The 144,179-nt window shown below is 36.8% G+C and overlaps 1 protein-coding gene across 6 annotated transcripts; it reads right to left on the bottom strand.

Moving 5' to 3' along the window:
- Positions 1–23,166: 23,166 nt before the first annotated feature.
- Positions 23,167–105,341, bottom strand: RB1CC1 (RB1 inducible coiled-coil 1). Of its 6 annotated transcripts, none has more exons than XM_064507545.1 (24): positions 105,322–105,341; positions 91,931–92,045; positions 89,738–89,865; positions 85,684–85,810; positions 85,247–85,417; positions 74,099–74,301; positions 72,572–73,007; positions 69,133–69,303; positions 61,033–61,217; positions 58,462–58,648; positions 58,300–58,381; positions 57,405–57,466; positions 56,318–56,421; positions 53,882–54,008; positions 44,389–46,304; positions 39,783–39,942; positions 37,619–37,727; positions 37,268–37,508; positions 33,371–33,422; positions 31,975–32,022; positions 27,771–27,829; positions 26,030–26,166; positions 24,769–24,839; positions 23,167–24,143 (listed from the first exon to the last, which is right to left on the bottom strand). In XM_064507545.1, exons 3-24 carry the CDS (start codon positions 89,806–89,808, stop codon positions 24,066–24,068), a joined length of 4,797 nt encoding a protein of 1,598 aa, XP_064363615.1. In that variant the 5' UTR covers positions 89,809–89,865; positions 91,931–92,045; positions 105,322–105,341; the 3' UTR covers positions 23,167–24,065. The 6 variants fall into 6 exon arrangements, with proteins under 6 accessions (XP_064363615.1, XP_064363614.1, XP_064363618.1 ...); XM_064507544.1 differs by lacking the exon at positions 105,322–105,341 and adding an exon at positions 104,608–104,904; XM_064507548.1 differs by lacking the exon at positions 105,322–105,341 and adding an exon at positions 104,608–104,904 and having other exon boundaries at positions 26,039–26,166.
- Positions 105,342–144,179: the final 38,838 nt, after the last annotated feature.

The raw sequence follows: 144,179 nt of genomic DNA, 5'->3' as shown, positions 1-144,179 counted from the left end.
GTTCCAAATTAAACTCCTCACATGATATCTTTTTTCCTTTTTCTTCACTCCTTGTTTGCAAACACATATTGCATCTGTCTTCTCTTCCAATTTCCTTGATGCCTCGGGAGCTGCTGAAGACTCATCTTTGCCTTTTTAATATTTCCCGGTTGCTAGCGTTCTTCACACATCTGTTTTTCCAGAGTAACAGATGTTGTTGCTCAACCAAAACAGCAATCTGAATGTTTAGATAGGAAGTGCAGAAAAAGTAGTTAGAGCTACTTTATTCTTTTTATCAGTAGATGCTCCAACAGCATAGATTCTCTAAATAATTTTCCATGTATATACCCCGGGTTTACAAAACAGACAGAGCTGAAACAGACCTCGATCATTCTTGCTGCCCAAAAGGGAAAAAGGCAGTATCTTTCCTGTTTATAAAAAAAATGAAAGCTTCTGCCCTCCAGTTACCATTTTACATATGTAATTAGTTACACTACAATCACCTTAAACTAGACTTCCTACTTGATTTGATTTGAAACATGATATTACTATATGATGTATTAATGTACACTAATTGCATTCATGCAATTCTTCTCTATTCTTTTATGGTCTGGTTTTGAGCCTTGCTGCCCACTAACATATTCCACCATTTAAACAACAATATATTTCATAACTGGGACAGAGAAAGTAGATTTCACCAACTGACTCCTAGCAATCATGCTAGAAGTGCTCCGAGACTACCATTCGATTCATGATCGTTATTTCCCTTCATAACTATTTAGCTTTTTTCATGTATTAAATGGACATGTTTCCTTTCCTGAAATTTTAATATCATTGTAACATAATCCATGTGTGTTTCTTTAATGCAAGCACTGATTTGTCCTCTGCATGCCTGCAGTATAACTTGTAAGTTACAGGGCTCTGTAGAAGAGTTTGAAAGTTGTGCTGAGCATTGACATGCTAGAAGCTGACACAGGCATTGCTACAGAGTCAGTGAGCCCAAGGTCAGTGTAGGCCAGCAGACTCCCTCTCACATTAAAAAGTGTGCATCAGATACATAATGACGTCTGAAAAAGCAAATGCACCTATAAGCTTATGAAGCTTCACCAGGTTCTCTCCTAGCTGCTGACTGACATGTTTTGAAACAGGAGGTTTATGAAGTCTTCTCTTGATTTTTTTTTTTTTTTTTTTTTTTTTGCTTTACCATTGAAAATACGGTTACTATATAACTGTATGTACAAATACTCATCAGATTCATAGGACTATAGAAGTGCTGCCTGGAAACCACCTCTGGAGGCCATCCAGTCCATCTGTCCACTTGAAGTGAGATCATCTCCAGTGATAGATCAGGTCAGCCATGGCTTTGTCTAGCTGCGTCTTGAAAATCTCCAAGGATGGTGATCCTACCACCTCTGGGCAACTTGCTCCAGTTCTGCACCACCCTCCTAGCAATGAACATCAAGTCTGAACTCCCCAAGCTGTGATTCATCACCAGACCATCTTGGTTTACCACCTTTCACTGCCCAAAATAGTCTAGCTTTACTGTGCTGGTTACCTTTCTTGAAGTGGTTTTAGGCTGCCATCCATTCCTCCCTTACCACTGTCACACATAGTTGTATGTCGCCATTAACCACCTGCCTCCCTGCCACAGTCTGCTCTTCACTAGCCTAAACAAACCCTGGACCCTTAACCCTGCCTCAGGGATCAGGCCCTCTAGTTCCCTGAGTATCTTGATGGCTCTCTGCAGGACCAGTCTAAGGTCCTTCGTGAACCGGGGAACCCAAAACAGGACATACTAGGGCAGCTTTATCAGTGCCAAGTCAGCCAAATAATAACTTCTCACTGGCTATGCGTCTCTGCAGGTAGACCAGCACAGGGTTTATCTTACTGGTGATGAGAGCCCACTGTTGACTCATTTAGCCTGGTATCTACTGTAATAGCCCTTTATAGCGTGGCTGCTATTTAAGTCAAGGTTTGTGCTGATGCATGGGGTTATACCTCTGTGTGAGCAGAGCTTTGCACATCTCGTTGTTGAAACTCAGGAGGTTTCTTTCAGTCCAAGCTTCAGTTTTCTCAGTGTCCTTCTTAACTCCTTTTTTTTCCTTCTGGGATCTTGATTATTCTCACCATATTTTGTGGAACTGCTCTCAAGTTCTACAGACAAGTAGAATAATCAGCTCATTATGCAAATGTTTCCGTGCTGGTAACTTCTATAATTTATCGATGACAAAATATTAGGCAACTCATTACTTGGAGAGATATATATTTCTTGAAGTGACCACCAAACAGTGTTTCCTGGTATTCAACAGCACAGGATTCTGGACACCCAGAAATCCTAAACAAATAGCTGCAATGTGAAGCCAGTCTGGATCAGGGATATGGCAGCCCATGCAACCATCAACTGCACATTGCATACCCAGTACTGTAGATTCACTGTGTAATGCAGTACAGGGTCTACCTTCACATGCAGCCTAAGCATAGAGCATCAGGACGGTACCAAACCTACAGACACATTTCTTACAGGTGTTGAAAAATGTCATTCACTGTCCCACTCCAAATGCATCCTGATTGCTTCTTGGACCACACTGCACATTAAGCAGAAGTTTTTATTATGTAGCCCACAAACAAAGGCCAGCTGTCTCTTAAGCAGAGAGGCTAAAATAATGTAAACAGTAGAAACATAGTAAACCATTCTTTAAGAGTGCCTTAGAAGCAAGTGTCTGTAATCTTGTAACTGAATTATCTCATTTTCTTAGAACTTTGCTGCTTGCCACTAGAGCTAGCACACACTTGAAAATTTGTATGCTTACCTGTTTGGGCTAAGTCAACAGCTATCCTGAACTTCTTGAATTTTATCGATCATCCTGAATTTCTAACTCTATGTGGAAAAGATGTTGCAGCACTCAAATGAAAACAAAAATATTTCTGGAGGATTGTGGGTTTTTTCTCCTTTACAGAGATTTTCTGATTTTCTCATTTCTCTATCACGTTTTGAAGGCTGTGAGGATTTTTCCTTATTACATTTTGCAAGACATCCCCCCCCCCCCCCCCTTCCCCAGTATCTCTCTAATCCATTCTGCCAACTATCCATTTTTAGGAGTATTGTTCTAACTTTACGCTCCCTATTATCCTTCATTTACAATTAGACCTACTTTCTCCTACATGTTAGCTTCTGCTGATCTGCCACAGCACTGTCTTTTTATTACCTCCATTTGTGGTAAAATTACTCCTTCTAATTTTATTTGCATATCACTTCCAATTTCAAAAAGAAAGGTCAGAAAGGCTGGGAAGGGTACATGAGAATGACTGGAGTGATGCACACGTTTCATCTTGCAGAAGGTAATTTAGCTCCAAATACTTGATATTGCTATTTTAAATCAGCTCAGTGCATAAATTATTTTACACAATGACTCAAAGTCATATTGTCATATTTAACTAATTTATATTCACTTATGAGGACTATCATTACTCTAGGAGATAATTGTTTTTAAGCTATTAAAGCCAACCATTTTCATGACAGTGAAACATACTCAAAATTTATATACACTGCATCTATATTTTACTTACTGATCTATAATTTAACATACTACATTTATGAACAATCCTAAATGTGAGACAGTAAATGTATATGAACTCCTTATGCCATCTTCTGAAAATATATCATCACACTTGTAGCATTGGAAAAGCTGCATCTTTCATCTTAAAATGATAACACAATACACGGAAAATAGTGCCCTCCATCCACAAGCTCTCGTTGCTCTCAGCAGAACCTAGGCCTGTGCTCAGCTACAGGATAGCACAGATTTCTAATATTACACAACATTACATTAGTCAAAGATTGTTTTTTTTTAATAGGGGTTATGTCTGTGCTATGATGCACTTCACAGCTGTGATGTACTTCTCTGACGTGATAAAACTATCAAAGCTGCAAGTGACTTGCAGACAGTTTACATTTTGTGATGACCTTCCCTCGAGTCTTAAATGTGTCAGCCCTTCTTGGTTGTGGGTTTAAAGCACTCCTCTGTGAATGGAAACATTAGCTACTGATGAAAATATTCATAAACTCTTTGTCATGCTGTTTTTATGGAAGGAAATTCCATCTATATCATGATCATGAACTGACAAGTAAACTAATCTTTGCTCTATGTATTAGTCATATTTTCCCTTATGTTCTTTGTAGAACAAGTGGCACGTGTGTATTTAATTTAATTCTGTAAAAAATATTCATCTAGGCCTTTATCATATCACCTTGATAGCTCATTTGGACTAATAGCTCTTTAGCCTTGGAGCCAGAAAAAGAATAAATTTATTACACTTAATACAACAGCACATGATGTTTATCAGCACTCAGCCTTGCAGAGGTGGATGCTTATTTAAGAATAACTAATCCTAAATCTGCATGTCTTAAGGGACTGACCAATAAGAGTTAGGATCTCTATTTTTTTTTCTGTTTAAGTTACAGTATTTATTGCCTTATCTGCAGATTTTACTCATTTTCATGTGCAAACATTAGTCAAAGAAATTTTAAAGAGGTGATACAGGAATACACGGGGTTTTCCAGTTAGCATGGCAATTGGTTTTCTGTACATTGTTAAATAGTTAATAGTATAAAGTACTAATACATCCTGTAGGTTATTATTTAATATTCAAAACAACATTGTGTGGCATAAGATAAACAGAAGAAAGCCTCGCTGGCACACAACCGTATTACCATCAGAACAGTGCCTGCAGGTTTCTGAAGTGATTAGTTGCTCCAGCTCACCAAAGACCACTTACAAGTTTTCATATGTTTTGCCTTTTATACACTGCAGAGAGAACTTCTTACTTTCCTCTTCATCAGCAAGACACACTTGACCATCACTACATTAACATTACTTTTGCCTTCAAAAGTAGAGGGCAGGCACCTTCAGTGCATGTAGCTGTGCAGTTTTCCAAGGAAGCAGGGGGCAGGGAGGAAGCTTCCTACCCAGTTTGCCTCTTTTTCAGAGGCCTTCTCATCTACCATTGTGGTCCCTCAAAATGCAATAGCTAACAGGGATGGGACAGAAAGGAGTCATGACTGCGCAGCTGCACTAATTTCATGTTGGATAGGACACAGAGAAGCCACCTCAGAGCTCTGTGTATTAAGTTGAAATCCCTGGCGCTCCTCCTGCCTACCACTGCCAATGTTACGTCATTCCCCCAGTGACACCCAAACCAGTTTTCAGACGGCCATTAAACTGGAAGACAATTGAGCTCGTCTTTCCCACCTCTGCTATTTATATTGTCAATTTTCAGGAGAAAATATATTACACACTAGTCTTTTTCTCACCCAAATATATCCTGCAAGGCAGCCTACAATGGCGTACAGATTGGAAACACAGTGGGACGTAGGAAGGAAAAAATTCTTACGTAAACTCCAGCCTCACTCTGCTGTAATACCAATTGAATTTTCCCTACAAGCCATTGACGGAGAGTCCAAAGTTATCAAGAGCGAGTTCAGCCATTTGAAGAATGCGCCTGGGCAGTGGATTTCAGTGATTACTTCCCCAATTACGTTCTGCTCCCTAATGCCTCTCTCAAGCAGAGAGATGTTCTCACTGTTTAACTTTGCCTCACTGGAATGTGGAATGTGTTTTGCAAATGTTTTCATAAGTTATGACCCTACTTGTCTATGTAATGCAGTTCCTCAAATACTTCAGATGTGCTCCTATACTCTCAGCTGTTTAAGCTGCAAATTCCATAACGCCTGGGATGTTTAGGAAAAAAGGAACTTTATACCTTGCTAAACAGGGCTGTTGCTACCCCAACAACATATTCTCTGGCTGGATTAATATCCGAGAGGGCTTTAAAAAGAGTATGTTTATTACCTTTCATGAATCCTGGGAACACTTCAGACTGCACTGGAAGTTTAACACCTCCCACAGTGCAACTTGCACGCAGTTCTCTGCGCAGCTGGCTGCTGAAAAAGCTGAAGACTTGCACACAGAAAAAGAGCGCGGTATCTTCACTTAACTGCTCATTCTTGGCATTGGTTTCATGCCCAGCTTAGGCACAAACCCTAAGGTGTGGGAAGCTTTGTCATTCTTTGACTGTCAAGGGGACTCAGCCTTCAGCAGCAGCTATCAGAGGATGTTATTTCTGTTTGAACTAACCCCGATATTGCTATATCATGAAAATGCTTAGGTCATCATTTTGCTTAACAAATCCAGATCAGAGATGGATCAAAAGACTAAAAGCAGCTTCAAACCAAGCTGAGAAAAAACGAAACATATCATGCCCATCACATTTTGAGAAGGCAAGCCTGAACAGACTGTTACATAGTGTTTTGAAGGAGTCTGGAAGGAGGAAATCAAATCAGTTTTTGGTTTGCTGAGCCAACAGCAAATGCCTTTGAAGATGTATTAAAACACCATTATGTCTATTGAATGCTACAAGTTAAGAAGTGGTACTAATTAACTACTACTGCCTTGGTTGCTTTGATCCCTGCTATGTTTTCCCCCTTGCTAAGGCCATGAGAGCCTGTATGAACTGCTTTTTATCTTAAACATTATATTGCCCTCTTTCAGCAGTAGCAACCTGGAATTCATGTTCAAAAAACCAGCCTTGCCTTTAGTCCCTGCAACTCTCAGATAGCAGCAGACAGGCCACGCAGTTAGCGAAGACATCCTCGCCACAGGGTTTCTCAGTAAATGAAACCCCAGTGTAGGGCATGTATGCAAGATTTATCACTAGGAGCTGGATTCCCAAAATGATTTTCTTGTGAGCTGAGCACCCGACACCTTAAATAATGCTAAGGAGAGTCAGGGACCTAGCTATAAAATTCACAGCAGCAAGCAGATGGAGCAGAGGTCCCCACACAGCCTGAAAGAAACATGAAGGAAAAGCATGAGGAGTCTCAGGGAACCGGGGTCTCATCAGGTGACACCCCAGTCACCCGGCTAGGCCAGCCTGGAAGCTCTCCTCCCACTAATGACCTGCATCAACCAACTATTTTTGTGGGAGTTAGCGTAAATGAAACAACTCTTCCTCATGAAATACAAAACAACCGTGGAAGGAAGTGTTAAGCTCCTTCCATATACAGGTTGAGATCACAGGCCTGGAAAACAGGAGATTTGAATGACATTTGTGAAAAATTACTTATTCCCTGAAAAAAACTGACATTCCTTTGAGGAGAAAGGCCATCACAGGCCAGCAGCTGACAGAATATCAAATACCTCAAGGAGACTTTTGGCCATGAGCAAGTACAGAGATGAACAAAATTGTTGACCAATTTTGGCTAGGAAAAATGAACGCATAATGTAAAAATCCAGCCCAAAAGTCCTGTTTATAATAGTTAAGCCAGTAAACTCTAAAACAAAGGGGAAAAGCTGAATTTCAGCCTCTGCTTGAGGAGATCTGACTCCACCTCCTAGGCAATGCTTTGCCATCACATGTGACAGTACTGTGAGGGAAAAATCTCACAGAAGGTTTTTTAATCAACTTTATCTCAGGTATAGGGTACTGACACCCATTAGCATTTAATTTTGATGCCTAAGCTACCAGCTTTCTCATCAAAAGTGCTGCTGGATGGGGTGATTGGCCTTCTACCTGCACAAGTTTGGTAGAAGACTCTGAACCAAGAAAGTGATTAGTTTATATCTACCGCTGCCATTTTAAAACCCAGAGCTGAACACAATAACAGGCAGGTAAGGAACATGAGAATCATTAATCTTCATATTTTGAATATTTGCCTTCATTTCAGTTTTCATCATCATCTTCCATATATCCATCCACTTTGAAATAAAATAATCTTCTCTTGCATGTTTGAATAGAGCAAGAGAATTGTAATAAAAAAAATTTTGATAACTGTATAACTCATAGTAAAATATCTGAGGGCAAAGATATGAAAGCACTAACTCTCCCAGCTAGATAGGCAGGGCTAATTTCAATATACGTAAGGTTTTAACAGTATCGAACAACTCTGAAAACAACTCCAGAAAGTAACGTCCAATTGAACAGGTGATCGATTTTGCCACTCATTGCCATCTTAGCCTCAGAATATATCTGATTTGAGGGGTCAATCTAGTTGGCAGATTTGCAGGAAGGTACCTAAGACTCCCCACTGCTATCCCAAATTTTTCAAGGCAAGGGAAAAAAATCTCTCAAGAAATCCAAGAGATCAAGCTATGCAGTCAATCAAAATGAAAGATAAGATACCAGTATTTTCAGAAGCAGAACATGCTTTCTTGCTTCCTGGAGCACACACAGGGTCACTCAAGCATTTGTGCATGCAGATCCCCCAGGACCTGTGTAATGGGCCCTCAGGTAGAGACAGGCATAACTAGAAGTAAGGGCTGGAAGCCAAGACAGATGCATTAGATTTAGAAGTCAGGTCCATTTTTCTGTTCTTACTTTTAGGAAGTGAGACTGATCACTGTAACAAATAGCTAGGAAATAGGTCAAGTCATCTTTCCTTGATGCTTGACATCAGGACTGAGTGTCATTCTGGAGGACAGACTTGTCTTATAAGTTGTTCTTGTTTGGACAAGTTATTGTGTTCACTGCAGTCTTAATGGAGAAAAATGTAATGGCCTGTAGCATGTCAAACTGAGGTCAAACTAAGTGATCTAATTGTCTTTCTGACTTAAACTCCATAAAATAACAAAAAGCTATGAATAAAAAAGCCTCAGTAAAACAGCAGTGAAAAAAGTCATCATCAGCTTTTCTGGCAGATGGAAGAATTGCTTATACTGATTGAATCTTCAATTATTAGAAAGCCATTCCTCAGCATCATAAAAATAAATCAGACAATCCAGACAAATTAATTAATTGCTTTTAATACAAGAAACCTATTGAGCTACATAAAATAAATCCTTATTCATCTAGAAATGATACACTTTTTGTTACCATGAAAACTGCTGTAAGAACACACTTTCTAGCTATAGTTCACAGCTCAATGGCTGTTTTTGCTGTTTAAGGCACTTAAAATAATTAGCTTGTAGTAGAAGACCATTCTAAAGGGCCAGTCTTGAATTACTTACCCAGATGCTGAAAAGCCCATTATAATTAATGTGCATTTGCTTAGTCTTATAGTAAAATGTCAATAAATCTTTAATGTGACTACTTTACTTTTCACCAGATAAAGGAGCCCATTTCTGACTCTTTTAGCATCAGCTAAACTTTTTTTGTTTGTTTTTTTAAATATTTATACTGTCCTCAAGTAAGGGAGGCACAAACTAATTTTTAAGGACATACTTGGCATAAACCAGTGAAAAAATATTCTAAATAAAATCAGATTTTTAACTCTTGAGAAACTAAACATCTATTTTATATAGAACAGATATTAAGAGGTCTAGCTTACAAATGATAAAAATATACCTTTAATTCATAGTTATCAGAACGTAAACACTACATTTCTACAGAAATGGATCCCTACCTGTTGCACTGATAAACCTTTGATAAAATTGTAGAAGATAACTCTTCTCCTGAAGTGTGTTTTTATCTTAGCACCTAAGTGTATTTCTCCATAGTTGTTCATTCACTCTATTATTTCAAAGAAAGACGTTGAAAAGAGGCTCCAACAATGTTTTTCGACCAAGCTGGCGACTGAACGATCTTGCAACATCTCCTGTGGTGGGTTCAATATCAAGGCACTGGCTGAGTTCTCTCAGAATGCTCCATATAACTTAAAAGACTACATTGTCCGTAGCATTGCAAATTCTAGGGGATTCAAAAGTTCATCTCAGCAAGACACTAATAGAAACCATTTTTGCTAAAGACAGGGCTTCTAATGAATAACAAAAAAATAAAAAATCAAAGGCAATTTCATCAGTTGACTTTTGGCTCGTATTTCCTGTAACAGATTACTTTTTTCTAACTTGGAAAAAAAAAGTATTTCAAAGCAACGGTAGGATTTTGATTAGTTTGATGCTTCACAGGAATTTCCCACTATTGTGGCTGAGATGTTCAGGAACTCAAAGTACCAAAATATGTTCTCTTTCCTCACCGATCCCCATCCAGGTGCCCCTGCTTTCCCTGACGGGGAAATCTCTATCCCATTCCCCTGCCAGGTGGGAAACTCAATTGCTTAACATTACAAATTCCATCATGGTTTACTGCTCCAGCCAAAAATCCATAACTACACTTCTTCAAAACTGGCAAAAATTATTCCAGATTCTGAATGATTACAGCCATTCTACTAAATCAGGTTTAGAAGTAATGTTTTGTTGTTCCTGGGACTTGTGGGCCTTTCTTTAAGCAGTGCTATTCGGCTATCCAGAGGCACCACACCCTTTTCATCTGGGAGCACTGAGTCCTGGGCCTTGTTGAAATGGAAAATAGAAGATTTGACATTTTTCATTCACTTTGTCATGCAACTTGAAGTCACTTCAATCTCCATTTGACTGCCTGAGAAGATAACCTCATAAGAAAACAAAGGTATCTTATTTGTAAGCACAGTTATCAGAAAATATCACACGTTTTCCTTCACAGGCACCATCACCCTTCTGCAGCAGTGTCAGCTGCTGGTATCCTAAATAACCCTGTCTTTTTTTTTTTTCTTTCTTTCTTTTTTTTTTTTTTTTTTTAAATACCACTACCAATCTTCAATTCCTTTAACACTAGTTTCTAACATTATGATCATTGTGGGTTTTATGTTAAACAAAACATCTTAAAAAGGCAAAATAAGTTAAAAGTATAATAGATCTGAGTTTCACTGTAGACTTTCAGTGACCATTTAATGGCTGCAGCCATCATCTTTTTCCCCAGTGCTTTGGAATGAGGTAAGAAAGCACTTACAATTACAAATTTCAGCTTAAACTTCACTGCAAAATACTGCATTTCATGCTGAAAATGAGGCTTATTTCAGCCACTGGAATATCAGATATCCTTCATCTAAAGCCACCAAAGCCACCAAACTATTTCTCTGTAGTAGGTATCTGTACCATGTAACATTACAGCAAAACCTAGCAAAGATAACGGTGCATGAAATTAAGGGTAAAGGTGTAAGGCAAACACCTATTTTTCCCATTCGACACAAAGCAGCACCTGCTTTGTTCTTCCCTTATGTACCAGCCTGGGCTCTTTTGCTTGTCATGGCCTTTTCAGCATACATAGCAAAGCCTTGAGCATTTCTTCGGTTTCTCTGTTCAAGGCAGTATGAAAAAATAATTGCTTTCTCAAATTTTTGAAATGGTCAGAGATTTTCATGTATTCTTCTTAATAACAGGAACCTTTTTCCGTGGTAGAAAACTAGAAATACTAGGGAAAATAGGATGCATGTGAGTATATAGTGGAGCTCATGGTAGCCTTAAGAAAATGTTCATAATCTTCAGTATGCAAAAGCCAAAAAGCATAACTCATGCCAAACCATGGCTATAGCTATGTACATGGTTAATATTACAAGACTGGACATTTATAAAGAATGTAACTCTTTCAACAGTGTGGAAACAAACATCAGTAGATACAGCTTTGCACGTGTCACTCCAACAAGACCTGGTGAGCCCAAGAGGCCCCGTTTGCTTCCTTCGGGATCAGAATTATAGCTCCACCTCTTGGCTCGCTCCTTCCAACAGCCTACATCGCAGTCTTCCCTGCATCTATGCTTTTAGCTTAGACTTGGCTGAGGAAATCCCTCAAGCCAGAAATCCCTTTCCTCCTTCAAAGTTGCTAGCTATTTCTATTAAAAATATATATATACACACACAGAGTGCATATATATAAAATAAATATACACACACTGCATATATGACCAGTGAACGTTCAGGATCATTTGAGAATCTAAGTCACATTGTTAATTTCCACCTCAGAACTGAATTACATCATTTGCACTATGATACTTCTTACAACTACCTAGGCTATTTCAAGGAGCTAATACCACGAATAATCAGTTTTCTCTTCTACTCTGGAGACAGCAAAATTTTTCTTGCCTCTTTATAAATTTAATACCTTCCCTGAAATGGAAGCAGCCATCTCCTCCTTAAAATTGCTGTCAAAAAGGTACTAAAAAATGTGGAGTGTTCAGGTCAGAAGCAGATTATTGACAAAGCTCAGTATATGAGCTTGAACTGTCAGACACTACACTGCTCCTTCTCTTCTTTCACAGTTCAGGAGTTTGGGGAAGCAATTATACAGCCTCCTTAAGGAAAGAAGTTCTACATATTCCTCTGCAGTATCTAATAATGGAGGCAAGAAATCAGGAGACAAAGAAAAGAATAGGGACTAAAAATACAATGTAGAAAATGGAAAACTAAACACAGAAATGGAAGAGGATGAAGAATAGTTGTAGATCATATGGCTTGGTCCTTTTAGAGCTGACTGGAAACATTGAACTGGAGAAACAATTCGACCCTTGATTCTTATTCCCATCTACCAAAACATTACACAGAGAAATGAGTGGAATTATGAGTAACTGGAATTGCTAAGTGGAACTACAGTAAGCTAGATATTGTCATACTTACAATTAAGAAAGCATCCTCAGTCATTTTCTATTCCAAAAGCCAATGAGTTACTTTTTATACCCACTATATATTCACTAGCTATAGTTCTTCTTTCATTTATGACCTGTTCTACAACTCTTTTCTAAAGCCTGCTTTTTGCTTCTTTCAAAGTATAAATGCAGTCTGTATGGTCCTGTGCTTCCCTTATAATGTTTTAAAACAGGAGATACCTTCATTCACAAATTGAAATCAGAACTTGGTAGAAAGACAGGAAACAGGCTACTCAAACTAATGCCTCACAGGATTTCTTTCTTTTTTTTTTTTTTTTTTTTTTTTTTTTGATGTCTTTCTTCAAGACATGTAACTTTTTAAAACAGCCCTAAAGGAATTTTGTCTAATGAAAAGATTCATTTCAAATCAGATTGAAACAGGCTACAGGAATTATCAGCTTTACATTATACACATTCAGGAATATCACAGTCATACAGTTATCCACACTGCACAGCTGTTTTCATGCTATATAATCTATATGAAAACATGTTAGAAGCAGGGCACTAACACAATGCAGGTTTACTGCTTCAGTCACAATCACTTTCTAACGGATGATGCACAGGAGGAGGCAAGTACATTTACTGTGGCTTTTAGCTGTTAGCATATTGTTTATTGCCTAATTTTAAAGTCCATCTAATAAATCTACATGAAAAAGTGTCTTAAAAACACAAAATAACTGGGTTAATAATCCTGTGTACATAATTGCATAGACTATATTAAAAGAGAGCTTTAGTTTTTAACTCTAATTTCAAAATGAGAGCATTCTAATTCTGTCTTAAAAATAGATTTAAGATTTACTTATACATCAAAAATTGTATGAGAGTAATAGTTTTCTTTTTTTCTTTTCAGAAAAGCAAGTAAATCAAGCATTTTGTGCTATAGAAAGACTCCTGGATTCCTGGAACACACTTCAAATAGTAACTTCTCAGGAGTTATTTTACACTTTCAAAAATATAATAATAATCCTCTCTTGCACTGGAATTTCAGCAGACTATTTTTTGCATTTTAAATGCATTCTAGATGAGAAGATACCTACTAAATCAATGACTAACTTTTACATAATAAACATATGCTTGTTTAAAAAGGAGTAACTATGCATGCAGAAATGGAAGTGGTACTATTGCTCTGTCATTTATCTCATAACTGTGTTGACAGACATAACAAAAACACTGCCTCAGAAAGAACCCAAAGAAGGTTATGCAACAGTGACAGGCATCATCCTGTAGAGACTATTCATTTATTAAGAAACTAAATTTTGGAAGATTGTAACTTCTGGAGATTATTCTATCATTTTATTAAATACATATAAAAATACTACGACTGAAAATGTTTGGAACTCTGCATATTTGGGATTGGGAACACTTGGAACAGGCAGAATAATGGACTAAATTTTAGCAATGGCTCATGAATCAGTGCTTCACAGAAAAGGACATGAGCCTCAAATACTGTTCTGGGTCTAATTCCTTTGAGAACAGGATGTGTGGAATTGCTTCACCGCTGATTCTGTACATTGCTGTGCTGAGTACAGGGTGACTCTTAGCACTGGATTGAAGGGTAACATTTCAAAAAAAGTTCCAGAAATTACTTTTTGTTCTGCTGGCCCAGGAGCTAGCACATTGTCTCTTGCACGTATCTAAAGGAGGATACCGACATCTGGACCGTCTGGATACTGATTCCTGGGATTCATGTCAAAAGGAATTACAGGAAGCTTATGGCAGGGTTTCTTTAATCTTCCACTATCATCCTCTGCCCCAAATATATGTTTGGAAGTCAGTGCATCTGCGGCAGCCTGACTCAGCATAAGGAGGGGCACCAGGCAAAACCACCTCCTGAAGAACCTGCCTATTGACCACGCATGGTGAGCAGTCAGGGCGCCAGCACCAACGCCCTCGGCGGCTCCTCAGCACGTACTCAAATAGTCACCTCCTCCTTTGCTCCTTTAAACTGTCTTAGTGATCTTCAATGAGAGAGTTTAAATAGAAACAGATAGGGCTCGTAATTCGAAGGCAAACGGAATTCCAGAAGCAATGAAGCAGGATCTTGTAAGCAGGTCAGCCTTAAAACACCATGTGGGAAATAGCATTTTGTTAGGAGCAAATATCTAAGTCACCATGAGGCTAATGAAATACTGAGGGGATAATCATTTTAGCATGCAGAAGGCAACCTTCACACCAGACTAATAACCTGCTGAGAAAAGACATCAAGCAAGTTACACAGGCAGCAGAAGTGGCCATAAAAGGAACGTGCACTGCTCCCAGGGAATGTGCACAAGGTGCCATCGACAAGGAAAACTAAAACACACTACAAAAACAGAGCAGAGCACAGGTAGAGCTGAGACTGTTATGTTAGGGCTTTCCATCACAGTAGTTACAACTCAGTCCAAAGCTAGTGTGCTTGGTCTACAGCAAACCAGTGCTGCCACTAATTTGCCACCTGTAAATTCAGTAGCATGATCACAAGTATAAACAGTACTTGCAAAGAGGCTAACATCATATTTACTGAAAACAAGAATTTTGGTATAGGCATCAAATAAAATAGCATCCAGCCTGTAACATAACAACTTGACTTTCTTTTGAGGGGAAATAAAACACACAAAAAAACAGCAACAAAAAACCCACCATGCAAACCAAAAATCCCAAACAACCCAGCGAAATAATGAAAACAGATAGAATATGGCAAATACAGAGCAACTGAAAACATGAAGAGCAGATGAACAGTATTTATAGAAGGTGGTGTAAGTTCTGTGACAACTAGAAAACAAAACAATTTTCATCTCTTCCCTGCTTTTCCTTTTTCGTACTAGCACAAGTTTCTCCCCACCGGTCATTATGTACTATCCTATCTGCACTCGACATCAGTAGGTACAAGCTTTTGGCCAAGGCACTCCATTCTTTAGACTGAGATGCAAAAACTCACTGTAGCTTTAAAAAGTATCCACTTCATTTCTCAGTATTGGTGAAGATGGTAACCCTAAAATTCTTTAACACACTTTTGTCACACCAGTCAACATGTAAAATTCAGACAGAGAAATGTAGCACTTAGCACAGCATAGTGGATTTGTCTCTTTTTTCTTGTTTCAACTTTTAAGTCTGTTTTCCAAGAATACCTCCGGAGCAATGGTTGAACAGACTAATCATGAAGCTTCCAGATTACTTTATGCTTACAAGTGCATGACTTATCTTAAAGATTCCTTTTCCTTGCGATAAAAATAGTACTACTCAGTATAACTTTGGATGTTCCCTTTATTCATATTGAACAAAATTTCTATAAAGTGGAAAAAAAATCAAAATAAAAAAATTCTATAAAGTGAAAAAAATCAAATTAGGCATTTAACACATTAAAAGACTTACAATTTCATTTTCTGTATCTGTCTGTGATAGGGACCAAGGAGAGAAACATTCATCTGAGTACTTTGATGGAAGAATCACCATATATGTAACACTATCTTTAAAATGTTAATTTTTGCCCCAAAAGTTGTTTGCTAGTGAAATTACAACAGAACTACCTGCCACTGAATCCCAGTACAGATCACTCTAGGATGTTTTTGCAGAATAAACTGCTATGTAACCTGTTACTTAATGCAAAAGATACAAAACAGATGTATTTATTTCAGTTGTCTGAGAAATGCAAAAATAATAAATAAGCCATTGCCTGACAGGTGGAGGAACACAATGTTATCAAAATGAGTTGACAAAAAAGTTTAAGATAAAAATTAAAATTAAAATTAAGATAATTTAAGATAATGTTTAATGGATAGAGAAATTAAAGTCACATTATCTTCTTCTTTCTCAGGGTATTTCTTACTACATCCATTAAAAATAGTTGCTTATTAAAATGTTTTGTAAGTAGGAGAAAGATTGGTGCCATTGATAAGACTGGTTTCTAACCAACTATTCCATTTCACAGAAAGTGTTGCAGTTTTGGCACTTGTAATTCTCTTGAACAGTGCAGGAAAAATGAACTGTGTAACTCACCTGCAGAAGACTATTTAATCCGTGGCCTAGTAGTTAGACAGCAAGGTGACTTCTCTTAACATCAGATCACTCCCTGGATGCCAAATTACACTGGCATGTCTGCTTCAATGCTCATGAGAAAATTTCCTGAGCATTAGATATAGTTCTATGGGACATTTCAAGTTCTGAAGAGTTGGGATTTTCCACAAAAAGAATATTCTCCTAGAAACTTACCAGCCAGCTCTAGCCTCAGGACATTAACGTGTACATACTATTCTTCTCCACTTACGGATAGGTTAAACTGTAGATGAATCATATTTTCCATTGCACTTCTATACAATGAGGCAAATGTAGCTGTGCATTTGCTTCATTCAGCCATTCAGGGATATAGGGAATGAATTTGAGCTGTCAACAGTAGGTGTCTCTTTCCTAACTCATTGAAGAACTGGAAAGAGTAAAATGAGACTAAAAAGACAGAAAAATTATCATTCTAAACAGTCAAAAGGCTGTTTACATACATACAGAAATCATGGCTCACCCTAGGTTTCATATGAAGAATTGGGCCAGATGTCTAACAATTTTCAAAGATGATTGCTAAAGCACTCTATACACAGAAGGACTGGAGGTTCAGAGTGATGCTGATAGATTAGGAAAGAACTAAGGTAGTAATAATTTGGTAGATGGAGAAGCATTGAGATTGATCTTTCCTTCCTAAACCTGTTCTCAAATACACATGGAAGTCTCTGATAGGCAAAAAAAAAAAAAAAAAAAAAAAAAAAAAAGCACAAGATCCCAGCAGACAGAAACTAAAACCTACAAAACTTAGCTGAAAATAAATTACAGTTCTTTAATCAAGATGACCAGTCATTGCAACAATAAATTTTACTTTTTTTAATTGTGTGCACTAGTTCTTAAAGATAAATTCTAGGAGATATGTGACTTGATATCACAACAACGCAGCATGTCAGGAAATTTACAGAGAAGAACGGACCCATGTCGACTATCAAGATCAGAGACGCTGAACTCCTTCCTGTACGTGGACAGGAGAACCAAGGGTCAAACAGGGCAGAGATTCAAGGCTCTATTTTTTAATTCTGGCTCTGCCAACTCACCTTGTACTTTCTGAGAAATGATTTTACCTTGGAAGAGCAGTTTCTCTTCTACAAGATGGAGAGAGCACAAAAAGCGAGAGCAGAGTATTTTGAAGATACAAAACTGCTATACTCTGAAACATCAGTCCAAGGATTTCAGATTGGTCACTTTGTCATTCAGGTACCAAAAATAAGTGGAAACTAAGAAATCTGGAGACTTGCTTCTTACTTAAGAGGCACATAGGAAACATTTCATTCCATTGGGAATTGGAGAAGATACAGAAACTGTCATCATAAAAAGGACAAAAATGTAATCGTGCATTCAAGAAAAAGTTTTAACGTAGAATTATGAGAAAAGATGTGGAAGAGACAAGAGCAGGAAAAGATCAACTGATTAGCTAATTAAAAAGTGCATCCTCAAGTGTATCCTCACATATATGAAAGCGGTTTCAAAATTTGACAAGCAATCACAAGCGGACATTTCCAAATCTTTCAGTGCTTAAAACCTTAATCATTGCAAAAAATTAAGCATATTACATCACAGTATATACACACAGGGCAATCCTGTAGGTTTGAAAAGAACTGGTGTTCTGGACTACAGCCACAAATCAAGCATATTACTGTATATGCATTTACACTTTACTGTAATTTGGAAATTCTTACAAGCTCAACAGTATAGTACTGCTAGAAGGTCAAGAGAAGCTTATTTAGCTGTATGCATCATATCTCTGACAAATTATCCGTGCTTAAATCACTTAAGAACTACAAACATAAGGATTATAAATACAATGAGTATTTCAAGGGCCAACATTAAAAAGGTGCATTTTACTGCTTAGCCATTTTGTTGATTAAATACATTTACGGGTACAACCTCTTTCCATTTATACAATTGTTTCAGTCCGATTCAGGAAATATACTATGTACCAAAAAAGTTATTTCCAATGCAGAGCCTTTTTAAAAGTAGACAGATACAGCTCAGTACATTTTAGGCAGTTGATTTCAATTCAACCCAAATACTTCTGTGTATGTGTTTAGAGTAGACTGTACATACTCCACACAAAATAAGCTCTTTTTTGAAGTTAAAAAACCTTAGTGTCCTAAAATAGCATCAAGAACTTTTTTCAGTTCAGTATTCATTAGAATTTTTTTCTGCTATTTTAACCTATGTGCTGAAAATACATTTAATCATCCACAAGAGATAAATAGGCATAACGAACATTGACTAGCCTCTTGTGAAAGGCAGAGCTCAGCAATCTCCTGATTACCACTGCAATTACATCAGACATTTTAACAGTGCTCACAAATACATTTCAACTACTTCAGTTAATACAGGCTGAGAGAGGCAATGTTTATTTAACCACTTAAAACCGACTGCTCCTGTAAGTATCCAGGATTTTTAGGATATACTCTTCTTTGACAGCTATCTTACAGTGACTACAGAACCAATGAGCTTTTAAGTGTTAAATTAACAGAAACAGACATTCATTGGTTATAGAAACACATGGGTCCAAGTCTTGTAGCTAATTCTCAAAACCCTTTTGAGAAGTTAGTTTCTGAATTTTCCTGGACCTTTAATGCTTCCTACACAGCTAAATAGGACCAAAATATAGCATCTTTGCCTACAGATAGGTCAGTATCACTCAAAGTATCTGTTAAAAAGCAGGTGTGCACACAAGCCTATATATATATGTGTGGGTTTAGGTTAGGTGCATTTCATGTAGAAAGACTTAGGCAGAAACTTTCTTACTCTACATAAACGCGTTGACAACGCTTCCCCCTTAATATCCCTTGGTGAACTGTATGAGTTCCTAATCATGCGGCAACATACTAGCAGGGCCCCCACTGCAGAAGAATCTGCTCCTCACTCAATTTTGCTTAAGTGACATTTTCACTGTCTCCTCTATTTCTTAAATATGAGGCTTAAGAAAAGCCTCAAGATAAATAGGCAGAAGGCAAACTTTACTTCAACAAGCAAAAGTTAGGGAAAGAAAAGCAAGGCTGCCACCCACAATCAGTTTCACAGATTTAAGATAAACGTGGACCGACTATTTAGCCGTGCAGTGATTCACCACAAATTCATTGCTGGGAACTTTACAACTATGAAATGGAATTAATCTGCATATAGAACAATGAAAAGTGTTTGCTGGTAATGGACATAGAAATAATACTGGTTTTGCAGCCAGTCAATTTTTTCATTTATAATTCAAAAAAGCATTTCATAATGAAAGTATGTTAAAAGCTAGCATTTATCTAAGTTAGTTTTTTTCCAGAAAAGAATAAAAATTTTCAAAATTCCTCAAAATTGTGTTCATCAATTCCAACTCAGGCTTCATAACAAAGGAAAAAAAATACACATGTATGCCAAGTAGATGTAACCTCAAGATTTCGGCAAAAAAAAGTCACTACAATTCTGGCACTACTAAACTGAATTCTTAGCTAGTATGTAATTGGAATACTGGGGCTAGACTTTGCAGCACTCTACAGTAATATATGTGGATGTTGTTAATATGGATGATTAATTACAATGAGAGCTAAAGGAAGCAACTGTTTATCATTTATAATTTATCATCATTGCTTTAGGACTGCAGAATGGCTTGTAAAGTGATATAAAAACATCAGTGACCTTCAAATGCAGCACTGAGATATCTCAGTGAAGTTTAATAGTTAAGTCTGCTTTGAAAAAGCAATAGTTCTTGTGTGGTGATTATTAATCACCAAAATTATTAATATGGCACTAAGAAGAAAGAATTACCAGTATTATAACTTATTTGGAAAACTATAGGAATAAATAAGCACTATGAAATACTATTCCACTTCTGCTATAAATTTTATAGCCAACTCTAGTTAAAATTCCACAAACAAGAAAGGGTGGAATATTAGGTAACAAAGAGGAAAAGCTGCATTGTAAAAAGGCACAGAATTTTCCCAAGTGGAAGAAGACTTCTCTGTCCTGCTACGCGACACATTTAACAACAGCTATACTTAGGGAAACATGTTTGAGGTACTTGTACTTCACTGGTCCTATGCACAGGCCATCTTAAGATTCAAATGAACCACAACTGAACTCTGACAGAATGAGCTCCTACCTTGAGATCTATGGCAGCAGAGTTCTGCAAAAACCTATATACTTCTCAGAGGATTTCAATGGACATAGCTTACCAAGAACACTGAAAAGGCTCTTTAAAGTTGTTACAACATTTTTCTGTTGGGTACACAAGATAAAGTTTGCTTTCAATCAATGTCCTCCTCCACTCAAGTTCCTTTTTGTGTTTCAAAAATATAGATACTGTTCCTAAAGCCAGGCTTCCTGAATAAAACACATATTAGCAGTAACAGAAGAGGGATTTTTGGTAGTAAGTTTAAAACACACAACTTTACACACACACACACACACACACACACACACACACAGAGAACCGTCCCCCCTCCCATCTCCTTCTGCATATGCTGCTTATCCAAATTCTATAGCTATATATGAAGTTTTATTATTATAGAGCAAGATGAAACACATAGGTGGTACATAACAAGCATAGTTTCAAGAACTAGTAAGGCTGTGACACGCAAACAGTATGTAAACAAAATTTTTTTCAATGACTGTTCAGAATCATTACTGAATATGTTAGGAGTTTGTTTGACAGAATTTCCATTTTGAATACACATAAAGATTATAAAATGAAGCACATGACAAATATTTCTAAAAACCAAAGCCATTGCTAGTTATTTATATTCTGAAAGTATGATGTCATGTAACAGTAACAGATACATCCTGGTATTCTTTTAAGTGGCAGATATCAGCAGAAAAGGACTTTTTCTCCCCCTGTGGTTTGCATTCATTTTAAACTATTTATTTAGGTGCTTTACAAGTTCACATGCATATATTGCTCATGTGGTTCTGAGTTACATAGATGTCAGTCATGTTTTCCTCTATTTTAAGACAGAACTCAGAAGAAAATCAACTTTCACAGCACCAGGTATCATTCCCGCTACAGTTCATATATAAGTTTAAATATATTTTTATCTGTCCATCAACAACCTTAGACCGATTTCAAATGACAGCTCAGATTTTCCAAAAAAGAAAGATGAAAGAATTCCTAACCTATTCATTTCTAAGCATAGAGTTCTGCACTCACCTCAGTAATTCATTTTTGTCATGGCAGAAGCAGTGATGCTTTCAGGCGGACCATCCCAGAGCCTGCAATGACCTTCCTGATGTAATCCATAACGAATAGCAAGACACATACCTCAGTGCTTAATGATGTCAGAGTCCCTGAAAACATTTAATTTTTTTGTGCCCTGAAAGGAGTACACCCACACTTTCTCAGTGGGTGCACATTTCTGCACTGCCATAATTGAGTCTGCAGTTTTATCCAGCCTGGAAAAACTCTAAAAACATACCCTTCCCTCTGTGAAGAAAATTCAGGAGGACCTTTTATTTATCCTGGAAATAGACTATTCAGGAGAGTGAAGTCTTAAGCTGTAGTGCCAGACTGCACGTTGCTATGCAGATCCATTGCTGCGAGTGAAGGAGTCCTCCCAGAAATGGAAGAGCTCTGTGGCTCTGCAACTTGGCCAGGCCTGGTGGCTATAGGAGATAATTAGTCCCTGAAAGATAAATAATATTCAGAGCAGTAGGCAGATCATCCAAGCGTGGAAAAAGTTTTGTCAGTGGAGTAAAAGATATCCAGGCTACTGAACACTCTGCATATTAGGAGGAATGAATCGTGCTGCTTGCATGTCCTTAAACCACTTGTACTTCAGCTGCCTAAATGAATGAGACTGAGTCAGTATTTCAGACAGATCTGAATTCCTATTTAGTTGAAGACCAAAAAGTCAGTGATAAAAAATGCTGTAGCGTGATTTTTTTTTCCTCTATAGACTCATATGCTATTTATATACTTGACAGTACTAAGCTACGGTAGTACTGTGCCTTTTTCTTCAGGAAGATTTTTTTGGTGAATAATCTTTAAGAAGTCAGCATATCTAAGACTCTGCCCTGATGAAACAACATTCTATTTTCCAGAATTCAACTGTCAGATTTATTTTAGTTTATCAAAGATAAGATACAATTCCAAGTCCCCATCTTTCATAATTAAAAAAAATCTGAACTTAAAATTGTTATGTCACATCATTTTAAATAAAGCATACACAGGAGTTTCTGGGTATTCAAGTAGACCAGGTAGTCTGAAGGTATATTATTTGCAATACACAGGCAGAAGCACTGAGATTTTCATGTGATCACTTCTTTCTCTTCTCCTCCTCCACTCTCCACTTTCTGAAGATAAATCACAGTTGAACAATTCTGTGGAGGGAGTCCTAGGCATAAGTTCACTGTTGAATCCAGAATTTCACTTTCCATTGGTTACACATTTAGGGTACATATTTTTATATTGTGACAGAAAAGAAAATTGAATAGATTACATTTTTTGAATTATAGTCAATATAATTAGTTTGGAAAGTGTCTCTTGTCAGTTTAATTAGCTGACAAAATTAATTTCTGCCTACTTAAATCCTTTTTTATTGTTACAAGGTAATGCTTGTAATTCCTGAATGTTACAGAACATTAATGCCTCCTGGAGAAAACAGTCATTTCTATGCAATGAAATTTTACAGGAGTAGTCAGAGAAAAGCTGCAACAGATTTAATGTATATTACAGAAAGTTAATATCTAAAAGGCACACAGATGCTTCAAACACATACAGTTTCAAATCTTTATTGTTTTAAAATTCTACATGTCTTTTACAATTACAATAATTTGTTACTTAAATGACTCTGGTATGGTTAATGTACAATGAGTTTTTTCCTGAAACTCAACCATGAAATACAATTTCATCAATATGATTTTTCTAAACAGATTAATACAAGATTTCTGTTTTGCTGGGAAGATGAAGTGCCTCACTTCAAACAAACTGCACAGGTGTCTTCCCTTCAGAATCTGTGTGATCAATCCATCGAAAGTGCTTTTGAAGATTGCAGATCTAACTGTGACTGATTTTCAAAATCAGTCTATCAAATTACAAGGTTTTTTTTTAAACATTAAAGAGCATTTTCATGTAATGAAACAAGTTGCAGTAGTTATTTTTATTCATCTACTGAGGCAAACTCATGTTGAAGAAAAATTATATGATTATCTGCATGCAATGAACACTCCTCTTTAAATAGTTGATGAATTTTACACATATAAAGAATCTGTTAAAGAGTGCAAGTATTTTGATAATGATTTCACAAAAGGACATATGCTGGTAATAATGGTAACTAACATTTAACATCTAAACACAAGCTAATGTATATTTAACAGGCAATTAACATGGCTAATAAGCCAAGTTGCATGTGGTTGCCCTTTGAGAAAATGAACTCATTTGGTCCACACTCCTAAAGTTATCTGGGTAAAAAACTGGAACATTTAGGGCCAGAGATTTTGATGAAATTCTTGTTTCTAAAATGTGACCTGTTAAAAAGTAAAAGCAGTACATCAGTGAAGTATACTGTCACATGACCTCAGTATAAAAAGATGGCCTGGTACTTGGAGCGATGAATGAGCACTGAAGGACAAGCCAAAAAAGAATGGAGACAGAATGAACCAAGATTTTGTTGTGTTATACTTTCTTGTTCCACGGTACTGCTTTCACTCTGTAGAATTTTGTACCCAAAGGAACTTTAAATCTGTTTTGTGCCTAAAAACAAACAAACAAAGAATTAGAAATGTAGGGTTATTCTTTTACTTTCATTTTTATATTTTTGAGCAGGAACTGATTTCCATCCTTTGCATTTTTCAGAGCTGGATATGGAGTCTAGCAAAGTTTCTCTGCATCTCCTCATATTAAAATATTACCATCTCTGTGTCCCCACTGGTGCCTCATCATTTCCTCAGACTCCTGTAAAATTCTGGCATTTAATGCCACCAAAACCTTACTAGGAACTGAAGGGAACTTTAGGAATTGCAGAGTATGGGTCATTCAAATATGACTGCAGAGGGTTATCAAAAATATTCATTAGTATCTGGAGAGAAAGGGAGAGGAAAGGTTTGTCACACAGGAAGAAGGAGCAGACAGGTTTACCCAGTAGTATTGACAGACCCACCTAAGCCACTGCCCACTTGCTCTTTTCCCTAGTTCCCCTTCTCCCCCTATTCACTGAGCAGCAAACAGAGCAGCAATAGCAGAATCTGGGAGAACTTTCATCCCCAAGTACCCTCACTCATAATATAGGGAGTATATTTTTCACAATTGTTACAAACATTAAATCTGCTTTTCTCTTAAATTTTATCAGATCATAATTTTTCCACTCCTATTTCCTTACCTTTTTTGCCTGACAATATTCTTTTTCCATCACTTTTCCTAGCACCCAAGGTCTCCTAGAGGCACCTGAAGCTAAAGAGACAGTATATTTATGATTATTTTAGATGAAAAATTAGTATTATCCCTATCCTGAAGTATTATCCTTTTCAAATGAGAAAAAAATAAGCAGAAATGTTCAATGTTTTGGACTAAAATACATGCTTAATGAAATAACTGTTTAAATAGCTTTAAATGAATGTCTCACTTCTAGTGTATTTTTTGCAAAATCTGTATTTTCTCCTGTACTCAAGATTTTTGTTTCAGAAATGTTTCTTAGGACACACACCAAAGGGAATTACTGTATGAATTTTCGTTTTTTACCAATAGAAATTTCCACATGCTGTTGCATATCAGAAGTGGTCAACAGAACTTAATGTCAATCAGCAAACCTTGTCATAGATTTATTCAGTTACAATAAATGATACCAATAATTTTAAAATAACCAAATAGTCTCCAAAAGAGCATCGAGCTCTAACTGAATTCTGAGATTGCTGAAGAATCTGTGCTGTATGTGGTCTGTGAAACATATGGGAAGAACTCCTAAGATATAAACATAACAGTCTTAACTATGGCACTGGAGTATTGCATACATAGCTATGTAAAATATAACTGATTAAATTTACTCAATTATTCAGTTACCGTTTTAAAGCTGTTTTCTGTTTTTCTTACTATTGGTTTACATACATACGGCAAAAGCCTTGTCATTCTGAGTATGCAGTTTGGGGTTTTGTAAGTTCTCAATTTAATTGTTTACAGATACTTTCTATTTCCTCTAAAATTTTTGCTTAATAAGTTTCTGAACTTTGACTACATCAAAGGGGAGGAATGGCTCAACAGGAAGGCTACATGACCTGTGTATACATGTATATGTGGAGACAGACACATGCATGCACAGATACACATGTTAATGTACACTGTGTACAAAAATGGCTTTTCTTTAAACAGCTTAATTTGTAGATGCATGTTTTTCTTCTTATTTTTACAAGATATTACTATCTATATAAAGTTTTGATTTAAAATGTTCTGCCTTGAAAAGTGTTCAGTATCAAAACAAATAGCTATTCAGGAAATCTTTATGTAAATTCTTCTGCAGTTTTTGCTATATGTATTATTGCTTATCATATCTACCACATACTTATTTATAAAATCACTTACTAAGTGTTAGAAATTTAAGAATATTATTTGTATGAAAACATAATAATTGGAAGTAATCTGACACTTACCACACTCACCTGGTTTGAGATCCAGTGCAGCAAGAGATTCTGAGTGCAAGAAATATAAGGTTGGACTAACAGTAAATAATACATAGTTGTCATGCCTTTCATCCAAGATGATGAGAACCAAATCACCAACCTGAAAACTGAAGAAATCAAGGAAATTAGCTAAAAAAGCACAGAAATTTCACACTAATTATACTGTATGTTTTTCCAAGTACTGCACAGACTGAGACTCAGTTATATAGTAACACAGACATTTCTAATTATGCCAGCTCATATACATTTTGTATTTTCTGAAGTCAACAAAAACTCCCACCTTTTAAAAAGTAGGTTTTTAACATGCTTCTTCTCGATCCCACAGCTCAAATTATTTTTTCAAAAGAATTGATAGTCTTGCTTTAAAAAATAAACAAACAGAAACATCTAACAACATACTAAGGTTTCAATTTTAAATTAATTTATATTCACCAATACTTATGATAATGATGGCTGTAACAGAGGATATACGTATGCTTTTGATGATTTAAACTGAAGTTCATTTGATCACGCAGATTTCAAAGCATTTATATAGGCATTCAGTCTTAAAATTTTAAGCAGACAGGACAAAGAAGGGATCAAGCATTCAATTGATCTTCGATCAGAGAGCTAAAAAGCAAAGAAACACTGTGGTGACTCTGTATTAAAAAATTCAAAAATCTTTTTTCCTGATACCAGGACGGCAAGTCACAAAGTTCTTATGCCAAGATTCAGTAGCAGAATTCAAAGACCTTTTTCTGCCTCCAACTTCTGTTTCAAGGTACAAATGTGTTTGAAGTAATCTATTTACCTGTGAATAAAATGAAGTCCAAAATAACCACAAATCAAGCATCAGGTCATGAGAGGGCTCCAACGCACACACAGTCTGTGTATGTGTGCGCATGTGCGTGTATGTGTGGGGGAGTGGCAAAGGAAGGGGAAAACAACATCTTTTGGACAGGTGAACTCTTTCATTTTTCTCCCAAAGACTGTTAGATCTGCCACAATATTCAGCTGCTCACAGAAAAAGCTGATTCTGCACATACTTTCCTTGTTACAATAAAAATGCAATTGTTGTAATTCAGAAAACATTGTTTTTCTTTCCAAAAGCATTTTTTCCATTACTCAATTAACAATCACTATATAAACAATCATATCATTCTTTTATAGGTACCTCAGCCTGATAAATGACTTAAGGAAACTACAGACAGCTGTTCCTATTTTGCATGAGTATTTGTTCAAGTAAACAGAATAGAATAATTGATTTATTTTCATTCTCTCAAGGTAAGCCAAAAATTTTGAAGACTTCAGAAAGCTTCAACTTCTATTGGAATACAATGGAGCACTAAACACATTCATGGTGAACAGCATTCCTTCTGTTTTTTTAGTATGATTTTGGAAAGGTAGCAGATAAACAAAAAGTAAATGAAAAAAACACTGGGAGCAATCTTATGGGGTATTATCCTTATGAACAGTGTAAAGAAAGGCTCTGTTAAGGCACAAAATTCAGGAAAGCCACTAACATAAGAAAGGCTCACGCAGGTTGCTGGGTCTCTTTTAAATAATGTTTATAAAATTGGATTTATGCTTAAAGGGGATGGTTCAGTAACTGGTAAGCTAGAGAAGATCTATAGATCTCAGAGTACAACAACAGAACTGAGACATTCTTTAACTACATATTTACTACTGAGGGCAGAGTCATCTGCTTATATGAAAATTAAAGTGTACTTACTCTCTGATTGCTATTTTTTCAGAATGTCTTGAGGATACTGACGACATACTTTGGGACATCTAAAAACAACAAAAAAGAAAAATCCATAAAATACTGGCAAGCTATGAAGCGTGTACTATAGGTAACAATATATTTTAGATAAATCATTCTTGGTTTCAAACCCTGTCTATTCTTGCAGATTCTACATTCACCCAAGAAAACAGCATACCTTTCTGTTATCCTGTTCTGTAGCTTCAATTTTTTAATAACTACATTTGATTATGAAGTGTATCATGTAAATGATTTCTCCCTCATTATGTAACAATGAAGTGCTTTCCGGATCAGTGTCACTAGTTTTTGTTCGGAGCATATGCAAGGCTCAATGATATAGCTATGCATTCTAACACAGAAGCCAGTGGCATACTAAAAGTTCGATAGTAAAACACATTTAGTACACTTAAACTGTTTGGCTGTTGAACTCAATATGGTCTCTCAGTTTTACTGCGGACTGTCACAAAATCTTAAATTTACTATAATAGACAGAGCAGAACTCCTTGGAACAAAACTTCACTCAAATTCACTAAGAGCAAACAAAGGCTTAATTATGTAAGTTTTTGCACATATTTTCTCTCATATATATGTGATAGCTGCCTTTCAGTCTGACTGAATTCCCCTAATACTGGCACATGAACGGACTATAATAGGATAAGCTAGCTGCAAATTTACAATACATTAACTTAACTGGAAAGAATACACGTGTGCATACACTTTCTCTGGGAAGTGTGATACTAAGAAATGAAAATGGGTAAAGCTACTTTGTATTTACAAAAGACTACATAGCACACAGACAAGCTAATAGAGAAGCTGATCTGATGTAAACTTTTATACTTGGCTACCCTTTGATAACTTCCTCACAGAACACAAATTACTATTACACTGTAGAAACTCTGATTAAAGATGTGGCAGTTTTCTATAGGTTTCCACTTCTTGGACCATTTATACGTGCTAGTCAAATCAATTTTAGTACATGATTTTTAGTATATGTCATTTTTAATGACATTTTCCACAATCGGTTTTCTTTATGCAGTCCAACTTCAGATCAAGTCTTTTTGTTAGAGATGACACATCTGACTCATTCACACTGTACTTTTTTTTCTTGGAAAAGATGCAGCTAACATGAAGGCTATCAAGTATATACAATTTCCTTAGACTGTTGTCAAAAATGTTTGAGAATTGTCTTTGCACATTAAAACCAAAGTTTTTCTTACACTTTTTAAAACTAGAATATGTTTTCAATTTAAATTAAAGGCAAACTAGTTTGATTTCTGTATTTCGGAAATTTTTAACTTTGAGAAACAGAATAGAAAAAAATAGGCAGTTAACAATATTTCTATTTACAGCTTTGCAAAAGTTTAGAAATCTAAACAGAAGATATTTCTTGTAGCCTTTAAACAAAAAGTTTCCTTTTCAATATTTCATATAAAATAGAAAACTCCTTATCAGCATTCCTGGTAATAAAAGTAGCTCCTTTTCATCTTTTATTGCTTTCAGAGGTAACCCACAAATTTTGTTTTAAAGCCTAATGGCCTTAAAAGATTTTTCTTTTCATTATGCAGAACAGGTGTACTGGGTTTCTTATTTTAATTAGCTGGATACAAATAAATATAATTAATATATTTAAATGTTGATGTACAGAAAATACATTTAAATGTTCAAATCCACTTCATTTTAGAAGCATAATGGGAAGGGCTGGGGAAAAGGAGGAGGAAGAGGCAAGAAATAATAAGAACTGATTTTCAATTTTGTTGTTGGTTACAGAGACATCCAGAGGACCACAAGTTGCCAGTTTCCTTGTGAAAGACAGAAATTTTTCTTCAACTTCCATTCTAATTTTGGAAGAAAAGTAAAGTATACTCCACTACTTTACAGCTGAATATCCATAAGATAGTTACCTCTTAAAAGGTTGGGAGCAAAATTCTACAAACAGCTGAAATGAAGGAGGGTTCCAATACTAACAAACATTATGAAATGACCAAATTACAGGTGAGGAATTGAAAAGATAGCCCATTCTTATGCCCTTTTAGAAACTAATTTTGAATTGGTTTATACACCAATGGGCTGCTAATTTCTCTTAAGTGGTTTGGTATAAATCACTACCAATAAGAATTTTGCATTTGTCTTGCAGAACATCAGGTATTCCTCAATTTAGTTTTACTCTTAGGTAATAGAGATCCAAAGTTTATCAGAGGAAACCTACAGAGAGTTTTGACAGACTGTCCAGTGTTTTTGAATTTTCTTTTAAAAGCTATGCTGAAATACCTTTTGATTTATTAGTCTTTCAAATAAATGAATCCTCATGTTTAAAAACATATTTTACAAGCTCTGCAATCTTTTCTCATGCCCTGCATTAGCTGGGTTGTTATGGACAGGTTTAATGTGGAATACAAAGAGTTTGAAAAAAAATAATTTCATATCTGTATATTTAAGGGGAGTAAGTTATATAGGAAGTTCCAATCCTAACCCAGACAGAAAAATGGCAGCTTCTACAGAACTGGAGAAACTTATCAAACACTTTTGCAATTAAATATAACTTGTAACTACGCAGATAGCAGTTCCTACCCCAGTTCCTACATATCATCTGTCCACTTAAAGAAAACGAGATGTCCATGGACAGTCCAAGAAAACTCTCAAAGGAACCACTTCCCATACACTCAGTAATTTTTTTCAGCATAAGGTTGAGACCTGCTAGCAAGGACAAACTGCATAAATAAAATTGAGAAGGATCAGGAATTAAGGAGACTCTCTTGCAGTATATTCTTTTTCATTTCATTCATAGACGCATGATTAAACACAAAATCGTTGAGGTTGTAAGGCACCTCTGGATATATCTAGTCCAACTCCCCTACTCCAGCAGGGTCAGCTACAGCAGATTGTGCAGGACCATGTCCAATCAGATTTTGAATAACTGCAAGGATGGAGACTCCACAACTTCTCTGAGCAACCTGTTCCATTATTCAACCACCCTCATAGTAAAAAAAAGTTTTATAAAAGTAAAAGCTTTTTAAAAAATAAAAAGATGGAATTTCCTGTGTTTCAATTTGTGCCCATTGCCTCTTGTCCTGTCACTGAGCACCACTGAAGATTCTGTCTTCATCTTCATTACATCCCCTATCAGATATTTATCAATGCACATAAGACCCCCCTGGATCCTTCTCTTCCTTCAGGCTAAACAATTCCAGCTCTTTTAGCCTCTCATGTGGCTAAGGGAAACTAAGAGTATATATAGCATGCATGTATATGTGTGTGTATCTATCTATATCTATCTAGCTATACATACATCTATATATTTACATATATAGCTATAGTTTGAGTATTTAATATAAGAAGTTTAAAATGATTGTCAGCATTTTCAGTTGCTAAGCAGTATGAAAGTTTCACGCCTCTCAGAAATGACAGATGCCAGTGGGAGTGTCTCTGACTGCTGGGAATGCTTTCTTAGGATAGTTTGATTATTGGCCTGTCAGTTAAAAAGCACTTTATATGAGAAGTGTGACAGAGACACATCTGCTCTCAATGTTGAGTATGTTTGTGTGTAAAATTAAACTACAGCAGCAGTTTCTCTGCCCTAACCTGAAGTCTTCTCAGAAGTCTGCATATAGGTTGAAGCTGACTTACATGTATGCTTCACCTTGAATAACACATTACAAGCTGCTAAATTTTCTCATTCCTTTGTAAGATTTTAATACATACATTCACAGCCATATTTTGAAAAATTAAGAGAATCCTCTTAAACACTACCAAAAACAGTTTTCAAAAATAACCTCTAAATTATTGCTAATACTCCTCATGTGCTTAATGTGCAGGCATTTGCATTCTTCTAAACTGGCCTTCAATTTACTTCTGTTGGAAAAAGAATGAATCCAGCCAAATTAACTTTATTTATTTTTTATTTTTTTTTTTAAGTCTGGATTGGTCTGTGTTCTTTTCAAAATAAAAGTTGTGTTTCCCTCTAGTCTTTTTCATGGGAAAACTATTACGTTGATGTACCTCTTAAAGGTTATCAAATTACATCTATTTACCACCTTTTTCCCTCTCTCACTTGCCTTAATATCTGGAATATTTTTTAAAGCTAACAAAAGTCATTTTATCATTTTAACAAATTTAACATTTGTAAGCTTTATTTTTTCTAAAGAAGACTCAAAATATGCATTGCGCAAATATTTACCAATCTTTGATTTAATCTCTTATTTTCCTCTTCTTTCAACTGCAAAGTCTGAAAGAAAATCATGTTATTTGATTAACCAATTGATATACCTTTACAGTATAAACATTTAAATAAATACTCTGATATGACCAGAGCCACCCTGACTACTTATACAACATTCGTATTTACTATAGCGTTCAAAATTCTAAAACAATATCAAAACATCTTTTGAACAAAGATGCACACAAAGTTAGAAGTCCAGCAACTATCACAATGCTGCTATGCCCACTGCTAAACCACACTTACCTCCATACTCATCCTTCTCTAACTGGAAAAAAATTAATTGTTGGTAAACTAGCAGAAGCAATTTAAGGTATTACTGTTTTATAGCAGCTAGCTACTATTCCTCACAAACCCTTGGAAAACAGATGACAAAACAAAACATGGAAGTGTTCTTGGTCAGAAACATCTAGTCACTTGCATCATATAATGATGCATTTTAACAGACAACATTCAGTGTCCTCCTCCTGATCACAGACTTTAGACTAACTGATCCTAGAAAACTAAAACCTAAAGACTGAAATTCCTTTTTAAGCTCAATTTGAAGAAGCAAGAAAAAGGCAACTGGAATGGAGCCAGACACCAAGGGAAATATGAATGGACTGCTAAATATGACTAGAATCTGAAAGATTTCAGTGTATCTGCTGAGGATTAATCTAGGCTTTTCTCTGAATGTACATTGCAAGCTATGCTCAAAATACAAGTGTACAAAATACAGGCAAAAATTAAGGTATGCATGGGGAGGTGTATGTGTAAATTTACAATTCTAGTGTATATTAATAAGTACAGAGCATAGGAGAAGAACAGTAGCTTCAAAGGAACTTGCAATTTTAAGAACATTCATAATAGTACATTTATTCTTTTTACAGAAGCAGTATTATCAAAATAATGCATGCCAGCTAGAACTAAAACAATCTAATGTTTTGATCCTATGAGTGGAAACTACCTACTTGCAAAAGAAACAAGTAACTCAATCTCAATTCCTGTCCAATTGATTTAGATGCCTTGATTTGAACAGTAAACAAAAAACTCTCCAACTTACTTCAATTTTTTTTTTGCTACAGAAATTCCCATGGATCAATGACCTGTCACTACTAAGAAGAAATATCTGACCTGACTTATTCATACTAAAGTCTATATAAAGTGTAAATGGGCTTTAACCTAGGCCCAGTATAAATACAGTGTATTAATAATTATTTTGAATGGCTTGAATAGTTGCGGAGAACAAAAAAACATCCTTTGGAATAAGTCTTGCAGATACTACATTGCACCAGAGTACATAACCGACCACAGCACTACACACGCCCACTCCTTTAAGTACTTAATCGCAATGCTTAGCCTCACAGAAACTACTCACTCTTTCTAACAGCATTATCCGCTGTTTTTCTTCAGACATATGGACATTTTCACTAAAAGACAAAGAAGAACATGGATAAGTTAAAAAATTATTCTTCACATTCAAATTTTTTTTCCCTCTCATTCACACATAGATGAATGCCATATATTTGCTAGCATGATAGGGAGCTTAACTGTAAAAAAGGAGTTCAGAGAGTACTTTGGATCCCAATATTCTATTATATATTGGCTAAGGAAAGGCATTATGATCAGGAAAGTAGAAATTCTGGGGGCAGGGCAGTGGGGAGAAAACAGTACAGAAAGACATCTTGATTTAAGAATCAGCTTAACCTTTTTGGCAGAACCTTTTTTACCAAAGAGTTCCTTTGTTGGAAGAGGTCAATTTTCAGTCATTGATAAACAGGTTATGAAGTTACACAGGCCCATTTCTGCATATTTTGCAATATTTTCAAAACATTAGGATGAAAAACACAGCTCCAAATCCTTTAGCAGCTAACTCCAGATACTGTGGTTCACCTCTACAACATTTTTTTCCTAATCTTTGTCATTTAAGTGCTCTGTGTGCTGGGACTCTGCCAGAGATCAATGTGAATATTGCCTTATTAATTGTCTCTATGTATCTTTGAGATAGACTGAGAACCGGGACATGGTAAGATAATGCTAACATTACCCCGATTAGAAATTTCCTAAGAACAGAGTAATTCCCAAAACAATTAGATTCTATTTTGAAAGGCAGGTTAATAGGGAAGATGCAATATATTCTGCAGTTCAACTTGCTATGGTTTGAAAAAATGGACAAATCTTTGCATTCAGTCCATTCAAGTCTGACAAGACATACTCTAAATCCAAACAAAATGCAAAGCAGAACTGATTATAATTAAACCGTGCTAATCATTCCTTCACTTCAGTTAAAAGGCTGATTAGCTCTCATGTAACAGGAAGATATCAAAAGAAACCTGTAATAAAGCAAGCTGCCTATTTACTACCTAATTTCTACTACAGAGTCAAAATTTAGATGACAAGCCTGTGAACTAAAAAGTCTACTTATTGTAGGCTTCCCTTGAGGGTCTACGACTAGAATGATTACTGTGGGAAATACCCTGTCATTAGAAGGAAAGTTATTTCAGTGCTTTATTGATTATCAGTGCAAGTTCCGCTTGGTGAGCAGAGATTGTTTTGTTTCATCCTTGCTTCCATAAGGTTATTCAGTGCACTGGATAAATTATTCTGCATTAGGCAGCATCAGTTGTGAGGAGCATTGATTAAAGTGACTGTAAGAATATCTAACACCTCTGCATTTGTTTTTGCGAGAAAATGCATAGGCTGCAATTGCTTAATCATCTTCCAAGAAGATCTGAGGTAAAGGCATAGCAACCAGGAGTCTACAGTCAATTATTCTGCTTTCCTTTCAGCACGCAATAAAAATTTGCATGTGGGATTGGGTGGGTCAAAGATGCAGCCAATTTCTTCAAGTGTTCTCAGGAAGCTAAAATCCCCTTTAGTCATATTAGAAGTGTAACGGAGTTAATCTGGGATTCCAAGCCTCTCTCTCATTCAAACTAACAAAAATGTTACACTGTACAGGACTGCCAGTTCTGAATCCTAAATTAGACAGCTATTTTAAGAAGTCTCAGATATAAGAGGAAAATAAGAGCATATGAACTCTCTTTTCTCTTTCTTCTTCTAAGTAAGATTACAAGATCTGTCTTCCCCAAAGTGCCTCACTGCACTGAAGAAACTAGAACAAAGTGGGCTTGCTGTTCATTCAGGATAATATGACCCAGCCTACAGAATTCATGAAGTTACCAGATGAATTAGAAAGTCTTAATACTCTAGGGGGAATTAAGTGAGGAAAGGATATCTGACAAAGCAGTTATAATTTATGGTTTAAAAACTACCAGAAAATTACTGCAAGTATATAAAAGCATAAAATAAAACATTTCATATGATTACTAGTATTCAGAAGTATCTTGCAATTCAAACTCAAAGTTTCCTTACATGCCATGATAGAAGAGGGTCTTAAAACAAGAACACCTAATATATAATGAAATAAAAGAAATGCAACAGGTGCTCCCAGAAGGTTGAAAATATTAGCATAAAGAACAGCTCTCACGAATTATTAAAAATAAATGTTGACTATTTCAATTTTCTTAGGCTACTACAGCAGAAACATGCATATGAAGGATTTAAAAATTTTTCTAGTTTCTCTGGAGCAAAAAAAATCCCAATTGAAATGCCTTGGACAAAACTCTGACTATCTCTTTTCTGAATTCGCTACCTGTAATCTATTCTGAATGGATTCTCCTATTGCACTGAGCAGGATAATAGCCAAGTGTCTTCTAGTAACAAATGCTACTTTAATGCATGTGTATCACACATACTTTGTCTTGCTCTACTCAGAAAGTACATATAAAAGAACGTGCTCATTTTAGTATAGAATTTTGAAGCATAGCATTGTATATTCGTTAAGAGAACGGAAAACTGAAAAAAAAAAATCAGAATTTTAGCAGGACAATAATTCCTTCTCTGGGAGCACTGGAGACTCTTTACTATCCAGGCACCTCTTCAGTACTAGGTACATCTAAAGCAAGAATCAAGGCTCTGAACTTGACTTATACTTCCATGTGAGTCAACACGTAAAGAGAAAAAAAGGGGGGCAGAAAACGTACCTATAGTAGGTTGGTTGGCTGAGAATGAACACCCTACAGCTTTGTACCAGTCAAAATTATTTTAAGCTCAGAAGAGTTCAAACTCGAGCACATTGCATGCTCACAGTGATGTAACTGAGATCAGATCACGATTAGCATTACATGGAGTGTCACAGTTTACTGTGCAAGGCATCACCCGCCAACACCCATGCACACTGCTACTGCAGGGCACCCAAAATACAGGAGTGAAGTGAGTAACTGTGACAAAGCTCCAGCATGTTCCTCTGCTCTCTAGCATCACTTCTGCATTTCAAGCTTAGCTTCAGACTGCTATCTACAAACTAGCCCCTTCCACATACCTCAGTGAAAAAAGGCAATTGCTGGTTACAAGAGTGGGATACCTGCATAATATTTAAATCTGTTGCATATCCAGATTATCCACCAGACCCAAACACATGCTACAGTCCCCAAAGAACAAATTTTCAGTGAAAAGTTTAGTTATGAAGGTTGTGTTGCTTGCTGCCCTGGGTGTTACCCCTCACAAAAGGGTTTCCATTGCAGAGGTCTTCTGTCCTAGCCCCATTACCATTTTCTACTAAGTCTCACTAAGCACCTCATGACTGACAGTGCTGATTCAGAGAGGTTACATAAATAAAAGGATGATGAACACCTACTCACTCTCTCTCCATTGAGAAAAAACACCAATTCATCAAGGCTACTTAATCTATCTCAGTGTCATGCTTGTTTTGAATCCAGAGGATTCATCTTAATCCCTATCAAACATAACTATCACCCCTTTCCATTCATCATCTCGTTTTTAGCATCTACAGCAATCATGTACACAGACAAGTAAAGATTATGTGTCTACTTTTTTCTTTTAAATATGAGTTAGCCACTGTTAAAGAGATATGCCAATAACAGGCAACAACTAGCTTATCCTAGGCTATTACAATTGGTCTTCTTCCCCTCGATTTACATTTCATATATTTAGGCTTACATTTTCATCTTATAATTGCGGGACCAAGAGTCACCTCTAACTTCAGCTACTTCTAAGTCACCAGAAAGCATTCCCAATGACTTTGGCATTGTAATTGCACATATATATTTAAAAGAATATTTTTAGCAAGAACAGAGGCGTAAGGAGTATTAAACATACTCATCTCATCTGTATTTTAAAACATTTAACAGTACATATATCTAAAGAATTAGAGTATGCTTTCTGTATTTTTACTGCAATGTGCCATACTTACTGCACAGCCATCATGCTGGTTTCCATTGTGGAGTCCATCCTCCCTTCAGCTGTAAGGTCAGAAACCAATCTATCTGTGTCAGTGGGAATATCAGGTGCACAGGCTCCACAAGCTTCTGAAGTTGCTGCTAAATAGGCTGAAGGAGTAAAGTTACTACTTCTCAGCTTGTTAACTTCTTCTTCAAGCTTCTTCTTCTCCTCTAGTAAACGAGCTCGATCTTCAGAAAGTGTTTCAATCAAATCTATGAAAAGAGTAAATATTAAAAAAACAAACAAAAAACAGCAGTGCCAACAACTCAAAGTAAATAAAATTGTCCTATTAGAAAAGAAACTTTTTCAGAACTTTGCTTACCCTTATCTTTCTCTTGCTGTTGTGTTAGTGATTTTAATTTGTCACTAAGATCATTTATTATGTTTTCTTTTTTCATTTTTTCTCTTGCCAGAACAGTGTTAAAATTTGTCTGAAAACAAAAAGAAGTATTATTGAAACAAGAAATGTGTAGTATAAATGGAATACAAAACATCAGTAGAAAGAGAAACGTACAAAGGTTATCTCACATTTCAGTTTGCGAAACTGCAGTTACACAGCAGGAAGTAAACTAGCTTACATACTACTTTGGTAAAGAGAAAGCTGCTCTGGATACTTTGTTTTGAGAATTCTCTGTAACAGCTGTGTTTTATTTTTATCCCTACTGTCTCTCTCCTTACCCCTCTCCCCCTAATATACACATATAATACTATTATAAAGAAATCATCATTAAAAATATTCATTACTGTTAAGCTGTTTTAACACAATGGGTCACATTCCAGTCAACATACCACAATTGCATGCGGTATACTAAACTGTTAATATTGGGACAAAGATGGATATTAAAACAAACCCACACTGCACCAAGGTATGTAAAGTTAAACAAAAATAACATTATTAATGCTGTAGAATAATATACTAGAATCTGAATTAGAAATAGATTTCAAGTCATGCATTAATTTCTTGCTGAACAATTAATACAGAAATCATATAGGAATTCAAGCTAATTAGCCTGAGTAACTTTAACATAGGAGACTAGTATATTCTTCTGCACTCTGATGCATCTTCCCGCTTTTTGAATTCCTCTGCTAACCATATGCCTTCATCCCATTTAATCCTAAACTTCTGCTGAAGGGACAAACTGAACACATAGATGAAAATTAACAGACATCTATTAAAATACCCTTTTTAATAGATGATAGACTTAACAGATTTAATAGAATTACAATTTCACTTTTCTGTGAATTTTATGAGCCAGTTTTGACCTTGACTGGTTTTAGATGCTCTATGCCTATCATCTCTCAATCTTAAACTGCAAACTTTGGGGCAGGCTACACATACTACATACTGCAGAGCAGACTTTGGTAAATGCCTGCACAACAAAGCTAACATAATTCACTGTAAGAATCAGTAACACCTCTAAATCTACTGAGGCAAAAACTACATCAAGGGGGAAGTTAAATACCCCAAATACTAAATCATCAGTAGAGCCAGTCCAGTAAGTTTTCAGCATGGACTGCTACTGTTTCATTGGAAATTTTTGCTTATACCTTAGAACCTTCCTTTCCATGCTCTGCTGCTATTCAAGAATATCATTAGATAATGAGAAAAATGACATACTAAGGCAGATTCCAATGAGAAAAAAAGTTAGTTAATAACATATAAAACATTCCTAATAGATTCACTACATAAAAGCCACTTCAGTATAAATATGTCTGCAGCCCAAGATTTACAAAAATATTCCTTTCCTTATGACAGTCCAGTTTTCTGCTCTCTGTGCTAAGTAATTCACATTGCTCATCCACCAACATCACTGATTATTACACTGCCTCTTTATCCTTACTATAGCTGAAGCAGAGGCGTTAAAAACCGAAAAGCCTTTCTTACTGTTTAAATGCAAAGCTGTAGATAATAGCTGTTACTTGGAGTGAACAAGTTTTCAAACTGAACCCTTATCCATGAAATCTCAGAGATTCAAGATGGTTTGAAAGGAAGAAATGAGTGGATAAAGATATTAATTACCATTAATCCAGTATAATATGATTTGGTATTTAAGTGATGGCTACACAGAGATGTTTTTAAGTTTATAAAGAAATAAAACTGAACATTTGCTTTGAACCTTAAACTCCATCTGTCCAGGCTAATAAAGTTTAAAAGCCAATAAAAGTAGCATTCCAAGTAATTCAGTGTTTCAACAAACTGTGTTGTCCAGAAATACAAATCATTAACTCAAATTATACTTAACTAATATCTTTTTGGAGTTCAGTAAAACAACAAATAAACGTTTACAGTACTAGCTTAACAACATAGGCAAAAGCAACAAAATAACACTAAAAAAATCATTTAAATCTGTGTGAATGGAGCAGTCTAAGATTTTTTTTTTTTTTTTTTTAATAAATCTTGGATTCTATTAATGTATTATGCTCTAGCTCCAGATAACGTACATCATTCTTACAGGAGCAGAAGTAATGAAAAGAATCAGCTTTACCTGCTGTTCTGCAGTTAGCGATGTTCTAATGTTTTGCATTTCTTCATTCTTTCTTTTCTCTTGCTCTTCAAGTTGCTCCAAAAACTTCATTTTTTCTTCTTGAAGCTTTTCTTGAAGTTCAGCAACCAAGCTCGATTCAGTAGATGATACAGTAGGAGGACTTAAAGGAAAGTGTTTAGGCTTTAAATTTGCAATATACAGAGTCCCGTTATACATAAATATATGAACACGAAAGTCAAAAGTTAGTTCTGAGATATTTTTCAGGACTACTTAATTAATACTGTATTGCAAATAAGGTATTGCTAATCTTCAATTCTACATTTTAATAACGGGCATCTCACTCATGTTTCCTACAGTGCTACACTGGCTCTAATTTTGAATTTTTGTTTGTCAAAGGGGAAATTCTTGTTTTTACTTCGCTAACATAATATGAGGAAAAGCAGCAAAAGAATAACAGGTCGACTCCCTGTAAATTCGTAGTGTTTCTAAATGCAAAACCTCCAGAACTCTCATGATTACGCAGTTCAGCAGTAAATCTGACGGTAACAAATCCAGACGGGAAAACTCAAGACTGCGCTGCAGAATCTGGAGAACAGTCGTAACTATCAAAAAGAAAGGAAAGCACCAACATCCCCTGAGGCAGGAAGGATAACAACCATCAAGGGCTCTTGAAAAAGACGATCTTACATCAGCCAAATATTTTCCATCACCGAACCCAAAGCATTATCCTCTTCTGTATTTTGGCTTGGGTCACCAAGAACCACCATAATGGAACACTGGGATAGAAAAATTCCTTTGTTGCACAACTATTGTTAAAGCCTGTAATATTTTAATTTTCTACTGTTTCTCTACACTGGAAGTACTTTTTATTAAAAAAAAAAAAAAAAAAAAAAAAAAAAAAAGCCCTCAAAACCTAACTCTCCATCTACGTACATATAAGTCAATGGATTTCTCTAGTCAAAGCAGTCTGGAGGTACTGCCTCACAATATTAGGTAGGTTGTGCCAAATCAAAGCATCACGTGTCAAGACACCAATGCCTACAAGCGCAATTCTTAAAGCTAAAAATGCTCCATGATTTCTTCTTGCTTCATAATGCAAAATTTACCTGTTAACACTAAAGACTATAGAACTTCAGAGACACCAGAAAAATTCAGCATTAAGAATATGAAAGAAGAAATTCAAAGGAGGATGAGAATGCAAGATTCTGATAGCTATAACTGCACACTGGATAGGAGTTTGGTGATCCTTGAAACTACCAGTTCGGGCCATTTCTATAGTCTTTGCTTTATCATACAATCCAGAACATACTTGGCTATTTCCCCCATCGATTCTTCCTAACAATTTAACAGTCGAGGATAGATTTACCAAAGCACAAATAAGAGTATGCCTGCACCTTACTTTGCAAGTAATAAAAATTCACTCTTGCATCACTCCAGATTGTCTGAACACTAAACTAACATATTAGCCTAACCCCAAGCCTGTTAGCTGCACTAAACCAAAGTAGGTATCATTTGCTTGCAAGTGGCCTTACTGGACTACTAATTGCTTGCAAAACAATACCCTAGGAAAGTATGTTCTTCTGTAAAGCATGCCAACATACACTACTAGTTTTTAAACCTCTTAGCTACATCAGGTATTGGGTTTACCTATTTATTCTGCAAAGGTCTCAACTACTATGGCAGTAGTGACAATACCTATTTTTTTGTGTGTGTGCGTCTTTTCTAGATACCAAGAACAGATTTCTTCAGTCTTTGGGGTTCCATTTGCAAGAAAGCACTCTACTGCAAAAAGACCAAGGATGTATTTAGCTATACTATCACCGTTTTGCCACATGGTCATATAGCGTATGATGCAATAGCTAAGCACTCAAAAAGCCTGTGAGAAACTGTAAATATAAAATCCCTGAAAAGAGACTGAAGTGTATCGACTTGCAAAACAAGCTTTGAGGTTCCAGAAATTAGGAGGAAAATGAGCAGAGAATGAAACAAGCCCTGAGAAGCCAAGGCATACCTCTAAATGCCACTGAGAAAGCGTTTTTGTCCTCAGATAAATTCCAATTAATAAATTATTCCTAGCTATGAGAGGCCAGACACACTATGGAGAAGCTTCATCACTGACTGTGGTCTGATGGAAATGGCTGGACGATACCAAGGCTGGAATATACCAAGGCAATAATTCAGTTCACAATGCAGTCAAGACTCCTATCCTGCTTACAACATTCTTTAAAGTCTTATAAATATTTTAACTAACCAGCAAAAAAGGGCTGCCTAATAGAGAAAAAATTACAAAAATTGTATTTTTCAGTTAATTTTGTGGAGGATAGTACCTACAACATACAGAAGAAAGATTAAATAAAAAAAGCTACAAACGCTCTGTAGTTTTATAATCTTTCCTAATCATGATGGTTTCAGTTACAGGCACCTTATAACCAAAACACATTATTTGCCACGTATCAGTACATGGGTCACAAGCACTTTTGTTCAGACTTTGTAGCTTCTAAAAGTTTTTGTTAGATTTCATATAAATTCAAAAGTTAGATTCCTGATTCCAGTGCAACACTCAATTCAAATGTAACCATTTATCTTCCTGGCAATGTCTTCCAGAAGGCTAGTATAACTTTGCTCTTCAGTAAAGGACATTTATCTGGCACATAGACACATGCTAAGTAAAAGTTGTTTTGTATCACTACAAATCAATTGCTAAAGAACAACTGAGGGAGGATAACGAGTCAACTTGAGCTACTAACACAGCTTGGGGTTTTAAGAACTCAAAAACCAAACAGCCAGCAATTCCGGAATATTAAGACAGACTCAAATAACAAATAAATGTCCTCTGGGTAAAACCCACATCACTTCTTTATTCCTAGGAAAAACAAGCCTAACAGCAGATTAAAGGCATTAAGAACAGCCCTAGGAGGAAAGCAGAAATACATATTTTAATGTCACACTATCAAAATTATCTGATAGAAATCAAAACATTTCCTCAGACTGAAGCAGATAACTTTTAAATACATTATCTGTTTTTATCCGGTTCGTATGGGAACACACACAGCTGTGTTCAGGAGTTATTCAAACTCAAATGTAGACAATACTTTTTAAAAAGCCAGGGCACATAGCTACACCTTTTTCTTCTATGCCAAAGTTTTAAAGCTTCTACAGAACAGTGAATAAATATGAACAAAAGGAAAACAAAACTGGCTATGGATTTATTTTTTCCCTCCTTATTTCACCTTATTTTGTTAAATAGGGAAGTGGATATTTTGTTAACTTAAGACCAAAAAAAGTCTTAATTTCACTATATGCCAATCACTGGATCCTAACTCTCAAAACATCAAAGTATTTTTTGCATACACTAACATGTGAAAATACATCAGACACTGATACAATATCATATGTTAAGTATGTTAGCATATCAAAATCGTAAAGTAATGTGACTGAAGTCAATATTTCAAATTCTCCTTTGCATTACAGAACTGAATTGGATGCATGTGTTGGAGTGCCTGTGTAATTTCCCCCTCACTTTTTTTTTTTTTAAACTTTTAAGTATCAGTGTAATGTTTAAGGTGCTAGTTTACATCTGCATTCATGCTCTGCACTATTCTGCTTTTACGTCCACCTCTATTGCTCTTTTCTTATTTCACTATCTGGCAAATCATAACACCTACAACAAAATACTTTATTTATGTATTGCACCAACAAGATCTATCCTTGGTGTTTCCAAATATTACAAGAATAGTAATGACAAGTTCAGGCATTTCAAGCTAGAATATTGTTCAAACAGTAATCACACATAGAGCAAAACAGTCATTTCTAATATCTCCATTGCACAATACCATAATTACTCTGCTGATAGGCATTATGAACTAATAAATAGGTAAGATATGAGAAGTAAGGAGAAATAATTCTGCGCTTTTACGGCAAGGAGAAAATACGATTTTCCTTTTAAAATGGAAAAAAGTAAAACTGCAAAAATTGAACGAGCAAAGGAAAAGGATGATGTTAGGATGTTCTTTAAAACAATTTTGCCCAAGTGTTTTTGCATAACATTACAAAGCTCAAACCAAAGATTCTGAAATGTAAACCCATGGCAGCTAAAGTCACTCTAAGTGCAAGCTGCCATCATACAATTCTCAGCTGGTCATATATTCCCCCAGGCTTTTTTCATGTCAGCATTAGCACTCACATGAATTATGGTTAGCCAGTATAATAAAGTTACCAGCCTAAAAGGTAGCTACTGTGTGCTCACACAAGTGCTAGTGCCAGAGCAAAGGATGGGACAGGAAAAAGGCTAAACTTGAATTTAGAGCAACATATTACTGTGGAAAGACTCCTTCGGTGTAACATTACAAGACCGAAATTTTATAAAACCTTTATTAGTGTCCAAAGTAATATTGCGTAAGACATTTATGATCTTTGAGATTAACTGTAGACACAGAAATATCACTACCTATAAAAGTGAAATTGCTTGAAACTTATAAAAATCAAAACTGATGAGTACTATTACAAATATATAGAAATTTTACTTACTGAATATTGTATCATGAATATACCAGATTAATTATTTTTAGATTACTATGAAAACACAGCAACTTAATTCTTACAGTACCTCTGATTTACTTGCATCTCAAGTTGTTGTATTTTTTCCAAAAGCCCTTTTTCAGCAGCTTCCCTCTGTAATTCAAACTCTTTACAAGCAGTTTGTACTGCATCCTCTTTTTCACAATTGAGCTTCTGAATGAGAAACTGCCTGTCTTGTTCTTGGTTAGATACTAACAGTTCTCTCTCTTCCTCAAGCTTATGGATAATAGCTTCATATTTTTCCTGCTGCTCACAGAGAGCCACTTTTTCTGTTTTTGCCTTTTCTAGGGCATTCACTTCCAACTCTAACTTACTTTGTAGTTCCGTTATTTGCTCTGAAAGTCTTTTTTCTGCTTCAGAAGTTTTTTGATGCAAAAACGTTACTTTGCTTAATTCAGTTCTAAGCAATTTTAACTCTTCTTCATGTCTGTCCACTAGCTCAGAAATGCACTGATCTTTTTCAATTGTCATTAGAGTTCTTAGTTCTGATAAGCCCACTTGATATTCATCATTATTAACTTGTATCTTATTATTTAATTTATCTATCTCCTTTCTTAAGCTTTCTGTTTCCTTATCAATCAGTGATTTTAAGGTCTCTTGTTGCTGGTTTCTGTTTTCTTCCAAAAGCAGCTTCATTTCATCAGTTTCTGCCTCTTTCAGTGCAAGTTCAACTTCTAGCTTGCATCTCAAATCAGACAGATCTGAAACTTTGAGTTTTAATTCTTCTAGCTGTTGTTGTTTCTCTTGGACAACTGCTGCGTGAGATTCCTGCATTTGTTCAAGTCTGTGCTGGTTCTCTTTTTTTAACTTCTCTAAACAGTCCTTATGCTCACCTATTACTTTCTCAAATTCCTGTAAATGCCTGGCTTGCAGGTTATTTTCCAGTTCTTTTAAATGCCTTTGCTCTAAACTCTGGAGTTCTGCCCTCAAAAGTTGTAGTTTTTCATCATTTTCAACATGAAGTTTCTTCAAGTCTTCAAGTACTATTTCACGTGACTGCCTAAGTTCTTTAATTTCACAATTTTGCGTCTTCATTTGGCATTCCAATTCAAGTAATTTCTGATCTTTTTCATTCTGAAGGCAAACAACAGCTTCTTTTTCATTTTTCACCATTGCAAATTCATTATTTTTATTCTGCAGAACTTCTTCAAGGCCTAATAAGTCACTTTTTAACTTTTTAATCTTTTTTTTGTTTTCTTCACCATCTTCCAGTAATTTATTCATTTTAGTTTCATATTCACTTTTCAAAGATTGTAATTCTTTTTGATGTTTATCTTTTAGTGTTTTTTCAAGTGAAAGTTTTACTTTCTCAATAACATTTACTATTTCTAATGAAGTGCATTTTAAAGAATTAGAAAAGTCACACTGTTCTTTTTGTACAAGTGTTCTAAAGTGGCATAGGTCTTCTTTTATACCTCTTAAATGTACCTTTGAATCTTGAGCAATAATCCTGCACTTCTCCATGCAAACACTGAGAGATGCATTTTCTACTGAAACGTCCTTTACACAAGAACTTGTATCTTGCATACGTCTACTATCTATTGCATTGATAACTGAAGAATAAAGAGATTCCACCATCATTTCTGGACTTTGTGGATCACTTATTATATTAGGAGATATTGGATTTTCCTCTATTACAAATTCATTCACTGCTGACATAAAATCAGATTCTGGACTTTCTGCCAATGAATCTAAGTCTAATGATCCTTGCTTAAGAGCTTGCTCCAAGTTTGGATGGGCAATAGTTTCAAAATCAAATGTATGAGCATCAATGCTGTCTGGAGATAATTCCTCTAATGGAGCTGGAGGACACACAGGAGGACACAGGGGACCCTGAAGACTGAGCGATGGAGGAGTTCTAGAAGAGGTAGCAAGTGTGGTTCCTGTTGTACTTTCCATCCTTGGTGTAGTAGCAGATTGTGGCGATGCTTGACTATTGGAGGCCTGCAAGTTGTAAAATATGAAACAAATATTTAACAAAGTGATTGGCAAAAGTGTTAGTATTTTGTTCAAAAATTATCAGGCAAAACTAGAAAGGCCAGCCTTATTAACCATAACTGTCCAAAATAAGAAAGACTAAAATTTAACTAAAAGTAAGTTGAAGAAATTAAGATATTTTCAAGCAAGTTTCATAAAAAGGACTGTATATAAATATTAAGTAAAAAATCCCATATAAATTACATATTGTGAAGGATTGAAATGTAAATTTAGATGACAAAGAAACATAAGTAACCCACTAGCCAGAAACAGACAGCCTTTGTTTTCTAACTGCCTATTTAAAATATTTTTCTTGATAATACTGTTGATAAATATTTTTTTTACTGCTGCTGTTTAATATTGTTGTTAAAAATCAATGTAATTCAGAAGTCACTATTAATATGAATATTAAAGAAAGTTTACAAAAGAAGTTTTACTGCAACAAAACTGTTTTCTACTAATATGGATATCAAGACCACACACGTAAACTGTTCTTCCTGTTCAGAAGTGCAGAATAACTCAGCAATAGGGATCAACAGCAGTGTGGCCAGTGTAAAGAGATGGACAGCAGAACAATGGGCATATTCTAATTAAAAGTAATGTTCTCATTCTTCAGAATTTAGGAGGATTTTTGGTGGATTTGCCCTCCCCCATACTATTCCTGTCTCCCCTAATTTTAGTCATTTTGTATAAACGCTAGATACAGTCAAACCTGGTTGTGTAGCTCCAGGCCCTTTGCTCTGCACTGAAAGGCTAAGAGTTGGATTAACCATCCAAATTAAGACACTAACAGTAGTAAGTAAAACAGTACAAAGATTACTGTAAGCCTCTCCATCTTCACAGAGCTATTCCCAAGTAACTTTGACCAGCTCCAGTCCTTTCCATTTCTAAAAGGCTGAAACGTACTTTCTTCACGTGAATCTTCTCATTAATTGGGACGGAGAGATAACATGTTAAAATCTCATTATCACTAATTCTTGTTCAGTAAGAACTCAAGAACTATAAATCAAGATTTCAGATTTTATTGTACATTCTGCTGTAAACTATAGATTTATGCAGTCAGAAACATAAGTGCTCTTCTATACTGCCATGGAATATATAAATTAAGTGAATTCAGTTAAAGTATGATTTATAATGGTTAGCATTTTAACTGCAGGCCAAAAGTTACATGCATTTATTTTTATGCACCTGAAATTCAGAAAAGCACCAAAGTTCGAAAACTACAAAACACAGGCTATTTACACAGATTGTAAGACCTTACTGAGATTAATTTTAAAAGCTTCTCAAACTTTCTGAATACTACTGAAAACCAGTTTAACTTACATTATCTATAGATTACACTTTAGTTATAGATTATCACATCTTCCCTTTCTGATAGATCAAACATAAGTTTACCACTTGCAGCTTTGTTTGCCAGAAGAATTGAAGTGGCAATTAAAGTCTTCTTCCTTTACTATCTTCACATCTACCAGAACTAGGAACAGTCAACCTGCAGTATCTTGTTATTAACTATCAAGTACAACAGGGAATAGCAAATCCGTAATGCTAACATTACTAGAATCTGCAGAATCCTAGGAAAAAAATGTAAGCCTTAAACTTTAGCAAGTGCAGAACATATCCCAGTTGAAAGTTGAAATAAAAAGCCATGTACAACCTCACTTTCTACCCCTAGCAACTTATAATAGGATGGACAGCAAAGCATTTTTCCCAAGAAAATAACAGTGAAATACACACAGTTTAAATGCATAAAAGGAGTATCTATGACAAAGACGGAGAGGCAGAAGCAGGACCATCAGGATCACAAACTGAAGATTTGCTGGATTTTTGGAATGGATCACCGTTCTGAAAGATCTCAGATGCGATATCTCTAAGACTGTAGGCCAACTATTACCTTGTTTTTCTGCCCTTCATCCTTGAAGGACTTGTTTGATCTTATCTCTCTGCAGAACCTGACCATCATAAAAACGTAACTGTTCCTGAAGGCTCATCAGAACATTTGCAATAAATTACGTAAGGTGTTCAGTTTCAAAGTGCTGGAGAGCTTTCAGAATGGTGATCTGTTCTGAAAAACCAATCTCCTTCAGTTGACAATCATGACGATTCTGATCTTGCCTGTTTTCTGGCCCCTACTTTCCTCTAGTACATTAATTTTTATGGAAGAAACTTTTGCTATTCATCGAACTCAGTTACTTCATTTGAGACTGACAATAGTTAGTGGAGCAGGGCAATAAACAGTCAGGGATAGAACTCTGAAACAACAGATAAAAGTGACAGATACCAGATTGCTGATGTATGAACAGCTAACTTTTGTTTTCTTAATCTTTCACAAATTGCTGCTATGCATAAAAGGGATCCTATCCTTCTCTAATATATATGTTTTCTTAATGGGGACATAGCGTGACTAAGAGAATACTGAACTGAGATTTAGGAAGAATTTATTTCCAGCTCTGACACTCATCCAAATAGTGAGCTGCATATATACCTCACCTCCATTAGCCTTTGCATCTCTGTTTATGGAAGTCAGTCATACAGTGATTTTGAACTCTGATGATGAAAACTGCCACTTTTTCTTCACTATATACAAAATACTGTCTTTAGTTACTGAAAATGAACACAGCATGTAAGGGACAGAAAAGAACCTTACAAGAAATGCTGTTTTTGATAAAGGTAGTATTAGTTCATATTTAAATATGTTTCCTTGGGTTAAATTTCAGCTTGTTATTTGTCTAAGAGAACATTTAAAAGAAAGTGTTGAAGGGCACAGTATGCACTGATAAGTGCCTGGATTCAAAGTACATGATTTAAATGACAAACATTTAATATTGATAAAACAGAGCTTTCTTTAATGGTAATACAAGATAGCATTGCAGATGTCAATAAGCACATAAAAAAAATCACTTCAAAGACTTTGAATATGAGGCAGTCATACAGACAGCCACACACAAAGGAAAGATGTTACCTGTTTTTGGCATCCTTACAAGATATTATCAGAAGGTAGAGAGTAAGGGCATAGCATGAAAAGAAAAAAAGACCATCACTGTGTGCTGCAACACTCTGCTGATCGTGGTTCCCTCCCAGTTAGGGGCAATAATGAATTTCATAGTTCTGCAGTGGCTCTTGTGAGCTGAGGCTCCAGCTAGATTACCGCCTACCGAGGAGTAAAACCTCACATTTTGAGGAGCTGAAACTATGTGGAAGACTTTGGTTACTGTTGCCTGTTTTTCTGAGAACCTGATGCCTACCATGCCTACCTATTTACAATCTACAGGCAACAACGTATGCCTACATCAGACTCTGTAATTCTTGTGATCACAAAGGAAAAGGAGTCAAGAGCAAACAAGAAAAAAATAGAAGGCAGAGAGGGGAGCAGAATTAATTGCCAAAGTTCTGAAATGTTGCTGGCTTGCATGCCTTCTCCAAGCTACGTTACTGTGGTTAGCTTATAGTCTGGGGAATGGGGAAATTCTTTGAAGGATTATGAACAGCGCTGGATTTCGAACTCGACTATAACAAATGGTATTCATAATCTCATTTGAAAAGCCAGCTTCTCTTACAAGGGAAACTTTTTATACCACAGGATTGTATGAGTTAATTACCTAACAGTAGAGAAAACACCTTAATCATCTTACAACACTCCTACAGCACTAACTTTCTCCTGGATACCTTTAACCCAACCACACTGATCTGCTTAAACTTTGTCTCTATTATGGAAATGAGAGGGCACAGCATTTGCTTTGTTGTGAGACCACTAAAACACACAGAATAAGCAGAAAGCATTAAAAAGGAAAACAAATTCCAAAGAAATAAGAAATTAAAAATGAAGTTACTGTTCTTTAATTACTCTGATGTAATACTAAAGTCAAATAAGGAAGCATATTATGATTAATGTTCTTTGAACAAGAAAGCTGAAGCAAAGAGTTAGGAGGACACTAAAAAATTACTAGCATCCTCAGTACAGTACATTAGATGAGCCAGCTTCATGGCCACAAGAGGAACCAAATTCTCCATCTCCCGTTTGACTTGCTCTTAGCTCATTTATCTGCAGCCTCAGCTTTCCTCTCCTGCCCAAAGGAACTAAAAAAGCCAACCAAGCAAACAAAAAACCCCCCGCAACAACTGCCACCACCCTGCTTGCCCCTGCCATAGAAGCCGAAATGCCAACACAGTCCAATCTAGAGAACCAGGCTTCTCCTGCCACCAGTATGGAAAGAGATGCTGGGGCTGAAGGGCCTCCTTGGGCAGGTACAGTAGCAACATTCAGCTATATAAGCAAGGCTTCCTGCCTGCACACTCCCTTCCAACTCTGTGACAAGCTGGGCAGACTTGGGTAAAAGAAGTATATTTTAAAAAATACCTTCTAGATTGTTTATAGAACAAAATGGCCCAGAGAAGACCAACTAATTTCTTTCATCAAGTAATAACAAGAACAACATCTTTGAGGAGAAAAACATTTCCAACAGACTTATTTAGCTTGATTCAAAAAATTTCAAATGAATCACTGAGATGACATATGGAGATGGTCATTTTTAGCTGACATCGTGCGTGGCCCAGCTCTGTGCAATGTAATTTACTCTAAGGAAAGACACAATTATCAAAATCTGTCTAAGTATTTGACATTTTGGAATCAGCCAAGAATCCTAACTGGTCAAAGCACAGCAAGAGAGAACAGGATAAAGAAGAGATTCTCCTGACCTGGCAAATGTAGCTTTTTTGTGCAGCCAGATATCAATAAAGATTTCTTGGATAACCAAGTCTGAACCAATTTTTAGATGGACTTTCAGAGCATTAAGATGGGTGAAGCCCCACACTGAACAAGACACCTTTGCTGTTATTTGTTCCATTGTTATTCGGTATAATTAAATTTCAAACTAACTTGTGCGGTACCTTGGCTATCCAAACTTTGAATCCCCCAAAATGTCAGGTTTCATATCCAGCATTCCCTATTTTGGGAAGCAGCAATCAGAGCAGTTTTTCACTTCCATTCTCTTGCAATGACAAGGCACTTAATCTATAGAAAATAGATCAAACAATTTGGAAGTACGAAGCTGTCAAGTTTTTAAAGGCTGGAATAGCTCTTCCACAAAAAAACAAAAAAAGAAGGGCAGCAGCCAGAAGTTACTTCAAGACCTGGAGTCTCAGGGATATTTTAGGTTTAGATAGCTGAATCTTACTTGATATTTTTCATATGCAATAAGCAATAGGAAAAAAGAGACAGAGGAATCTCATCCAAACGTAGCTATAATAAGAGATGAGTAAGTGAAGGTGAGCTCTGAAAGCCTCTGTGTTGTTTCATGGAAACACTCTACCTTAAAAAAAAAGTTTAAAAAATGCTCCAAGTTAAGCTTCTATCACAACAGCTGTTTTTAAAATCCAGGAGAGAGACTGTACTAGACAAGCCCACCACAAGTTACTACAAGAAGGTAATAAATAAGATGATGTCACAGAGTCACCAACTATAAAGATGTCACAAAGTCACCAACTATATTCCAGCTTATCTGTAGCAGTTAATACTTTTTCAAAGTGAGGATTCAATATATACAGGAAAAGAATTAGTAAACAGCGATGCTGGAATACAGCATTCCCACAACACATTAAAATCTTTCAATCATCGTAGTAGTATCATTTACGTAGACAGTATTATGATACCACTTGAATAAAGTTCAATAAGGATGTAGAAAAATTGCTTCAGTACTTCCTGCTTATATTACAAAACAGGATTCACTCCTGAACAGCAGGTGGTGTTCCGGTGGACATTGGAACAATGGACTGCTACAACGTGTAGAAGGAAGTCCACCTCCAACTCAGAAAATGATGGTCCAAGATGCTCTAACTCAAAATTGAACAGGCCCATACCTTGAGAACAAATTAAAAATAGAAATAAGTAACAACTCAAAGATATAAAATAAAATGGCACCATGGGAAAGAGGAGAAGGATATTTTAACCTTTTGACAGATCCTATATAGTACTGAGACACTGTGTTCTAAAATGTAGTTGGAATCAATATCCAAGACAAATCTGAAGTTATTCATAAAGACAACTGAGTAGCAGGCTGGTTGCTTCCAAACAGACAGGAAAGATCACAGATGCATTCCAAAAAGAAATTACTGTAATGGTGGTTAAAAAATTCTGTTTAAACAGAATTTAACATCTATACACAAGATTACATTACATAACATGACTGTGTGATGTAGCAGTGGACGAGAGTCAATGACTTCTACTCCTCTGCTCCTAGCCAATTTGAATTATAAAACTGAATGGGGAATGTCCTCTCCTGGCAAAAGGAGCAGACTGCAGAAACAATGGATTTTCCTCATGAGTTCGCAGTTGAACTGGCTAAAAAAAACAAAAAACAAAAAACAAAAAAACCCACACAAAATAGAGGTTCCAAGAAGGTCTCAACAGGAGGAAAACTGATCTGAATTAACATTGTGAAAACATTCCTACAGAAAGACACTCCACAAACAAGCATATAGAAACGCTTGTGTTCTCAAAATTACTTTTTCCCTTGGATTGAATATTTTATTCAAAGTATAAACATTAAATTCAGCTGGGACTAGTAAAAGCTCAATGTAAGGACAGTCACAGAATGTGTGTTTTAGTCAGCATCAAAACACATCTGATCACTCAGATGTGACCAAATGGAGTCCCATAAAGATTGCACCTTTTTTCCTACAGTAAAACTGCTAAAGAAGCCACAGTTTGAAACAGCCAGCTTCACATAAAAGCTTAAGCATTGCTAGCATCACCTGGGGTTTTGCTGGGACAGGCTACAGTCAGAACTGACAGGCTATAGAAGCTAAAAGGGCTGTTTGGTATATTATGAAAGTTAGGGATAGACCATACAGAAGCAACTGAAAGTGACTGACAGGAACAGAGTTTCCATGGGAAAGAGTCTGTGTGAAAGGTAGAGTGAAACTGTAAGGAAGAGATTTTTTGACAACTGTTCCCCTATACAGAAAGAAAAAGACTGCATTCATTTCAAACAAAAAAACCTCACAGGACTGCAAGAAAGTAGTAGCTGACACATCAATTTTAAGATTAATGTGGACAACCAAACAAGGCCCTGAATTAACTGCTCGTGCCAGAAGGACTTTGGAAGCAATCACTAACATGAACAGAAGTAACAAGCAACCTCATTAAATACAAACCAAAGTGACAGAGGCAAAACCACCACATTTTGTATATAGAAACTCAAGAAAAAAAGCAGAAAGAAATATTAAAAGAAAAACTCTATTAAATTCTCTAGAACATATCCTATTAACTCTATAAATTCTGTAGAATTTAATATCCATTAAATGTTTAGAAGATATTTAACATCTTTAACTATTTCCTAAATAGGCTCACTTTACTCCTTGAAGAGCTCAAAATTCTCATAATATTTACTAGTATGTGATTAGAAAGAAAACTACATGACCATGCAGTTGAGATCATTAAATCAATCCATACATTTTGAAAAAGAAGTTTTTTTTTCTGAAGAGGCTGTTAAAACAGTGTTATGAAAGTATGCTACTTCTTTGAAGTCTTAGCAAAGAAAAACAAATACCTTTTGTTCATTCAGCAGGTCTGTAATGGTTTGTGACATTTCATCCAAACTCTGTGCTGCTTTTACCAGGTTATGTAGAGCATGTACATGCTGGTGAAGAGGTTCAAAGTCACAAAGTATTGGAACCCTTAAAGACAGCATAGGATTATTTTTTTTCCAACATTATAATACCCAATACTCAAATACATTAAACTGCTCGGTGTATATTCCATCAAGAGTAAGCCTCTCATTGTGTAAAGTAATATCTAGGAGTCTTTCCTTCTAAGAAAAATATTTTCTGGTATTACCTAGAGTTAAAATAACACTAACAGAAGAGAATTTCTAGCAATTAAATCTGTAATTGAAGCACTTATGTTCACTAATGACTTGATTCTTTTCTCCTGGATTTTCACCAGTTCAGCTTCTCTTTTGGAGTAGCTATTAATTCTCTATTATTCTATTTTAATAATAGGTACTCTAAATTAAAAGAAAGATTAATCCGCTGTGATTGCAATGCAAGTGTTGCATAACAATCCTTCAATGGTAAATTTTATAAACCTCTAGAAAAGCAGCATTTAATTTTCTTGAGCGCCTGTATTTCCAGACTTTTAAATTTGTCTAGAATAACTCCACAGATAAATCAGGATTTCATTTAGATTTACAGTATAATGAAAACAGATAATTCACTGTATTTTGCAATTCTAAAAAATAAAGCAAGTGGCATCTAGTGCATTTTTTTAGAATTACGGTCTTAATAATTGCTTAAACTGAGAAGCTGTGAAGACTGAAGCACTGTAGGTGAGTAGAAGCATCATTAACTTTGCAGCTCAAGAAATCAAGTGCTGATAGGAAAGGACTCAGCACTGGGCTTCAGACTGTTAGTCTGCTGATTGTTGAGCTTCCTTTCTAGTTATTAGATGAAAATACCAAAGAGAGAGCACTGCTCTAAAGTTTGGTCTTCAGGTCAGCGTTTATCAAGGTGCTTGGCAGCTCTGCCCACTGCAGTTGGAAGTCCACCATCATCATCAACACTTCCAAATGTAATCCTGAGCACAGAAACCAGAATGCATATGACATAATCCCACCTCTATTGCCATCAAGTGGAAAGAGATGTAACTACATTATGACCAGTTTCTTCTGACAATAGCAAGGCAAAATTATCCCTGAATTCAGTCAGAACTTGCCTATAAAAGGTTGTAAGCTTCTCGCATTCCTGTAAATCCAGCAGACTTCAGCAATATGGCGTAACAGCTTGCATTTTAACTGCAAAATCACTGAGGAGCAAGACTAAGAGCTTAACAAGAGAAACTGAGCAGGGTACGTCACCTGTATCATCACGATCCATGCTAAATCCCTGTCCTGCAAACTAAATTCACTGTACTTATTGTTAATGCCAGCAGCCATAATACCAAAAGGATTGCCAGCAATTCTGAAATCAAAAACAGAATGCCAGTACAAAATAGAGGTGAACAATGAATTCAACTCCCGCATTGTGTAGCAACAACAGGCATCAGGCTGATACAGCTGGCAAATCTGAAAGCTGATGGTGGAGCATCTTCTTTCAGATTTATTCTTTGCAGCCCTGGGGCTACGAAGTGGAATCTGATCAAATCTAACTGCAGGTCCCTTCTAGCTGAAGAGCAATGGATTCAAGTGGCACCTGATAGTGCTGAAACAGGTGGAAAGTTTTCCTCCTAGACAGGACCTTGCTCCCTCATGTTTCTTGCTGTTTATCTTGTTTGACATTTCTGATTTCTACAGGTTGAAGACGTAAGAGTTTGGAAGTTCACTCTGACAGCTTTCCCAGAAAGACGTCTCCAAGTCCTAGAACAGAAACTGTCAACTAAATTGCCTGTGAGATGAAACTGTAGCTTTCCTCCCTACCTGTGCATGCCTATCTCATCATACGAGGTAAGAAACATGCAAATAAAGCTTTTACTTGAAGTGATGAATTCCCCTAGACAGCAATGACATTTAGAGAATACATCTCTCAGTAGCATAGGTCTGACAAAGGGGGAGCAATAATTGAATACAGGAGTTCTCTATGATATCACATTGGGCTAAATAGATTTATTTTATTTGCCTCAGAATACCATTAACATTATTCTGATCTGACAAAGAAACACAGCGAGAGTTCATTTCAGTCTAAAACTGACAAGATTTTTTGGTTTTAGCTGGGAGGCTGTTCAGAGGAATGTCCAACATGCTTTACATCTCAATTCAGAATACAGAGGGAATATGTGTTCAAATAGTCTGATCTTGAGTACATGAAGCACAAAGGTACCATGAGCATCTGCAGAAAGTCAGTGAAGACCATTGCTTATGGTATCATCACTTCAGAAATATCTTTGTCACTTTCTTATGCACAATGAATGGGGTTGAGGGGGTTGAAGGGGCAGAAGCTGGACAGAAAGGGAAGCAACTTCCATACCACACAAAGTTAAAAAGGTGATTTACCTGAGTAATGGTTGTACTTCTGAAGGACAAAAGGACTGCAGAAACTGCAAGTCATTTAATGAGATATCTGGAAGCTCACTATCAAACCTGCGAGGTTTTCGTGTCTGTATAAAAGAAAATAATTTGCACGTAGTTGTAAAGCAAAGTAATATCAAGATGACCAAGGAAGGATTTAAAAAAAGAACTTTTCATTAAACAGAAGTTGCAGTTAAACTCTGATCTTTCTCCTTTTAAAGGAATTTACTCCGACCTCGCCTCCTTAATAAAAAAATCCATTCATATTTTTAGTCATTAAGTCTGTCCATAATGCCTCTGGCAGCAGTACTTCCTCCTCATTACTAAGCTTCCTAGACATAAACAGTGCGTTAGGAGATAAGAGATGGGACTGAAGCTTTTAGTGTGCTCATAAATAATCAGCTAAGTATTTAGTCTAGTATCTAAAATTCTAAAAACAAATGTCAGTAGTTAAAATACTGAAACAATAGCATTCTTTTTTTCCACAAATCTTTTCAAAAAAATGCTACAAAGGAGAACCTGAAGAGGTTAAACAAGGCAGGCAAAGCGAGATGGCCATATCAGAATCAAGGAGAGAGATGCTACTTGATTTAACCAAACTGTGTCAAATCAAAGTTAATATGCAATGCTTGATTACAGTTATACTTCAACTGTTATCTGCCACTCGCATCAGACAATAGAGATGAAAACTCCATTTCACTCATCCAGTGATTACAGGAAAACATGGAAACCTTTTACTTCCTTTTACTACTTAATTAATTTTACAGATTAGACATTTGGATTATCCCTCCTGGCCTCTGTTTCCTGTGATTTAATAGGTTTTTTTTGTTCTATACTACAGACTCCTCATTAAACAGCAGCATCAAGTTGGCATTTCCTCTTACCACACTGCAAATTATGAACCAATGTTAATAAAGGTCACTTTACATAGCAAAGAATTCTAGCTCCTAGCTGTTTTACCTGTGCCAGAGCAGCATGACAGCATACAGCTTGAATTAAGCTTAGTTTTTAATTTATGAAACTACATTTTATAAAAAGCAATAAAGAACATAAAAAGATATTGAGTACATACGCAAAAGGATGGAGGCCAGGAGTCAAGTCCTCTAAACAAACGATTCCTTAAAAAAGACTTCCCTGTGCAAAGAAAAATCAGTTATTTAGAGGAAATAAATGCAACATTCAAACAATGCCTCAATGGAAAACAATTGAGCTACTGCAGTTAAACAGCTAGACTAAATTTGAGAGCATTACTAAGCAAGTCATTCTTGACTACAAAAAAATTTGCAAGTGACCACAGAACTTCAACCAAAAAAAGACTGTGAAAGAACTTTTCTGCCCATTCAAGCCTCCTTTTTGATAATGTTCACCTCCATCACAAAGAGACAATTGTTTTCAAATTTTCTTCTTTACAGTTTTGTTCATCTCCTTTCCAATGTCTTCTGATACTCTTTTGCTCAATTCTCTTATTTTAGTAATTCATTTGGAACATACGTTGTTGACTTTAGAGAAAGAAAAAAGATATTTATCAGCAACTTCAGGCTTTATTTTATTTTTAACCTCTGATCAGCTTTTCAGACACAGCTCTTTTTTTGTTTTGAAGAAGTACACAGGAAACTGTGCCAGTACTCAAATATTCAATAACACTTTCAAAAGTGTTGCTTAGAGAATAGTAAAGGTCACAGAACATATTCAAACAGAAACTGCACTCAATGCAATAACTTTGAAATCTTACCTACCACAAGCACTAAACTCAGAGCTTTCACAGCATTTGGTATAAATGATACAGAGAAAGCTTATTAATTTGATGACAACATGACTTAGAAAAAATATTGTTCATAGTAGCACCATTTGGCATGCCGTGGGTGTTCCCTATTTAAAGGGGCAAAAAACAGTATAATATAGGTATTTTAACTACAGAAACAAAAAACCATAGTTATTACTGACTTTACAGAACAGAAAATACTTACTGAACAGTTTACCAAAAGATTCCCTTTTTGCCTTTTCAGCTTCATATAAATGTTTCCCATCTTTTATTAAAGCTCCTGCCCACTATAGAAGGCAAAACATACATATTTAGTTACTAGTTTATACACTGATAAAGGTTTGGTCTCAAAAAGTTTCTTACTTACCTCCCTGTAGTGTTTTATGAACATTTTTCTCCTTACAACCTCAACAACAGCCAGACAGTACATTTGAGGAACAGTACTGAGAGCCTCTACAACCTTGACCCTTTCTAAGAGCTCTGTTACAAGACGAAGCAAAGCTTGTAGTTTCTCTCCATCTTGGTCAGCATGAAGCATTACAAAACAACACCACCTATAGAAGTAGGTTACACATTAGAAGATAACAACTTACATCTCTTCTATATTTAAATTTCCACCAAGATTAGCAACATGTCTGAATCACCTGAACAACGACATCGTTTTACATGGGACAACAACAGGCTATTTGGAAATGTTAAGTATTCAGAATTCAGAAGTTCCCTTACAGTTCCCTCTTAATTCCTCCTAGAAGGAAGACTACTTAGTGCTCAGAAATGAAAGTTACCACCATATGAGTTAAGTTTTGTTTTTAACAAGTAATGCTCTTAGCATATATAACCTTGGGTGGCATGATATTGCAACCTTCTCCATATACAGATTAAAAAAAGGTGGTATGTCAAGAGCACAGAAGACACTATTGTTTCTTTTTAAGTCTTAAAAATACTTACTGAAAAGCACTAGCAAGAAGAATTATTAAAGGTGAGGTTACTATCAAAGAAACCAGAAGACAAAAGAAAAAAATAAGATTAAGTTGTCACCATTTACTCCCTCACTACAAATAACAGTCCCTGTAACACAAATTCCCATTTTGTATAATCCTATCTTCAATGGTCTTGTTAAAATACAGGTAGTTTTTCCTTGATCATTACATTAACTTAAAACACAGATACCAAGATAATTACATCACAGGACAACTACTTAAAAGGGGATAGACCAGTGTGTTTGAGCAGAAAAATTATAGAAGATTTGCTGCCAAAGAAGTTGTAAGATGCAGCTATATCCCTAAAGTAATAAAAAGTGTTTTTATCGACAGAAGTGGAGTAAAAGTGAAATAATATATACAAACATCATTAAGCAACCAGGAACACATCCCAACACGGAGAGTACAAGACAAACACATGCACTGTTAATTTTATCTCACAGTAACAAATAGTAAGAAATAAAAAGAGGGCATTACATGAAGCTAACAAGTGGAATATTCAAATACAAAAAGTACTTTTTCCACTTAACATACAGTTAAACTGTAGAAACCTACTGTTATAAAAGCCAGGAATTTATGTGGATTTAAAAAAAAAAAAAGTTGAACTAATTCATAGGAAAAAAAACCCTCCAACAGCAATTAAACATGAGGACTGCTTCTTGATCAGATAAACTAAGCTATGTGCAAATATTCTCATGGAGAAATATCCTTATGTCCTTTCCTTATTGTTATATCTATGGTCATTTGCTACTAGCTGCTACTGAAGACAGGTGACAAGAACCTTTGGTTTGACCCAGAATACAGCGATTTTTTAATCTATGCTTTATTCTTCTCTTCGGATCTACCCTCTTTGGCTTTACTCTCCATGCCTCACAAGCTTATTTTTTCCAAAGGGATGTAAACATTTCCCTCTAATAATTCTGGAATTAAGCATATAGCTAGACAAATAGTTTAACACATAATAAGTGAAAGTGCAAATTTATGACAAACTAGCTGCTACATACTATCAACAAGTACTTGTTACAGTGAAAAATGGCACACGAAAAGTTATCTTTTTAGATAAAAGCATATGCATGGGCAGTTGAAAAAAATTTGCATTCTGATTTACCTAGCCATAACTTAATTTATAACAGGATCTTTGTTGCTAGCGCATTGCTGATTCTGCTTCTTTCTGTACCTTGTACCTGTCTTGTCTATATAAACTGTAAACTTTTCAAGGAGACAGAAATTCTACTCTGCAGTTATCCAGCATTTAATAGGTCACAATGTGGCCTAATTATTAGCTGCTAGGATAAACAGTATTTCTTCCGGGAAATTAACAACCTCTCTTCTAAGTTTTTCCATGCATCTGACATGGCAAATTAACTAAAGCTTAAGGATTAGGTACAGTAATGGGGGGAAAAAAACCCTGTATTTCCAATTGAGTGATACAAACTATCTATTACCATCCATGTCATACAAAAATGAGGCTTACTTGCAAAAAAAATCATTTTTGCTAGCCGTCATTTTCATTTTTGCTGGATATAACTATTCTTCATGAACTGTAAGCAAGCCAGAAACTACTGACAGGTTTTTCTGCTTTCATACGATCACAAGGCATTGAACAGCATTTTACTTCTGCTCATTATATGTTCTTTTGAAAACATCAATAAAATTGCCAGTCAAATTTTAAATAAGATTGACAGCTTGAGAGACTGATGTGGGGAGGAAGGGAGATGTAGGCTCCTGGATATTGTTTTACTGATGTGAAGAGTGTCAAAACTGTAGGAGAAGTTTCTGTTTAAGTAATGTTTCGTTTCACACTTACAAATAACTTCATAAACTGAAGTGATGCAGGTTTTATTTTCTCTCCCAATAAAAAAAAATGTATACATTACTAAAGTCTTCCTCATGACACTTTTTAAACGCTCTCGATCTAAGTGGAATTTGCAATATAAAGTTGAAAAGTTGTAACTTACTTTAGTCTGACTTGTAGATTATTTGCAAGCTCCTGTTTGGCAGTAGTACATTTCTGCTTAATATCTAATAGTTTTCTGTGATTAGTTAACATAATCATCAGCTGATTTGCATGACTCAAACACAAATCAGGCAGCACAGAAGGATCTTTCAAGTTTTCAGCTCTCTTCTGATTAGCCAAAAATCCCTAGAGGACAAAAGACATTTGTTACACAAGCTTTATGGCAAGCAAAAAGCACTGAATCCTTTAGATATTCCAAGTTCATATGATCAAGTGGTCCATCTCTTCTGTAAGAATGCAAGAGGTTTTAACAAACTTACTTTAACTATTATGGAATACAACAGAACACTACATAGTTTAGTAAAGTGTCAAACTTACTTTCTTCACTCTTAATCCATCCAAGATAAACCTCACCTGAAACCCTTTTCCTCTCAAAAAGTTACCAATATAACCATATAAGAACTTTAAACAACTAGCCAACAGCAATAAAAGATTACAAAGTTGATGCAATGTAAAAAAGTAGCTACTGGGAATGAGAAGATTTCTAGTTGCTGCTAATAACCAGCTTATTGACTTCTGGCATAAGCAAGACTTGCGTCAACATACAGCAAATGCAGCACTGCCGTGGACTAAAGAATGTATTTTTTGTACAACAAAATTCACATGTGAGGCTAATTTCCCCCATCATTCCCATAAGAATGTATGTGTGAATTCAAATATGACCTTCATTCAGTTATCCACTGAAATAGGAAGTACATCATTGTCACGAAGTTTTCAGCCGTCTAAGAACTAAGCTAAGTTACTGAACTTCCCTATGAAGCGCAGAATGTGTAGCCTTCAAAACACATAACAAATAATTATTGTTGCATGTGTTTATATTTAAGTATGCCAAATATTTTCCATTAGAAGCACACATTTTCAGTTGCTCTTAACCTTTCCAAAATGTAGTTGCTTGGCATTAGCTTTTCCATATGCTGGCTGTATGAAGCAGACTTCTTGGATGAAATTTGGGAGTAACAAAGACTGAGCCATTTCCAAGAGGGAGCTTTAGGAACAGTAAGTGGTTTTACAAGCCATAAAAATTCTTAACATTGGTTTTACTTAGAAGCTTTAACCTTCCCTGGACTTCAGGAGAGCAGACTTTGGCCTCTTCAGGAAACTGCTTGGAAGAATCCCATGGCATAAGGTCCTAGAGGTAGGGGGGGGGGTTGTGTAAGAAAGCATGCAGGGATAGGGCTAGGAAGGCCAAGAGGTATCTGGAGTTTAATCTGGCAAGGGATGTCAAGAACAGCAAGAAGGGCTTCTATAAATACATTAATAACAAAAGGAAGACTAGGGAGAATGTGGGCCTGCTGCTGAATGGGGCAGGAGCCCTGGTGATAAAGGATACAGAAAAGGCTGAGGTACTAAATACCTTCTTCACCTCAGTCTTCACTGGTAAGACCAGCCCTCAGGAATCCCAGACCCTGAAGACCAGGGAGAAAGTCTGGAGAAAAGAAGACTTTGCCTTGGTCAAGGAGGATCAAATTAGAGATCATTTAAGCAAACTTGACATCCATAAGTCCATGGGCCCTCATGGGATGCATGCATGAGCACTGAAGAAATTGGCTGATGTTACTGTAAGGCCACTCTCAATCATCTTTGAAAGGTATGGCAGTCAGGAGAGGTGCTTGAGGCCTGGAAAAAGCAAGTGTCACTCCAGTCTTCAAAAAGGGCAAGGAGGAGGACTAGAGGCCAGTCAGCCTCACCTCCATCCCTGGAAAGGTGATGGAGCAGCTCATCCTGGATGCCATCTCTAAGCATGTGGAGGAAAAGAAGGTGATCAGGAGTAGTCAGCCTGCATTCACGAACGAGAAATTATGCTTAACTAACCCGATAGCCTTCTGTGATGGAATGACTGACTGGGTAGACGAGGGGAGAGCAGTGGACGTTGTCTACCTTGACTTCAGGAAGGCTTTTGACACTCTCCCATAACATCCCCATAAGCAAGCTGATGAAGTAAGGGCTAGATGAGCAGATGGTGAGGTGACCTGAAAACTGGCTGAATGGCAGAGCTCAGAGGGTTGCGACCAGTGGCGCAAAGTCTATTTGGAAGCCAGCAACTAGTGGTGTACCCTGGGGATCAATACTGGCTCCAGTGTTCTTCAACTTATTCATCAGTGACCTGGATGAAGGGACAGAGTGCACTCTCAGCAAGTTTGCTGATGATCCAAAACTGGGAGGAGTGGTTGATACACCAGAGGGCTGTGCTGCCATTCAGAAGGATCTCATTAGCATGGAGAGATGGGCAGAAAGGGACTTCATGAAGTTCAACAAAGGAAAGTGCAGAGTCCTGCACCTAGGGAGGAGTAACCCCATGCAGCATCTGTACAGGCTGGGGGCTGACCTGCTGGATAGCAGCTCTGCAGAGAAGGACCTGGAAGTCCTGGTGGACCTTCTTTGCTGCAACAGAACATTGCTGACCACAAGCCAGCAATGTGCCCTTTTGGCCAAGAAAAGCAGTGGCATCCTGGGCTCCATTAGGAAAAGGACTGCTAGCAAGTCAAAGGAGGTGATTATTCCCTTCTAACTCAACCCTGGTGAGGCCACATCTGCAGTGCTAGGTCCAGTTCTGGGCTCCCCAATACAAGAGACAAATGGAGCTACTAGAGTGAGTACAGCAAGGGGCCACTAAGATGATTAAGGGACTGGAGCATCTCTCATATGAGGAAAGGCTGAGAGAGCTGAGACTGTTCAGCCTGGAGAACAGAAGGCTGAGGCGGGGGGATCTTATCAATGTGTATAAGCATCTGAAGGGAGGGTGTAAAGAAGACAGAGCCAGACTCTTCAGTGGTGCCCAGTGACAAGATAAGAGGCAATGGGCACAAACTGAGACACAGGAAGTTCTATGTGAACATAAGGAAAAACTTCTTCACTGTGAGGGTGACTGAGCATTGGAAAAGGTTGCTCAGGGAGGTTGCAGAGTCTTCATCCTTAGAGATATTCAAAAGTCGTCTGACCAGTCCTGGGCAGCCTGCTCCAGGTGACCCTGCTTGAGCAGGGGGGTTGGACCAGATGATCTTTAAAGGTTCCTTCCAAACTCAACCATTCTGTGATTCGTATTATGGGAGCAGGAATTAGAAACTCACCCTGGGCCTCTGTGGTGTAAGAAAAGATGATAAAAGAGATAGGGACAGAAGAGCATTAGGACTGCATTTCTCCACAGAATCTGGAATGAAACATAATCTCTGAAATAGTTTCCACTTTACCAGTTGTCCAGTGCGTGCGTGTGCACGGGGAAGGCTGCAAACCCTGTCAGTAATACATTTTTCTTCTTCCTTTACTCCTTAAGAAGCTGCTGGCTTTGTACCACAACCAGTTAGAAGGAACAGCAAGATCAGTAGCACACACGCTTTTGGTGTCAAGATACTCTCTTGTATTGGGATGAGTAGAAGTGAGGGAGTTTACAAACCTTATTTACCTCACTATGAGTTCTCAGCACCTGGGTTTCTAACATGTCCTACTCATGGCGGGGGCTGACAAATCTCTAGTTATGAGTGCTTCTACTATGGATCATAACAAGCAATTCCTGAAAGGGTAGGAAGGCTGAAGAAGGAAGAGGGACTGCATTAGAGAAGTGAGTATCAAACTACAGATTACAGAAGGTAATGTATTTATACATATATAGCAGAGACAGGGAAGGCAGGGACAGAGAAAGAGAGCTGCTGGCATACGAACTACTGTGCCAAGCTGCTGTCTTCTTTACCACATTCAACAAGCGAGGTAAGATATTGCAGGAAACAGGGTGCAGCTTAGACAAGAAAATGCCATCAAACAAAACCAGATTCTAGCTGTGATTTTGTTCACATTCATATGTCTCTCACACGACTGGTCATTAAGTGGTACTTTAAGCATGTTCACATAAGCTTACATTTTCTTAATAAAGAAATCAAGACCAGAAAATAGTTTTAAGCATTTTTTTCTGAAGCAAAAAGAACTGTATAATAGAGCTATAAACAGTTATGCTGAAAAGTGAAACCACTGTCATTTGCTGCTTTGATACTGAATGTGAAGAGACCTTGACATTAGGAGATGCTGTAAAACATACCCGCAAAGCCTGAAATAAATATTTACATTCTAGTGAGAACAAAACAGAAATCATGAGAAAGCAAGTATCAAGCAAGCATGTTACCTGTCATGAAATAAAGAAAAAGAGATGTGCACTGAAGATGCAAGAGAATACTAAAGAGCTATCAGTTTACTGAACACCGTGCAGCCCATGCATTGAATGGGGGAAGACTATAGGAAACAAAACCAGGTTGCAAACACTAAGTATATTTTTTTAACCAAGCCAAAGGAATGAAAACTAGAAAAGGTGGGAAGAATTGTTACAGGATGATCAAGAAAAAGGAAAGCCCATCAAAAGAGCTTGGTTTGTTCAGCCAAGAAAGATAGACCAGGAAGAAAGATATTGTCATAAGCATTACAGAACTACCAGGTACCAAAAATCAAGGGCAGCGTAGGCACGAGAATATTTAGATTTGAACTAGCCAAGACAGAATCACACTGAGAGGTTAAAGAGGCTCCACATTTTCTGGAAGGGAAAGACCTATGGAAAGCAAAAGAACTCTTAAGGCAGGTCTAGGAACAAGCAAATTAACTAAGCAATGAGGCCTTCTAACTTATCTGCAGATGACTGTTTAATGGAATAAGTTTATTTTGAATCTTAATGAGACTGAGGTCAGAAGGGATAGTCAAGTCAAATTCTAGACAGAGCATTAGCTTTTTCTCATCCAGGGAAACAAACCAACAGCTTTCAATACATATATTGCCATGCGGATTACCATTTAGATTTTCCTTATCCTTGTCCTATAAAGTACATCCACTTGTTATTTCTTTATGAAAAGAATTAGTTAACTGCTAAAGTGCTAGTTATAGGATGTTCTTTCAAAGTAAAACCAAGTATTAACACTAATTACACAAGTTGTGAGAACTACGTTTAAACATACACAAATCCTCAAAGTTTCTGAATAAAATTAACCCCTTGTTCTCTGCTGTCTCAGCTGCTGTTCTTTGATTTTATATGCACACTATCATTTGAATGAATAACATGATAGCTTACATCAGGTTTGCAATGTTTTTCAGACTGTATCCAAACAGCTGCATTAAATATAAGATTTACATTACAAAATTATACGAGCATATGAAATAACCTGTTAAAACTGATATCAAAATGTTTCCTGAGGCTCAAATATAAAACGAAGAAATAAAAGCAACTGGAAGTATACTTAGTCACCTGCTTAAACTCACACATTCAACAAATCAAAGACTCAAAAAACACACCACATTATATCTCATTGTTCTTAAAATAACAAAACAAATAAAAAACACTGATACCATAAATAAAGCAAAAGAGGATTTAGAAAAAAACAAGGCAACAATGAAAATTTGAAAGATACAAATCCTCAATAACTTTTCAAAAGGTGTCAATATCCAAATTTATAGAGGCATTTAAACAAGGTGACAGTGTCTTTCCAACTGACTTTTAGGTGTCTCTCTCAAAAGTAGAATTAGTAAACTTGAGGTAGGCTCCCCATTCACACGAGAAGGGAAAAAAACATACCTAAGAATGCAATTCACAACACTGGGGAACTGAGTAAAGGGATGCACGAGCAGCTTCTCCATCATGCTGAATTGCCCTTGGATTTAGCCACCTGCCTATGATTTAAGCACCTATGCAAGACTGGGATTTAGCACAAACTTGCTCCTAAATCTATTCACTGAAATTATTTCAGGACAGGCTCCACTTTTAAAGAATGCTGCCAGAAGGACTGGTAGCACCCACCTTTATGTAACAGTCAAAGGCTCAGAGGATGCAGCAGGAACCCTGGGTCCTATGCGACTGCCAGCCTCCTTTCTCCCCTAGGGTCTCAAAAGGGGCCACTAGCCACCAGGATGTTGGCAAGATAGGGAGAGAACGCTGTGCACTTACTCCCACTAATGATATACAACTGTGCAAACAAAAATAAGAAACTCTTATCCCTTTCTTCATGCTCCCAGCTTTGATGTAATGGTGAAAACCTGAATGTCAGATAGTAATCACATATTTTAATACGGTTTCCATTATAAACAAGGCATTAAGGACAATCTGAGGTATGAAGTTAACAGAAGTTCTTTACAGAAATAGTATTTAAAAAAGGAGCTTTACTACCTCATTATAACATTTTAAAAATAAAGGAGTTACACCTTTTGAAATAGTTTTAAATCAAATTTCTTATCACTTCAAACGACACTGTCCAGTGCAGGCACACTACTCTCTCCCCTCACTAGGAGCTTGATGAGCAATCATTAAGCACATTACCTCTCCCCCTGATCCTCCATCTGAAATGACTGCTTACCAAGGACTCACTGCTCCCCTCCAGGAAAAAAAAAAAGGTTAACCTGGTTATGCCTTATTCTGTATCTCCAATTGAAATTCTGGTTTTCTTTATTGTTTTCCCAGATCTAGACCATAAGGACACCAGAAAACCCTTCCACAACTGAAACTTGATCTCGCCAGGCCTTCTCTAAGTAGAGTTCTCTGGTGTACCAGCTCCTCTTTTCTGCTCATAAAAGAAGAGAGCATGCCTGCTCAGTAAAAGGAAGTATTGGAAACAGTCTAACTGCATCAGCATGGACAGAACTACACATCAGCTAAATAACATTACCAAGAAAGAGGATTAAGGACCAGAGAAGCTCAACAACTGACTGGATGTATTTATTTGATCCTGGAGTTAGTCCAGGGCCAGAAAAAGACAACGCACTAAAAACAAACCAGCAAATTAGCCCTAATGTAAAAAATACGGCGCTGTTCTGGTGGCTCAAGAATCTCAGCTGCAATATTTACCAGACCATGCTCAAACAAAACGGCACACAGGGTTATCACTTTCCTTCGAAAGTTAGCCTAATTGCTCATTCTAAACAGAAGTCCAGATGTGCTTAAATTGTATTCTGGAAATATTATTTAAAACTTCAAAACAAGCACTATAGCTTATAAAATATATATATATTTTTAATCAACTGAAATGGGATTTTCATGCATAAAAAAGCAGCTGTAAACCAGCTAGAACTTAAACAGAATTGATAACGATATGTAGGGAAAAATACTAAGAATACTCAAGCCAAATGCATCCTTCATTTCCATGAGCTAAACATTCTCTCTAAAAACACCTGTTTGAAAGTAGATTTTAAAAGGAAAATACACAAAGTCTATAACTGTTAGATATCTTCATCAGATCCTGTTTTACTAGCAGCTTTCCTTATTAATGTGCAAAATGACACATTAAGACAGCACAAGTGCGTAGAGTTTGTAAAGCATTCAAAAGATTTAAGAAGACATATCTTCATAAGTATTTTCCAAGTTTCTGTTTCACCATATTTTAACTGATTCTTACTCACCTTGAAAGAGTCCGATTTCTAAAAAATAAACAAGATACATTCTAGTCCAGAAATAATACTGGACACTGATGAGTCTCAAACCAGTAATTTTATATTGATGCTTTTTACATTTGATTGGCTGAAGAGTTAATGTTTTTCCAAATTTATACCCAAGGGAGCCTCGATGGAAGTAATCTTAATTATAAAAATATAAAGCTCAACATGCAGTTGATAAAGTTGCAGCGAACTATAGCTCTGCATGTTTTTAATGCATTTACTCTTATTTTAAGTCTACGATATTACATGTGAAAGGTTGTTTTTTACTTTATAGAATGCTTTTCTTTATATGTATACATACATATATTCAGAATAATTATACACACACATACATATATATGAATTGACATGAATGTAAGCCCTATGAAATATTTAAGATCCAGTGCTCTATCACCAACTGTAGTATTTTCGGCTGGTTTGATGATATAGAATAAATATTGAAATGAATATGTGGTAATTGGAGTTATGCACTGAAAATATGAACATAAGATGTAGAAAACCCCAACATTTTAATGTTAAATTTTTATGAATATAGCATTATAAGGGACCTCTATTGCAGTATGTTGAAAACTATCCCACAGTAAGAGGTGTAATTATTGTAGTCTTTTACAGCATACACACATCTATAAATACACCACACAAATGTTACCTGAGCAAGTTCTTTTTGTTCATTTACCAGTCTGCTGCAGCTTGCTATCATCTGGTCCAAGGCATAGAGCCTATCCTCAAGGCCTTTAATAGCCTTCATGTTCTGATTATCTAGTTTGGCGATAGTTTGCCGACATTCTGCCAAAAAGGGTTGGATGATCCTTGGATCAAGCTAAAAGAAGAAGAAGAAAAAAAAAAAGAGAGAGAGAAAGACAGGTGCATCCTTATTTTTTGTTTTAAACAAAATACCTAATACTGCACGTGCATCAGGTTATAACTCACTTTTAAAGAAAGTTCTACAAGAAAGGTTTTATTAGCACTTAGCCTACTGAAAGTTTAAAGAGCTATACGAATTTTTATAGCCTCGATATTTTTCCTTCATAATTCTGTAGTTTCTCATACTATTTTCACTAGGATTTTCATTTGAATGAATGTATGCTTACATCTTTTGTCTGTTTCAAAATTCTGATCTAATGAGTCTCTGGATTTTATATTATGGAATAAATTTCTTTAAAGTATTCTGGACCAGCAGAGCATACAAACCAAGTCCTTCAAAGTGGAAGAAAAAAACCTGTGTGTGTGTGTCGGGGGGGGGGGGGGCAGGGAACGGGGAAAGAAAAGAGCTGTTAAAGCAGATGAACCCAGTCTCCACTGGACTTAAAGAAAAGTGCAATAGAAAGTGGAGAGAAAGACATACAAGACCTATTAGCCTCTCTCTAGAGAATTAATAGGTTTAATTGATGGCTCCTTAGATAAGCAGATCAGTTCCAGATAACTAGAAAACAAGCCATAGAAGAAAATAGAGTTGTTATACATTTTGATAATATTTTTGCTATAATATTTTTTTAAAAGTAAAGTTTATTTTATCATATTCCCTTATAGCCCATTATCCAGAAAAGATAACTTTGAAATATTAAGAGGCTACATTGAAGTCAACAGATATTAAGGATGATTCCTCAAGTTTCACTATAAGAACAATGAAATAAATTAGAGCCTTCATTTACTTAGTTTTGAAAAAAAACCATAGGCAATTGCAACAGTTTATATAGGACAGAGTTTAATTTAAACATGGAATAAATTAGTTAGGAACACACTGAGAGTCATTAGGCATTAGCAGGATATGAACAAATTTATCCAAAATGGCTATGGTATGCCATCTGTTATGTGAGAACCCCTTGAAAAAAGATACTGCCCTGTGGGGCCACACGACCTGTCAAAATACTGGCTCTTTTGTCATCATGGAGAGTTTGTACCATGTCACTTACATCACCGAGCACACAAACTAACCCTCAAAGAAACCACTTACGTATCTATATTAACGTGAATAAAAACACTATCTTCCCCTAAACTGTATAAAAGCTTTCCTTCACCACTTTTTCATTCTGGAAACACCGAACTCGGGTATAAGAAGAGACAGCTGAATAGGAGAAACATTATAAATTAAAGAGCAATTACAAACAACAGGTCTTTCATTCTCGATTACAAAAAAAAGAGGAAGTGTTAAACACTGGTAATTTACCCAGAATAAATAAAATGACAAGGTATTTCAAGGCTTTCTTAAAACTGAGATGCAAGGACTGAGTTTGAATGTCTGATGAACAATCTCTTTCAAGTAAATTGTCTTCAAGAACCAGTAATCAACACAGATCCTGGGATTCATCCAGACTGCTCTAATACAGTTTCATTTTCATTGTCATTCTCTTCAGGATTGTGTGTCCATTGTGTCAACCTGAACAGTTTCTTGCAGGGGAAAATAAAGAGCATATGGGTAGGGGGAGTTGTTTTGTTTTTAATAAAAAAGAAACCACCACAGAAAACCTATTCCTCCTCTTCCACTTTGCAGTTTATTTCCTCTATCCATTTTTTTATTCTGTTTTTGACTTAAACACATCCATGGTCTTCAGTTCTTTTCACTGGTAGATAATAATTGTTCTCCTGGTCCTCAAAAGTCTCTTCTTTTTCCAGTCTTCTACTTAAGTACCTATAGCAGTACTTAAAGACATCTGGGTTAGCTCCTACTTACCTACTACTTTTGCTGCAGCCTAGGTTTCTGCAGTTAGAAGCTTCATCTTGTAGAAACACTTAGAGGCTAAAAGAGCCATAAACCTAGCAGCACTCTGTGCAACACACCAGTTCTACCAAGACTAGCAGTATCAAAAGTATAAAGCTCACATTCTCATGATTTATCCTTCAGTGAAAATCTTACCTGAATTCAGAGTTTCAAATAAGAATTGCAATCATGAACCATTTGCATAGTTTGTATTTCCAAAAAGAAAAGGGCAGGGGGATAAGGGAGAAAAAAAATAAAAAATTAACTGCCATTTTATCCAGTTTTCTATGTTAAAGTGTCATCTTGACTAAGTATTGAAAGAACCACTGTGGTGCAAGATATTTATTTAGTAATTCTTTCCTTTTCAGCTACAGCCTAATCCTGTTTTCAAAATAATTCTAAATCAATGCCTGCCAAAGACTTTTGAGTTGTCTCAATATTTAGTCCAATGTGGGAATTACTTTTGAGATGGAATTCAAAATCAACATATGAAACCGACTGCTTGCTGATGCTGCCTACAACAGATGGGGCTTAGACATGATGACTTAAAGTAGGACTGGAAGAGGCTGTCTTAAGGAGCGAGTCCCAAGACAAAGACTGTATTCTTTGTTCAAGGATTAAGTTGTAGTAGTATAAAATTATAAATATGCAAAACTAGATTAGACAACTTTAAGAAATAAGCTACAGCTTAAATTATAAACCAGCAAGAAAGAAGGGAATCACAAGGGGAAAGTTTTTAGTTTTTTTGTTTGTTTTTTAAAGGGTATAATGGTCATTGGTTAAAACAGAAGTCATTCAGAAACAAAAAAAGTGAGCAAGATTGCACTCTGTTAGCAGCAGAAATATGAACTAACATGTTGGGCTCTTCCAAATCTGTCTGTATCAGCTTATAAAAGAAAGTACACATATGGTATACAAAACTATCACAATTAAACTAACCTAACCACCTAACCAGTTTGTCCTGCATTTTAATAAAGACCTCAGTATTTTTAACAGAGAAATAACATTAACTTTGGTCCAGGAAAATCTTCAGTTTCACTACAAGTATAATTTTCATTAAAGTGAAAAAAAGCATAGAAGTGGCTTTGTTTAAAAGCTACAAAGAGAACAACTTGTTTCTTTCCATCCATAAAAAGATAATAAAAAAGCAAGATGATGAGCATTCACTGTGAAATTGTAAAGTTTATTAAAAGTCTGATTCTTAAAATTCAAGAACTCTTGGAATACTTTTTCCTCCACTCTCTGCTTTGCTCTGCATTCAGAAAGTTAGCAGAGAAACAAGCTACAGAAAGTCAAGACTCTTCAAAAGCTTTGGCATCTGGAAAATAAACAGCTGCTTTCCATAGGAAATTCTCAATATACAATGCAAGTTTAAGAAATGTTAACTTACCCTGCTCATAGAATCAAAACATTTTCTGACCAATGATTCAACATCATTAGGCCTATCTTGAACATTTATCCAGTCTAACAGAGACACATTGAAGGAAGGCTGATCATCATCTCTCAGTTCTACTGATGTTTCACTGTCCCGGACAGTAGCATTTTGACTGGATTCCTTATCTTCTTTTACATTTTCAGGATCTGTGCCATCCAAAGCTGACCGTTCAACTGACTTGCAAAATGAAGCTAACATTGATTTATTGTTCATTTTAGATACATCAGAATAAAGCACCAGTTCAGCAGATTTCTCATCCTCAGTTTCTTCACTTTCTGCCCCTCCATGCTCAGCTGAAGAATCCAGTCTTCCTAGACACTCTCTGTAACTATGTCTTGTTAGGCACTCCAGCAGTGGTATCTTGGCCATCACAGAAACAGCAGAACCCAAGCTTTTTTTAAAAAAGGGTAAAAATGAAGAGCCATCAGTACTTAGAAGCTAATATTATATAATAGTCTAGATGCAAGCCACTTGTAAAGTACTATTTTCATCCTTTAAAACTGAAACATTCTTAATAGCCTATATGCAGTTTACATGAATTATGTAACTACATTCAAGAATACTATAGTCAGTACCAGTATCCTGAGAGGAAGGCTAAAGAAATTACTGCAACTTTTGCTCTCTCCCACTGCTAAATACGAACTCTTCTAACCTTCCAAGTCAACTTATGTTTATAATACAATGAAAAAGCAACAAAACAGTTTGATAAACTGAGGCATGCCAATTTTTTAAAACACAATTGAGACTTATGTTTGCATTCTACATGTATACCAATGCTTATTAGCAGTGGGCTGATGTTCTCTGGTGACTACCTCTGTGGAGTTAGAATAGTTTCTATATAACTGGTATGCACAGAACAATGAAGTTCAACTTTAAAAGTAATCCATAGTCATGCTTTATTTCTTTAAGCATCCAACAACAACTTATATTCTATTAGGCAAATTACAGATAGAAAAATCCTGTAATACTAGTGTCCAGAAAGATTTCAAAGGTTTTTTTGAAGTAACAGCCAGAATTTGTAAGATACAAGTACACTTATACAAAGATGAATTCTGTCTTATAAATAACTTTAAACAAGCTTCATGTTTTATTCTCATCCTTGATCATTCTTAACACCTGTTTTGGTGAATTAAAAAGTAATTAATTTAGAAGTGCAAATATTTATTTGAAATATTCAGTTTACTGTCTGATTTTGTTATCCAACTATGTCTAGTGTACATTTGGAAAGACTCCAGCTCTTAAACAGCTGTTCATTAATAAGTTTATCTTCCACATAATTCAATACACACTTCTGTGTGCTAACGAGTACAAAGCAAAGTATCAGTTAAAAACGACTGCCATAGAGCAAAAAAGTGTTCTGAGGAACATAAAAATCAAACAAATGCATGCTTGATTAATTAAAACTAGCAACAGACACACAAACCAAAAAAATACATTTAAAATAAAGTAACTTTGGAGGCTGAAGTTTAATGGCAAACCTACTGTGTAAGTTTCAACTTGATATCATCTATGGACTGCAAATAGCTTGAATATACACTTTCAAACTTGAAAAGCAACTTTTGGTAAGAGTATGTACAATCTTCTAAATTGGCCATTATGGCAGCCCAGCCTTGGTGCTGAAGATGTTCATCATGTACAAGACCCTCACAAAAGGAGCAAAGCTTCTTAGCAACCTCATACATTTCCTGGAGAAAAAAAAAAAAAAAAAAAAAAAGAATCAAAAAATGTAAACAACTTCAGACAGATTTTTATAGTTTTATATTGCTACCACAAGTGAAGTGAGATACTTAGAAAATGAAACATGAAAGCGTTAAAATAGAAAGCGTTAAAAGATATACAACTTCTTGGCCAACATAATTTAAAACTTCAACGAAGAGTAACCAAACTTTTCACTCTTATGTAAAAGACTTAACAGATAACAAAAAAAAGATTATATAGATGATTTACTAAGAGATATCTTTCTTCCAAATAGATGAAAGTTGCAATTCCCCAAAAAACCGTTATGAAATTAAATACTGCTAATATAAAATAGGCAGTGCATACATACATGAATAATAATGCTTGTACTATTCTGATGGAAGGAGCTGACAAATGAGGTACATTAAGGAGAAACATGAAACAAGCAAAAACAAGACAATGAACAGCAGCATCACCCAGCTGAAGGACAGGTGCATTAGACGCAGGGAGAAATGCATGAGATCAATAGCAGGGCAGATACAATTGAAATCTTCCACTGATTAATACACCAAATGCAACAAGATAAGTAGCAGTGAAGACTGCACACAAAAATCCAACAACGTACCCCGAAACCTGGTATTTCCAAACTACTGTGGAAACTTTTCCATTAAACAACTAGATGACAAAAAGTCATTTAACTACTATAAACAGGTCAGATTTTTATTACTGCCCGACTGGAGAGCTAGGTACTACTACCCAGACAGCGAGGTAAGGCAAGTACCATATCCTATTAAAAGGCACTAACAGCAGTGCCCTATTATCCTTAACTCTAAAGTTTTAACTATTAATTAAAATAGCAGAATAGCTATTTTTAAGTTTAGCAATTTAAGAAACTAGAGACTTGTCCCCAGAAAAGTGCTTACTTCTCAAGCATCAAAATGGAAAAAAAACAAAACCAAAAACATAAGTCATATGGTAAATTCTCCAGCTCAATACTTTACAGTAACATACCATATTGTAAATATTCTCCTGCGGATACCTGTATGTTGGGTGTTAGTTGCCTACCCTCCAAGAAAGAACGAACTACCATTTTTTGTAGGTTGCACATACTGTTAAATTATGTTTGACTGCATACCTTTCCCTTGTTAATGTAAACACAAGAAAGCCATGAGTGGAGAAACAAGATTTTTAAATGATTCAAATACAGTGAGAAAGCAGTGTTAAAATTCCAACATCAGCATATTATAAAATGCATTTGTTGCTGATCACATGGTTAGCAGCACACATGCGTATACACAAAAACTTAAAAGCCCCAAACTGACAGCTTATCTTCCCAAAATAAACCACAAAACTGCAGATCATTTTATCAAAACATTTCAGAATTTATTGATTAAACCTGAAAGTTAGGAAGACTTAAAAAAAAAAAAAAAAAAAAAAAAAGATCTTCAAGTCTTGTCTCCAGCAGCGTGACAAAATTCCACTCCTTTCCGATACTGGTATCTAAGCTACCAGCAGATGAAGGATTAATATGCAAACACACCTACACATTCAATTTCAAGGAAATCAAAAACTATTGAAAGTTTCTACCACTTAGCAGTAGCGATTCTATTTGCCCTTTGTTTTTTGAACTTCCTCCATCTTTTGTGCACAAGAGAAATGATTTCCAATTTGAAAAGAACAGTTATTCTGTAAAAGTTCATCTCCTAAGACCAAATCAACTGTATTTTTCCCTAAATAGCAGCATAGGAACCAATAAGGCAACTGCGACAGCGTCCAGGCAGAGCTGAAATGTACACGTCATTATCTCCTGCCCCTCTGTACAATTTAAAGACAAATGCAAAATAATGCAATATTGACAAGTTGAAAGTTTTAGTATTTGCTTAAAATCATTTTTGTATGCAAGTTACACAAAAGCAAGCTTTAAGATATATTAAAAGATTTATCAAAAAGAACATGAAGCTGAGAGGGCAACCAAGTGTCTTGCATTGCGTTCCAGTGCATGCCCCATGAATGTAAACAAGCAGTTTAGTTTCAACCCACAAACACTATTCCATTCCCAAACTCAACCTCACTCCAAATTTCTGGCAAGAATCCCAAAAGCAAGAGCATACGCAAAACTACACATCAGTTTGAAGACTAAACCAATCCGAGTAATCTATGAAATCAAAACTAGCCCCCAAAACTTTTTAAGCAGTTCCTTCTAGTGAATATCAGGATTCACTGAGAAAAATAAAGACTGAACTTCTCCCATTGTCAAACAAAAATGTTTCTTTAAAAGTCCTGGGTACAGGCTTTTGTTGGTTACCATTTTCTTTGGACACACTAACATAGCATGAGAAACTCTTCTGTCCAATGAGGAAATGCATACACTAGGGTTGTTACGACCAGACATTCTGCCATGGGCTATACTCTTACCTAGTGTCCAATGTTTGGACAGTCTTAAACAGCATCCAATGTTTGGTTTTCTACTTAAATGTGAGTTCACAGTAAGAATCAGGGGTTACAAAGTTAGCTTTATCCTATGAAGTCCTTTCTTGTATGGCATTCTGGAGGCTACCTTGAGAACGTAAATGTTCTCAATTTTAGGTTTTAGTTGTTTCCAAGGTTGCTTCCTCAGTGAAACACTTTCAAACACAGAACAAAATCACAAGTCCTCAAATTTTGGTAGAGGAAAAAAAAATAAGTTGTGTTACAGTCGAAATCCTTTACTACACTAATGTCTAGAGTTGATGCACTTTATTCTAGGAGTCTGACCTGTGACAATTTACCCAAATTGGGAACTTCTCTCTGCAGTCTGATTCCTAGAAAAGTTAAGGAGACAGCATTTCCCAGCGTGGCAACTTAATATTTCTTTAATTTTTAGAAATCATGTACCAGAGGAACATTCTAATAGGTGTCAAGATCTATGTTGCAACAGAGAAGCCCACAAGAATTGCTATATGAAAAAGAAAGATACCTGTCATCTAAATAAAAACCAGGTTCATTTTGCATCTCTCCAGTATCAGATGAGCTACAACTCCCTGGCGTGTACACCAGAGACATGAAAATTAAAACAAAATCTCATTATGTAAGTGGTCATAAATATGATACTGACAGACAACAGAAGCTTTTCTGAACTATTTAGATCTCAAACTGAACTAGCACTGAGCTCAAAATTCCTCAAGCTGAAAACAGTTAAGTTTGAAATAATGTGTTCTCAAGACATCAAGTAATCTGTTCTCAAGGTAATCTTTAAGCCAATACACTGCATGCCAAATTGTATGACCAATGACATGATAGTTTTAGGATACATACATAAGATAATACAAGAGAATTTCATATTACAATCCTCACAAAGTTATTTCTACGTGTATATCCCAATCATCAAGAAATTCTCTCTTGGTGGGAATGGAGAGAGAAGAGGTACTATTCTGTCTGCACAGATCATCTGAAAACAATTAAAGTTTGCAAGAATTTTGTACTCCTTTTGACATCAGTTTCCTAGGCAGTATCATGAAATAAGTGTTCAACTAGAAAAGAGTATCATTGCGAATTTACTGAGCACAAATAGAAGGTTGTAATAAAGTTCAAACCACACAGAATAACTATTTTTGCACCTATCAGAACCGTTTCAGTCAGACATACTAAGCAGATACAAGTGCAGGGACCAAGAACGGTATGTTAAACCTTTATTTTCTTTTTTTAACATAGCAGAAAGAAGAAGAGAAGAAAACACTCTTTCAGTCAATCCTGTGCTCAACACACGAGGGCTGGAAGTAAAGTTAGAATAAAATGGTGAAAGCTTTTTGCTTCCCTTGGAATATTTGTTACTGATCAAGAACTATTTTGTATATAGCTTAAATGTTGTTAAGAAATTAAAATCTACATAAATATCTTTTCTATCATTCTATCATTACTGAAATGCATCATCATGTGAGTGGGCTTGTTCTTCCTGTCAACAGACAGTATTTTGGGGGAGACATCTTTGAGCTAGTTTAGATCATCAAGATCATTCTATTTCACATAATCAGGATGTCTGCATCTAGAGAAAAATTAGACAGTTCTCTACTAAATGCACCAAGTCTAGAAATTGATTTTAAGCATATAAGTGCAACATATGTTTTAACACTTCTCAGCAAAATTGCCAACTCCAGCATAGAAAACTGAAGTCTGCTAATAACACGCTTGCTTTTGTCACTGATTTTTCACAGACCCTCTCAGCAATACCCACAGACACCCAATGGTTTACAGACCATGAAAAAAAAAAAAAAATTACAATAAAGACTTCAGTTGAGTTGTAGAGCTAAGCCCATCTTACACAGATATACCAGCATACCTAGAACACTGACAATTTCACCGTACCACTGGAACCTGGACCTTAAGAAACGCCACTGACAATACAAGACTAGATGAACCCAGGCTAATCTTAACCTGCCTGTATGTTGAACAGCAAATGAACAGAAATTCACAGACTCCCCAGAAAGATTTTATCTGTAGCCAGATGCTTTAACAGAATGTTTATTTGAAATATTTTCTTCTATCATCATAACTTGATTATTCTGATTATAATTACTTAAGTTTAGTAAGTTTGAACCAGGATGCTTATCAATAGAAGCAAGAAAAACCACTAAGTAAATGTTATCTGAAACAGGTAAAATGTTGGCAAAATGTTTCCCATCAATTTCAAGACTGTATCCATGCATCGTACTGTCCTAATTCTGCTCATCTGAAGGAAAAAAAAAAAATCATGGGAAGTACAGTTTGTCTGAAGTGCTCTTTGAACTTACCTCTAAAGAACAAAAGTTCTCAGCAAAGGCAGGGTTCTTTCCATTCTCTACAATCCTGTGATAGAAGGAAACAAGTCAAAGCCCTCTATTGCCATGTATCTGACATTCTGTAAAAAGGACTCCTTATAGGTTTCAGTAACCCTAGGAACAACCTCAGGCCACCAAAGAGGATCTTGAAAGTGAAGTCTGTACACATCCACATGGTATAATAGAGTAAATGATTCCACAAAAGGCGGTGTCAAGGCTAATATTCCCAATTCATATACCTCAAAATACAGCATTATTGTTACTACATAAAAACTGAAATCTAGAGAAGTTGTTAAAGACCTGTAGTCAGAACACCTAACTTCACTGGGATGAATACTTAAGCGATTTCATGGCAATTGCTCTTCTCTCCATTAGACAGTTAATTATTCCATTCTTTCCCTTTAGGCTTTAAAATTTTGGCCAATTTTGGTGACTCTGTTCTTCGAACATTTGTCCACATAGTTCAGGACTTATCACAAACAGTTTGTTTCATTAGCATAATACAGACCCAAATTATTCATAGCTTAATGACTTTTTCACTTCAGTCCTGCTTTCATCAGCTTTAGTCCTGTCTTCATTAGCTTGCTACCAAAAGCAGGATAAGATAAGGGACAGAATTTACCCCTGGAAAAGAGCACTGAGATGCTAACACAAAACACTACAGCCAGTGAATCAAAACAGGGTACAAAATACAGCCACCCGAATCATTTTCCTGCAGTGAATTTTCTAACAGTAGTTCTGGCTACAAAGGCCAAAGTGAATCAATTGCTAAAAGCTATTCCATCCTAACCCCACCCAGCTCATACTGCAGTAACAGAGTATGGGATAGGTCACTGATCCAATTCCAATTACCAAAAAGTTAGAGAAAAGTCAGGATTTTTATGGATGAGCTAGAGACATGTCTATTAGACTAATAGTTTAGCCAAAGAGAACAAAAACTAGCAATTTAGCCAGCCACACAATTGTTACAATGCTAAAAAATTATGCTAAGAAACTCTTTTCCAGAGTAGCCTCAGAGCAGCCTTCCGGTCAAAGTGAAACTATCTGTTAAAACTGCAGATAAACAGCTGCTTTTAGGTGGCAGGATTTGCTTTTTGGCTAAGTATTATTAAGCATTTGGGACTAAACCAAGAGTGATCTACATATTATGACTACAGTCATGGTTTTAGGTGACCAAACGAAACAATCACACAGTTATTCATCTTCAGAAAAGTAAACTGACTGGAATTGACAGTTTGATGATGACAGCAACCAAGTATGACAAGAAATGTTAAGTGCACCCACTAATAAAAAGTGCAAGTTTCCAACATCCTTCTTCTGGGACAAGTAACAAAAGGAACTTCAGTTAAAGCAATAAAAAATGAAATAAAAAAATCCTAAATTAACAGAAATGAATTCCATTTTAGCATCAGTGCTAAAGACCAAAAGATTAGACAAGATTAACACAATGTAGTTTACTGCACAATAGGTTGTGTGGAGAACAGCTTATCTTCTCATAAGCTGGTGTGTATACGAATTTGTGCAAACACTCTGTGTACCTCATTGTCCACATACTGCAGCTCAAGGCCAAAACTGCTGAACTAGAAGAGAAGAGGGAAAACTAGGCTACTTATAAAAAGGCAAGCTGTAACACTTTAGGCACAGGCAACTCACAGCTAAATTTTTAGTCAAAGGGAAACCAGGATATTGGGATAGAAGATGAAAATAGGCTTAAAAGGCTGCTTTGACTAGGATTTAAAAGACAGCAGATGCAACAAGCACTGAACAAAGGGTTCTTACAGAAAAGTCCATAAAATAGAAGCACTGCTACACTGAACAAAAGTTAGGGCAAGAATTTCAGTTCAATTGGTAAAGGAACAAATTAAGATCCCAGATAAAGTTTCTTTAAAGCTAAGTCTTTATGAATTCTATATAATGAATGACTCAGGCCAAAACCAAGAACTGAGAAAATCTGAATATATCTTAAATTCATGAAAACAGAAAGATAAATCTGAGATATCTTGATATAATAATGACGGAACAGTGGAAAAACCAAATAGATGGTAAAAATTTGACACAGGAATGATTTTTGGTTAGGAGATATTAGATCTAAAAAAGGTGATATATTAAGTTAGTGAAATCAGTTTCAATGAAAAAAATTGACTACTTTTACATATCCCTATACCCACACAAAGTTCCAAGAACACAAATATTCCAGTATGATCATAGTTCAGGCTTCTAGCTCAGGAAAAAATATGTTTACAAATAATAAAATGAACCAAGTTGATTCAAGTCAGAAAAGCAGTTGAGCTATTTAGGTGACAATGACTCACTTATGTAGGGAAGAGCAATATCTGAAGAGAAGATCCAAATCAAGGAAAATAACATTCCATTTATGTTATGGAAAATGCTACAGTTCTGCACTTTTTCTATTAATGAATCTTGCATTAAAAAATCTGAAAAAGGAAACAAGTGATGACTTAGCACAATTTATCCAAGTTTTCTAAGGACTTTCTTTAACATTTAAATTAATGTTACTATGTTGTTAAGGTTAACATGCAGAATAAGACTATTTACCCAAACCCCCAAGTTTAAGCTATCAATAAGACCAGAAAAAGACAGGGGAACCACTGTGAACTAAAAGCTGACTTTTGTTCAACCTGAACAGCAAGTGACAACCCATCAGAAAATGACAAATAGAACAGGTTGCAGGTAGCAAAAGCAGATTCTAAACCAATCCTGATCAGCTATGGCTGCCCCATCTAACAGAAGTGAGATAAAAATAAGCTTTTAGACAGGAAAAATAGACAGAGAGGAAATAAAGACATGGACCAAGAAAAATATCTGTTAAAGCAGAGTCTAGAACTACTTTTCACTGTGGAAAAAATGGTAAGAGATCATATACTAGTGTATACAAAGTATGGATCAGGAAAAGTGAATCAGAAATGCCTGTTCACCTTTCTTCATGGTACGAACCGTAAGCTCAAATTCAGGTGAAAGAAAAGGTGCGTGGGGAGTGCACCTTTCACATAGTTCTACAGCATACTTGCCAAGTCACAGATATATATAGCAGAAGTCGCAGATACTGAAACACTGATTAAATTCAAAAGTTTCCAGGCCCGTTTAGAATGAGTTAAAAGATTTCAAATATTGAAGTCATTACACCCCAAAATATTTATGATCTTCCACATGAAAAGAAACCAAGTATTGGTATTTGTAAAGTATATGCAGAGCATGAGCTACAAGAGCTAACCAAGAAGTCTGAATGGATGTATCACAAGTTAGCAACATCTCCAAAGCAAGTTATACCATAAATCTGCAATAGATGTGAATGCTGAACTATCACAAAATAACTCCATTTTGCAAAATTTATCTCAAAATTTAAGGTGCAAGTTACACACCTTTCCCACTTTAATGTATACATTGTCATATCCCTCATCCCTCTACTGCTTACTATCTCCTATTAAGTCTGATTATAAAATTATCCTATATCCTCCGGACAGAGCAGAGATCAAATTAAGTAGAAATCAGTAGGTAATAAATACTACTCGATTTGTTTTAAACATAGTTATATGCCAGTGTTACTTATTGTTGGCAAGAATAGGTAAGGTTTTAGACTATGAGTAACACTTTAGATTGTAACCTCCATTCTCCTGATACAAAGAATTTTCATCATATACCAACAGTCACGCTGTCCTCTAAATAATTAGAGCCAGCAAAAATACTCCTCTCAAGTACTGCAATTTTGCTTTTCTAATTTTGCTTACAAGTTAGCAACTTTTTATTCATTTAAAGAGGACAAACCTGGGACCTCTGTGATGCAGATTCTTCACACACACTTTGTATGAAGTCTCCTGTGCAATATGCTCAGCATGGCTTTGAATGCATCATTCTCACTAGTACAAAGGTTCAGAGCCTCCCTACCTCTCCCCAGGCCTTAATCAATACTGAGAAGGATTAATATCCCATGTTCCCTCTTCCCCCCAGCCCAAACGCTTATGGTGAACCCTGCGGAAGATTAACGTTCTAACCACATTCTCAGTCTTCCCTCAGTTTTTTCCAGAATTACCACTAATATGCTTCAAGACAACATTGTGAAAAACTGCTTTAGTGCTACACTAATTCTCCTTTATACAGTTTCCACTCCCTGATACATCTAAAATCACAATAGCCTATTTACTAATCTTTCATCTTAAATGATGTTTTCAGTATCATCTCCTCAACCTCCCAAAGAAGTATCCAGTACATTTCCACAGCATAATACAGAGCCTATGATTTTCAAAGATTTAAAGTCTCTGATAAAATGAACCATGGGTAACAAGGTATACCAGATTTAAGAATATCACTCAAATTAGCCCCTAAATAAGTGTTTCACAAAAACTACCATTATCCCCTTTACAAGCTAGGAAGAACTGGAAGGGGCAAGTAGTGGGGCACAAGGGACTATCTTTTTCAAGATCAGCCTGCAGGCTAAAAATAAAACCTCCATTCTTCTTAAATCCCTGTTTAAAGACCTTTAAATTCTAATCTTCTTCTCCCAATAATATAAACAGATGCCATTGAGTATGAAAGACTTTTTTCTTGAAAATCAGCTAGTGAGTCATGATCAGTCTCCCTAGGTTAACATTATAACTCCAGTTGGCCACAGAAACTTTAAGATTATTTTAGAAATACAGACTTCCCTAAACAGAAGGAGACTTGCCACCAAAACAAGCCAATCAAGATCTAAGTAATTAAAACAGAAAGTTTACAATAGATTAAGGCTTGCTCTACATGTTAATATATCCTTCAGAATCAAAGGGGAAAGAGAGGGTAGTACTAACAATTCTTTTCCACTAAATCAAAATGTTAAACATTCAACAGAAGTCAGTCTTGCTGACTTTTATAATGTCCTCTTAACATCTCACAAACAATGGTTTTAAAGTACTTGCAGTCTTGGTGGCTGAAACCAGAATTCTCTCATTTCCTTTAATAAGGAGTACAAATGAAAGTCTCCCACTCCTAGCTGAATACACATCAATATCCATTCTTCCCAGTAGGACAGCCATATGATTCACAGATCATTAATAACTCAAGGCCCTGCTTACTAAGTCAGCAATAACTGTCAACAGGTGGGGAGAGGAAGGAACAATCAACAATCAGCTTATTTCTCCCCCTCATGACAGGTAAGGAGGCCATGAAGAAAAAAAATACTATGTAAATAAACTGACTCAGCACTTTTCAGCCATATAATATTAGAAAATAGTCATTTCAAATGCAAAATGTTCTTTTGGACTGCTTTAAAATTGTCACCGAAACTGAGAAACTTTACTGCCAAGACAACATATTAAAACCATATACCACTACTCATCTTGTGCCAAGTACTACACATACTTTTCTTCCCCCACACCCAGCCCACGAAAGTTCAAATAACGTTTAGAGACAGTAAGCACACTTAATGCACTTATAATGTAACATTTGAAAAGGAAAATGAAGCAGTATTTCCCAGTATGAAGGAAAGCAACCAGTTCAGCTATTGAACACATTATTCCACGGTCTTAAACATGCAGCCATTCATATTGCACACTTGATACGTTATTGGCCTTATTGTTGGGCATATAGTTTCCACTATCAAAGTAATGCAGAGATAACCAAATTGAAATTTTGAAAAGTTTGTTTTCTATGCAAATAGAAACCAGCACTTGATAAAAAAAAAAAGACGAAATTTTGGGAAGTGGGAGCTTACTTTTATTAATTCTTTGACAGTTGCACAGATGTGTAAAACAAAATGGAAGCTGGGATAGGTACTTTTAAAAACTATCCTGCCAATTTTCTGCTTGGTTTAAAAACATTAACAAAGTAACAACATTTCCTGTTTTCGGGTTGAGGCAGACTAAAGACTGAAAATAAGACAGAGCATTAAGGCAAGAGTCCAAAAGAACCAGTTTTTATTTCGCAAGTGCCATAAATAAATGCTTCCATAAATCTGTAATACAATTTACTTTTGAAAGAAACGTTGATACTGAAGAGGCAAGCACTTTTCAATACCTACCTTGAAATGACAGTCTCAAGATTATATCACTAATGCAGCATTTTTCCTGTCTTTTGACCAAACTATTTCAAAATTTATATCAAGCAACCCCTCTGACATAGAAAAAGGTTATTTTTCTTTGGTGTGCAAGCACAGTAAGAATTTACTTACCACAGCAAGCTGTGTCCGTGATGCTACTGTATGAAAAACTGCAGGCATCATTAGAGATTCTTCTACTTTTAATTCCATCTCATTCTCTGCAGAAAATGTGGTTTTGGGGATAGCTGGTGGACGTTCACACAAGATCATTTCTTTGTTGAATAAAAAAATTGGATTGGTGTCCTATGCTCAAAAATAAAACAAAGTCAAACATTGAGTAAATGCAATATACTTTTCAATCATCAATTATTCCATCACATGCATAATGTGTCTTAAGAACATGTTGAAATCTACATGCGTAAGCTGAATGCTTAAAAATCAGTTTCACAAAACAGAAAAAAGCCCAGCAAACACAATATACTACAGAAAAATGCTAAAAAAAAATCCATTAGTAACAATTTTTTCTTCTTCTAAACTGTGATTTATAGAAGAATGCAGTATGCACTTACTGTTCCAGCACTGTAACTACAGACTCTTCTGTCTGGTGCCATACACTCTCCTCCATTGACAACCAGTACCTGGTGCTGAATAGCAATCTTATACTTTGTTTGAATTGCATGTTTCAGGTCAGCCACACTGGGGAAAAGAATGGGGTGGGGAAAGGTGGAAGGGAAGAAGAAAACAGTACGGATATCTTAGTTTCTCTAATTTTACACATTCCTGTTATACAGACACGTGTCTTGTCTGTATCAAAGCAGGACTTCATTTCCTTCATCTATTGCATTTTTATTCCACATAATGACAAACTTTAAAGTGCTACAATCTGTTGCATTTTAGATACCCAGCCCATAAGCAAAAGGAGGAGTTGCTCTACAGAACTGGTATAATATCAGCAGTCTTCTTCCAAGATCTGAGAAAGGGCTGAAATTCTGGATTAAATCACAAACATCTAGGATAACTGTAAAAGCCATATTACGCTCTTTGAATATTTACTTTAGGAACACACAACTGACTTACTGAAACTGCAGAAAACAAGAGCAAGAGTATTTAACACTTCTTTACGCATAATGCAAACACAATTTCACCTAATCAACTCTGACTGATTATAAAGTGCAATATAACGTGCAGTGACAGAAAATTAGACAATCTGTATGCATGCAACAAATGCATACAAACATTAAGCACTAACATAGAAATGTTACTTAGAAAATAAAGATCAATTGTCTAAAATAACTATGATTCAATATGACCGCATGAATTCACTACAAGCACCTCGAGCGCAAGCCTGTACTCACTAGCTGTGTTAGAGTAAACATTCACCTACCATCCCCATGTGCTTTGAGAAGACAGCTTGGCCTGTCAATTTGCTAAGAGATAGTCAAAGAGCCTAAGAAAAAGTTAATCCTGCTAGAAACAGCAAGTCTCTCCAGACATACAGAATAATACGTTGCACAGTTCAACTGAAGAGTTTTGCATTTTGGACAGTTTATCCATGAGCTGGAAGGCTTCTTTCTCAAGAACTGCCGGACTGAGGGAGAAATCAGCTCACACAGGCTGTGACATGCACTGACTGGAAGTTCAGATGTTGTATCCCACCATGATTTAGAGACAGAATGTCTCAAATTACCAAAAAGTGCATGAGGATAATGGCACATCTGCAGATGTTCTGAAATGGCTAAGATAAAAAGGCTTTATTTCATGTTCAATAATATGTTGAGTGTCAGTGGGCTTTGCAGAAGAGCCAGTCTTGAAGGCAGCATTATGTAGCCCAGGCATCTGCATGCACATCAACTATTTGCAACTCATTGACCACTGATAGAAGATTAAGCCAGCAGATAAGATTGTTTCCTGCTAGCCCTGGGCTGACCACAGCTCTATGGAGTGTATGGGCTATGATGATTCTATACACGGTTTACTCTACTAGATCAGAGTCCTAGGTGAGAACACAGGAAAAGAATATAATATGGAACACCAAGACCTCTCTAAAAGGATTACTATGATTGCCAGATACTTTCAATGTGCAGTGAAAAAAAAATGCAAATAGCAAAGCTGTTGGACTTCATTATGCATCTAACACTGCTCATGCTTCGGACTTCATTATGCATCTAACACTGCTCATGCTTCAGACAGTTGGGAGTGCGAAAGTTCATATTTTACATGTCGAATGATGTGAACTAGTTTGGAGCTTACAACAAATGAATGACAGAATCGAGTTTTATCCACCCTGTAAATAAGACAAAACCTACATGCCAATTCTTTGCTTCCAATCTAAGCCATTACAGAGCACACTTATTTTCTTCAGGGTAAGTAAATACTGTGAGTACAAACAGCAATTTGCAGAATTCGTGCTATGAAAATAACTTATTTTAAAAAAAAAGGGGGGGGGGGTATATCTACCAGTGAATTGCTTTGAGAGAGGTCACTGCTTCACCTGTTTTCAGGGAAGTATGATACAGGCATAAACAGCAGAACTGTATAGAGCAGCTGATGCCAATTGTTTTGTACTTAACAGAATCAGAAGGACAAGTTACAAAGAGCATTCAGGAGTCTGAGCATTCGAGAGCCTGATGGCGTTCCTATCAGGTCTGCAATTCTGTCAAAGGAAGTTTACCTTGTTGATGAAGGAAAATTTGCTATTCCACAGTATTACATTTTCTGACCTAGCACATCACCTATCCCAAGTATAAGAGAAACATAGCTATAATGGAGACATTACTGCACATGCTATGAAGAGAACAGAAAAAGCAGAGTGAAAAGCAACAAAATTCAATTTTTCCAAAAACAAGAAAAATGGTATTTCTTTCACAGAGCAACCACAAGCCCTGAGAGAAGAATCCTCACTCCTAACACTTCTATCTCAGGCTGCTCCTTGCAAGTTCAGAAATGCAGACTACGTCTTCAGCATACTCTGGACAAAGTCATTACATTCAGGACATGGGAAAGGGAATTGAATTGAAGCAGTCTTATCTGACACACACTTGTTCTACTTATCTTGAAATGCCCAAGTTCAGAAGTAATTGTGGAAGCACATACAAAAACAATAAATCACAGAACCTTATAGTTGGCACTGTAAATGATGTCTTCTACAAACAGCATGAGCCATATTTATGAACAGCTTAAAAAAAAAATTGATGATCCATGGATTTGTCCAGGATGATCACAGTTTTGATGTCCAAGTACTTGGTATTTTTGCCTAGTGATAGCATGAGGAACATTTCTCTTGTTTCTCAACTTCTCTTGAAGTTTTGTAAAGGAAAAGACAGAGCAGACTTGCATTATTGTGCCCTTCTATTTTCTTAATATTCCAGCACCCTTGATTCTAGCCAGGGAAGCTGCTAGGAATGGATCTTTCTCATGAAGTAGAAGTCCAACTTCCTGCCTAGAGAAGCAAGTAATTCACCTCCAGTACCTACATTAAAATCACGGAGCATTCAACGCATGGAAAATACCAACTATAAAAAAACCCCACCAATTCTACTAAACAGCAGATGCTTTTTCTTTCCTGAAAATATCTTAAGTGTCCCTCAGCACACTTCTAAGAGAAAGGTTTCTGGCTTACTGATGATGCAATTTAGTACTTCAATGCTAAAAAGACTTGTTAGCAAGAAATAAGGCACTTCCCATTTCAGAAGTCTTGCCAATAGAGAAGCATGTCTAGGATCATCTAGAAAACTAAGGACAGCCTAAGTGCCTTTCCTTTATGGCATCAGATAAAGCTAACAAACAGTTTTAATGTCAAGACTTTGTTGACAGTCTATTAAACCACAAGTTGTTTGTTTTTTTTCTGTAAGCACTATGTACTGCTCAAATATCTTACCCCAAGGGTTTTGCTTTTGTGTGTAATCTCCAACTCAGTTTTACTTGAGTCTTACTGCCAACACTTCTGTCAAAGTCTGCCTTAGGCAGTGGTTCACTAACATCTCTGTAAAAGTTTATGAGGTGCCCATCTCAGGCACTAGATAGGAAATGCGTATCACACATCTTCACAACTGTTTCAAAGGAGGTTTTTCAGTCTTGCAAGTCCTCATAAAAAAAAGCAAACATACCACATATGCACTCAGAAAGAGGACATGAAAACCACACCTCTAACAGGAATTGATCAGGACAACGCTGAAATCAGTTTCTTTCAATACAGTATAAGATAAACCTTTTACAGAGGAATATTAAATTAAAAATGCAGTCCAACAAAAAGCACAGAAGACCAGAAATCATTCTAACAATTTTTCCAAAAAGCATCCAAGCTTAATGCTAGACTCAGCTAGGAATAATAGGCCAATAATACGTACTTCTGCTTTCACTCCGTCAGAAAGTAACAGGTAGGATTACCTAACCTTTACACTCTTTTATGAGACCTTAAAGAAGAGCAATCACCTGCAAGGCATTGACAGTGCTAATTCAAGAATCCCCAAAATTCACCAACACAAAAAAGGAACGCAGAGGGAAACCACACAGACTTATTCAAAAAGAACTGAGTATCACCTATCCAGCACTCAGGATACAAAAGGTTATTTAAAAACAGCAACAAAAACACAAACACACACACTACATAATTAACTTCCTTACTTTTGGACAGCAAGTTCTGTGTCGAAGGTAAGGGTAGTTCCAGTGTTGACCAGAAATACATATAGCTTCATGATGATTTCTTTAGGTTTCTGAAGTTTATACCTTCCACCACTAAAATCATTTAGAACCTGCAAAGAAATTCAAATGTTAGTTTTACAAATGAAAGTTTTAAAAAAAGCATGCATTTGGCTTTTGAATAAATACTTTTAGATAAATAGTGGGTCAATACATCAGTGCTCATACCCTGCAGTTTTGCCCATTACTAAACACACAGATGCTCCTCTGACCAGAAACACAGGCAAGGGAGGTCTCCACATATCCAGATGGGCTAGGAGAACACATGAGAATACACACTGGGGGGGAAGGGAGGGATATGACTTCCAATTGCAGAGGCCACTACCACAGATCGTTATCTGCCTTTTCTCAATTATGAAATGCATTCTAATAGCCCCAGATCCAGTTACTTCCAGCTGTCTTTCCCAGACTTTACAAACAGCAGCATGGTCAATGGTGTAAGTGTTGATTCCTCAACTCACAAAAACTACAAAGTCTATTTACTTATTACTAGCCATGTGCATAGTTTTTCCACTCAGACATGTGAAACATTATTATATGAAGAACAGCTAAGATTATTTTTCAAAATTATTACCTAATTATGGGCAGATACAACCAGCAAATATACAGATTCTTCTGTTTTCAGCACTAGCTAAATCTGTAGCTTCTTTCTTAGACGCTATTAGCCACTAAAGGGTGATCAAGTAAAGCAGTACAGTCCAACATATTAGACATGTATTCAATACATTACTCTACAAGCTTCTGGATGAATGACTATAAGCAAGCCCTTGCTTCTCCATTTTACGTAACAGAAGGAAAACACTGAATTGCACCGTAAGGTATTCTAAGAATTAATGAATTTGCATTGAAATACATCAGAACTTTTTCTTTTCCCTCCTCGGCAGAAGTTCAGAAGTCTACGAACAATCTCCTCCACACTAATAGCACTGCCGCAAAAGTACGAGCACTGCTGTCATTACAGCAGTGCAATATTTTGATGTGGAAAAAGTTACAGAAAGTTAAGCTGTCAAAGTTCCAGCCACTCAGCAACATTCTTGCATGACTATAAAAACAGCTTTTTGGATTAAATTACTTCACAGGAAGTGTAAGACGTCCCTCTTTCCCCGAAATAAGAACAGGACACACCCAAAGTCTATACTGCTAGCTGTATTATTTTAAAGTCAGCTTGAATTTTCACTTGTCTCCTTGTCTACACAGTCAAAAACTGACAAACTGTGAGAACAGAAAATAACAAGAACTCCACTAAAATGTGTGTGTGGGGGGGGGGAGAATGACACACAACACATTCTATCAGCAGAATTATTCTGGAAAGTCAAAAGCACTTTCTTTCAAGAGTGTAACTTCCCTGCAAACTTTTCAAGCATTAGAGGAGGCACAAAAACTAGTCAAGACACGTCTGTACAACAAGGCTTTAGGAACAGAAACATGCCAAAAAGCCGCCACCACCAAAAACAATTAAATAATCTCATATGAACCAAGCCTTACTATCCTCACACCTGAATTTTACTGCAGTCAATGGCAACAGTTCCAATTTATACTGAAGGAAGAATATACTCTATAAACAAAGTTACTGGACAGGCAAAATTGCTGAACCTCAAGAATAACCAAGCAATCATTTATTATTTAATTCTCTGGCATAGCTTTTGGAACTAATCAGTCTCACAAGCACAGTTATTATAGCAACTTCTTCTCACATAGGGTATTATTTATGACTGTGATCCAGGTAGAGTTACAGACAAACTTGGCAAATACAGTATAAATACTGTATTTAAAACACCACCCATGATTCACTTAAAAAAAGAAAAAAGCAATCCCCCAATACTGTTCACCATAAACACTCTTCCTTTCCACCATGAACAAAGTAAAAGGCTTGCAGAGTACATAATTTTCATATAATCATTAATTTGTAAATTCAAGTGGTATTTATCAAGTAATCTGGCTGGAAACCTTATTTTGTTCATGTAAATAAATGGAAATTTTAAATTGAACCCCTTTTACCTATCCTTAACACTAAACCTGACTCTTTGAAGCATAAAAAATGTTGAATGGCATCTGCCATGTATCAGTAATCTCAAGTTTTTCAACTTCATGCAAAAAAAAAAAAAAAAAAAGAAATACCTTCAGGCACTACATGAAGCTATCACCTTCTTCAAACGCACCAGGAGAACAAATGCACACATGTGCTTTAATTGATTTTGGCAACAGAGTACCATGGCTGTTCAAAATGAGAGATCTACAAAGAAAAGATAAAGAATGCAATTATGAGTGTCAATAAAACCTAAGGATTTCATGGTCAGTTTTGCACCTAACACAGAAGTCAGTGCCTGTCAATACTTGAAAGCCATTATAAAAAAAACAGAAAAAGAAAAAAACACTATTGCATAATTAACAATGCTATCCAGTTACATTTCTGCTCCAAACTGCTACACAACTCATTTCCCCCCCCACACACACACACAAGTTCAGTTTAAAATAACTTAATAACATTATTCAGTATTTGCAAGGAGTCAAAGTAAAAGTTTGCTTGAGAGAACTAATTGGAGTATTTTTCAGACTGATGCAGAATGCTGAGATGATACTAAGTACAACGCAGAAAGTCTCAAAGGACAGAATGTGATTAAACTAAGAAAATCCAGAGTGAAAGCACATTCTCCTGCTACCTTTTTTAAATGAACAGCCTTATCTTGTGGATGTATCCAACAGATTTCCGAAGGAAGCAACACCTTAAGTTCATCTTGTTAAGCCCATTCATCCACTTTCAGTACATTCATTAGACTTTCTTTTTGTCATCAGCTGAAGAGGTTGCCATTCCCAGCTGCTTGTCACTGTCATCTTTGCCAGGGGCTCCTCCCTCAGAACTGCTGTTTAAACTACAATGATCAAAAGTCAGATCAGCAAAGATCGGTTTTTTAAGCTCAGCTGGTTCATTTTAACTGCTGTCAGTCAAGCAGTAATGCTAAGGGAGGAGCCCCAGCAAAGGAAGGTGGAGACAAGCAGCTGAGATCTGTAACCTGTTCAGTTCAACCAGCACAGCCACAGTGAGGACACTGCATGATCAAATCCCAAACTACGACAGACATTTTTCCTATCTCATGTTAGTGCCACAGCAAGCTTTTTCAGAAGGTGATCCAGCACTGTATGGGGTGATAATCCACTACTAAAAACAGAATTGCTGAAGCCCCCAAACCATTAGAACACATGCCTTATTTTATACAACCTATGCTACTAACAGTAAATCAAAAATAAGCTCTCCTCATCCCAAATCTGCAAACTTTTATGAGAGAGGAAATTAAACCATTGTTTTTATATATGCATAGAGCAGGTTACTAACTGCCTGACATAACAGTATTTAGTTTTTAAATTATCTTCCTCCTTTTTGTCTACTCCTTCATTCCTCCTATTCAAAATGCATATATAAGAAGCAAATATGCAATAGAAAGAAAAGAGCAACATGTTTAAGTAGAACCATTGGAAAACCAAAAATTGAAATGTCCTCCAACTACTAAAATCCAATTTTGCTGCTGACTGTAGTTGTACTTGAGCAAACTCAATTTAACAATGCTTGCTTTAGATCAAAGCAATGGAAATTAACATGAATCTAATAAAGAAACTATTGAACAGTTCAACCACAAACGAGGACTCCAACCGTATAATTTCTACACTTCTAATTTCTTTGAGACCATTAAGAAATCAAAAGACAAGTGTTGCTTCTTCTACCCAATACTTAAAAAGCTAACAAACAATCCTGAGTAAACAGAACACTCAGGTAGGCAGGACAAATACATTTGTATGTTCGCACTATTAGGTTACCATTTGAGGAGGAGAAAAAAAACAAAGTAGAATTTACACACGCCCAAGGTCACCACAAATTTAAATGAGTAGTTCCACAAACAGAGGAATTGTGTGAAACAAGGTTTCAAAAAATATATGCCTTGAAGGTTGTTTTCCCCTGCAGATTCACTGGTGCCCAACAAAGGCAGAGTGCAACCCTACCTTCAGTAGGAGCTATTCTGGGTGTCTTTCCAGAAGCCTCTTTACACAACACATGCAGGAACTCCGTTTGAGAGTTCTCCACACATCTGGTTGAACTTGACAAATAAATTCCAAGATCAGTTCAGGGAGATGCATGAAAACTACCCACAACTGCTTAAATTGCCTTTCTTTCAAAAGCCAGGTTAAAACAGATTATGATAAATAAGGTCAGCTGCATATTCCAAACAGGTCTACTAGTTCCTAGTATTCACAAATATTAGGATTAATCAGTAACAAGATTTTAATACAAGCTTGGAGTGTAAAGCCGGTACCATCAACCTTCAACAAAAATATATCAATAGATGTGTTTTATTATTGTTCCTTTTGCATTCATTTCAATAGTTTAGGAAAACTTCAGGAGTTCCTACGCTTAGTGTTTACATTGCTGAACTTATTTTAATCCATTTTAGTAAAGGTTAAACAATTAAAATTTGAAGACTAGAAAAGACAATGTTACTAGCAAAGTAATCAGACAAACTAACAAAATGACTAGACCACCCACATTTACTGTTTAAGCTCTGCTACCTGAAGCATTAGAACCATGCTATCATATAAACTAGATCTTTTGAACTATGGGATGGAAGCTTGCATGATCAACAGCCTGGAAGTATTATTAATATCATGAAAATAGAAAATTTGAAAATAGGAACGTCTATAGTAACTGCCACAGCAGACAGAAGATGGTAGAAATGAAGAAAAAAGTATGAAAAAATGAAAGTACAAATAGCACAAAGTTGAATTAGAAAAAGCTTCCAGAATTCATTCAGAAGACTTCTATCTTGTTATATTAGCTAACAAAACACCAAAAGCATCCACGGAAATGTATTGCTGGTGATAAAACATTTATTTCATTACTCTATATTGTGTTTACACTACAATTTGCTTCACTTTACAAAAATATTGCAAGCCTTTTCCATCCAATATAAATCCTAGAACAATTCCACCGTTTTGAAGTATACTGTGCTGACAAATACTTTCAATACAGTTCAGAAGTTTTGTAATGTAGCTTATTTAGTTCAGAGCATGCTCATTGCTTCTACATCTGTAAAAGGAAATAAATGGCTGTTTACAGACCCTCCCTTTCTGTGATTACAGTATAAACTTCACGGGTTTCACAGCATTCCACAAATAATCCTACAGCTACATTAACTATCTATTTCTGCCATTACGTGCTGAATCACTGCTCTATTTTGACCACTCCATTGTTCCACAGTACAACTCTTTCCAACTCCACAAATTCAAACACCGAAACATGGCACTCAGTGTAGGACAAAGAAAACAAAATTTATGTGCACAGTTTAGGTTTACAGGGGCATTATCAACTTCACTTTAAATCCATTAAATTTCATCTATGATATTCTGATTTTTTTTTTTAAGTTCAAGTACAATTTTTTTTGACACTCCATTCTCCACGTCGCTTCTATAAACTGGTTTACAAACCAAACTTGAGTAAATCAAATTACTAATGCACCTTTTTTTAATGACCAGAATTTACATTAAACCATGTCACAGTCATGGTTTCTGTAAAATCTCAGAAGTTTAAAACTCTGTTTTCTAGAACAACATGCCAGCAGTATACACTACCTTGCTTTTAGTGTCTGGGGAAATATTGTTTTATATCTGTACAGTAGTTTTGTATCTGTACAGTAAGTGCTGTACTTATCAAAGCTGCATCTCCCAGGCCAGAAAGGACTCAGAGGCCCATATTCATCCTCCAGGATGAAAGAGGTTCCACTCTGACAGCAGATGGACAGAACTAGCTTAACCACCTGTGCAAGCCAATACACTCACTATTCATTCAGAAGCCTGCAATTCCACATTGCTAGGTATTAAACATTCACATAGCTCTTCATGAACATCATCTGTATGACTCTAATAAAGAAGGGTTCTCTTCTCTTAGCTGAGGAGCTGCTGAGGCTACATTGCAGGCAATAGATACTGTCTCCAATATGAGTCACAAATGTGACCTGTGATTACAGGTGTCAGGCTTCTCACAGGAGAGGCACTGTAGAACTCCTACCTGTTGAAAAGTGCAATTCATCTGAGGCCAAGTCTGACAAGTCCATGTCATGCTAAAAAGACCCAAGCACTAATCCCCATTCACTGAATATCAATATCTTCAGGAACAGCCAGTCTTATCTGGAGTACATCGCCTCACAAGGAGGACACACCTTTATTACCTCTGAGAATGGAAAACCAGCTTCTGGACACATCAACTTTTTAAGCTGTCCTGCAATTCCACACAGCAAAACTTAAGGTTTGTCTTAGAGATGCTGCAGTCCCTGTGGTTTCATCTTTAGCTCCTCTGCTCTTGGACCAGGATTTCCTGTTTCACCTCAGTTCAGGCAACTGTGCAATAGACAAAGTACTAGACTAACACAGAATGTTCCACCCACTTCAGTTAGCTTTCTTCTATTTCACATTACACAGGTCTGTCTTCTACACCCATTTTTCCTGCATTTTCAGATATCATTCTCCAAAAATGCTCCTTTCTCTTGATGTAACTGGCAGACCTCACAATCAAAGGATTTTACAGCATGGGCTATATATATATATATATAGCATATATATATATATATAGCATATATATATATATATATATATATATATATATATATAATACATAGCATTATCTCCTAATATCAAAGGAAAAGGGATATAAAGATTCCAAGTTGAATTTAAGCAAGGAAGGGAGGAGAGGAAAAACAAAGCAGAACAACCACCACCACCTTTCTTCACATTAGTCATAGTATCATCATTGCTAAGGGTAGATTTGAAGGAGCTTTCTTCAATACCAATGCATCTAACCAGAAATATGTCCATTTCACAGATGACCATGATCATCACCAGAAAAACAGACAGAATTAGCTCATTATGATGGCACATATGCTTTACTACTGCTTTTAGCAATAGAAGAACCTTAGTTTCTAAATCACAATGCAAATTTATACCTTTACCTGGACAACTGATTGCTGAAAGAAGACATGCTTAAGGTGTTAAAAACCCTAAAAATCAAACTTTTCAAAAAACTTCCTAAGCTACATGATGTATATGCAAGGAGAGCCCCTCCTGATCCAGATGCAGAGAATAGATTTCATCCGAAAAGCAGACAAAAGCACCCCAAACACCCTAAAACTTTTTTTTAAGCCAGAAGACCACATCTAATCCTTAAGGCACACGTTATTCCAGATGGAGGTCCTACCTCTCATTACCTCCTGATATCAAGACCTACAAACTTCACATTCAAGCCACACTGTGGTCTTGAGAAAGGCTGTCAATCCCTGACATCAGTAAGGTGCCATCTGGAGCTCTATTTATACTCTATATGTGCATCACGCACAGAGGCGGTTACTTAATCACAGTATCTCCAACAGCCGCTATGTTGTTAGCAGCTCTCAAGCTCAGCTACTGGTCAGTAAAGCAAGTCTTTTCACCATTGTTAACACAGGAAAGAAGCTGCAGTTCTGCATAGCAGCCAGGAAAGATGCCTAAGCCCCTACTTTCCAATTCACTAAAAAATTTTCAAAATTCATACAGTAATTCAGAGTATAAGAGTCCTTTAAAAAAAAAGAAAAAGATTGGGCATTACATGTAATGCTAACTTAGTACTTAGCTTTTCATAAAATGAGTTTACATGACTATACACGAATGCAGGAGCAACAGTGAACTACATGGAAGTCTCCCTGTTCTCTCCACCCAGCAAAGCAGGTACAGTAATATCTTTACAGTTCCTCAACATCATCAATGGTGGAAGAGTAAGAGATCAAAAGCAACTTCATCCGGGCAGGTAAGAAAACACTGTGCATTAAGGAGTAGCTTTAAATTGATGGGGCCCAAAACAATGCAACTTCTTAAAAATTCTGTGTGAACTTGTATCATGCACTCTAGGAAAACAACAGTTTCAAACATGTTTATGAGGCAACAAGCGAATTACTAGACACTATGTCATGATTCCATATGTATATAATTACAAAACACTTCTGCTCTGAGTGTTAGCATCTGTTTACTTCTTTCTCTTCACTGTATTTGAAGAGCAGCCAAAATGCAATCCAAATAATGGACCAGACAAAGGCTCTTCTCTAATAGTAAGAAAGTTTACTACCTTTTGCAAAGAAACCACATCTCTCACTTGATAAAAAGCCTATTTTTTGTGCCTCAGTTACCGGATACAAGTCAGAAAACAAACCAAGCATTGCCAGGAAATAGCCCACAGCCTACAGAATGCTCTTTTCCTTTCATTCTTTTATTTTTAATTGATGGAACTAGCCTTTCCAAACCTGTCTGGGACTTTGCCTTTGACAAAGTTAACTAAAGGTCTTGTGGGTTTTTTTTTTTTAATGTATAATTTTGCCACTTTGCAAGCATTCGCAGACTATACGTTTCTCTCCAGTTAGAGATTAATACATGCATTTTACAAAGAATGGTACTCTTGGGTACATGCAATTTCAGGCTGTTTTATTCAAATTACTCCATACTAGTGAAGGGAATTCCCCCTGTAAAAATAAACACTTAAAAAAATAATTAAATGTTATGATGCTTGCAAGTAGTTCTGCACAAAACAATCAAAAAATTCCTTTACATCTTACATTGTGCTTGGACAACATATCTGCATCAACACTTCTCATTCACACTTTCTGGCCAGCTAAGAGCATGATTATGTAAATGCTTTTATAGTAAGAGTATCAGCTCTAACAACCCCTTTCCTCAGCCAGCTGTTCTTCCACTCCTCTGCCTGCACTGACTTTCAGTAGTGCCCCTTTTCATAGTTATGTGGGGGTAAACTGGATTAGTATGCTGTAACAAGTTAGAAATAGCTTACATCCCCAGGTTACTATGAGCTTGAATCAATTCCATGAGCCAGCTCACCACACAGCTCCACAAACTGTTGCACCACCACTAAGGGTGGAAAGCAGATGATGGGTACAGGAGGTACTTAAGTTAGCACTGTCATCCCAGAAGACAAGTGAGGATTTTCAAAAGTCATCATTCAAATATGTAACTGCCCATGTCATCATAAGTTAATAGCCAACTTCTTATAAATTGTAACCTATTTTTTTTTAAATGCCATTATCTTAAAGAGCAGACTAAGATAACTCAAAATGGGCAATGACTACAGATGTGGCCTCATAATCTATATTTTGAGGAACTCTGTTCTCAATCAGATCTCCCACCATCCCCTCTCTAGATATACCACCACAAAGCTACAAGGTATCTTTAGTGCCAATAACTCAGCAAGACTTGTTTTAAAAGATAAAGGCACACGAGTAAGATTTATTGAATGGCATTTATTACACAAGAACAGAAACACTACAGATAGAAAAGAAAGGAAATGGAACAAGATTGACAATAAACTGCAAGACAGGATCATTGTGATGTACTCTGACCTCCCTGCATAAAAGAAGCCACAGGATTTTCCTTAAGTAATTACACATTATCATATTTTAGAATAACATGAAAGTTTTTCAACAACAGGGAAATCTACTACAATCTTGATCAGCTGTTACAATTAGCAACTTGTAAACTTTCAGAAAATTCTTCTTCATAAGGATACTTATGACCCTAGCCTTTGAACTTTGATCATCTAGAGATGGAACTTCTCTAGCTTCTCATTTTCCTTATAATTTGGGTGTCATCTATGAACATCTTATGAATCTCCTCCTATTTATCAACATTCTCTTTAAAGCTGTGTTATCTGGAACAGGTAAGTAAAGTACTATCAGTGACATACAGATTCAAAGTAACCTCCATCCTCCCAGTACATACCTATTCAAAGATCACATCTGCTTTTTGGCAAAATCCCTTATGACTATCTGCATGTTACATAGTTGCAAATCATCTTCATGTTATTTTTCAGTTTGATGCCAATAGAGACAACAATATATAGAGAAATCAGAAGCTGCAGAATGGGTTTGAAGAATGTTAAATTTTACCTTATCTCAAGAAGGTATTTAGTAATTTTCAGCTGCCCTTCCTTCCCTTTTTGTAGATTAATCTTTGATAGTTTAAACAGCTAATGAAGTGCACTAACGAATCCACAATATTACCAATTTAAGCACTAAATAACCTCACAAAGAACAACTACTGATATATTACAGCAGAACTCCTTCCATAATCAACCATGGTGTGTCGTTTGCGGTCATAACATGCATATGAAGTTGCTTTGTTATATTACATCCACTGTTAACAATTTATAGATATTTCTCCTTTGAGGAGAAGTTACATAAGCAAAGGAAAGTTTGCATACTTCACCCCCCTTTGATTTTTATTCAGACAGAAGTGATAATTTTTTTTAAGCAGTATCTAGATTTTTGGTTTAAAATAGTAAATGGTGATTGGGTCTGAAACAAGTGTCTTTCAATCAGAAGGCCACACAAATATTTGTGCTGAATAGTTTTTAATAACAATCATGGTGAGTTTACTAGCAGAACACTTGCAATACAGCATAAGCATAATATACTAGAAGAGAGCTGATAGTCCAGTTACACAGTATATTCTTATGTAATATATATCCTTATGTAAGAATCTCCATTTTGTACCAATTTAATAAAAATATGTACTTTGAAGAACAGAAGAAAAGTTGCATCAATAAAAGCACTATTCATAAGTAGAAACTTTGGCTACCCTGGGCACAACTACACCAAATAAGGATCGAATCTCCATATTCTTGACATACCAGCACAGCTATTGAGCATCAGCATAGCCCAAATCAAATCTGAGATAAAAAATGTGACACTTAGAATCCTTGCAACATAAGCAAAACAGCGTTCAAATGATAAAAAGGATATTGCATTTCTACAATATTTATAACAGACTTTTACAGCATATTTCACAGAATGTAATGCAAACATTAAAACATACATTACAACAACATACGACAACATACAAAGTGCCAGACAAATTACAACAGTTACAAAAGAGAACTTAAGCAATCAAAAACTTCAGGAATTCAGAAGCTACCTCATGCAATCACAGAAATCAGGAATCAAAGTGCCATTCTGAACAAAATTTGTTTTAAGAGACACTCCATTTTTGAATCCTTGAATCCCATCAATTACTTCTTTAATGCTGCTTTTCACCTCTAAAACACACATTGCTTTCAACCTATTCAAACTGAAAAACAGCATACAAGTGTTTAGGTACATCTTTTCAAGAATAATAATGAAAATTGATATACTGTTTTTATATCATACAGTCACTAGTTTCATCTAACCCCTCCAAATAAAAAGAACAGGCAGTTCAAATATGAACTCACTACTTTTCCCCCTACTACCAAGATTTTCCTTTTCTCCTGAAAACGTAAAAATAATTGTTTCTGAAATGATCCTTAGGAGATAGTAGAGCTATTTCATAACAGTTAATCTTCTAGATCCCCCAATTAGAAATTTATACATTTATTTATACATGGCACATCATCTTGATGTGATAAACACAGGAGGCCCAGCTGCAAAACCTACTCCCAAAAGACAGTGTCAGCATCTTGGACACACACAAAAAGCTACACTAGCAACTGCTGTTGCTTGAGCAGCTAGTTTCAGCTCAAAACCCTACTGGAACCATAGACTGCAAACCTGAACAAGAAATGAAAAATACACAACCTGAGATGGACAGGCAGCCAGCAAGAATTCCCCGATGTCATGGGTGATTCGGCCAACAGTAAGCAAGCTCATCTGAAACTTTCTGAAAATTTCACATTAATAAGTTTATTTTGATATTTCTATCCAGAACTGTCAACAATAATTTAGAAACATGCAGATCCCGTTATCTTTAGAAGACACATTACCCAACTAAATCCACTTCCAACTGAGCTTCAGAAAGGAGGCAGAAGTAGCTAATACATGGCCATAGTGTCTTCCAACTTCTTTCTACTGAACTCAAAACTAAATTACAAGTGGGTCTGCAAAATGAACTAACCCATAAATAGTCAGGTGACTTGCACAACATCCACTGAATCCTTAATTATCTCACAAAATAAATCTCTGTTAGCAATTTCTCTAACACCAATCATCTCACAGGCTTTTACAACAAAGAATTCATGAAAATCCTTCAACTTGTTCACTGAAAACATTGAGAAAGTCAGCTACAAAATAAGACTTTTTTTTTAAATCTAGCAGTTATGCATGTAACTCACATATTAGTGATACCACTTTTTTTTGCCTTCTCTGTACCAGTGCCTTCAACCAGGTCTTGCGGTATAATATAGTACTATTATGGAAGCTTGCATCTTGCAACCAAGTATTTGCTACTTCGCTGATTATCAGTTTTGCATTATGATATAATTACTAGCAAGGTCCTTTCCTCATTAGCTTCATTCCTCCAGTAACATTAATAGAGAAAATTTAAGGCACTAGATATTAATAACTTCTTTTTTCTCCTCTTTAGAATCATCTCATGTAATAGCACTGTGTGGTGGACCAACATCAGCAGCACAACTTTCCTGGGCAATATGCACGTGCAGAAGGAGACACATGGCTGTTTGGACAGTGACCAAATGACTCTGGAGTAGCTCGTGTGACAGACAGGTATGTGTGTTACAGCTTGAAGAGTTCTCACAGCTTTTCATTTTGACTTGCTTCACTTTAGCACAATATTTCAATAAGCTACTAGTTTAAAAACCAAATAAAAACATAAGGACAAACTGCTAACAACCTACCCTACAGGTTAACATAGGGAAAAACTTCTTTCAAACAATCCTATCATAATTCCACTCTCCTATTAGAAGGAGCAGAACACATTATTCCTCTCCCCTCACATAAGCTTTTCCCCTACTTAACCATAATTATAATTCTAAGAAATTTAGAATCTGTTTAGAAACTACATTTTTCACCTAAAGTCTTGCCAGCCACACAACCTTGCTATGTTCTGACTACACACAGTGACAATGTTTTAAAGTGACACTACAAAAGACCTCAAAATAACCCTTGTCTTCTTCTCAAATAAGAGTGCATGTCTGCTTCATGCACTTCTAATTATAACTACGGTAACTTGACATAGGGAGAGAGACAGCCCCTTCAGTAAGATGCCAAATACTAGTAACCCAAATCCACGCTGAGCATAAGGCTAGTTCAACAGAATAAGGGTTTTTTTCCCAGTAAAAAGATAAATTAAATAAACTGTATACCAATGATATACCTCAAAATTCCAGTTAGGTCTACTGTACACTAATCCATTATCCCAAAAGGTCCAGTTTCTGTTCCCAGCTCTGTAGCTTCCCTTACTCAAGAACATGGGGCATGGGACTTCAGCTGTTTTCTTTGCTACTCCTAATATAATGTAATAAAACTGAGTTCTAGACAGCATTTAGAGTAAGTACAAATGTAATCTCTCCCCATCCTCATTTAAACAATGATTTTTAAATGCCCTATTTCTTCCTTATTAACATTTGCTCTTCAGCACAAAAATTTATGCTAAAACATGGGATAATAGCAAGGTCATTTCTTCACTTCCTTCACCCTCTGAAAAACTTCCCAAGATGATAGATAAGAATTTCTCAAGTTCACAACTAAAATATATCACAACACCGTACAAGTTTTCTCTATTGTTATGAATTGTTTATATTATGTAATATTCCTTATAATACTTCCTATCTCCTTCAACTATAGTAAATGTTTTTAATCATCTTCATTTTTCCAACACAGCTGAGGTACCTTCTGCTGAGCAATCAACAGAAAATTTCAGAAGTGTAAATTCTTCCATAAAGCCAATTTTGCTAACTACTTCTAACTCACATTTACATGAGCGGCAAAAAGGACACTTGACCTCCTTGGTCTCTCCCACAAGGAAAAGGAAAGAGAGGTGAAAGCTTTAAATATGTACCACAGGGAATGGCTCGTCAGCAGAACATGCCACTTCATTACTTCAGACAACAAACAAATAGTACAGCGGAAAAGGCATATGACTATAAGACGATTAATGTATCTGGGTTTGGTTTTGAGTATCTCAGGTTCAGACATGGTTTTTCCTTTTTTATCTCCAGATAAAGTTAAGTAAGGAACATGGGTGTTGCAAAGATCAGTTCGTTTAACTTCTCCAGCATTCATATTAGGATTTCCACCTTGGGATGACAGTCAGAGAAAACTTGCAGGGGGCAGGAGGGGCACAGAGAAAGAAAAGTCTACACAGATCAACAAAACAGCCTGAAAGAATACTAGAACGTAATAAGGAGGTGAAGACAACACGAGAGTTCAGCACACAACATATGCTTCCTCCGGACTAGAAATAAGCATAAACACTTCAGACAAACGCAGAGAAGCGTTTGTAAACACAATACTTCTGCACAGCGTTTGTCCGAGCGCTGTCAGAGGCGAGCACGACGGCGCAGGCAGGCTGAGTCATTCCTTGTATTAACTTCACGGCGAATCCCTCGCCCTGGCAGCGAAGACGCGGACAGGGCGCACCCCGGCCCGCCGGGCGCTGCCCCGCCAGCGCCGCTCCCGCTCGAGAAGCGGCCGCCCCCCCCGCCGACCCCGATCGCCGCCCGCCCCCGGCTGCCCGGGGTCGCCCCGCCGCCCCGGGACCGCGGCCAGGAGCGGGATCCGGCCCCACCCCGCCCCTCTGTGTCTCCCGCGCCCACGGGAGGGGTGCGGGGGATCCACGGCCGGACCGCGACCGCCTCTCCCCGCCGGGGCAGCCCCACCCCCGGTAACGGACGGGGACGAAGCCCCGGTGGCGGCGGGGCACCAGCAGCCTCCCCGCCCCTCCCCGCCGGCGGCGAGGGGCCGCGCAGCAGCAGCAGCGGGGTCCCCGCTCGCCTTGGCGCCACTCACCCGAGGGTCCCGCGGCGGCGCCGCGCATCCTGCGGCGGCGCCCCCTCCCCCCGCGGCCGGGCCCGTCGGCTCGGCGGGGGCACGGGCCGCCTCAGTGGTCACCTCGCCGGGCAGGCAGGGGCGGCGGGCGCGGAGGGGCGGGCGCGGAGGGGCCGGGCGGGGGGCGGCAGGGGGGCCCGCGGCGCGGCGCGGGCTGGGCAGCGCGGGGACGGCGAGTCCTGGCGCAGCCGCCGCTGTTTGTTATTGTCGTCACCCGCTTCCGCCGCGAGTGCATGCTGGGAGGTGGGCCGGCCGGGAGGCGGAACCATAGAGCGGAAGGCATGGCGCGGGGAGAGCGGGCCCGGGGGAGGCGGAAGTGGGCCTCTCGCCCCGGCGCGGGGAGACTCCGTGGGCCGTTGAAGCGCGAGCCATGGGGAGGGAGAGGGCGCGCACGTCCCCGGGGATAAGCGAAAGGGGGCGGGGTCGCTCGTGACGTCAGCGGGGGCTATGGAGGGCTTCTGCCAGGGACTCGGCGGTGGCGGGGCCCGCGGCCCTGCTCGCCGTTGGCCAGCGGCTTCCCCCCGCAGCAGGGCGGCAGCCCTCTTCTGTGCCGAAACCAAGGAGCATTCGTTCCCCTCCTGGCAGCTCGCGGCGCAGGCCGGGCCCTCGCGCTGCCCCAGCAGCTCGTGGTGTGGGGAGGGAGAGGGCGTCCGCGGGCCCGTAGCAGTGACTGACCTGTTCCTCGGGGCCTGAGAAAGCGAAAGCGAACCTTGGCCGTTGCGTTTTCAGCTCTTCCTGTAGTTCAGCCCTTTGAACTTTTCAGTCTTGTCTTCGGAATGAGGACAGAGCCACGTAAACCAAAAGGAAGGGACTGGAGAGGTGTGTGGGGAAGGTGCAAGCCTCGCTCGTAAGGGCAGGTGAGGATCACAGTGCTCGAGTTAAGCGCATCCTGCAGCAAAGCACAGAACATGGCCAGCCTGTCCATTCTGTGCTGCCCCTCAGTGCTGTGACTCCTTCCATAATGTACACTATAGGCAGCGAGTCATGGAACAGAAGAAACTCGTAGCACAGTAGTGTGGCCAGAATATGAAGCAAGCACATCTGAAGAGGAATGGAAAAGAGAAGACAAGCATCTCATTCTCACCCTGCAGGACAGATTAATTTAGTACAATAATTAGGTTTATTATACAGAGCATTTTCTCCCAGTTCCCTCTTAGGCCTGTGTTGAAGCTTTACCTCATATGCACACCACCTTCACCTAATTCTACTTTCTCCTTCCAGTTCATCAATCTGCCACTTCTCGCAGGCTGGGCCAGGCTTTATGGTTTTCATAGACAACTTTTGGTAGGTACTTCTGCTGGATTGAAGAGCTTTCTGCCTGTGTGTCACATTAAGGACATTGATGGACAGTCACAGCCTCTACAGATGGGTAGATGTTCTGAGAAAACACCACAGTTGTGGCCTTTTGGAAGTAAACAAAGCCTCATGACCCTCCGTTGCCTCCTTGTGGCGCTTGATAGACAAGCTCTCTGCATCTCTTGCAGCTTTATGGGGGACGTGCCCTAATTACCCACATTCAAAAACACATCTTTGACATGTCAGAATACAATAGTAAATGGAGAAGAGAAGTCATTGGTACTTTCGATGAGCAAATGTAATTTAACAGGAAATATAGTACAAGTTTCTAACAAGGCAATTTAAGGAAACTTTGTGTAACTTTGATTACGCCAATCAACTATTGTTTTAGCTGCACAGATGTCAACTTCTGCTTTTTCATCCCCCCAGATGGTCTTCCTCTGTCATCAATTCTTTGGATGTCATGAAGGGCTATTCTCTAGTGCGAAGGGAATGACATCAGCTACAGCTTCACAAAACGAGTGTCATCCATTCCCAAACAGGGAACTAAGTCAGAGGTACAGGAAATTAAATGTCGAGGTTTAGTAAACCTGCAGCACCAGTGAGGCTAAATAAGCCTGTCTGGCCAAGTATCTTGTGGAGATACTACAGCAAGAGACCTATTGCAGGTTGAGGGGCTGATAGAAGAGAAGCAACAGCAGCCAATCAAGCACTGAAGCAGCATTGCCAACAGGTTTGCCACTTTCTGACAAAGCACCTCTGTCATTCAGGCATTCAGCACTTACATGCAGTGAGGCTCTAGGCACTTAAGAGCTGTTCAGTCTTCTACAGCACATGCGGAACAACTGCTGAATTCAAAAGATCAGGCAGGACTGAAGCAGGAACTGAGGAGTAAACAAAGCACTGCTAGCAAAGCAGGTTGGTCTGGCTTGTTCTTTTAACGTTTCATTATGCTGCTTCCTCTTAATGTGATCCACAGCCACTTATGCCAAGCAACTAATTATAGTCTTCTTTCATGTGCCTGTCTAAACAGAAACAAACAAAACTTTAGAATTATATCTAGCACTCCTATCCTGAAAAAGTACTATTTTAATGAAGATTGTTTTGCTCCAGAGTGTGTGAAAACAAAGGATTAAATCAGGGGTGCTGATAATTCTTCACATTTTCAAAGTGGTGTACCCAGTTTAACTTATTATTCTTTTGTCATACTTTTCCGGAGATTAAGATTAACCTGAATGTATTTTCACATTCTGTAAAATAGGCAAGAAGGTTGAAGGAATTTTTCACTGGGTGCTTTTAATTTGGCATGCCTAATTTGGTATACCTAAAGCATGTTTCTCTTTTAAACTACATGTTTATGCAGCTGCAGTCAGGGAGAGAAAGAGCAGGCTGCTCTGCAAGGGGAGGCAAGCTGGGAGCCAAGGGTGACAGCAAGGCAGGCAAGGCAGTGTCATCACAGCCAAGTCCCTCAGTAATTGAGTGAGGTCTGGTGACAATAACCTGGTTCAGCCAGGCAGTTCAAGTCCATAGGGACAAGGCAGGAAGAGAACTCAATGGATCAGGATCATTGGGGGTACATGGCTGGGCACAGCTGCGGCATATTTCAAGCAGCGGCCACGGCCGAGGCCCTAAGCTTAAATGCAGCTGTGAAGCAAGGGGGAAGCAGCCCCAAGAAGGCCTCTCAGCCTCTTGTGTTGCTCTTTCACAGCAGCCAGATTCCAGGTCCCATGGTTACAGCTGGCCCTAAGTGCAGGCAGCCATGCCTGAAGCAGAAGGGGTTGGAGAGTCTGTGATGGCTACCATGGCTTGAAGTAGGTTTGTATGCAAAGTTAAAAAACAGTGAAAATACAAAACCTAATAGACTAAATCAATAAATTTATTTCTGTTACAGATTACCATTTCCTCTGTATAGTTAATCTCAAAATTGATGCATTTGTTTTGTGTATTTTCTCCCCAAATTATTCATATCCAACCTAACTCCTGAACACGGTAGTCCATTCTACCCAAACTGTTGCATTCATGGCTCCTTATGGCTTACTGCCATGACTGTGCTTCTTACTATTTTAAATATACACTTCCTAATATATTTTCCCAATGTATATAAGACTGGATACTGAAAATATGATTTATAATTAAAAATTCCAATGGCAAACCCAAGTCATATAAATTTTAAAAAAATTGTAAGCATGGTTGATTAACTGCTATGAACCAGCAGTCATGGATTTCTTCAAGTCAGGACAGGAATGCTTTTTGGGAGATAATGCTTTAGAGAGAAAACAAATACTGAGTTCATTAGATTCCAACAGAGAATTTCGAGACATGAGTTTGTCTGAGCACTCCCTTTTTTTCCCAGAACAAACAGGACAAGACTGTCAAAACTTCTGTTTGATTTAGAACATCTTTTATAAAGACATCCAGTATCAATCTGAAGTTTCAAGGATTACAGTGGTTAATTATTGTCATCACTGAAACATCATATGATTACCTCAACCATGTTGTTTCACTGTCAGCCATTTAATTTGTTACATGCCTCTCTTCTGGAGATGTCTGTTCTCTTATAGCTCCTTGACACCCCTTAGTTTTCTGTGTAGCACAAAATGAACTAAGCTTCTTGAGTTCTAGTCTGTTTATTCCCACAGTTTATTTGTAATATTTCCCCAGTTTATCAAGCACACTTCTTAAACTGATAATATCAGACCAGATAAATGAGGAGTAGTGTATCAGTCTTTCTGTACCTTTTTCATGGACAATTGCAATCTGCCCAGCTTGTAAGGGATCAATACCATCAGTATTTTATTTAGTTCCAAATGTACGTGAAAAACCACATCTTCCTATTTTCTTTAGCTCTACTTGTCATTAATTCTCCCTGTGTACTTCTGCTTCCCTTACAGTTGCTGTCTTTATCAACTTCCCTTCATTTCTGTCTTTTCATGTTTTTTTTTTTAAACACTGGAAATACCTGCTTTCACTTCCCTACTATGCCAGGCTGATTTTTAAATCAAAGTTCCTTCTTTCTCAGTTGAGGTTATGACATGTAGTAGAGTAATCTTGAACAATTATTCATTGTTTAAGTTTTCCTGCAGCTAAACAAGTTAACCACTTTATAAAATAGTAATCATTTTATAAAATAGCCATTTTTAAAGCACAAAGTATGTATTACTGTTTTGAAGTGGTATATGCAAACAAAGCAAACATCAGTCTGTAACAACACATGTTCTCCTAGGTACTAGATAGAGATACTTAAAGAATTGATTATCCCTTAATATATCATGGCAGTCCATAGCAGACACCAAGTACTATCCTATCTTTTGCTTCTTCTCCAGAGCAGTGGTCCATAAGCTCTCTTATTTTCAAATGGGCAATGACTCATAAGCAGCTGATGCCATTTTTGAAGGTGTGGCACTCCCTCTGACCCTATTATGGATGGTTCCTAACCAGTGATTTTAACATCACATGACTCTTCCCAATATGTTTAAGTAATTCTGACTACACAGGTTTTGTATTCATAAGTGAGTAGCTTGATTTGTCCTGTTTCTTGCACTAGCTCCTTGGAGGAAGGGGATAGATAGCTTTAATTTAACATATAGAGCACAGGATCAGTTAGTGGTCCTGGGTAGAAATATACAAAAGACATTTGAACCTCAGATAAAATGTAGTAAGAATGGACATATTCTCTGAAGTAACGGAAGCTCTGAAGGGAAAACTGGCACTCTGAGTAATCGTATAAAACTCCTCTGTAGTGCACTTTCATTTAGAGACCCAATTTTTGTATAATGTAACAACTGGAGCTTCCCACATCACCTCTCCACAACCTGCGGGGGATACTCAACACAAGAAGGCCAAACAAGTAATTCACTGAAGACTGCATAGAACAACACAGATGATATTTACAGTGATACAAAGGTATTGGTATATTAACTTTACTAAATTTTTAATATTACTAAGAATATAATTCCCATTTTTTAATCTGTAGCAGCTTTATTATTTTTCTGTTAGAGTACTTGTCATTTTCACGTGTACATTCGTAGTTTTAAATGCTAAGTCTAATTCCTACTAACAATAAAATTAATTACATGAGCAGATATTTGGTTTGAAGAAGTTATGCCTGGAATTAACTTGGCCTAAGTTGCTAGAAACTTGCTTTTTTTTCTTTTAGTGTAAGAGACCTCTTTTCATTTTACAATTATGGCACAGGATATACCATCCCCATTTGCAAAATAATGTTGTAATTATCTAATGGTCATTCCATTCACAGATAATGTATTCTGATCCTTTCGTGACTTCACATCAGTCACTTGTCCTAGAGCACAAAGAATTAATTTGTAAGCAAACAGATGCAGACTTACCTGCAGGCTTCAGCTGCTCCCTTGGCCCCAGTAGTAAAGTTTGCCTCTCACTGTACCCCCCGGACAAGATACAGGAAGGCAGATTCAAATGGCAGCGTTGTTCTGGTACAGAGATTTTAGAGCTGTCCAGCTGAAACCCCAGGCCACAAGCCAACCGACATCTCAGCACTGAGGCTGCAAGTGTACCTCATTAGGCACTCTAGTAAGACTTATACGCATCTACCCTATATCCACTCCTTCTGTATTCTTTTGATTTCGATATGCACTCTGGTTTTTTTGAAATTCAAAAGAGAAATTCAAGACTTTCTTACGAAGGCTAGAAAAGAATGAATAAATATTATCCAAGTCAGTAATTTAGGTGTCTGGGATTGTTTACATTTTGTTAAAAATGAGCTAATTGCCTTTTTAAATTACCATATAAGCTTCCCCCCTCCCCGAGCTTTCTGTCAACATAAACTGGAAATTCAAGATGCAGAAACTCTTCATTTGATGTATCTTATTAATTATATTAAAAAACTACTCAGAACCTAAAAACAAGTATGTAAAACCCATTTGTGCTTACATAGAGATGAATTGTTAAGTGAAAATGTCATCTATTAACATATTGAATTAATTTTTTGTCCTTCATTCTGGTAACCTCTAGCATTCACCCTTTTTGTTTCATATTTATTCCTGAATGGAATGGAAAGAAAACTGTCATTTTTTCCCAGCTCCCAGAGCCTCAATTCAAAGAATTAGTCTGACCTCAATTAAGTGAATAAAATGAAAGGACTAATCATTGCATCTTCAGAAGAGACTACAATCAAACATTTCTAAGTACCTAGTTAAATTATTTAAAAAGATACTGTAGGAGTAGACTAATTTAAATGAGGTCTTAAATCGTTTAAAGAAAATCTGTATTCTGAATCCACTTGCGTTCATTATTCATTTTTAGGAGCTTTTTCATATTCATTGATCAGATCAGGTGTGGGTGCTGGTAGAATCCTCTTTCAGGTCTTGCAGCTCTTGAATTTGCTCTGCACTCCTGCTCTGCAACAGAGCAACTTAGATGACTGCTGGTTTCATTGGATCATTTATCTTCTCTGTGTGTTTTGGAAGCATGTAAAGATTATTGAAATCTGTGTAGACAGGGAATTGTTTAAAGAGATGGAGACGGTGGAAGGATATTGTGAAGTTAAGACTATCCAATGCTCTTAAATGAACGTCATTCTAAAAAGCATTTCTGAAAAGATTGTGTTTAGTATATTTATACATCAGGTATAAAGGACACTAAAATGGAAACTAACAAGCAAAAATCTCTACTACATATAAAGAGCACCAAGTATATCATCATCCAGATTATTCTCTTATAGTGAAATAAGGCTTAGAGATAATATGGATCAATACCTGCACAATTAACTTGGGCATGAAAGAAAGAAGAAAAAGAGAAAGAGAACTATAACAAAATTCTACAACACTCCCACCCCCAACACAGTTGTGAAGAGGATTATTTTCCTAAAGAATGGTTTGGGGATTTATTTTTCTTTATTTTTTTACTCTGTACATACAAAAGCAGGTATGTACCTAAAATATTACTGTGTTCCTGATTTAATAGTGAAGAAATGAACTTCAGTAGGTAGTCTGTATGTTGTTTCCTCAAAAACGTAATCTTAGTCAATGAAATCAGATTGTTTTGGACCCATTTGCATATAACACAGAACAGTATTAACTGTATTCTTAATCTTTTTAGCTGTATTAACTGAATTCAGCTGTTGGCATCACAATGAAAAGGTGATATAGACATCCCATCAAACTATGGATTAACCAGTTCTTCCATTTTCCCTTTTTGAACATTGAGCTAACATTAGTCTCTTTCAGTCTTCTGGAGGTTCTCTGCTTTTCAAATATTTCTTAATATTAATTTTAGTGGACCACAGTTTATGACTACAAGTTACCAGGGTTTACTCACTTAAATTATTAATCTCTAGCAAGTGTCTAGTAACTTTCTTAAATCTCTCATCTATTTATCTTTTATTCTGGTGTGTTACGTGACACGATTTGGTTTTGTTGCTGCTCGTATTTAGTTTCTAATTATTTCTTTTATACAACTGGTGAACCTGGGTAGGCCCTTAACTGTAGCTCCTTCTAGATTGTGGAGTTTGGGCTTTTTGTCTGTTCGTTAAACCCTTTGAAAGAACACTCAGTTTTCATCACATCTTTCTTTGTAAGTGTCTTTTCAGATCGGTTTTGCTCATTAATCATAACTTTGGAAAATTAGCAAAAAGGTTTTGCCAAGTTGACATATATCCCTCTATATGTCCAAAATATGCCCGTTCTGAGCATAAGACAAAAATTATTCGTGGTAATTCAGCAGTCACACATTCCAGTTGAAGAGTTAGTTAATCTAGATTTATCTGCAGGAGGAATTGTTTTTTCCAGCTTACTTATAAGAGGTTACCTTTGAAAAAACAGAGCGGCAGAAACTGTCATAAAGAATTTTGCTTAGCATTCCTGTAGGTAGTAACTCTTAACTTCAGAGTTTGCTTAGGGCTGGAAGTGCAGAAACCCTCCAATCTGTCCCAAAGACTTCTTAAAGTCTGAATCTTCTTAAGCTTTGGTTTGCTTTATGCTTTCCAGAGGCATACAAAAATTCAAGACTTTCTTACAATTATCTTCAATTCAGAAACACTTCAGACTACCATCTCAAAAAGCCATTGTTTTTCACACACTCCTAAGATCATTGTGCCAATTACAGTTTTGTGATGTACATCATAGCATGGATCAGGACATTTTGTGATTTGCTGCAGACAATTAATCTTGGAACTAACACGAAGAGCTGGTGCCCTATATCAGATTTTAGGTTGTGGATGTGGAACTGTACTTGCTTTACATTAACTGTTTCCTTTATTGGTGACAGCACAGCTGAACCATCATATGGCTCAGCTAGGGCTGCAAAACCAGGAAAGCATAAACTCACAGTTGAGCTCTGTGTTGTTGCAACTATGGCACTGGTAATGCTGGCATCAGTTGTGGGCTAGCAAAGTGAAACCTTTGGCTATAAGGTTCATGGTCAATTTCTCTCTAGGTACAGGATTACATTTCTGGAACTCTAAGAAAAATCATCTCAAACTGCAAATGCAGACTGGCTACAGTATTGCATATATGCACTCTGAAGAGACCATATCCACATTGACTTATAAGTAGCATTAAAATGAAGGCAATAAAAGAAAATTGAAGAGCTAAGTAGCACATGTAAACTCCTATAGAGGTGTGGAAAAGTTCAGCAGTGTGCTTTATACTGTCATTATAAGTAAAGAAATGCTAAGAAGAAAAAAAGTGCAGAGCAAGTAAGAGCAAGCCAGATCCCAAAATGGGATGAAGTAGAATAACGCTGCACTCGTTCATGTTTGGTTACCAGAGCAAAAGCCTGGAAGAACCTAATAAGATTATTTTGTAACTTCAGTTCAACTATGTTTATGAAGTAGTTTGGAACGCTCAGATTAGAAGTGCTTGAGTTTCACAACAGACTTTATTTGGTCTTTTTAACCATCCTGCTTTGTCAGTTTGTCCCTAAAGACAAATTTTTGCATCTCTTTGAAACAGCAGGCAGTTTTAATATTTAATAGAAATGAAATTGATCCCATTTCTTAAATAATTGCACAGAAAATCTCAAAGCAGGGTCTGAGCTCTAGGAGTTAGGCCAAAGATTTTTGGCATGTCTATGAAATTACTAAAGGGAAATACTGTATCTCTTCTCAAGCCTAAATGGGCAACTGATGGAGGTCCTAATACCACCTATTTCTAACCAAGGCTATGTATCTAGGCTTGGTCTTCTCGAGATCATTGTTGATGAAGCCAGTGTGCAACGATTTGTGTAGGGGGCAGTAATAGCCTTATCTTTGCATTAAGGTCATCTTAGAAAGCACTGCTGCTCTGTCCTTTCTCCATAAATGCTCTATATGGTGCAGTTCCAGCAATAGTATGAAATATAGTAGCCTCTGATTTGCTCTTGATGTTGGAGTTTAGTGCACCTTCTCCTGCTCCTCCCATCCTACCTGGCCAGTGCATATGAGCAAGACGGAGCAGGCTCCCTCTTACCACATAATCCTTGTTCTTGAACCTGGTGTGAACATGAGTACAGAAAGCTTTCAACCCTCGTCGTCAGAAACAGGAGCTGTTTCTGCTGCTGTTAGCTTTATTTAATAGACCAAGTGTTTTTGCTTCTTTAGAAGAGATTCTTCTATAGTGTACCACATAGTTGAATAATACAGTCTAGAGTTGCCTAGCCGTTACGTGGATGCAGCAACAATATATTGCAGAACTGGAAAAGCAACACTAGAGGTCATTGTTAATCTTAAAATTTTCAATCTGCTTGAAAGCAGCTGTTGGAGCTCTGAGAACTTAAGGATAGGAGTGATTTCTTTTTTTTTTTTTTTTAAATCATACACAGTATGGGGTACCTCTGGGCTCCAGACACACTCTTGGTATACAACACTGGTTTCATAAGTTTTCACAAACCATTTTGAAAACTTCTTTTTAGAAAAATCATTTTAGGAAGTAGAGTGGGACAGCAATCCCAGAACAGACAAGGGAATGCATACATCAAAAGCAATGCAACAGTCTAACAACCTGTGTATCATTCCTATGCAATGTATTACTTACTTTCTAATCTGTTCTTAATTATTTTCCCAATTTCTTATTTAGCAAGGATTAATTATCCTTTTAATATTTTTCATTAAAGGCCAATATCAGGAGTTACTATTTAATTCCTATGTAAAATCCCTGTTGAGGTTAGGAAAGTCTTTAAATAGAAAGTTTACTCATATTCTGTTCCTAGTCTTGTTTTAAATTTCACTAACTGCCAAAAAAATCTGTTAAATCAAGTTCTTATCAGAGATTTATTTTCTTTTACTTTTAAATTGTATGAACATCAAAATTCCCTCAGCTGAAGTTGTAAAAAAATGTTGCTGCCATGTTGCAAGGATAAGCATATGAATATGGATTTGGGTTTTTTAAACCTTTAAATCAGCACAATATTAGCTGAAGAGAAAGCTCTTTATTTATTATATTTTAATGAATAATTATTCTGATTAAATTGTTTGCAGTCAAAGATGACATGAATCTGACTTGTGAAGATTGAAAAGTTTCTTTTAGCACTTTCATATCCTCAAAAGGTCATAAGAGGGCAGAATTAAGGTTGTCAGTGTATTTTGAATTACACATTCACATGCATAAATGCTAATATGTTTTTTGGGTTTTTTTATAAAATTGAATGTTTACCTCTTTTTAAAAATTGCCCCTTAGTTAATATATTTTATGTTAATAAATTGCCCTTATGTTCCTTGAGCTCATTTGCCTTCACTTTTACTGCTTTTTCTCCTTGGAAGAGCATTTAATAAATAAATAGATAATGTACATTTTGCAGTAATCTTGCATTCAAGAACAGATATTAATGCCTTGGATTAATGTTGTGGTTTTAGAATCTGGTGTCATGGTTCCTTGAAGCTAATCCTAGGAAGGCTAAATTATATTAGGTTGTATCAGGTTACTGACGTTTATTTTTAATTCCTGCTTTCTTATAGATGTGTGAGTGTAGTTCTCGCTTTCTCAGGGCATCTTGTGCAAATACGAATGTTGTGAAATGAAAACTGAATTTGATCATGTGGCTGTGGCATGTACCTGGAGGTAGAAACAGCATTTTCACATGATCTTTCACTTTGAAACCTAATAAATGTTTTTGTGAAATGGTGGTCAAATATTCTCAGTGCAATAAATTTTCAAATTTTGTTGAAATACTAATCAAAATGATAAACATGAATGTTTATGAAGAGTAAGACTTAAATATAATAGAGGTGAATGCATTTCTGTTTTTCAACATACAACCTGAAACAGCGTACTCGCTAAAATACTGCACAAGTGCACTAGAGAACTGGTCTCCAACCTGTCATGTTAACTATCTTACTACTTTAAGTGGCAAAGAGGGAGAATTCATGGAAAAGCATGGGATATATATAGTGCATGTTCTTGTTTTGGCAGTTTTAGTTACTTTTTGTTGCTGTATTTTTTCTTTTTCTAGTAGTGTCCTAATATTTTTTTACACTAGCTATTACTTATTTCTTCTGTTCAGTTGTAGTGAGATATTTTGACTGTGCCTTCTTTGAGCCCACTTTCTTCCAACTCCCTTCAAGCCACTGTTCGTAACTGGGACTCCTCCTTTAAATACCTTCTGTAATGATACTTTTCAAAGCTTTGTATTTTCTCAGTCTTTCATGCATGATTGCTCGACTTGCATGTCCACCTGTGTAGACTTTTTCAAGGCTGAATATCTATATAGGCAGAAGAAAACCTTGAATCTCCAAATTAATTAACTTCTGATTGTTTTTTTTCAAATGAAGTTGGAAAAAAAAGTAATTTCATTCTTCTCTGTGAGCACTTGTAGGAAGTTTTTTGGACACTAGATGACAGTGGAGGGTAGTAATTGCAAAGAGGATTTTGAAGTAGAAGATCATTAGAAGCACACATTCAGTGAGGTTACTTTTTATAATCATTAATACACTACTAATGTTATTTCTGGAGTTAGATATTTTGCATGTACTAGGGAATATCTTGTCAGTTTGGTTTAATTATTTTCTATTTTTAATATTTTAAAAGATAATGCACAAATTTTCATTCTTTTCCTAAAAGAGAAAGTTAGGTATTGTTTCAAGGACCGACGGGAATCTCAGAAGCTCCTAGAAATAGCTAAAAATTACCCATTAAAATGGCATTTCAACAGAAAATTTCTTCAGCTTGGAAAATAATGTTAATTTATAGATATATTTTCCATCACAAAGAATAAAACTGTTCTGGTTTTCAATTAATTTTTTTATTTACAGAAAGTGTAGCTTAAAACAAAAGTTTCCATTCAAACTTTTCATAGACTTCTTTTTCTTAACCAGCTCTTGTTAAAGCATTTAAAACCTCAAATCTAATCGAAAGCTAGTGAGATGTTTTATCCATGCCATGGAGTTACTGAAGTGTAGGATGGAGAGGGATCTTATCATATCTAGATTCATTCACTGAGATAGGATCAAGTATATTCAATCATCCTCAAACATGTGCATCTAACTTAATTTTACAAACAGCCCCATGAGCAAGAATCCACAATATCCTTAGATATGCTGTTCCAGTGTTTTGCCACTTACAGTTAGTTTTTTTCATAGTATTCAAGGTAAATCTTATTGATTGGTAATTCATCCCCTAGCTTAACCTTCTCATATTGTCATGGAGAATGGCCAGTGACAATCTCCTTTATAAATGGAGTTTTGAAAAATCTTTCTGGCCATTTCCAGGACATAGGGTTAGGAGAAGCAAACATCTTTCTCTTTTTTTCTCCCTTTTCTTATTTCATTAAGGGTTCAAGAACTCCATTTTTCTACAGAGTTGTTCAGACATTGAGGATTTAGATGATCCTGTAGCCTTACACCAAGTCCATATAGCTACTGCCCAAGTGACTCTACAGCATATTGCAGTACCGGAGAGATATACCAGAAGCAGAACAGCTCCATACAGTGAGTTAGATCTGCTGAAAACCACTGTTTCAGGGTTTCAGAAATACTGCCCATACTGGGCAGACCACCATGCTGATGCAGGTATTCCACACTCAGTGTGCTAGCTAGCTTGATCATAGGTAGCTCAAATGTTTTTTCAAGGCACTGCTTGGATTTGATAGAAGGAACCTTTTAAGTGCCAAAAACAGCTTTCCCCATCCCACTTCCATAACTCCGGAAAAAAGGCTTCAACTGACTCTTACTTGCACTTGAAACCAAGTTAGTGAAAAACTCCTGCAAAGGAATGAATGTGATCTTCTTTGCTTATGGCGGTATGTACATTTTCAATAGAACTCATTAAAGATCTCACTTTCTTAATCCTATATGATTATCTGTTTTCAAAAGGTGTATTTTTCAGAGGATGACTTATTTGGTTATGTGGCTCTGGTCAGAAAAAAAGGTGTTTACACTCAAAATAGAAATTATTAGGAAACAAATACCTCTGACATAGTTGTTGATTTTAGGTGATTTCTTACATATATTTAGAATAGTGTGGAGGATATCAAATTCCAGAAATTCTGTTAAAATGTTAACTTTTTTTCCCCTGTAACTATGCTTACTGTGCTTACTGTTTTATTATTGATTTTTAATGGTCATCCTTCTCAGTGAGGAGAGGGAAAAAGGTACTATGAAAAAATTATCTACCTAACTTTTATAAACTTTCACAGTATGTGATATATTTCTAAATGCATTCTAAATATTTCAAATTTGCCAAATCATTACTCAAAATTGCAAATAATACATGGTCTCTAGATTGTACATAACTCTTTGCAAAGATAAGAAAATGAAGATTAAAATGATTTTTTTTTTTTTTTTGATATCCAGATTTGTACTGCTCTTTCTGTTATCCATCCCTCCTGTCAGCTCCACTGTAAAACTGGAGTGTGGAACCTGCCTCTCCAGTAGAATGATCCCACTGTCATTCTCATGTGACTGTGCCACCTTCAGACATAACTAGGGTTTCTCTGTGGTGCTGTACTGTAGGGGTAGAGGCTATGCAGTGCTCTGTCACATGTCACACCCTAACAGCCTAAATAAAAAGGAGAAGACAAATAAAAATGACATAAAATTGTGCCTATTGTCCACACATCTCAAATACATATCTTATTGTGCATGTTTGGCTTTCAGCTGTTACATGCAATATAACGCATCCTGGCTAATCCACAGTCAGAATTACATGCTGAGACCAGAGATTTCTGCCTAGTAGTACTCAGTGGGTATTTTTGAGATTCACTGTCCCTGAATAAACTAAGCTTGTGCTTTGGCTCACGGTCATTTTACAACCTCTGACAAATGATGTGGTATCTGGAATTTTAGATGTCAAAGATCTACATTGGTTCCTAGTAAGGTACTATCCAGTGGTTTCCAATTTCTCTTTTTATCTGCACCAAGCTCACAGGTAGGCCTAAACAAGTAGGTTAAGGGTAAAGTATAATCTGGTAGGAGATGTGCTTGTGAGTGCTTTATTTGTTGGTCTTTATGTCGAAAAACAAGTTCCACTGTTACATAAGGAAAGAAAACATAGAATTTGGCATCAATGACACTCTCATTGTAAAGGACTTAGAATACTAACATAAAAAAGATACTTTATCTATTCATGTGCAGTACAGCTCTGAAGTCCAAAAAGCACTTGTCTGTGTTAGTGTTTCCTTAAGCCCATTCCTATTGGCATTCCTGATATCAGCAATAAAACTAGCGTAACAATAGGTGAATGAAAGTACAGTTTTTGTGAGCATCTATGCAAGGTGCAAAATGAAGTCAGATATTAAAAAAGTGGCAGAGCGCAACAAAGTGGCAACATTTGTGTTTCAAGGGAAAACAAAAAAAAGAACGGTAGGACAGATAAAAAACAGTTCACTGGTGAGAAAAAAATGGCCAAGTTAAATGAATCTCTAAGAAGGGGTCCCAGGGTACTATATTTTAGATGGATGAGAAAGCCTAGCAGAACTTTAATTTAAAAATCATGGTGCATTCTGGGAACTGGGACAATACAAGTATGAATGCCTGCAGCGACTTTTGCCAACAAGTGTTACTGTTGTTTTTAAAGAATGAGTGGAGGACATTCAAAGGAGCAATTTACACCTCTAAGTGCAGAAGGAGTCTAGTGCTGTGAATTTAATCTCAGGTAAATATTTAGATCAAGGATAAGGCAGGATTTCTAATACATTGTCCACAATTTCTTGTCAGCTGGTTTAGCAGTCTCTTCAGTTCAGCATGCTGCCTTTCGTGGACCTTCTTTCTGGTTACTGGTTTTCCCCCAGCTCACCGCAGAGAGAATTTAGACCTCATTTTATGTAGGTAAATTCTCCTGTAAAAGCCAGCCCCCACAACTGAGATCTTTCTTTGTGGGCTTAATTTCTGCCTGTTGTTGCCATTATCCTGCCATTAGCATTCTGCAACAGGAAGAGGACAAAGGAATTTTCAGAACTGTAGCAGAGCTCAGTGTCCCTCAATGAACATTTGTTTTCTTGCTGATAGCACCAAAATAAAAACAGACTGACATTTTTACCATTTTCTATCTTTGCAAGGCTGGCAATTTAGAAAAGATATGTGCAGCTTACAATTCAAAATATTCAGTATGAATGCATGCAGTGAAAAGAAGCAGAATGTGTCAAAGGCATCTTTAATATATTTGATTTTCACAGTAGTGATAAATTTTACTTTCTTCATCAAACTGTCAAGCCTTGTGCTCTTCATATGAGCTGATGCCCTCCAGCATTTATGTGTTATAGAGAAAAGTTTCATTAGTCAAAGAATGTGTCAAAGAAAAAAAAAAAAAGCCCTAGGAAATCTCACCTAGCTGCCCAGTTTCCTGTCTGTCCAGCTAGCTTCTCCTGTACTCATCTCAAACAGCAGGTGGTACTGAAGTGGATGAGTCTGTTTTGCCAGAATTTCTGGCAGGCTGGCATTTGACTGTAAATGAAACATCAGTAACCCAGAATACTGCACAAAACTCTTAATTCAAGACAGATTGAAATGTTTTCAGGTGTTTTGAATGACCCTATCTGCTATGCATGGTCTTGCAGTTTTCTCTGCAGTACCTCATGGACAATTCTTTGGAAGACCAATAAAAGGAGTAAGTGTATCAGCAGAGCAGATTTCTGTCCGTTTCCTGGATATTAGCAGCTACCCTACTTAGCACTAATTAGCTGTATGCGATTCTGATGTGGAAATTGACAAATTAAGAACCAAAGTTCATTGAAATGCAACTGTGATTGGCTTCATACTCACTCCTCAAAGAATGTCCTACAATATAAAGCAATAAGGTTATTCTGTATCGTTCTTAAGGACAGCACTTACTTTATGTGAAACATGATCTAGGGCCAATGACAAGCAGCAGGATTACCTTAGATTTCAGTAGCAAATATAAATCAAGAACATATGAATGAAAGCATGCCTTTTTGTTAACATACCATATCATTTAATTGGTTTTAGCATAGTGGGGTAATATACTGAGTACAAAAGAGAAGTATGAGTTGTCTTGATAGTACAAAGAGGTCTTCATATGTGACCATTCATTTCTACTGTAGCATGTAGCATACTGTAGCATGTGTGAATGGCTTCATTAATGTCACACCCAGATATGTTTAATAACAAACTGTTAAAATTGCCAATTTATAAATACAGCTAGGTGAAAAACTGAGGAGAGGGTTGATTCTTTTCAGTTAAATAAACTTAAAGGCAGAATTAAATCTGTTAAACAGAATAAATGTTTCCACACATTTCTCTCCCTGAAAAAGGAAGTGAAACTTAAGAACACACAGATAGCTTTTCAAGCCACATGCTATTTAGAAAGTCTGTTAGCAGTCCTTACAGAGGCAGTCCAAGGGAGTGTCAAAGGTCTGCTTTTACTCTGTTCACAGGTAAGTTTTGTCCTGATGTCAAGTCACAGAAGACTTGAGTCTTCTTTACACAGGAGTTTACACAAAGGATTTGCACCTGTTTAGGTAAGAGAAGATTCATCCCTGAGGCACCATCAGCTGGACTTTAGCATCTGCAAGCAGTATGTAGGTAGTCTGAGCAAAAATCATATCCAAAACACAGGCAGTAATACAGAGTACATCTTCTCCCCGTTGTTTTGGAAATAAAACTGCATGAGTTCTTGCTACTGTGCAACCGTAGTAAAAAAATATTTTCTTTAAGCTGCCTGTCAATCCTCCTTCCTCAATTGCCTTCCTAGGGGCCTAACAGAAAACAACTCTTCACTGTAAGCCTCCATTTTAGATTAAAGGACTCAGCCTGGAGAATTAACATTTTACCGGTGCATGTAACAGTGAGGGATCTAAGCCTGCTCTCTTGGCAGCAAGAGTACCTGGGCCTGAAATACTATTGCTTAGAAGCCACAGTCAATCTCTGGCCGGATAGTGAATGAGTTGCTTCAGGGATTTTTGCTTGTGATTAATTGCCTTTTACCCAGGATGTTGCCTATCAATCTCAGCATTATATCATAGATTTAGAGAGAAAAACCTAAAACTGTTCAACAGGAGTCATACTTTGGAGCAGGAAGAATTGATGCTTACCCTGGGAGACGAGAGTATGGTCAGATGGGTTTGTGTCATTTGGTAACAACTCAAGTGTGGTGTGGACATTCCTCACATAATGCTGTTGTAGGTGCAGCGGCAAGTTAGATATGGAACAAGAAACATTTGTAAATAATATATAAAATAATGCTAAGCTCAAAATTGTTTTTCATCCATAAGTTTTAAAGCATTAATGATCCCCCCAGTTTTATAGATGACAAAACGGGAAACTTGCCTTTGCATGCACATACACCCTTTTCTTTCTAGTTTTGTGGTTAAATGTCACGAGATTTCTGATCTCTGACTTGTGATACAGTAACACCTTTTCCAGTGGCACTAGTTTCTCAAACTTGTATCTTCAACTTGTATTGAATTGATTTTTTTATTGATTGGTATCTCAGACTTGTAGTTATGAAACTGCTGCAGCCATTACTGTCAAATGACTGGGGAAAACATCATTTGTTGATTAGTTTTTGGTGTTGAAAATCAGTGCTGCTATTTTTCTCCAGACTCTTCCCTGTCTACCGTTTCCATGAAAATGGGACTGAAAGATTCAATACCCATATAGAATCTAACAAAGCTATTTTTGTCTGAAATCAAAATATTTTGTTCTTGTTTTCATCCACTTGCATTATTTTGATTATTAGGTGCATATATTTGTTCTATTAGATATTTATGATGTGACACAATCGTTACAGCTGAGTAGAAGATCTCTATACTGGCACTGAGAACTATTCTGAAGATATTGGCCTACACTTTGTTTTTTTTTTTTCTTGCTAATCTACCCAATATGACCTATAACTTGAACTTTGATAATTTACAGTGATAGCACTGTAAATATTTATATTAAGCAGAAAGAGCTTTCTGTTTTGTTTCTCCTGTTCTACCAGTCTTTGCTGATGCTGCTGTCAGAGGTAGGTATCCTTGAATGTCAGAATTAATAAAGGATCTGGACCAAGCAGTACTACTGCAAGCTTATGAAACAGAACGGTAATTTCACAGGCACATTTCAAACTCCAAACACCCACATAAGATTTCAATTCTGAGGTGACAAATCTGCCAAGAATTTGCTTGAGCTACTCTTTTATATAAAGAGAGCACAAAGACTGATATGGACATGGATTACATAATGGGGACAATATAGATGTTATGTGACATATAGAGATGTAAATGCTGGATTTAACAGATATAATCTAAAATGTGAATCTGTGATCTAAATTGAGTAAGGTGCATCGCCTATTAGGATCTGATCCAGTTGCCAAAGCAAATGTCAGCAGTCTTTTGAAGGTCTAAAAGAGTCCATTTATTTTAAGAGATACTAGATGAACATAGTACATTTCATAAGCTATACATCATTTACATTTTAGATACCATGCTGGAATTTTTTTTCCCCAATGACAACTAATACCAGCTTCAACAAATAGAAGCTTACCTTAAAATAAACATTTTGTATTGAAAGAAGAAAGATTTTGCATTGTGAACATGGTGATGTTATGGTATTTTGATGAAGTTAATTCTGCCTGCAATGGAAGAAAGAAAGAAGTTAACATACACATGAAAATGTTACTTTAGGAAAAGTAAGTCGAACGGGTAAGTATAACTACGCCAGAATGCTGTGGTAAGTTTCAGAATCTATTTTCTCTGCATTGCTACAACTACTTCTAACATTGGGTTGTGTGGTATATTTGTTATATCACTTTGATATAAACTATAATGATAAACTGATATCTGAAAATACTCCCGACTTTCATGAATCACAGTTAACAATGAGTCAGTCAAAACAAACAAATGGCTAAAAACTACCTAAAATAAACATCCTTTTGATCTTAAAATAAAGCCAGTCAGTATGATTAAGAGCATCCATGCTTATTTTCTGTGTGTTAATTAATAACCATGACAATATTTTTTCATAGCATAAACAGCTCACTGCTGTTCTTTTCAGACGACAACTCTTTGAACATTACTTGCTCAAAACCAGGTGCTCAGCACTCATGCAGCATAGTCTGGCTAAGTTGTATATACTGGGCCTACATACTGTGGCTGTCAAAAGCACATTTAAATTTGTAGGCATACTTACAAGTATGTGCATTAAAAATGATGAAAAAAATTTGCAGAGCCCTTGAATACTGATAATCTAGAAATACAGAACAGACATTCTCATGCTACTAGTGGTTTTACCTGTATCTGAAGATGACCTAACATTTATAAGCATGCTGGAGCTATCTACAGTCCAATTACCTGATCCAGTTCTCAAGACTGTTAGAGGAAAGATAATTGAGGAGATCCTAAATATTCCAGTATTTGCTTTTCCCACAGAGAATGTGATAACAGTTAAGTGAATGTTTTTATCATATCTGTGGAGGAAAATAATAATGGATTCAGTACTATGAGAATAGTGAACTTATATCACTACTGAGCAGAATATTCTTGAACAGTAGGAAGAAGTCTAAAATTACTTAATATAGTTTTCTCTTACTATCTGTTTCTGATTAAATTTCTCACAGTGGGCTTGAAACCTACTGGTCAGTGTGATATTTGTTTCTTGGATTTAATGCTGTCTCCTAATGTTTTTAGAGATAATCATTGACTAGCCAAATATATTGTTTAGGGAAAATATGAAATACCACTCAACAGTTTGACCCGCTTTTCAGTTCAGTATTTGTGCTTGATCTCAGAAACTATAAACTGTTACTAGTCCTAGTACTGGGGTATGAGTAGCAGCATCTGCTGGCTGTCTTTCTAATATCTGCATCTGACTGGAGAATTACCTTGGCCTTACTAATAAATCTATGAATAAGCTGAGAGTATCTTTACGCTAACGCAGCCTTTCCAACACATAAAGGGCTAGAAAGCATAGTGAGTTTGCATCAAGCTGCATAGGTCCACAGAAACCTCGTTCTTTGACAACAGGGCAAAATCCTTCACTGAATTTGCTCTCTCAAGCACCTCCCTGAGGGTCAGTTCTGAGATTCCTGCTCTCCTCTCTTTTCTGTAGCAACTGCTTGTTATTACAACTTTATGAACATGGAAGGATTATAAGGTATGGAAATGTATAGAAGTACCCTGTTTTGTTTTGTTTTGTTTTGTTTTTAATCTCTTATCAGCAAAGGTCCCCTGCGTCCCATATTATGGAATAGTCATCAAATTAGCATCAAGCTTTTGGAGCTGATGTATTAGTGAAACTACTTGAAACACTGGGGTGAAATTCTTCGGGCAGTGAGTGGTGATGTTTCGACACATTTTTCAACAACGTCAGGATTACGTCTTATGAACCTCTCTATCTATAAATGATAGTATAATGCAGTACAATAGTGCCTGCATCATAGTTTTAAAAAATATAGAAAATGCACAAAACACCCTCAACTCTGAGACAGACTAATTTTAAGTATAGTATATGGATTACCAGTAGGGCATCTCTGAAGGGATGATATATATGTTTCAGGAAAGTATCACTAAATTGAACAAATTGCAGCCCTGCAACTGATATATTTATCTAATAAGTTGGGTCAGCCAAAAAGTGTCACCCACCAACAAATAGCAAAGAGTAGTCAGATTGTGGTAGTTCAAACATTGTGTTCGCTGAAGGCACTGTTTAATTCATTTTCAGCAGTTCTAAGAAAGCGTTTATTGCTTTCACTGACCTTATCAGAGTGACTGAATGTTGCCATTTATTACTTTCCTGGGAAAGAACAGAGATCCCTGCTGTTTAACTTAATGTCAGACTAATTTAGATTACAAGGGACCTCTGTAGTCCAGCTACCCTGCCCTCCAAACCCACTCTCGCAGGGCCAGCCTCAAAGTTTGCTCAGGACTTCATCCAGTCAACTTTTGGAAGTGTCCAAGGATGGAGATTCCACAACCTCTCTGCACAACATGTTCTAATGCTTAACCACTCTCATTTTGATTTTTTTTTTCCTTATAGCCAGTCAGAAATTCACCTGCTGCAGCTTGTGGCCATTAGCTCTTGTCCTGGACTCCTGAAGGAAGAGTGAAAGTCTTCTATAACCTGCATTTAGGTAGCTGAAGACTACAGTTATAATCCCTCACCTCTAGTCTACTCTTTACCAGGCTGAACTAACCCACCTTCTTTAGCCTCTCATCATATTATGTTATGCTACAGGCCCCTAACCACATTAGGGTCCTTCTGCTGGATTTTCTCCAGTTTCTCACTATCTCTTTTACCCTGGGAAGGAACAAGACACAAAACTGGACGTAGTTGGTCAGGTTCACCCTCACAAATGCTGACTAGAAAGGAATAACCACTTCCCTTGACCTCTAGATACACTCTCGATAATGCAGCCCAGTATCATCACTGCAGGGGCACAGGCAGCCTCATCTTCAATTGTCGCTTGCCAGGATCATGGGGCATTTTCTGCAGGGCTTCTCCCTAGTCAGCCAGTGCCCAACCTTTTCTGTTGCATGGAGTTATTTTGTCCCAGGTGCAGGACTTCCCCTTCATGGATGTTACATGCTGATATTAAGAAAAGCCAAATTCACTGATTAGATCCAATGTCCTGACTACCAGACTTTAACAAGCTAAGAGAAGATATGTGCAAAAGTTGAAAACTGCTTGAGTTAACTGAAATACCTGAAAGGATGAGGAAAGAGCACCATGTACAGATAGGGCTAGAGTGTTAACTGAATTCGTAGTACCTGCGTAAATTTGGTGCTAGAGGAATTGGCTTGTGAAATCCCTCCTGTAAAAGTGATACTAGGCAAATAGGATCACTTAAGCCCATAGCTAAGTCTTCCCAAACTGCTGCCTGCATAGAAGCACCTAAATGTAGTTGCAAGTTCAAAATGCAAGTTACAAAGCTGCAGCGTCATGAGAAATGGAAAAGGTTAACTATAATCATGACAACTGGCTGTTTTGATTTTTCCTGTCTCCCAGTAAAAAATCCATTTAGAAGCATCTTTTTCCCTCCTCCGGATAGTCACTGCAAATAATAAAGGTGAATGAGGCTCAACTCAGTGCAAAATAGCTTCTTAGTATTGAAAACCATGCTAAAATTGATTTAGAGATGTCAAAATAGGGAACAGCTGAGACAGTTGTCTAAAAAGATTGTCTTCCCATATGCTTTTGGTAAAGGGTTGGGAAGGAGGAAAATTATTAAAAGGGGAAAGATACTACAAAATGTCTGTCTTTCCTTGTTATTTTCAACCCATGCATTTTGACGGATAAGTGAATTTATTTAAATGTATTAAACAAAACTGAAAACTATAATTATACTTCTTCCCATTCCAGCATTAAGGAAATGCTCTAGTAAACCATTGTCAAACCTTTTCTTTTTTAGTAAAAAACAGTTAGAAAAAGTCAAGTAGATGAGGAAATTTTTGAAGAATAAGGGGAATATACTGTAGTAACAATTTACTACTGTAGTAAGTTGTTACTACAGTATATTCCCCTTATTCTTACAGAGCTTGGAGAAAAGAGCACAGGCAGAAAGGGAGAAAAGTTTAGTAGAAGCAGAGGAGAGAGTTAGTCTGTACAGATACTGTACTAGAGTGTTAACTGAATTTGTAGTACCTTTGTAAGTAGTCTCTGAGTACAGATTTATGGTTGCATCTGTTTTGCCTCAGAAAACCAGACCTCTTTCCTTGAAAGCTAATTGCTTATTCAAAAACAATTAAAAGTCTCTGACTATACTCCCATATCCATTGGATTTAATAGTTATAAGACTAACCATTTATCATAACATCCTAAATTTAAATTTTACAGCAGAAGGGAAGTTGAAAGACTTTGAGTTACAAAAGACTACTGAAAAGAGACCCAATTTTAGCCATTTCTAATTGGAACTAATAGTGGAAGTATTAAAGTGTTTCTTTTGTATAACAGCTTTTTTTAAAAAAAAAAAAGAAATATCTTCAGAACAATAAGCTGTACTAACTGATATTAGTGAGCCATTAGGTTTTTTGAGTGTCTGGCCAACACACGTAGTGAGCGTTTAATGCAGGCTTGAAAGGATCTTACAGCTGTGAGATAAAATGAGCAGAAAAGGAGCCATCTTAGCACATTTATCCGTCTTTTATTCCGTACCAGTAGCTTGCTGGCAATATGAAATATGAAATCTTCAAGGCATTTTTAATAATCCTATCAAACAGCAGGGAAAAAGAAACTTACTGAAGAGCTGAAGAAACTAAAGTAAAAGAAAACTATGGTATTAAACAATACAATGGTATTAGAATTCTTCATAAAGTTGGTACACATTTCTGGAAAGCTAAAATGCTACAATATCTACTCAACTATAATTTTTACACAAATAATATGCTTCAGAGAGGAGCCAGCATGAACCAACTTAATATGTGCCTCAGCAAATATATAGTCAGGAAACTCCTGAATTTTCATTTCTTAAGTAATAGTTGTATGTGGGAAACATGAGAAGAAATCAGGCAACAGGGACCTGAGACTTTTTTCATAATTATGTTGACTGGTGAATGGGCATTTGATTTCCAAATGCTTGGAGTGGAAATGCAGGATCATGAGAGGAATGTATTAGCTGCATGCTTCTGCTAGGATGATAAGTGATGAAGCAGTGTGCAGCAAGGACCTTTACACTGACATATTTAGATTTCAGAAATTGATGGTTCGCAACTATCAGAGATTGTTTCAGAAAGGTAAAACTGACTTGCAAGAACTTGTACCCAGCTCATAAAGACAAGGCAGGGGGAGTCATATTTGTTTATCTTTGCATTTCTTTGAACAGCCATGTCAGCTCCTGCTCCAGCATGATTTTGCTTCAGTTGCACCATTACAACATATGCATAATATGTTTTTTCCCATGGAAATTTTTTTGAAATGAAACTCCATTCCTATGTGTTAACAGAAGAAACTAGCAGAGACTTTACAGTAGAGAAGAGAAATTATCTCTCTTCTTGTTAGAAGATCACTATAGAGCAATACGTTAGTTTTTTTAATGCCTTTTGAAATGTATAAACAAAATATTCACACACATAGCCTCTTCCTTCTCTTTTAGCTACCTAAACATCACTAAGGTGCTTCTGGTTTTAAACTGCATAACATAAAATTGTAGAAGAAAGAAAGATCATGTTGCATTAGATCCAGAAATCGTTCAACTTTTTTACCATTTTCGCTCTTAGCAGCTGGCAAAGTGCAAAGCAAAGACCCAGATATCACTGGGGACAAAACATATTCTTTGCTTTGGCATCCAACAGTCCTGTAAAAGCCAAATGTGTTCCCAGACAGGCTAACAGCTGTTATTACTTGCTTGAGGTGCCAAAGCTGAAGTTTGGAAGTGATGTTAGAAAATGAAAAAATAATTAGCCTACATTAGTTTTCTTGATAGCTATGTTAAAGAAAATTGTGTGATATCATGTGGTAGACACCCACACTAAATATATTGTTTTGCATAGGTTCTCTCAGTTAATTTTTCTAGTAAGCACTGAGTTAAGGCTTAGTTCCTCTTACAGAGGAGTACAGTGAAAAGGGAAAGGATTAAAAGTACCCCACACATTTTTTTCCTCATGCATTAAGCATATAAAATATTCAGTGTACTACAGACCCCTGTGCAAGACCTGTAACAGTGCCTAGGTACAAAGACAGAGGGAAGTGCGCCTCTCGCAGGGAACACCTCAAAATCCTTAACGTAGCTGCCTCAGAGAGTCACACTCTGGCTAGCAAATATCATTTGTTGTTTGTTGGCTCATCCTATCCTCAGGCCCAGAAATATATCAGGTATGAAGTATGTTTGTAGGACAAAATGTTTCCTTCTCTTTTTCATTATACATAAAAAGACAATATTTTTGGTCCTCTATCATTATATTATGGAAGACAGTCAAAGAAACTCACCTTACCATTGAAAAGTGGGTGATTAGATCTGTGATGATCACTAGGTCTAAGTAATTTTGTTTCAGAATTTGTTTCTTAAAAATTAAGCCAGTTATAACCTACCCCTGCTGAGGACAGTAAATGCTGCTTTCTTATATGATTAATTAATGAGAAGCAAAAATTGTACATACAAAATTTGCTAACTCGTCTTAGGAATTTCTTTTACCATATTAATACTAACTCCTCTGTTTTATTCAAAACCCTGCTAAAGAGATCTCTTCTGGAGTCTGACAATGTCTTCTTTTGGCATTATTAAAGAAATACGTAAAAAGGCAGTTTTCAGTGTATGGAGTGGGAGTGTGTAATGATGACAGCCTTTGCAGAACAGAGCAGCCCGACAACTGCTCTTTGACAGTGTTGACAAAGAGAAAATATTAATAATAATAATAATAATATAATAATAATAATATCAACTTTTACTGGCAGCTCAAGGCCTCAGATTGAAGAGCCCTACGCTTCTGAACTTAAGGACCGTACAGCCTATACAGCTCCACCTACGTAGCATAGTTTGTTGTCATTAGCTCTGCAGCGTACAGATCTACTACAAGTTCAGGAAAGACCTGTTGCCTTATGATATCAGATCTATCTGCTTAAGGAGTTCTTCTTTCCTTATAATTACTATTTGCAGTCTGTGGCAACTAGCAATCTCTATCAGGGATCAAGTCTGCGCGGAGCACCCACACCTACGCACGAAATAAATGGGCAGCTTCTAGCCCTCAACAGTTAGCAGTGTAAGCAGAAAGCAAGAGACAAGTGACAGCTTACAAGGAAACAGTGAGACACTGCTGACAGTCCCTGGCAGAATAAATCTTGCTGCCTGTTTGCTCTCACTCTCACAGCAATGCTCACCTCAGTGCTGAGTTACTGCCTCGGGGAAGCAGCACCTCCTATACTGCGAACCCAGAAAAGCTATTTATTTATCCATAATGTGTACCAGTATCCCTGCTAGTCAACACAACAAATAGTGGGTTTAGCAAACCATTCTCAAATGATTTAGAAATCCTTGACAGCACAGAAGAGAAGGCTGAGGTAATAAATTAATTTTGTGCGTTTATGAGAAGCTGCCTCCAAGACAGAGAGGCAACTTGAGAGAAGCACAGATATTGCTGTTGGCCTGCTCTCACTGCACTGTTAAAGCCAAGCCTGTAAAATCTGTCTCTGTTTATCAACAAGGTGGGTTATCTGTGAAAGACACATTAATTGAGGGTCTGCTTGCTTTTCAATTCAGGACAATGTTTAATATACTTTGAGGCAGATTCAAGTGGCAAAAAGGGGCTACGAAACAAATCTAATGTAAGCATGCACAAGCCAATTCCCTTTGACTCCAAATGCACTGGGGGAACATGGGAAGACGGGGTTCAGTGTACATGCTAACTCCTCCTCTACCTAAATACAAACAGATACCAGCCAAAGAGCATGCACTTTTATAAATATACCGGTATGCTTCTACAAATAAAAGTTATAGGATAATGTAATTCACTAAGTTGCTAAAAGCATGTTTCTTGGGGGATCCTAACGGTATGGTTTTGCACTATGAGTAAGTAGTTGTGAAAACCGAGGTAAAGCTGGATTAAGGAATTCCAAGATGTAGCATCCCTGGTAATAGCAGAACTCATACTACTGAATAATATTGGTAGCAAGGATCAGAGCTGCCTAAAAATTCAGTCAATACTTAATTATTTAGTAAACATAATCTCACCCCACAGGAAAGCTTTGCCATGAAGAAGACATTACTGAAAATACACCCAACAATCATTTTTACATTGAATGAAGACAGTAGTGAGTATAAAGTGTGGTTAACAGCATGAACTGATTTTTCCAGAAAACAGTTCAAAATAAAGGCATTTTCCTGCTATTGTTTTGTTTTCATCTAGATAATTACTTTTCAATGTTAACCCAATTCATTTCAATTAAAGCATGCAGTACAGAATACAGGATTTTGTTTTACCTGAGAATTTTTTTTCTTTTGAGCATACTTTATTGAAAATCTTCATTGTTAGTAGTTCTTTAAAAATCAAAAAAAAAATCTAAATGGAAAAAAATAATAAAAGCCACATACTGTTAAACTTCTATATTTTATTCCCTGTTTATGATACATTAGCATACCCAAAGACTGCATTGATTTTCAGCTTTTAGAATTGGCATCCAAGCATTGATTTTTTCATCCTTCATGCCAGTTCACTAACTACCAAGATTTGCAGATTTATAGCATTGATATTCACAGCCAAGCATGCTTTTGATGTTATGTTGTTCAGTGGTTATTCAATGAGAAGTGAGAGCAGGAGCTTGGAACTACAATAAGATTTTACTTGTAAAACAAGTAGATTAAAAAAAAAGAACAGGAAAGAGTCCTCAATCAATAGCTAAGCTTTCTACAGTGTTCTGGGGAAAATACAGCATTTTGTCACAAGCTTGCTTAGAGGGCCTGTTTACTCTTCCACTGGCACCACAACCCTTTGCACTCTGCAAAGCCCTAGGGCAAAACTCTGCAAGTCTCTCTAGCTGCAGCAGCAGCTTGAAAGCAGGCTTAGATGTATGATAGTGGTTTTTAAAAATAAAATACATAGAGGAATAATAAAATCAGCCCCTTACTAGTAAATTTGTGACAATTTCCCCATTCTTTTGTCAAGAGAAGTTTAAATAAATATATAATTGGGACAGCAATAGTTGTGGACTCAGTGGTATCTTCAAATCATCAGGTAATGGTAAAAGATTCTTGTAAGGATAAAACCTCAGGGTTACAAATCAAAGGAAAGCAAATACCCTATTATTCTGTACTTGCTATTCTGAACTACTTCCTCTCCTCAGGAGTACTCTGGTAAGCAAAGCAGCACAAAATATCAGAATTAACTTTTGCCTGGTCTAACAGCAAGGGAAAAGATATACCAGCTGAACAGCAGCATGCTTTTATTCAAGGATGATGAAGAATCAAAGGAAAAAGAGCAGTATGCTTTAGTGAACTTCAGTTTATGCCATTAATTGTATTATGACCATTCTGGTTTTCTTTCCTTCCTTCCTAAGAGAAAAAATATTTTTTTTCTACACTACTTTTCACAAAAGTTACCATATGTTCTCATAATTTCTGATGTACATCTGTTTTTCCTAATAGGCAGGTTAAGCAATTCCCATAAACCTGGTGTCTGGTCTCCTTTTTTTAAGCATTCAAACTCTTGCCTGCCTGATTAATTAAACTAATGCCTCCATTAGATTTATTCATGATATTTCTCTCAGTAACAGATGATACTCTTGGAGCAAATCTATAGAGGAGCAAATAATAGATTACTAACCATTAGTACGTCTTGAAAAAAGTTTATTGGTGTCTGTATAGGGCTATTTGCATTTAGGTGCTACAGCTATTTGAATAGAGCAAATGGAAGTATATGTACTATAAATGCAAAAATTCCTGCTGAGGTCAGAAACTCTTTATGATACCATCTTTATATAATCTCAAGATAGGTTACAGCCAGAATTAGAGTTCAAACCTTCAGTACCTCAAATGCACAGTGATATAGCTCCCATATTAAATAACTCCTTGAGAACTGAAATATTTTGATTGAAAATTCTTCATAGACTTATTGTTACATATAATGTTCCTTGTAATCATAAATAATGGATCCAGGGGGATAGCGTTTGAGGAGTTTTGTTTAACTCCACACAACAATGTGAATATGAATGTAGATAATGCGGTTTTGCGGTAAATGAATATGAACTGTTTGAGACAGTAATTTAATAAGTGATGAACAATGTTGTGTAAAGTAAAATTCTGCAAGTCTAGTTTGTCTTGCAGTGCTTATCTTCTACAAATAGCAACCATTCATCCATCAAAGCACAGATAAAGCTTTTTTAAGCTGTAGAAGGTAGTAATGCCTCCTAATTCTACTTTTACAATAGAAGAATCAGATCTGATATGAATATATTTATGCACATATTCTTCCATATTTTTAAGTAAAGGGTATGCTCTTTCCATTGTTGCCACAGTTGCCTTATATATGTCACAACTAAATTACAGCCCATTGCCAGTCAGCTAGAAATACAATTCATTAATTTATATTGATTGCTAAAAGTTCAATATTGCATAAAGTAAAAACTTGGGCAAGTAGATCTACAAGCTCATGTAGTAAGAAAGGGGAAGGTTGAATCCCACAATCAAATATTCCTGCAAGAGCAGTGAGAGCTGTGATGAAATCACAGTACAAGCCAAGACATAAAGAATAATAATATTTGTAAAATGAACAGTATGTTGTTTAAGTAACAGGGACTAGTCCTGTTTGTAGCTATGGTAACAGCTGTTGTAGCAACACAGTCTAATGTCTGCAGTCCTGGAGTGAGGGATCCTAGGGTGGATTCTGACTAGGTATGAGATTCAGGCGATTTCGTTTTATGTAGGTCTTTCAGCAGTGCTCTTCGCTATCATACCTTGAGTGATTATTAGAAAAGCATTAAGTAACATGAGAAAACATGCTGTTTTTCTAATCTCTTCTAAGAGGGAACACCTGTAAACATCTTCTTGTTCAGGCAGGCATTTTTTGTTTGTTTGTTTTAAATGCATCTGTATTTAGTACAAATATCATAAAAAAGCAAAGTTGAAGAAAGTTGTCTAAACCTTGGAGCAGAAGATGAAAAAAATGTGATGGCATTTAGGTTTTCATTGTGGCATTAAGTTGCTCAGGAATGGCATTTGACATGACCTTGGTAGTTACTTCGTGTATTTAGAGTTGGCCTGCTGTGTGTTTGAATGAAGAAGGGAAGATCCCTTCCCCAAACATGTCAAGAGCTTTTCTGATCAGAAAAGAAATAAGTTGTTCATGATATTCTTACCAGTTGACAAGGAAGAGACAGTTGTTATGAGTACCTTCCAGAGCTGGGCAGTCTCTAAAGCTAGGAGAGTCTCTGCAGAGACTTAGGCAGGGGCAGTGTGCCCTGCTGGTAGTGAACACTTTGGAAACATGTCATATAACAGCTGTGTAAGTAATAACACTAGCAGAAAATAAGAAGAATTGGCAAAGGCATGAATCAGCTTGCTTTTCTTTCTGGAGAAGAAATGCAGGGGAAAGACAAGCATCAGAGAAGATTTATGTTGCTTACTTTTAGTGACGTTTGACAGAACTGTAAAACAGCTTGCTGAGAGATCAGTAGAGTAGAGGCAGAGTGCTTTTCTTTTATAAGACACAGGGATTTCTGGCATGTACATTCCTGATAATGGGATGTAATAAGAAGCCTCAATTCCATGTTCACCTGTGAGGAATTAACCCTTCATTTCTATTTCCCTTTCCTTAAGGTGGAAAAACATTTACTAGCCTTGCTGCTGCTGTGTCCTTGGTAAGGGAATGAAAGAAAAGCTGCTGCAAGAGAAAAGACCAGCCTGATGAAGGTCCCGCATCAGCCTCTTTGGCTACCAGACAGAAGTGGGCTGTTTCTTCTTCAACTACACCAGGAGTCTGCCTGGGCAGCCTAGATCTTGACCTTGTGTAAGCTTGACTGTGGTGCTCCACCTCTCTGTGTGGGCATCCCTCCCACCGTTTTCATGGAGTCTATATGTAGACTTAGATTCTGTAAACTGTTTACAGGGCTCCATATAGTATCAGTACTGGACCTACAAAAATCCATTGCAGAATTTCGGTATTGAATTGTAACTGTGCAAGGCAAAGACTCTTTTTCCTGATGCACTTGTAGGTCCTTCTTGTACTCAGAAATACTTTTATATGAGTTGAAAGAAAATTAGTTGAAATGGGGAGGGAAACATATATTAGAAAGCTTTATAACTGCAGTTTGGTCTCATATGCATTTTGAAGTTGTCATTGTTCCTTCCTTAAACATATCAGATTTTCTTTAAAAAAACACAATAGCAGAAACTGGGGATATAGGTAAAGACAAAGACTCAAATTAGCTTGGACAGGTCTGCACTCAACAGGAAAAACAGATAAAGGAAGTAATTTTTTTTTGAAAAATACGACTTCTAAGGGATACAATTTGACATTGTATGTTTTTTAGAACAAATGTGTCTGTTTTCAAAGGCTGCAAGAGCTCAATGGGCATTATACATAAGCCCAAGAATATAACAAAAATTCATGCGGTTTCGGCGCTTAGAGCAAAAGCTGAATCTAGAATAGCTCTAACAAATACTGTTTTTGTAATGTATTTTCTAAAATAAGATGTCTGTTATAACACAGAGTTAACAAATGCCTTGTAGATGTTAAGGTCGTTTGCTTTAGGCTTGGTACAGGAAGTACTGCTGCTGCTGCTCCATAGAGATCATAGAACCACAGAATAATTTAGAAAACTCAGGAGATCTCTAGTCCAACCTTCTGCTCAAAGCAACCTCAGCCATGAGATCAGACCAGGTTATTGGGGGCTTTCTCTCTCTGGGTCTTGAAAACCCCCAAGGATGGAGAATGTGCAACTTCTCTGGGCACTTGTGCCCCTGCCTCATTGTCCTCATGGGGAAAAAAGTTTTTTCATATATTCACTTCTATATACACTTCTCTTGTTTCAGCTTGTGCCTGTGGTCTCTGATCCTCCCACCAGGTAGCACTGTGAAGAGCCCGGATCCATCTTATTGATAAAGGTATCTTATGTATTATGCAGGAGTGTCAAAAACTGGTTTTTGGCTCTGATTAGTGTAAAGGTATGCCAAGGAAAATGGTTAATGCAATCATATTTCCATCTGGCTCTGCTGGGCTTAATTTTGAAGATGACTCAGAATATATAGCAAAAAGTAATTCTAACATTTCCAGAGAACCAAGCTAGACCCATGTTAATGTAAAATATTTAGTGCTATTTGGTGAATGCCTTAGGACCTCAGACAAAGTTCACTTAAGTCTGTTTTAATTTCAATAGGGGATGCTATGGTATATTTTCTATTTCCTCTTCAATGAGCTGTGATACCAGAAAATATAATAGGTCTCACAAGAACACACCTACTGAAAAAGTGAACATTAAAATGAGATATTTTAGTGAGGTAACCTATTTATATATATTACCATAAAATAAACATCAAATGTTTCATAATGTACTGCAATTCCAACTTATTGATAACTAAACTACACTTCTCAGTTAGAGGAACTACAATAAGGCAAGAAGCTAGCAAGACTTTAAGATTTTTTTTTTTAACTTGTGCTCAGTCCATAATTCCCCAAAGATCAATAATCTGCATGCTTTTCCAAATATTCAGGTTGTACTGTATTAAAAGCATGTACTGCATAAAAGCAAAAAAGTTAGTGTTGGCATATTAATCTAAGCTTGTTAGATCTATAATCAAATCATGTGGTTGAGGCAGTCTGTGTGTTTGTAGGATCAGTTGAGCAAATGTCAGTGCAGAGATGTGGGTGGGCAAACACACTGACTGTGTGCATCAAGCTGGAATCCCAGGTGGGACTGAGAAGGGACTACAAGCTTTGTAAATAACTTTGTAAAATAAAAATAAAAAACATTAACTTCAGTGGTGGGTTTGTATGTGTTGGAAACAAGGAAATTAGAAGAGCCTTATAGCATACAGCTTAACTGAGTGTGGGTAGGGAAGTAAATTATATGTACTAAAGCAAATTTGGGTTGTTGCAAGTTTTGCTCCACTGCAATTTTTTCTATTACTGAAAAGTGTGGAGGTGAAAATGACAGCAATCAGCTTTGATTTCTGTTTTCCGAGAAGGCATCAGATTAGCATTTTTATAAACATTTGTATAGATGGTTGGGTTGAACCTCTAATTATTCCTCTTAGATATACTTTGTATTTCTAACCAATTATTTATAGTGCATTTTCCTGCATGTTTTCATGACAAGATTGATAACCACTTGTTGTTAAATAATTAGTCCAGTAGCCAAATATCGATATACTGCTGCCTGAAAATTGGCTTATAATATGGTCAGTAGAAAATAAAGAAAATGATTGATCTGGAGTCTAGAAAAATGACACATAACTCAAGGTGAATAAAAAAAAAGAAAACCTGGACCGTATGCAGTCTATGGAAATATTTCAGTTAAATTCCACAGACTTAGTGTTTCATAACCATTTCCAACTTTCCAATGATACCTCTCAAGAATGCAGGGTTCTTTCTATTTAGAAAAAAGTCCTCCCATGCAAGTCTTGCTTCTCTGGCAACAACACACTGTGAATTAAGTATGCAATATTAAAATGAATGTCACATTTAGCCTTTCAAGAAAGAGTCTTTCTCAAAGCTCTAAAGAGAAATAGTAAAACATTAATTTAGTATGCTGGATGCATTCCAGTTTCCCTGAAAAATGAAGGTTTTCATTGTGTAAAGAAAAATCCTATATAACGTCCTGCATGTGCAATGTGCTGGCTTGCTTTTATCTCCATTCCTCATACTGGTCATAACAGTCCCACTGGTTTACAGGGACTGTTTGGATAATTGATATTGGTACCTGTATAGTAAGGTAGAGTCCAGAATGATAAGAGCAGCTGGATAAGACCACCAATATGCAGCTGTATTATTGTTTTCTATAACAAACTCTTTTAGTGCTGCTGCATTTGAACCAGAAGCTAAGTTTAAGTAGATTTTTATGCATGTATGAGCCAAGCACATACATGTACAAGGAAGACAGAATCTGGCCCTTAAACGATGTCCAATAGATGCATCTGCCTGCATCTGCATGCAAAACTACTGATTCTCAGTAGTAGAAAAAGAATCCCGAATTTGCTTTTCAAATTGTCTGATGTATAGAACTGCTCGGGGAAGAAGACCTACAGTTAAGCATGTAAATTTGCTGGGATCTCTACAAATATTGCTTTTAAGTTTTACAGAAACACCTAGATAACATCTCCATTACAAAAACAAAGCTTTTATTCACCTTGCATGTATAGACTGGGGATTTTGATAGAGGTATATTGAAATTCTCTGAATTTAAGCTTTATTTTTTCTGTAGTATGTTTCAGACACTGATATGTTTTTTCTTTTTCCTACAAGAAAATATTTGTACCAGGGAACATTACTATATAAAAAAAATTGCAAGGGATACCATTAATACTTTCATATACTGCCTTCTGGGTGTAATAAAGGAATTCATCCTGCTTTCCTTGGTGCAAATATGACAGAAAGTGTTATTTGCAAATGGATCTATTTTCCTTCACAGTGCAGTATTTACAAGGCACACACCTGCATTACAGTCTTTGCTAATATGTGGAATGATTCCTCAGGAATTCATTATGGAGGGAAGTTGTATGATGGGAAAGTAGTAGGCTTTATCATGAAGGAGTACACACACAAGATTAAAGAGAAGGAAAATGTAAATGCATAACTGTGAATAATAAAAGGAATTATGTGAAAACATTTTAATATATGCAAGAGAATGAAAGCATTCTTAATTTAAAATCTGCACCTGTTGAGCAGAAGTGAAAACTGCAAGAAAATAAAACTACCCATCCCTCCAATACACAATACTTAGGAAATACAGAAGTAAATACAAACTGGCAACTTATGAAATGTAAATAAAGATGACAGTAACAAAAAGGAATACATCAAATGTTATGCCCAGAAGTGTTAGGAATAAGGCATTTTAATGTGTTAGAAACACTAGAGTCAAATTTATTAAAGGTTCAACACAGTGTTCAGCATTGTAACCACGTTTCAAGAGAGACCTTTATCAGTTGGAGAGGATTCAGAAAGGAGTTACAGGGTCAGAAAAATTGGATTTGGAAAATGGATTATTTACTTGTTTCTAAAGCAGGTTAAAGGACGATTTCAACACCGCCTATCAGAACCTACATAGGAGACCAGCTTCTGATGCACGGTTCCTGAATCTGCATTAAAAAAGAGCAAAAAAAAAAAGGAGGTCAGAAATTGAATATACATTGTTGCTATCTAAATACCCTAAAAACATCTTAATGAGGGTACAGTGCTGAGGTCTTTTACCATGCCTGAGAAGAAGTATTTTTGTTTTCAATAAAAGGCACAGTCTTGATGCAGAGTTTATGGAGTAAGGTTCTTTGTCTTTGCACTCCTCAAGACATCTCATTAGGTACATTAGACAATCAACTGGTCCCTGCCAATGGCTATCAGCAAAGAATCTGTGAATCTTGTAAAAGGGACAGGCTTTCAAAAGACTCCTCAGTTTGGATTGGATAAACAGCCTCAGAAGACTGTTGATAAGAAATACATAAGGCACATTGGTTTGCAGAAGTAGCCTGAGATGTATGCAGACCTAGACTGTCTTCATGACATTGCCAGTGTATTTCAAATTCTCCCAGCTCCCATGCGTGCTGCATGCCACAGAGGTTTTTTTGGGTAACACTGGCCACTGTGAAACAGATTCCTGCTGTGGACACAGGGCAAATATACTTCAGCAAGCAACTGGAGGCACAAGCATGTACCTTTTGGGTACCCTTGAGAACTTTTCCTATAGTGCTCCTTACTGCGAAAGCTTTCCCTTTACCATAGTTATAAAGATTTTGATATTGGTAAGAGTAGAATGGCTAGATGCATTAGAGAACTCAGAATCAATTTTATCCCTGGGCACATTTTTAAAAGATGAAAAGCATTTCTGAAAACACAGACTTGTAACACTGTAATGAAATTGTAAAAAAAAAAAACAAACAAAAAAACAAAAAAATAAAACAAAAACCACTCTGTTGTGATTCCACTGGACAGTAAGGATTTTGCTTAGTACCTCTGTCATCCCATTCATTTGTAGTACAGACTCTTCAGCTTCTAGTACAGACACTTCAGCCTAGTGCTGTCATGTCCTCTAAGGGTCCTTGTTGTTAAAGACTGAAGCTGCTCTGAGATTTCAGTTTCCTCTCTGCCTTAAAACGAAATTCTCTCTCTCCCTCTTTCCGTACCCCTGTGCACAGTTTTAAGCACATGTTTTATGAGGGAGTCTTTCCTATATTTCTAGTTGCTTTCTGATACTTAAAACTTGGAAAAACATAATACTTTTGCTCTCATAACTATTATTACTTACATCATATTACTGCAAATGTTAACAGTGATATCTTTTTAAGATATCAGCTTACATTAGTATGAGCTGTGCACAGATTTTCTATGGAACATGCAAACACAATGAAAACTCAATCCATGACTGTGTTGATAAGTCATTCAACCCACATCTCACACTTTGAAAGCTCAGAGAACACAGGCACAGACTCTGCTTGTTGTCTGTAGCAAAAAAAACTCCATGCATTTTTAAACGCACTTTAAATACACCATTGGCAACTGGAAGGGTAAACAAAAGTCATTATTCTGTTTTTGTTGGGTAGGTACCCATTTCAAAAGAGTGTTCATTTATAGCTTAGAGTTGTGCATAGTGTCACCCTTTGAAATCCCATCATTAAGCCACTATTTGAGGCCTTGCACATTTCTCAAAAAAAGAAAAAAAAACTAAAACCCACAGACAAGTAATGAAGCTACATCTTTTCTTATTATTAAAAAAAAAATTGTTTCCCTAAATGCAGCACAGGCTAAACATGCGCTGTTTCATTTCAAGCCTCTCTTGCCAGGACTTTTCCTGAAAGCCTGTGTATTTTACCAGCTTCTTGCTGAGTAGGGAATATTTCTCTGGCTACGAATCCTTTCTACATCTTCTTTTGCAGTACTTTGCTGCTTCTTGCAAACCTGCTGCTCCACCAGACAATTTGCATTTGCCTTCAACCTCTACTAAAGCCTTTCTTGCTCACATAGTTGTTTTCTGAGCAGCTTCTTAAGCAGCCCTTATTTGAGGAAGGGCTCTTCTAGGCTCACCTCTCTCATTCCAAAAGAAGATTAATTGTTTTTTTTAAACACAGAGCCTGTACAAAAGGCAGCTCTGACAATGACGAGCCTCAGCACGGTTTTACTCCAGGCTTCCCTGAACAAAATGTGTCAATTGCCTTGGTCGGCTGTAGCTGATAATTAGTCAAATCTGTTCCCCTTTGGAAGATGCTGCTGCCTGTGACAGCAAACAAGCAGTTGAGATATTTGGAACTGTAGCTCACTTTGATAGCTTTTCACACTTGCATGAAATGCCTTTGACAAAAAAGTTACTGATTTTATTTCTTGTTCTCTACAGAGCATAATGAGCAACTAGGAAGCTTTTCAAAGGGTCAAACCTGAATTTACTGGCAAGAAAAATGTTAGGTTTTACAGAGTTTAGTACAATCAGTCTTTTCAACAGTGTTGTTAAGTGAGATAAACAAGAGTATTCATTTCAGCTTCTGATATATGTTAGCAATACTATAAGCTGCTGGTTTAAAATAAAGTGTTCCTGAAAAAATATTTAAAAAAATTTCAATCTGTTTCTATGGTTCAATGGGGGGAAAAGATCCATACTGTATAGATTTGCCAATTTAAATTCTACTCTGAATTTCAGAATAGAAATTTTGAAGCACAAATTGTTAATTATGGCTAAAGGATTCCTTTATGAAAGATTTTGATTTTTCCCCATACACAAAGGATGGGAGATTTAGTAGGTGCAAGAATTTTACCTGTATTACGAGACTGAGGGGGTGGGAGGAGGAGAAGAGATAAAGCCAGTCTGCTTTAATCCACCTTGTAAAATACTATGAAACCTGTAAGCAAGTGTAGTGATAGCACCCCAAGCATGATGAGGCTTAACACTGAGAAATAGGGAATGGCAAGACATCCTTTCCAGATCTACAAAAGAGAAGAGAGGAAACTGAATGATAGTGTTATGGTATTACCTTTTTGTGGCCATAGAAATGCAACAGAAAAGTATTGTGGCCATTACTTTGTGTGGCCATGTACCTTGCCAGGAATTCTTGCAACCAGTTAGAAACAGGGTACTGGCCTTGGTGGGTCACCCCTAGTATTGCAATACCCTGCTGTTCCTATGAACATGCTCTGACAATCCCCCTTTATTACATATAATAACATAGACCACAGTTTTAATTCTGAAACTGTTAAAGCCTAAGAGGGATAAGACTTCCATATACTTATTGCTCTCCTTCACTCAGATGACAGCTTTAGGAATTTTACAGAAAACATGCAGATATAACATAGTGTGTGTCCCCCACCAATAGAGAAGTTAATGCCATCATTTAAATATGTTTCGAGACTTGAGACATGCTATATCATTCCTTTTAATTTAAAAATGAAAGAGTCATTATATGAGGATGTGATAAATGTCTCTTAACTAACCCTTCTCTATTGTCTACTAAAGTTAAAAAAAAAGTCAGAAGTTCTGACTTCAGAGAAGCCTGAAGTTTTGTGTGCGTGTTTAAACTAATCCTTTTAAGCTATGCACATCACTGCCTGACATGTCTTTAAAGGTTTATTACCTTATGATAGATAGCACTGGAAATAATAATAAATGCATATATGCCTATTTTTCAGCCTGATATAAACATGCATGTCTCAAATCATGCCTTTAAGTTGCTATTAACAGTGACCCAAACACAGAAATTCCTTGGATCCCCTAAGGAATTCAATATAAGGAAAAGAGAGGGAATTAAATGTTGTAATAGATGCTTTAAAAAAAGAGAGAGAGAGAAAAATCTTCAGTAGTTGTTTTATTCACCCTTCATTAGCTATGGGACACTGTTCCACCCTCACATTTCTGTATCAGTCAGTGATATACCAGCCTCGAGACAACCGAATGCGCAAAGCCCTCCCACAAATGCCAGAGACCTAATTATCTTCAAAAACTTTACAAAGTACTTTATGCAACACATCTTTTAGTGATCATCAGTTCCAGAAAATAAAGACTTTCACTTTGTTTCTGGAAATTTTATTTTGATCATTCCAGCTTAGACATATGAGAGAAAAGTAATCAAACAATTCAGCTGAACCTATTGGAATCCAAAGCGTTTTAACATCATTTTATCAATGATTTGGCTGTTTTTATAAAAGGCCCTTCTCCTTTTGCTTTTTTGTAAGTATTATCAGTCCCCTCTTAAAGATCAAACATGTTACTGGTTTATCTAGATACACTGTAGAGATAACTAGCGTAGCTTTCACCAAGTTACGCAGGGACACCCTGGATAGCACCTTGTACTCCAAACTCACTCCAT

Source organism: Dromaius novaehollandiae, chromosome 2, assembly GCF_036370855.1.
Source record: "Dromaius novaehollandiae isolate bDroNov1 chromosome 2, bDroNov1.hap1, whole genome shotgun sequence".
NCBI lineage: Eukaryota > Metazoa > Chordata > Aves > Casuariiformes > Dromaiidae > Dromaius > Dromaius novaehollandiae.
This window is presented reverse-complemented; position numbering and strand designations above follow the sequence as displayed.

Bases quoted from the DNA above. Each gene is read 5' to 3' on its own strand.
- RB1CC1 (XM_064507545.1), bottom strand. From the start codon at position 89,808: ATGAAGCTATATGTATTTCTGGTCAACACTGGAACTACCCTTACCTTC. The intron at 46,305-53,881 runs GTATTTGTTTTT...TACAACTTGCAG, and splicing joins ACCTGCTGAATGAACAAAAG to GCCTCCAATAGTCAAGCATC. The intron at 27,830-31,974 runs GTAAATATTTGC...TGTTGTTTTTAG, and splicing joins AGAGATTAAATCAAAGATTG to ATGTCCCAAAGTATGTCGTC.